Here is a 144,179-nt window from a genome sequence, read left to right as displayed (position 1 = left end):
TTAGGATCTCTTAATGGTGATTACCTTCTCTCTTGGCCTTTAACATATAAATTACAACATAAACATAAATGATTGGGTGGTTGGTTGGTTTGGGGAAGGAGACCAGACAGCGAGGTCATCGGTCTCATCGGATTAGGGATGAAAGTCGGCCGTGCCCTCTGAAAGGAACCATCCCGGCATTTGCCTGGAGCGATTTAGGGAAATCACGGAAAACCTAAATCAGGATGGCCGGACGCGGGATTGAACCGTTGTCCTCCCGAATGCGATAAATGAATGACTAGTATGGTTATTCACTGATTGTAGATTAAAACCCCTTTAAACTACAAATGTTTATATATCAATGTCCAACGGACATAAAGAGATACAAATGAATTTCCTAACTAATACAATTAATCAGTTGCCCAAATCTGCCCATTTTTGTGGCTACGCTGTCTAATATAAATAACGTGAGACAACTGACATCATCTACGCAACAAACACTAGAAGACACTACTTTCAAAGATGATCTACAGTAGCTCAGTGGAAATAAAATTGACGTGATCACAGCTGTTTAGCCTTATAGCCTAAATAAGCCGAAGCTATGAGCAATATCACCCTATGTACTGCGTCCGGTGCGTCGGAGTGATGGTTCTCATTCAAACAGTAGGACGGCATACGACGGTCCGCTAACTGGTATAATCTAACACTGTCTTCTCCTCTCTGTGTTCTGCAGGCGAGAAACGCGCACCCCCAGCCACAAGGACGGAGTTCAGATAACATCTCAAAGTAGGCAGAAGAAGTGCTCTCAGTCACTGAAAGCTGCGTACTCAACGACGACTTCCTACCCGGAGGCGAAGTCCAGAATCGTATAAGTTGGCAACAGTACAGTGCCTAACCGTTCTAGGTATAAAATCTCCTGAGAGCAATGACATCAAATCCGTCTGTACCAGCAAAAGCTGATAATGAGTGGCTGTCAAACTCAGGTGCTCAAAACAGAAGACTTCTTTCCACCGCTGGCTTCCCAGCAAAGCTCGTCTCCTCTCCCTCATAACAGAAGGCGAATCATATTTCGGAAACCACGGATTATTCTCCCTCTCTACAGATTCTTCCGAACGCCGACGAACCATATTGGCACTTCCTGTGTGAAGCAGGACCAACACTCCTGTGCGGGCTTTTCGACGTAGGGCTTCAGTTACGCCTGCCGTTTCACTTCCACTGGCGTTCCAAGCTCTACTGGTATAGGCAATCATTCATTTTGCTGTTTTGATAATAAAGACACTTAGTCACCTTTTATGCAGTAAGCGTTAACAATTATTTATAAAGTGTACCTGACAACGACTGTATTCTTTAGATATTCATATATACGATGTACAACTATCAAATGACACCTAGTTCCGGTTGTAAAGTACGTAGATGAGTGCTTGTAAGGTGCGAAATTATAGCCACCTTACAATTTAACGTTGACACCATATAGCCAATTCGTACCAAGAATGCAGGCATTCTCACTGATCTTTTCCTGCCTTTTCAGACAGCTCTTTGTAGGGTACTACCTCCGGGATGGACATTAAAGAAGTTTACTGCAACAGATGTTAGGAACACTGTCCGTCATTGGGAAATAGGTCACCATTACAATTAGTATTGGTTGGTCCAGGCAACACCCATTGAGGAAGTTTAGGAAAAGACTGATTCCTCAAGTTCAGGCCGATCAAAAAGTATCTCCCTGCAATACGAATCTAGTCCAAGTGACTACAACAGAAAACATGCCTGCCACACATGGATGGTCAGGAGACAACACTGTACAGTTTCACCACTCATGCCGAGCTGAATTACATCAGAATAGTGGACGTTTGGTAGGAAGAGTAATTCCACAAACCTTGCGTTTCTCATGTTGTGAAAACTGTTACAAAATTTTTTATGGTATACAGGTAATAGTATGTGTGTATGTAGCGACAGTATTTTGCACCTAGTTACGATGCTCATTCGCAGTTTCATTCAAAGGACTACAGCAGGCACAGCGACAATTTATGCAGTCAATATATTGAGATTCACACATGAATGGAACAGGAAGAAACGTTATTGCGCTGGCAGAGAATGGATTTTTGGATATATGAAATCTAAATCCATGAAATTTATGGGCATACAAAAAATTCAAAATTTGCGCACTGTATTCCTGGAAACTACCAGCTCGCTAAATTACGGCCTTTCTGCCAGGGAAGGGACTCTGTCATCGGGAGGCTTGCTCTTTCTCGTGTTCTGAAAAGTGCCATGAGGAGATAACAGTGTTAGTCCAAGCTTTCGTAAAGAAGCGCTGCTTACAGAAAAGGAAGAATCTAGCCTCTCGTGCAGTTTTTTCACCCAGAAGATGTAAGGTCAGGAGTATGTGGACGAGTTATACGTCCACCTGTGGATGGTGTTGAGGAGAGCGGAGTCTGATTGCTTCTTAGGGTGTGAGTCAGCAAAACGAGAATGCCACGCGGTCGCTCCAGACGAACTGACGTGCAGAGACGAGGAGCGCATCGCTGGAAGTAAGTCAGTCCCAGTGCAGGGAGTATTGACGTTTAAGAGGACAAAAAATCCCCCAATAAATCATCTTATCTATCTTATCTTTTCTATGAGTATATTATAATCGGTGGATCTAATTAAAAGACTGTTTACTCCAGTTTACTGTATAAATTTGATGCCACGTATACTATTTCTTCTCATATTTTGCAGTATGAAAGTATCACAGTGGGCTATTTAAAGCGCGTGTTAGATGCTTCGGAAGCTGAGAGACTCGTGCAATGAATGGTGCCTGATAATCATCACGAAGATGACGGTGTATCGGTAGGCACGGCACAATGATACGTAAGACTTCGACATGAAACAGAGATGCTCAAGATCTGCAGAGCGTTAAAGTATTTGAAAAAAATCTTGCTATGAAACGGTAAAAATAGGGGTGATACAAACAACAATATGTGCAATACGCCAACTGAACTCTGTTCCCTGTATTCAGATGTAAGGAGGAGGAACACCAGACCTGTTATCTGCAAGACAATGGTTGAGACGTAACTCTTATGGAGTAGCGACTCCGGAATCGAACAAAGGGCAAAGTTCCTCGCACTAGACGTCTGAAGGAGAGGCAGTGGGATCTCTAGCTTGTATCACGTGTGAAGTAACACCCTGCGTGGCAGTGTAGCGTGAAACTACAGGAAGTCGAAATGAAATGTCTTCTTTGGCATGAAACCCTGAAGACAATGAATGAAAGATGAAGACGAGTGTAAGAAGGATATTCGCGAGATACAAGAAGGCGGACGTCGGGGAGTAAGAAGTGACGAGAGAACGATAACGCTCACACGATCGTTTCGCTGTCCTTCACCTATTTGCTACGTGTTGTGTCAGTTGCTGCAAGCTGTCAGCACCGACAGAAACAGTGAAGGAGAGAAGTTGCGATGGCCAGTGGCAGGAAACCAAAGAGACCAACACAGTAATCTTTCTATTAGTAATTAATAAGACACTTTATTTATAAATAGAAAAGAAACGACATAAGTTCTCTTTATGACGTGGTTCCTGAGCGTCCCACATGCAATTACTTTTATACAATATTACTGCTCACAGAATGCAGGCTAAGAAACGTGTTCCTATTACTCAGTACTGTCCGCCCCCGGTAGCTGAGTGGTCAGCGCGACAGGATGTAAATCCTAAGACCCCGGGATCGATTCCCGGCTGAGTCGAAGTTTTTCTCCGCTCAGGGAATAGGTGTTGTGTTGTCTGAAACATCATTTCATCCCTATCGACGCGCGAATCGCCAGAGTGGCGTCAAATCGAAAGACTTGCACCCGGCGAACGGTCTACCTGACGAGAGGCCCTAGTCATACGACATTTACATTACTCAGCACTCATGCTCTCGAAGTCTGCGATCGAACTGAGCACTGAGCCGACCAGCGATAGGTTGGGGACAGGGTGGGGAAGGTGCTGAACACTGTCTTCCTGGAGGTGAGACGCTGTCCGCTTTTTCCATTGGCGCACGGGTCAGCATTTTCCTGGTCAGTACGCTGTCAGTGCATTAGAACTGCACATATTGTGATCATGTGATGTTACCTACAGGAAAAGGCAATGTACGTCTAATTTGCACATGCTGCAGTTTTCTCATATTGTACAGATAACAGTGGAGTATCTAGCACACAAACTGAGACCAAGTATCTTCCAGCAGGAAGCACGTTTGAGTCTCAGCCTTCCTGTATAACACTGTGAGCTGTAGTGGGTGGAGCAACTGACTGCAGAGAACAATTAACTCCGATCGAAGTGTAAAGAACTTGTCGTCGACGAAACACTAGACCTCGACCTTCCACTACTTTTTAGTGCATAAGTTGAAATATTCCCTGTCTGACACTGACAGCGACTGCTCTTAAGTGTGACTAATGCACCTGGTTTCACCTCGATGCGTTTTGTCTTATGTTTTCCCAGCGTGTAGCTTGTTGCTGAACAAGAATCCATCTTTTTCAGCGAAGCCCAAATATATCTCTGACACCGTTTCCATCTTCTCTGCACTCGATCAACCCTAACATCTGACCTTCCCTCAATGGCAATACCTCAGACCTCTGTCCCCTTTCACCCTGTCCTTAGTATGCGATGGGTTAAGACATTCTAACAAGACCATACTGCGCTAGTATGCTCTCAGTTTTGACACTCCTAATTTGAGACCCTACGTAACAGTAAGCAACACCAACTCTAACATGTTACTGAACAGCAGAAGTACAGTCATTTCTTTGTCTCCTGCACTCAGCTGACGCCACAAAACCCTCGCTTCCTCCCAACCACCCTTGCACCCACCTTCCATTCATCCAGATTATTCATGCAATACTAGATCAACATCAGGCCTGTCTCTACTATACAGTTTGACTCCATCTTGTAGGGATTCCCCTTTTTGACCGTATGAAAGGTATTTGTGATCGACTGCCGAGATAATCCCGACAATCGTAATGAGATATCCCATTTCACTCTGTTCTCCTTGATGTGGATATGTCACCCAACAAATGTGCAAGGCTAATACTGAATCATAGTGGAATGAGAGACTGAGCCCCGGTTTGACCTTTGTGACAAAAGTACACAATGTAAAAGCGTGTGATCACATATTCCAATACAGTGACGAGCTATTCAACTACTATTCATTACAAATATCTGAATTTAGTGCATCTCAGATGGTTCTACAATCTGGCTGCCTTTCATGGGTTGACCCAAATTAACGATTAACTCCCGTAGGAATTAGTTGTTTATAACATAAAATTTCAGTTCAGAATAAAAGAACTATCTTAACATTGGGGTTAAGCTTTAAGTTACATGGTTCCTGATACATACGACAAAGACAGCAATTAAGTTTATTAAATGGATTTCAGAAAACACCTTGTTAGGTGTCCAGGGTATTGGCCCTCATATGAGTCCATAAACATGACTATAATTACTTTGCTAGTAGTTTAGGTCAATAAAAACGAATGACAGCGGCGCAGACGCTTTGCAGATAATTAGTTGTTGTTTGTTGGACTAATACTCTCGATTACGTTGTATGAAATGTCTGTGAAAACGCATTGGCATGCTGGCTATGTAATACAGTGAGAATTACGCGATTTTGTAATTATCAGATTTTTCGTCAATGCATTATATGCAAGGCACCAGGGACAGCAATCGGCCAGCAGCCTGACAGCACGTCTCCAGGTGTTTAAGCTCAAGTGTTTACAAAACAGAGCAGTGGGTTGTTGGGCGCGCTCTCGCCTACGTTGAACTAATTTTACACCTTCCAGTAATTGAAGTGGTTCAGCCCAGGAGTCCGTTAGGAATTAAATATTCCGGAAAATTTTTTGTTGCCCGCAGCTGTGGATCTTCCCAGGTGGCTTGGGCGTAGTTTACTCATGAAATTAGGTAGAAATGGAAGAAGTGTGGAAAATAGTTAAATTCCAATTCCGTACATTTGTCGGCACTGGGAAACTATTTTGAGCGTTTCTAGGGATGTGATTTGCTCGGTTAAGTTTTGATGGGGAAAACAGAGAAGAAGAGCCATCTTGCGCGATTCTCTGTCGAGGTCTTCCATCTTGGGCTTCCGTTCTGAGTGAACATGAGCCATGTCAGCTCTTTGCTGATGGGAAGATTGTCGTAATTTGAGAAGTTTAAGGACAGTAGTCTGTTGTCCGAGTGCTCTGAGGCGCCGCACCCGGAGTCGACGGCCGCGCCGTCGCCGCCAGAGACTGCAGCCACAGCAGCAGCAGGACGATGAGATCGCTCCCGATTCGGCCAGCGTCAGAATTAGTGTGAAATAGCTGGATCACGTGCAATTGCTGTTTCCACTGAGGTTTCACCATACTTTGGGGTGTAGTGATTCTTCTTATTTACGGTTTGTGTCGATGTCAGTCGGTCAATCCAATTATAAGAAATCGCGTTTTGTACCGATTTTGACACAGTTCTCTGCCAATCTCAGCTAGGAGGGTAATTTGTAAATGGTTCATTTGTATTTTATTCAGCACTGGTCTGAAGTTGATAATAAATTTATTGATGCACTATAGCTTTTACTTTCAGTAATTTGATCCTGAATTCATCCTTTTCTTTATTTTATTTCGGTGTTATTATCTGATATCTTTGAACCCCCTAAGTCTTCGTTATGGTTCATGGTTGAAATTGAAAATAGGTGTGATTTATCGTCAACAGTACCACCGCATATTAATTAGGGCTGACAGGGTGACATTTAAATCTGGCATTATCCATTATTGCGTATATTTCCACTCCAGATTTCTCTGCAAGTTGTTTGACTGGGTTGAACACACGCGAAATCAAGATAAGCAACAGGTTGGGTGTTACAACCTCTTGATAAGATGTGGGATAAAATGTCATTCACACGAGGGAAAAGAAGGTTCCAAGTTTAAAAGACTAGTTAATAATTTAATTATGCTGATAACACTAGTTCAGGGAAAGTACCACCATGAATGTGTGGGTTCATTCCACTTAGGATAACTAATGTTGTGTAGGGTATGAGTGGATAAGTAAGGTCCGGTAAATTCAATAGCTTTCATTATAAGAGTTTGATATTATTGATATGAGTATTCATAATGCTCTTACATTCGAGTTCTCTGTGGTGCAGGAAGTTGTTAATCGTAAAATGCAGGCTTCTTCCCAAATTGTGGGCAGACAACAAATGAAATTTACAGCTCGCATTTGAATTACAGTGGTAAAGCTCGTTGAAGGCAATGGGCAGAAGGAATATTAAATGGAACCCAATATTACAAAAAACGTATGTGTGTCTGTCATTCATGAAAGACACTCTAAACATTCATGGTGGTGTCTGTTTGTTCTATATCGTGTCTCCCTACCACTTTCGCGCAACGACACTCTAAGCGTGTTTTTTTAGGGAATTGACTAGTTTGAACCTGCGACCTATTGCTGGTAAGGAGACGCCAGGCCACACATGACATGTAGAATTCAGAAGAGTTCAGTGAGACTAGCGATGATATAACCAAATACTTAATGATCTCAGAGTCAGCTCCACTGCATTCCCTGTAAAAGAATCTTAATACTAACTAAATTTAGTGGAAGGGGTTCAAGGCTTTCCTATTTTTAGTTACCTGGTAAAATAATGTCGAAAAAGCAGTTAAGTTTACCATTGGAAATTTATTCTACTCACAAAACCTCGTTTATAAATTGCACTATTGATAAAAGGAAATGTTCAACAAAAATGTGAACGAATATTCCCTGAATGGGTTTTCAAGTTCTACAATCGATCGAAGTATGACCTATGCCGTATCACATCTATAATCTAGGTTTAAATTAAGTTTCACATAAGAGAAAACTATCAAAATGGTCTACTCTGACCCTCAATTATCTTTAATTACTTATCTAACTTGTCGTAAATTACAGTGGCTGATGTGGCTTCTCAATAACTATATAAGAGAAAAATCATCGCGTTTCAGATCTGTTCTTCATGTGGCAAATGTGAACAGCATGAGTTTTAATTAACGATCGACACTAGTATTAAGCAAAAAAGGGGTGTAACAGATGAGTCTTCTGCAGTTCTGAATGAAGCCTTATGCTCTCAAAAATGCGGCATCGCGTGCGTTCGTTACCTTGTCGTTGCTTAGGCAGCGTCAGGGCGACAGCGGTCGGCGCACCAGCCGTCCAGCTCGCCGTCTCGGAACTAACCCTCCCCTAACTTCTCCTTACTACAATTTACCGAAGTTGGTTTAAAAAAAAAAGCTATCTGGCTGTGTTTCCATCTGACCAATCAGGGTCACAATGTTAACCTTAAGCTCCGCCTACAAAAATTCTGTCTATCCAATGAGAAACGTTGTACTTTTCGTGGTGGGGCAATGTTTTTAAAGTTTGCAACGTAACAGATGCTAAAAAGTCTCACGCTAAAACCTGCAGCTAGTGATGTCCTTTTAGCATTATCGTAAGATCTATACTGTTCTTCTGGAGGGCTCTATCTTTTAACATGGGCTGGCGGGTGGTCCTTGACGTACCTGAGACACGAAAAAGTCTCACGCTAAGACTTGCGGGTGGTAGTGGCCCTTTTTGTGTTATTGTAAGATCTATACTGTTTTTCTAGAGGGCTCTAGCTCTTAACATGGGCTGGGGGGGGGGGGTCGTTGACGTAACAGGGACGCGAAAAAGTCTCACGCTAAAACGTGCAGGTGGTAGTCTTACAGGTAGGCTGCCGACGTGGGTGTCCATCCCTTATCGTAGGGCCTTCTAGCTTAACACGGTTCTGCTCTCGGCTTCTGTCCTCGTTTCTCCCCTCGGAACTACGTATGCCTCACGGTGGGAAAGTACGACATGCATGTAGGCATTCTTGTGTTAGTCTGTGGTATTCCATTTGCTCACTCGTTACTTGTTTTACTTTGGTTAATTTAATGTCACGATTTATTCGGAGCTATGTGACATACTAGTAGATTTGCTTATTATGTCAGGGTTTTCATGGAAGGCGTTGGATTTGCCTGACACCTTACATATCACCACCCTTCAAACTTAATTTTTGCACTGAATTTAGGCAATGATTGAATCGTTGTCTAAGTCAGTCAAAAATTTTCTAATTTATCTAAATTTTGTTGCATAGGGTTCAGCCACGTTATTCTGTTCTATGCTAGTTTGTATTACTAATTTATATTTTTTATTCTTCCTCATTATAATTAAAAATGACAATTTTAATACTATTATTAATTTTTAATTATTTTCTTTCTTTATTTATGTGTGAAGTTTGTTTTTTTAAGAAGTTTGTTTTTGAAAGTGAGGAGTCTTTCACATCGATTTTCTTAGAAATATTGTTTTTATAAATGTAGTAATTGAGTAAACTCTATTCCTAACATATTTTCTAAATATCATGTACAAGTAAAATGTTTTTATTTCTACACACGCATTTCAACGTTGTTACACTAACAAATAAGAATTATTTCCAAGAATTGCTTTGACAAAGAAATATACATACACAAGTATTGAGATATTATCCTAACAAATTTTACAAATGCTAAAAAAATTGCTTTGACAAATAAATATACACACACACGTATTGAGGTATTAACCTAATAAATGGTACATAAATGGTACAAATGTTAAAGAAAGGGAAAACATCCAACAAGATAATTTTTTATTCTTTGTTTTTATAAAGAGAAAATAAGTAAAATACAGTTATTCTTTTATTTTTATGAGGAGAAAATAAGTGTCGTATTGTTTTTTTTATATACTGTCCATTTCAGAACGAATGACTTATTTTTATCGATAGTCTATTCTTTATTTAAGTCCATAGTCAATGACTGTTTATTAGCTGTCTAGTGTGCTTAACTTATTTAGTTTTTCACACGTTTCTTTTGCACAATTCCTACATTGCATAATTTGATTTCACACAATCCTGTGAATGTTTAAGCAAGAGGTTGGCGAATGTTTTTGCACGAAGGTGATGGACTTCAGCGAGATGAATGTGGGCAAGTATTTGATGTACAGCTTCGTTCGTCGTTCCTTGTTGGCTTTGCAAGTGTGTGTTGCTGTTGTGGAGGTCCCATAATGGAAAGAAGCTGTGAGTGCAGAATCTCGTGGTTTACTGGCTTTGTATGCGTGAAAGTCATCGTTATATGTCGCTGAAAGCGGTCGTTTTTCGTTCTAAAACTTCGCAGACGACTAGTTTACAATAGGATAGGGATTGGGGAAGGTATGTCGTCTATTCTTCACCCATCTTCTGTCTTGGTCTCAGTCTTGCGAATCTTAAACTTCTGTTCTTCCTGCTTTTTCTCTGCTTCTTACTTGCTTCTTGGTTCTTCTCTGGACAGGATATGGAAATATTTATTGGTAACTAGTCGCTTTGAAGTTCTCCTCCTAGTAACAGTTTGATAAATTGTTTGGGCGTGTCATTTTTACTTTGTGGAAATTCTTCTTCAGTTTCGTGTATCAGGGTGCTGTTTAATAGCAGTAGTGTGACTTTACACATATTTTTTGCCAGCGGTGGCTTGCCCAAGCGGTCTTCTCGTCGGGCCGTTTTTTGCTCGCTCCGTTCATTCGGGGCTCGGAGACCCTTGCGGCGTTCGCCGTCCCAGCGCCGTCCCAGCGCCATCCCTTATCGTAGGGCCTTCTAGCTTAACACGGTTCTGCTCTCGGCTTCTGTCCTCGTTTCTCCCCTCGGAACTGCGTCTGCCTCACGGTGGGAAGGTACGACATGCATTTAGGCATTCTTGTGTTAGTCTGTGGTATTCCATTTGCTCACTCGTTACTTGTATCACTTTGGTTAATTTAATGTCACGATTTATTCGGAGCTATGTGACATACTAGTAGATTTGCTTATTATGTCAGGGTTTTCATGGAAGGTGTTGGATTTGTCTGACACCTTACAACACCAAGTCCGCTCCAACACCAGAATTTTGGCCAGTTAACTCTCCTCTAAGGTAAGGGCAGTGGATAAGCAAAGCAAGACGTGGAGTGTGAAACTTACCATCTGGTAGCACAGTACGACCTGGTGGATTGATACCATGGAAGAACAATACATGAACACAAGATCTTAAGTTTTACGCAAATCTATTTCTATCCACATCCAAATTCAACTTAAAAAACATAACTGATCTGTAACTGAACACGAATGTGCTGATACATTAAAATCTAACAAGATCCAATCTCAGACAACACAATCCGACCACTGCTAAGATTATGTTCCAAGCCAACAACCATTCGCACACCCTGGTGTCTCTGCTCATAAGACCTCAGTTTCTACTGGTGTGTACAGTTTTCGAACAACTTACAGATGACATCGTCGAGAACTGCAGATATCTGCACAGCTAGCAATTCACGCCATGCTGTTTTACTGGACAAGCAGAACTAGCAGAAAGGCTCGTGATTCGCTGCATGTTATTTTACTGGACATCTCTGTAGCTTAGACAAAGAGGAGAAGAAGCATATATTGGGAAGTTGGTATAACTATTTCGGAGGGCCAAAAACTTCTCTGATCTACTCTGAACATTCGAAAATTCGCATCCGTGTTTCTGTGTTACACACATACCAAGAGATCAAGAGCTCAAGAGAAGAGAAGGTCAAACCGCCCCCTTGTATTCTTCTCTCAACTATTGGCATAAGTTCAAGATACGAAAATGAGACCAATAAAATTGTGCCATTAGCGAGTCACGAACTCATCAAGTTATGGATCGAAAATGAGAGTACAGGTGAAAGTAAGAGGGCGGCAATCGAGTGAGTATGCTTTATTTTCCAATATTGTGTACTTCAAGTATCTCCGATTTCCTGTTGTTGAGCACTTTCGTGAATGTGCATTGTGAAAGACAACACAGTTTTAGACTAGATAAAAATGCTTGACAATATGTGTAAAATTTAGTTTACTAACAACATTTATTTCCCAAAACAAAGAGAGACGTAAATTATGCTAAACAAGTTTTTGTTGTATACCGTAAACACCTAACAGTTGGTTTAAAACCGCAGTGGACAAGCATACTGAGTGGCAGAAGTACTCTGGCCCTAAAAATGTAGATAACGCAATCTGAATTAATCTGACGCTGAGCAGAATGCATTGAGAATCTACAGACGTTTCTCAATATAGGTGCAGCTGAGAGCAAGTGGTCATTCCGGTCCGTATGCTCTGACAAGGTTGGAGTATCAGTACATCACCCTGTTTGCTTCATGCAGCGATGTAACTTGCAGCTGGTAAGGTGAGTACAGTGGAGGCGAGACGTGAGGCAGCACCTTTGAATGGATCACAATCTCATGGTCTAGCGATCAGGCAGATGGATCGCAATTTACTCTCTACCAGAGCTCTGAAATCATGATATATTTCAGCGTGTGACACACCCGTTTACTGGTCGTACCAAGGACCAACTTGGCTCACTTATACAACAGAGTGCACAAGGATAACAAACGTCAAGTCTAAACGAAAACCGAATAAGTGTGCCCTCGGCAAACAAGTACTCCGAGATATTTGAAGTCACACTGCCCGTACAGCAAGAGCTTCACCGCAGGCTCCCCAGCCCAAACTACTTGCAAGTGAAGTCAGTCTCAATACAGGTCCCACGCACCAACCACACATGCCAGAGCATCGACCAGAAGTCCCTCCTTCCCAGACCAAAGTCCAGCAACCCAGTGCCTCACCCCGCAGTTTATGAATGACACTGCCTTTTCGCCGTCTTGAGCCAATCATAGGGCTCTAGTGGCCCTAAATGTCCCCTCCCACACAACAGCACAAACTCTTGTCGAACCAAGGCAAGAGTTAAGAAACCTGCATCTCTGGAAAAAGATGAAACTGTTAATTACTGGCGTTTTTAAGTTTTCACAGAGGGAGAAGATGTTTTTCTCTAAAGTCGCTTTGCTTCCCACTCCAAAAAGGGAACAGATACAATCTTAAAGATCTTTATCTAAATCGTCGGTGCCATGGAGTTTGTTGGTCCTAGCTATGAGGTGAGATAAAGATTGTAAAGTTTCTCAGATACCGGAGTTTCAACCAAGGCGATCAATGGAAGTGGGTCACAGGCCTATTTGCAGTATCGGTGAACACGAAACTTGTGAATTTTAATTATGCATGTCACTGCACACAAGGACCGGTTTATGACTCCACTGTGTAGACGTGTCCCTTCCGTCTGTCGCCTCCAGCCTAGACCTTCTCATCCTAGGACACAAAACTGAGTTCGCTTCTGTTTCTTTATTCATGATTAGCTGTATATAAGAAACAAAAAGGTAAGCTGATGAAGCTATTACTATATTTTTAAAAACAAATTATAGGTTAAGAGAAAGAGAGCTGTTTGCCGTTTGATAAAAATAAAGAAACATCGTAATGGCGAATACTCTATGCAGTTATCATATTTTCACTCCTGCTTTTAATAGGGTTAACTGTGGAGAATTATGTCTTACCAGCTTCACAGCTGTGAACGTATGTCGTGAATTGTGCTTGGCCAGCTCAGTATGAATGAGAATTTCTGGCGAATGACAGTTTTTCATTCGCCCTGCATCGTGGTTTGGAACAGAGCTTTCATCCCTCCTCAAGTTTCACAACACCACGCTCTCCACTGTACAGTGATCGACTTCTTCTGGGGAGTACAATACTGGACATTAGAACTGGAGCACTAGGAAGGTTAGCGAATAACGAAATTTTACTCGTGCAGATGCAGTAAAGTAGGAAGTTTAGTTTATTAACTTTCCAAGTGATTTGGGGCTGTACATAGTGTAAAATTTAGTACACGGGGCCACCATATCTGTCATCAATTATTGCTGTAATCAGGCTGATCACAGAGTCGACCAGAGACTGGATGACAGATAAGGTAGGTGCTTCCACTCTGCTGGAGTTCGTCAGTCGCAGTGAAGTTGGCAGGTAGTGGCTTGAAGCGAGCAGAAGTTTTTAATGGGTGAGAGATCTGGACAATATGCTGGCCGAGGAAACAGTCGAACACCGTGTGTACTGAGGCAGGTCAGCTCAGCATGGGCAACATGGTCTCGCGTTATCTTGTCCAAACGTATCGTCACAGAGTTCCCGAAGACAGAGCCTTGCGTGCCCGGTGCGATAGATGGGTGTAATGTAGCCTGTTGTTGGTATGTGGCACCACTTACCTATATAAGCTATTGTGAGCCACCTTACGCACTCACTCAGAGTGCACCTCTATTGCACACTGTGATGTGGACTGTCAGCTAAGCCCCAGTACACTTCTGGGGGAGCTGGCTAACTTAACAAAACGAGTTGTTGTTGTTGTTGTCTTCAGTCCTGAGACTGGTTTGATGCAGCTCTCCATGCTACTCTATCCTGTGCAAGCTTCTTCATCTCCCAGTACCTACTGCAACCTACATCCTTCTGAATCTGCTTAGTGTATTCGTCTCTTGGTCTCCCTCTACGATTTTTACCCTCCACGCTGCCCTCCAATGCTAAATTTGTGATCCCTTGATGCCTCAAAACATGTCCTACTAACCGATCCCTTCTTCTAGTCAAGTTGTGCCACAAACTTCTCTTCTCCCCAATCCTATTCAATACCTCCTCATTAGTTACGTGATCTATCCACCTTATCTTCAGCATTCTTCTGTAGCACCACATTTCGAAAGCTTCTATTCTCTTCTTGTCCAAACTAGTTATCGTCCATGTTTCACTTCCATACATGGCTACACTCCAAACAAATACTTTCAGAAACGACTTCCTGATACATAAATCTATATTCGATGTAAACGAATTTCTCTTCTTCAGAAACGCTTTCCTGGCCACTGCCAGTCTACATTTTATATCCTCTCTACTTCGACCATTATCAGTTATTTTACTTCCTAAATAGCAAAACTCCTTTACTACTTTAAGTGTCTCATTTCCTAATGTAATTCCCTTAGCATCACCCGATTTAATTTGACTACATTCCATTATCCTCGTTTTGCTTTTGTTGATGTTCATCTTATATCCTCCTTTCAAGACACTGTCCATTCCGTTCAACTTGTCTTCCAAGTCCTTTGCCGTCTCTGACAGAGTTACAATGTCATCGGCGAACCTCAAAGTTTTAATACCTACTCCGAATTTTTCTTTTGTTTCCTTTACTGCTTGCTCAATATACAGATTGAATAACATCGGGGAGAGGCTACAACCCTGTCTCACTCCTTTCCCAACTACTGCTTCCCTTTCATGCCCCTCGACTCTAATAACTGCCATCTGGTTTCTGTACAAATTGTAAATAGCCTTTCGCTCCCTGTATTTTACCTCTGCCACCTTCAGAATTTGAAAGAGAGTGTTCCAGTCAACATTGTCAAAAGCTTTCTCTAAGTCTACAAATGCTAGAAACGTAGGTTTGCCTTTTCTTAATCTTTCTTCTACGATAAGTCGTAAGGCCAGTATTGCCTCACGTGATCCAACATTTCTACGGAATCCAAAATGATCCTCCCCGAGGTCCGCATCTACCAGTTTTTCCATTCGTCTGTAAAGAATTCGCGTTAGTATTTTGCAGCTGTGACTTATTAAACTGATAGTTCGGTAACTTTCTCATCTGTCAGCACCTGCTTTCTTTGGGATTGGAATTATTATATTCTTCTTGAAGTCTGTCTCATACATCTTGCTTACCAGCTGGTAGAGTTTTGTCATGACTGTCTCTCCCAAGGCCATCAGTAGTTCTAATGGAATGTTGTCTACTCCGGTCGCCTTGTTTCGACTCAGGTCTTTCAGTGCTCTGTCAAACTCTTCACGCAGTATCTTATCTCCCATTTCGTCTTCATCTACATCCTCTTCCATTTCCATAATATTGTCCTCAACTACATCGCCCTTGTATATACCTTCTATATACTCCTTCCACCTTTCTGCCTTCCCTTCGTTGCTTAGAACTGGGTTGCCATCTGAGCTCTTGATATTCATACACGTGGTTCTCTTCTCTCCAAAGGTCTCTTTAATTTTCCTGTAGGCAGTATCTATCTTACCCCTAGTGAGATAAGCTTCTACATCCTTACATTTGTCCTCTAGCCATCTCTAAGACGTTTGTATTCCTTTTTGCCTGCTTCATTTACTGCATTTTCTCCTTTCATCAATTAAATTCAATATTTCTTCTGTTACCCAAGGATTTCTAGCAGCCCTCTGCTGCCTTCACTACTTCATCCCTCAGAGCTACCCATTCTTCTTCTACTGTGTTTTTCCCCCCATTCCTGTCAATTGTTCCCTTATTCTCTCCTTTAAACTCTGTACAACCTCTGGTTCTTTCAGCTTATCCAGATCCCATGTCCTTAAATTCCCACCTTTTTGCAGTTTCTTCAGTTTTAACCTACAGGTCATAACCAATAGATTGTGGTCAGAGTCCACATCTGCCCCTGGAAATGTCCTACAATTTAAAACCTGATTCCTAAATCTCTGTCTTACCATTATACAATCTATCTGATACCTTTTAGTATCTCCAGTATTCGTCCAGGTATACAACCTTCTTTTATGATTCTTGAACCAAGTGTTAGCTATGATTAAGTTATGCTCTGTGCAAAATTCTACCAGACGGCTTCCTCTTTCATTTTTTAGCCCCAATCCATAATCACCTACTATGTTTCCTTGTCTCCCTTTTCCTACTGACGAATTCCAGTCACCCATGACTATTAAATTTGCGTCTCCCTTCACTATCTGAATAATTTCTTTTATCTCATCATACATTTAATCAACTTCTTCATCATCTGCAGAGCTAGTTGGCATATAAACTTGTACTAATGTAGTAGGCATTGGCTTTGTGTCTATCTTGGCCACAATAATGCGTTCACTATGCTGTTTGTAGTAGCTTGCCCGCACTCCTATTTTTTTATTCATTATTAAACCTACTCCTGCATTAGCCCTATTTGATTTTGTATTTATAACCCTGTATTCACCTGACCAAAAGTCTTGTTCTTCCTGCCACCGAACTTCACTAATTCCCACTATATCTAACTTTAACCTATTCATTTCCCTTTTCAAATTTTCTAACCTACCTGCCCGATTAAGGAATCTGACATTCCACAAAACGAGTATGAGTACTTTAATTTACGTACTGTCTACCTGATTGATTCTCGCCTCTAAAAAAAAAAAAAAAAAAAAAAAAAAAAAAAAAAAAAAAAAAAAAAAAAAAAAAAAAAAAGGCGGTAGCTGGGAGTGTCAGCGAATAGCGGTTGCAGATTGCAGAAATTCTGTAATTCATTAATAAACGGTGATTTACTGGCGAAACGACATTTTCCCACAAGCTGTGCATAAAGTTGGTTACGATTCGAATATTATCTAGAATGACAGTTTATTACATAATGACACCTCAAAAATACTGACAATACTGTTACTTGGGCGAGTATGAACATCACGACTGCTCGGTAAGGTGCTAACACCCCATACTATTAATGTGAACGGACAGTTGGCGCCTGACAGAGATAGTGAAGTGACCGATCGCTCTTCTATGTTTGTGACTGCAAGTTGCTACTGTAGAGCCGACCTTCGTGGCCGTGCGGTTCTAGGCGCTACATTCTGGTACCGAGTGACCGCTACGCTCCAGGCTTGGAATCCTGCCTCGGGCGTGAATGTGTGTGATGTCCTTAGATTAGTTTAATGAGCTCTAAGTTCTAGGCGACTGATTACCTCAGAATCTAAGTCGCATAGTGCTCAGAGCCATTTGTTTTCATACTGTGGAGGTCTGCTGCTCCACGTGAGCTATGCAACGGCAGGTTGGAATCGTGATGGAAACGCCTAAAAGCCCGTGCAGCGAATATAAGTTTTCAGACGGATTTCTGCGTGCTGCCGCTTCCACAGAGGGCACCGACTGATGCGCGATCCCGACTTTAACGAAAAAAAAACTGAAAACGCAAACTCTTTAGCAAAGTGCAAAAGAGAACCTAAAATAACCGTCTCCTGCGACGAACACGGTAGATCTCCTCTAAACTTCTCCGCACAACGAGCAGCTTCTCGTTGCTCTGCAACAAATTTTGGCACTGGCGGCCCGATTCTAGAGCTGTCGTGTAAGTTGAAAGGGCCAGTCTCCACCTGAGCTGGTAGCGGGCGCGAGACAATTCCCTTGAACGCTCCATGCGACACCGTGGCGGCATGAAACGGACTGTACCTCGCCTACTCGCGCGTCGTTTCCCATTGCGCTTCTTTAAGACAAGCCTTGGTTTCACAGCATCTACAGTGTGAATGGAAGGCTATTTTGCGAGGCGACGTGACTGCAGGGGTCAGACACTTCAAAAGCTACTGTCGACGGGTGCAGGAGTTCACAGTCACCACGCCAGACGGCACAATTGGGTGCCAGTGTCCACTGTCCGTACCGGGGGCGGCTGCACGTTCAGAGCGCAGACCGACGCCACATGCTCCGAGTCCACCCGTCAGGCCTCTCCGGCTTTGCTGCAGTGCCACAAGAAACTTTCTTCTGAACAAGAAGTGGATTTTCCTACTCATGCACATATAAATTCCTCACATGCAAATTCGGAGCTTTAGTTCACTGCTACTACGCTAGCAGACTGACCTGATCGCATTGTACAAATCATAGTTTGATATAAAAAGAAATTCGTTTATCGATAAATGTGGAAGAGGGATCAGCCTGTATGGATGTAGAGGACTTAGAAGGGCTGCAATCTTTCAGCGTCAAAGGAAACTTCAACGGAGATCCCCATGGTTACGAAAATGTTGTCACGCTGAGCATGTGGGTATCCGTGCCGATGGGTCTCTGCTGAGTAAGTTGTCAAACTGTGTTGGTTGGTATCTGTCCTGACAGTCCATGTCGCTGTAAATGTCGTCGCACGGTGGAGTTCAGTATCCGTGCTGACCATGTGGTCTGCTGTAAATGTCGTTACACTGTGCAGGTGGGATCTGTGCTGACAGTGTGGGCTGCTACATATGTCGTCGTAAAGTGGGGGTGGATAATTGTCTTGCTGTGAACCAGCCCATTTCCTGACCTGCCTATACGTCGTGGCTGTACGACCCATCGGGGCTGAGTGAGTGATATGTCTGTCCCCTAGGGCGCTAATCTACTGGTGCCTTTGACACCCTAAGTGATATTAAGTGTATTCCACATTATCTAATTGCTTCCTTATTTGCGTGATTGCCGTGGGATGTAAAAAAAAATTAAAAAAAGCGCAACCAACAATATTGTGGAATCATTTACTGCAGAGTCGATAGACAAAGATCGTTCCGCTGTCGAATTTGGACATGTGCTAGTGGATGTTTTTGTTTCTTATGCGAAGCATAAGACGATCGCCACACAAACAACGAACATTAAGATGTGGCTTTGAATTAAAAACCCACTGCATACAATTTCCTTACAAAGTGCAAAATCTGTCCTTTGTTGTTTTATGTCCCATATCTAGAAAACTGCTGTGGGCTGGCCAGTTCTCTAAGAGCTACTCTCTGAATTTACGTACATACAATTTCAGATGGTTAAGGTGAAATGAGGTCATAGTTATAGGTGCTGAAGCGGGAGATTTGTATAGTAATTAATGTGACGGTAGGCTATCTGTCGTAAACAAACTTACGTTTAAATAGTAGTTTGTTTCATTAAAACACTAATGTAGTCATGAGAAAGAGACAGGGAAACAATTGATAAATTTTGTCTGTATTAACTTTTTGATCACTGTGGATAGCAGTGTTACTGTGTAACCTCACAAAATTGCACTCAGTTAACTCAAATCGTGATCTGAGACTAGAATTTAACCCCACAAATTCCTACTGAAAGACACATCGACTCCAGGCTTTGTGACTGAGTAAACCGGTCGTACATTCAACATATGAGCACTGAACCTGAGACAGGCAGTCGTATGGAATTCCTATTTTTTTTGTTTGGATGTGTTTAAATGCCGACAATTTGCATATTCGAAAAGCACTTCGTGCATTTTACGCGAATATGAAATTCGTTGCATGCTGGCTCCACAGTAATGCAATATTGATGGCCGCCAGTATATACGAGTCACTGCTGACGGTCGGAGAAACCTACAATGTCACATTTAATCGATTGTTTGCTTATCCGACGTTTCATCGGATCGGCTGCTGAGGTGGGTTGGCGCCGTAGTGAGCGATTAGTCGCGCCCGCCCACACAGATGGCCGCACTTAATCGCGTGGAGGCTCGGCCAGTGGAACGAGGAAGCTACGTGCGGTCGAGCACGGGCCCGGCCACCCATCTGGGAGCAGTTTGTAACAGGCTGGCAGAGCCGGGGGCGGAGGAGTCGCTGGAAAGCGGCCAGAGCCCGGCCGGCGGGACCGCTGCCGCTGAGCATCTGACGAGTGGCCCGCGGCCACCTGCAGCTGCGGCTGGCCGGGCAGGCGTGCAGCTAGTCTCGTCACAAAACAATAACCATCAACAGTTAATCACACCGGCCTCTTCTGTCCCGAGGTTGTTGCTGTCTTCGGTCCTGAGACTGGTTAGATGCAGCTCTCCATGCTACTCTATCCTGTGCAAGCTTCTTCATCTCCCAGTACCTACTGCAACCTACATCCTTCTGAATCTGATTAGTGGTTCAAATGTCTCTGAGCACTATGGGACTTAACTGCTGTGGTCATCAGTCCACTAGCACTTAGAACTACTACTATTGTTTCCCTGTGTAAACTAAGGACATCACACAAATCCATGCCCGAAGCAGGATTCGAACCTGCGACCATAGAGGTCACGCGGCTCCAGACTGTAGCGCCTAGAACCGCACGGCCACTCCGGCCGGTTTCTGCTTAGTGTATTCATCTCTTGGTCTCCCTCTACGATTTTTACCCTCCACGATGCCCTCCAAAACTAAATTGGTGATCCCTCGACGTCTCAGAACATGTCCTACCAACAGATCCCGTCTTCTAGTCAAGTTGTGCCACAAGCTCCTCTCCTCCCCAATTCTATTCAATACCTCCTCATTAGTTATGTGATCTACCCAACTAATCTTCAGCATTCTTTTGTAGTACCACATTTCGAATGCTTCTATTCTCTTCTTGTCTAAACTATTTATCGTCCACGTTTCGCTTCCATACATGGCTACACTCCATACAAATAGTTTCAGAAACGACTTCCTGACATTTAAATCTACACTGGATGTTAACAAATTTTTCTTGTTCAGAAACGCTTTCCTTGCCATTGCCACTCTACATATTATATCCTCTCTACTTCTACCATCATCAGTTATTTTTCTCAACAAATAGCAAAACTTCTTTACTACTTTAAGTGTCTCATTTCATAATCTAATTCCCTCAGCATCACCCGACTTAATTCGACTACATTTCATTATCCTCGTTTTGCTTTTGTTGATGTTCATCTTATACCCTCCTTTCAAGACACTGTCAATTCCGTTCAACTGCTCTTCCAAGTCCGTTGCTGTCTCTGACACAATTACAGTGTCGTCAGCGAACCTCAAAGATTTTATTTCTTCTTCATGGATTTTAATACCTACTCCGAAATTTTCTTTTGTTTCGTTAATTGCTTGCTCAATCTTTTTTTTCCCATCAGTCTACTGACTGGTTTGATGCGGCCCGCCACGAATTCCTTTCCTGTGCTAATCTCTTCATCTCGGAGTAGCACCTGCAACCTACGTCCTCAATTATTTGCTTGCTGTCTTCCTCTACAGTTTTTGCCCTCTACAGCTCCCTCTAGTACCATGGAAGTCATTCCCTCATGTCTTAGCAGATGTCCTATCATCCTGTCCCTTCTCCTTATCAGTGTTTTCCACATATTCCTTTCCTCTCCGATTCTGCGTAGAACCTCCTCATTCCTTACCTTATCAGTCCACCTAATTTTCAACATTCGTCTATAGCACCACATCTCAAATGCTTCGATTCTCTTCTGTTCCGGTATTCCCACAGTCCATGTTTCACTACCATACAATGCTGTACTCCAGACGTACATCCTCAGAAATTTCATCCTCAAATTAAGGCCGGTATTTGATATTAGTAGACTTCTATTGTCCAGAAATGCCTTTTTTGCCATAGCAAGTCTATGTTTGATGTCCTCCTTGCTCCGTCCGTCATTGGTTATTTTACTGCCTAGGTAACAGAATTCTTTAACTTCATTGACTTCGTGTCCATCAATGCTGATGTTAAGTTACTCGCTGTTTTCATTTCTACCACTTCTCATTACCTTCGTCTTTCTCCGATTTACTCTCAACCCATACTGTGTACTCATTAGACTGTTCATTCCGTTCGGCAGACCATTTAATTCTTCTTCACTTTCACTCAGGATAGCAATGTCATCAGCGAATCGTATCTTTGATATCCTTTCACTTTGTATTTTAATTCCACTCCTGAACCTTTCTTTTATTTCCATCATTGCTTCCTCGATGTACAGATTGAAGAGTAGGGGCGAAAGGCTACAGCCTTGTCTTACTCCCTTCTTAATACGAGCACTTCGTTCTTGATCGTCCACTCTTATTATTTCCTCTTGGTTGTTGTACATATTTTATATGACCCGTCTCTCCCTATAGCTTACCCCTACTTTTTTCAGAATCTTGAACAGCTTGCACCATTTTATACTGTCGAACGCTTTTTCGAGGTCGACAAATCCTATGAACGTGCCTTTATTTTTCTTCCATTATTAGCCGTAACGTCAGAATTGCCTCTCTCGTGCATTTACTTTTCCTAAAGCCAAACTGATCGTCACCTAGCGCATTCTCAATTTTCTTTTCCATTCTTCTGTATATTATTCTTGTAAGCAACTTCGATGCATGAGCTGTTAAGCTGATTGTGCGATAATTCTCGCACTTGTCAGCTCTTGCCGTCTTCGGAATTGTGTGGGTGATGCTTTTCCGAAAGTCAGATGGTATGTCGCCAGACTCATATATTCTACACACCAACGTGAATAATCGTTTTGTTGCCACTTCCCCTAACGATTTTAGAAATTCTGATGGAATGTTATCTATCCCTTCTGCCTTATTTGACCGTAAGTCCTCGAAAGCTCTTTTAAATTCCGATTCTAATACTGGATCCCATATCTCTTCTAAATGGACTCCTGTTTCTTCTTCTATCCCATCAGACAAATCTTCACCCTCATAGAGGCTTTCAATGTATTCTTTCCACCTATCTGCTCTCTCCTCTGCATTTAACAGTGGAATTCCCGTTGCACTCTTAATGTTACCACCGTTGCTTTTAAAGTCACCAAATGTTGTTTTGACTTTTCTGTATGCTGAGTCTGTCCTTCCGACAATCATATCTTTTTCGATGTCTTCAGATTTTTCCTGCAGCCATTTCGTCTTAGCTTCCCTGCACTTCCTATTTATTTCATTCCTCAGCGACTTGTATTTCTGTATTCCTGATTTTCCGAAACATTTTTGTACTTCCTCCTTTCATCAATCAACTGAAGTATTTCTTCTGTTACCCATAGTTTCTTCGCAACTACCTTCTTTGAACCTATGTTTTCCTTCAAAACTTCTGTGATGGCCCTTTTTAGAGATGTCCATTCCTCTTTAACTGTGCTGCCTACTGCGCTATTCCTTATTGCTGTATCTATAGCGTTAGAGAACTTCAAACGTATCTCGTCATTCCTTAGAACTTCCGTATCCCACTTCTTAGCGTATTGATTCTTCCTGACTAATGTCTTCAGCCTACTCTTCATCACTACTATATTGTGATCTATGTCTGTATCTGCTCCTGGGTACGCCTTACAATCCAGTATCTGATTACGGAATCTCTGTCTGACCCTGATGTAATCTAATTGAAATCTTCCCATATCTCCCGGCATTTTCCAAGTATACCTCCTCCTCTTGTGATTCTTGAACAGGGTATTCGCTTTAACTAGCTGAAACTTGTTACAGAACTTAATTAGTCTTCTCCTCTTTCATTCCTTGTCCCAAGCCCATATTCTCCTGTAACCTTTTTTTCTACTCCTTCCCCTACAACTGCATTCCAGTCGCCCATGACTATTGGATTTTCGTCCCACTTTACATACTGCATTACCCTTTCAATATCCTCATACACTTTCTCTATCTGTTCATCTTCACCTTGCGACGTCGGCATGTATACCTGATCTATCGTTGTCGGTGTTGGTCTGCTGTCGATTCTGATTAGAAGAACCCGGTCACTGAAATGTTCACAGTAACAGACCCTCTGCCCTACCTTCCTATTCATAACTAATCCTACACCTGTTATACCATTTTCTGCTGCTGTTGATATTACCCGATACTCATCTGACTAGAAATCCTTGTCTTCCTTCCACTTCACTTCACTGACCCCTACTATATCTAGATTGAGCCTTTACATTTCCCTTTTCAGATTTTCTAGTTTCCCTACCACGTTCAAGCTTCTGACATTCCTCGCTCCGACTCGTAGAACATTATCCTTTCGTTGATTACTCAATCTTTTTCTCGTGGTAACCTCCCCCTAGGCAGTCCCCTCCCGCAGATCCGAATGGGGTACTATTCCGGAATCTTTGGCCAATGAAGAGATCATAATGTCACTTCTTCAACTACAGGCCACATGTCCTGTGGATACACGTTACGTGTCTTTAATGCAGTGGTTTCCATTGCCTTCTGCATCCTCATGTCGTTGATCATTGCTGATTCTTCCGCCTTTAGGGGCAATTTCCCACCCCTAGGACAAGAGAATGCCCTCAATCTCCATCCGCAGCTCCGCCCTCTTTGACAAGGCCGTTGGCAGAATGAGGCTGAATTCTTATGCCGGAAGTCTTCGGCCGCCAATGCTGATTACTTATCAAAATTTAGGCACTGGCGGGGATCAAACCCGGGACCGAAGACGTTTTGATTATGAATCAAACCACCACGGGTAGGATCAATACAAAGAATGAATAACATCTGGGATAGGCTTCAACCCTGTCTCACCCCCTTCCCAACCACTGCTTCCTCTTCATGCCCCTCGACTCTTGTAACTGCCATCTGGTTTCTGTACAAATTGTAAATAATGTTTCGCTCCCTGTATTTTACCCCTGAAACCTTCAGAATTTGAAAGAGGGCATTCCAATCAACATTGTCCAAAGCTTTCTCTAAGTCCACAAATGCTAGAAACCTAGGTTTTCCTTTTCTTAATCTTTCTTCTAAGATAAGTCGTAGGGTCGGTATTGCCTCTCGTGTTCCAACATCTCTACGGAATCCAAACTGATCTTCCCCGAGGTCGGCTTCTATCAGTTCTTCCATTCGTCTGTAAGGATTTCGCGTTAGTATTTTGCACCTGTGAGTTATTAAACTGATAGTTCGGTAATTTTCTCATCTGTCAATACCTGCTTTCTTTGGGATTGGATGACCCGAGGCACGGTATATGATTCCTGCCGGTTTTATGTGCGATCGGAGCTGAACTTCTTCTGGCCTGTGCCATAGGCATCGGGCTTACGGCAGCTCGCTTGTTCGTTCTCCTTTCGAGTACCATGACGAGTCGGCACTGTTTGCAAATTTCGGATTATGCAACTGCACGGTATGTGTCGACGAAATTTTTCTAATTAGGTGTGTCTTCACGTGTTCTTATCTATAGATTAACGTTATTACGGATTTATGGCATTTAAACTTTTAGGTATCACATAAGATAGCTCGGGACTCAATGCTGACTTTTTTACGTCAGGTAAAGTATTTTTTTTTTTTTTTTTTTTTTTTTTTTTTTTTTTGCACTTGACTTCCTGGCTTGATCACTGAGTCGTCAAGAGCACTAATCCACGTGATTAATGTGAAGAAAATGCCTCAAAAGAGGAAACTGTGCCTCTTGCTCAACATCTAGAAATGAATGAGTTCTATAGGCACACAAATGAGAAAGAACTACTGTCTTCCACTAGACAGTTTACTTAGAAAACTTATTTCTCATTTTTACTTTTCAGGTGAGTTTCACTTCCAGTAAACACCAATGTAACACTGCTGCCGGCAATTGGCAGCTACAGACGTATGCAGGAAGTCGTTAGAATATTTTTCCAAACACTTCTTAGTTCATTTTTTCATGATTATTAGGCACGTGAGTAGAACAGACAAACTGCTGCATTCTGCTGTAGGAGAAATGCAGAAGTTTTAAGGGTTCAGTATTTTTGTACAACGTTTATGTGTACCACGACAAATAAGGTGCTCGAGGATGAAAACTATGCACCCAATAATTTCACACAATGTTTCAATGGACGAGCTTTACCTCCTGAGGAATTATCTCAATTTATTTGACCTAGCTCGAAATCTACAGCAAACTTGAACAATATGGGTAATATCTATGATTGCTTTTTTGGTAATAAAGCAACACTTAACTGTACAGTTTCATGCATAATTGCCCTGCTCAAGACCCGATGTATCATGTATGATGCAATCTACAAAACGTTCACCATGGTTGCAATTCTTTAAGGCGATTGGTTGTTAACTACCATTAATGCAAGGCTGTTAACACAAGTGTAGCTCGCTCCCACTTTTAATATCTGCTCAGCACTGAAGAGGCTAGGCCAGTTTGACAAGGAACAGAGTCCGTAAGTCTCTTCAGGTATGGCTCAGGCGAAACAGCAGATGATGAGCCGCCCTCTGTGAGAGAGCTGTTATAGGCGCTTCAGTCCAGAACCTCGCAGCTGCTACGGTCGCAGGTTCGAATCCTGCCTCGGGCATGGATGTGTGTGATATCCGTAGGTAATTTAGGTTTAAGTAGTTCTAAGTCTAGGAGACTAATACCTCAGATGTTCAGTCCCATAGTCCTCAGAGCCATTTGAACCATTTTGTTGCCGATAACTGGATCCCAGAGAGCCACCAAATTGCCGTGATGTTAACTGATGTCTTTCACCTGCTGTACTAAACAGTCCCACAGACTTTACGTGGTATTTTGATCGGATGATTTAGCAGACAAATCGTAGTGCGGTAGTGCGTCTGAGTATTCGTCAAACCAGGAACAAATGCGAACAGCTTCGTAAACACTTGAGTGTCCACAGCATGCTCATCATCAACGTGGAGACACTTTGTTATCGAGGATTTTGAGATTACGATCTTTGCTAACGTTCACCGCAGTCTGAACGTGTGGACCCAAGTCATAGTATGAAGAACAACGAATCACCACTTGTGGTCTGGAGGGCACATTCCTCTCACTACGGACTGAATGCCGTATTGACTTTTAGCTACACTCTACAACTTGAATCATTTGAAAAGAGAGGAAAAAACAAACAATTCGTAGCAGCGCGCAATTTCATTCAGATGCTGTCCTGTCTCGGCTCTGTTTTTCCTCTGGAGGACGCCCAGTTTTATGTGTCACTGTGAGAAATAGCGATCTGCGAGGCACACGATTCAAATGTCCATTGCACCCAATTTCCTGTACATCGTTTGACAGGGAACTGATTGAGATGGATCTACATTCACTCATAGCAGCAATTTTTGTTGGATTGGAAACCAATTGTCACTGACAAACCTCTATATCCCTCTATGACCTTCTCGGTTGAGATCTTTTTCATTCTTACAGCCTACTGCACGACAGTGAGTGGAACACCATTCGTTGTAGACACGATAGACAGTCTCCGCTGACACATCATCAAATTGGCCAACTTCATTCACGGTGGAGTCGTGGGCTTCTTTAAACCATCTAACTTTGATGCTTCCCTACCACATAGTGGGTGGTACACACACACACACACACACACACACACACACACACACACACATACTACCACCACCACCACACCGTCCTCACTTAGAGCAGCTGACCGCTTCGTATTGCTTCATCCTTTGAAGGGCTGCTAACATACTGTCCACTGGGTTAAAATAGTTTGAAATAATTGAATAAAATTAGAATAAAATGTCCTGAACTTCTGAAATTTTTGAAACGGCATCTCTGATATATTAACTTATTTGTTGGCATGCCTTGCATGTCAGTCGTTATAAATTCAGCTGGTGATCTGAAGCTGATCTCGATGAGACCCTGCGAGGTAAAGACAGTCGTGCTAACTGACGAGCACATCAGCGTTAAAGAAGGCTTTTCCTAAACACGGTAAGGAATCCATAATACTGGATTACTCTCGCTCATACTATCCATTCTGACACCACCGTACTCGGACTATACGGCTTCGTTGCAGTTGTCAACACGTCTTCATTATCTGATGTGCCGAACCGTGCCCCAGTCAGAATGACAGGCCCCTGGAAATTTCTTGAATTTTCACAATGGTACAAGCTTCCAGCCCTTTGTACGACAAGGGCCATCGTTCTAATCCGACCCTGCATCTAAATATCCACAACCAGCGACTGAAAGAAACGACCGAGCTAGAGCAGTCGACGGTCATTCGGGAGGACGACAGTTCAAATACCCGTCTGATCATCCAGACTTACGTTTTCCGTAATTTTCCTAAATTTCTCCATTAGCAAGATTTTACATGAGAATGGTTTAAACCCACATAACTGTTTGTAAAAGGCAGAAAATACAAGGGGAACTATATAATCAGATATCTTGCATCTATAAAAGTAACGAGCAAGGTAGTGACGCACGTGTATGAAAACATGTCTGTGGATGTCTAAAATAAATCATAGCATATGTGTCAACAGCCGAGTTTAATTTGCTGTATGTTTTAAAAGTCGTCGTGTATGAGTCATCGCATTTGGAAGCCAGCACTTACACGGCGGGACGCAAGTACGCTTGTCTCATTTTTCGTTGGTGGTCCATTTTTAAGTCGTGTTTGTGCAGCCCCGCACACGAAATGCGTAGGACCAGAGCGCGTGAAAATGAAGATAAATTCTGCCCCACTGAACGCGGGCCAAGTGTTTGTTGCGCAGCGGCATATTAAATGAAAGGGACCTCAATCACAGGCCGTCGCTCTCCTCGCCAACCTCTTGCAGTTGCTACAACTTTAACAGCACTGTTGCTTTACGATTTTTGTATTTTCATGCAACATAAGAGTGATTATAAAAACATAAGTGTTTTGTAAAGCCCTTATATTATAAATTCCGTAGTTTTCTCGCAGAAGGTAAATGATACTAAGTACGCAATACTGTCGAAACGAGATCAGCGCGAAAGTGCATGGCCGAAAATGGATTTATTCAGGTTCGCAGACGTCTCCGTTTAGTGACTGAGCAAGGAAAACAATATTCTTCATACCAAACCATCTGTATAATATCACCTCCTGAAACGAAAGAGTTTCCTTTGAATCATATGCTGTCAACCTCCAGTTGCAGCGAAACATGCACACGCACACGTACGCGGATACACACTCTCACACACACACACACACACACACACACACACACACACACACACACACACACACACACAATGAATAGACAAAAGAAAACGATGATACATCGAGCATAAGAACCAGAAATCGTGCAACTCTGGGCGAGAACCATATTGTCAAATACATTAGCATTGCCATCAGAAATATGGTACTGATAATGATATCAGTGTTTTAGATAGTACCTTTATCTATACTGAGAGGACCGAGACCTGAAACTCTCTCTAAAAGCGAATGGGCTATGTGGTAACAGTCCTGTTACAATCTGTAAATTTCAGCTGTCATACTGGGTCAGTTTGGGCTCCATAGACAAGATTTTAACGGTTGTTTTGGTTGTTCGTAGACTCCTTGAAAACAAAGGAACCCATGTCATTCAGTGACTCCTTAAAAAAGAAAGTTTGCTTTGTTATGCCAGTCAGCCCTTTCACCAAGTTATACTGGTTGATACGTAATCAGCCTGGTTTCAGAAAACATCGTTCTTCTGCAACGCAGAAGTAATGGCCGCTATCGACAGGGGATCTCAAGTTGATTCCGTATTTCTAGATTTCCGGAAAGCTTTTGACACCGTTCCTCACAAGCGACTTCTAATCAAGCTGCGGGCCTATGAGGTACCGTCTCAGTTGTGCGACTGGATTCGTGAGTTCCTGTTAGGAAGGTCGCAGTTCGTTGTAATAGACGGCAAATCATCGAGTAAAACTGAAGTGATATCGGGTGTTCCCCAGGGAAGCGTCCTGGGACCTCTGCTGCTCCTGATCTATATAAATGACCTGGGTGACAATCTGAGTAGTTCTCTTAGGTTGTTCGCAGATGATGCTGTAATTTACCGTCTAGTAAGGTCATCCGAAGAACAGTATCAGTTGCAAAGCGATTTAGAAAAGATTGCTGTATGGTGTAGCAGGTGGCAGTTGACGCTAAATAACGAAAACTATGAGGTGATCCACATGTTCCAAAAGAAATCCGTTGGAATTCCATTACTCGACAAATAGTACAATTCTCAAGGCTGTCAATCCAAATAAGTACCTGGGTGTTAAAATTACGAAAAACTTCAGTTGGAAAGACCACATAGATAATATTGTGGCGTAGGCGAGCCAAAGATTGCGTTTCATTGGCAGGACACTTAGAAGATGCAACAAGTCCACTAAAGAGACAGCTTACACTACACTCGTTCGTTGTCTGTTAGAATATTGCTGCACTGTGTGGGATCCTTACCAGGTGGGATTGACGGAGGACATCGAAAGGGTGCAAAAAAGGGCAGCTCGTTTTGTATTATCACGTAATAGGAGAGAGAGTGTGGCAGATATGATACGCGAGTTGGGATGGAAGTCATTAAAGCAAAGACGTTTATCGTCGCGGCGAGATCTATTTACGAAATTTCAGTCACCAACTTTCTCTTCCGAATGCGAAAATATTTTGTTGAGTCCAACCTTCATAGGTAGGAATTATCTTACAAATAAAATAAGAGAAATCAGAGGTCGAACAGAAAGGTTTAGGTGTTCGTCTTTCCCGCGCGCTGTTCGGGAGTGGAATTGTATTGAGATAGTATGATTGTGGTTCGATGAACCCTCTGCGAAGCACTTAAATGTGAATTGCAGAGTAATCATGTAGATATAGATGGTTGTGAGAATATCTGCACATAAGAGTGTATATCCTTTTAAAATAAAATGTATGCCCTTTTTACAATGGCAACACTTCCACTGACTCTTGCTGCTCATTGGTACGGCTGCAAAAGTTCGATAACTGCTTCACTGGACAGCTCTCAAGACTGACGACAGAACGAAGCTGCTGTGCATATAAGAATGGTTATCGAAAAGACAGAAGAAAAAAGTGTAACACATCGAGCCTGTAAATTTCAGGACTGAAAACAGCAACATATAACTGCCCACGAACAGACATACCGAAAACAGAGCAAACGCTCTGCAAATGAGGAGGAGACGGGATACAATCGAGTACAGTGCTATACTACGCCTCCTGATCAGTGCATTTCGGCTAGGTGTTAGCAGATGTACTACATTTTCAAGCAACTATAGAATGCAGAACGAGAGGTTATCTCATGATCGCATGGATGGAACTGCCATAAAAAAATTACGGGGGGGGGGGGGGGGGATAGGTATCAATTGACCGAATATACACCCAAATTGGGGTAAAATGGAGGAATTGCTTACACGTCTTCTGCTTGCCGGCACAACAATGTGTACATGAGAACAACCATGCGACATCGACATGGAACCGAAGGGAACCAGGGAAACAGTCACTTTTTTCCCGTCGATTCAGCATTCTACTGCATCTCTATTGAGGTAACGGTAATACAAGGGAGTAGAAGAGAGACAACGACCTGCCTCTTAACTCACTTGCATCTGCGTTAAAGAACGTCATAGAGTGGATGGATTGGTCGGTTGATATGGAGTTGTAACAAGGTGTGATTTAATGGTAGACTGATGATGCATTCTAGAGAGAGAAGGGAGGGGAAGGGGAAGTTGCTGCAGGTCGTTTGACCATTTCTTCCCTGATGTTCCGTCAGGATGCATTAGATGTGTGACGTAGTCTGCGTTCGACTCGTAAACAACCGCTTGTTCTGTGTGGGTCTTACAGCAGTGTCTACTTGCGATCGTTAACAGTAAAACTCTCGGTCATCAGAGGACTTCTATCTCACTTGTGATGAAACGTGACACATTCCTCTAAACGAACGAAGATTTGTACGATGTACTCCATTCCCCTGTCGCAACTTACGTGTAAAATCGATACTTCAGTTTCATAACCAAGTTAGTGATAGGTGTTTGTAAGACACTGCAATCCCCTGTGTATACATCTGCTTCACAGAACAGCTGTTTAAAAAGTTAGTGGCGACCTGTAGGACGCCGCTTCTATGCGTTTATCCGTTTCCTTGTAAGAGGTATTCTCCATTACTAGCGATCATTTCATATAGCACTGATGTGGGCATAGTGTAATTTCTGAACACATCTCTGGAAAGCTATATTGTGCATGTATCACACAGAGCCACTGTTTTAAGTCAGTAGTTTAGTCGTTTCACGGTTTGATACCATAGTTTATCGTGGAGAAACCTGCAAGAAGGATATATGACATGCGCTCGAAATATATTTCTTACACTGGAATATTAATAGTGCTGCATTCCACACGACTGACAGGTCAGAAACTCAAGCGATCTAACATTATAGCCTGTTTTAAGTGCGGAACGTTGTAGACTTAGGAATGCGTGTGTTTATGTTTTCTCTTAACAGTACCTTCCAGGTACAGATCCTAGACACTAGAACAATACTTTAGAGTTGATACCGTAGTTGATTTACCTAAAATGCTTCAAACTCCATCCGTCTGGAGCTCCACCATGCATAAAAATCACCCGTCTCTTGTTCTTCTTAACCGTCTGCTATTACATCAAAACACTTTCAGATCTGTTAATTATACACCGATAAGCGGTGCTAACCTACTCGACATGGGTGCATCTGGAGAAATCTTGCGTGCTTGGACGGTCGAGGACTTGGCTACCTCCATTCATTCAGGAGACTTTTAATGTAACGGTCTACTTCTGGTCGGTTTCAGATCGGTAACGGTGCTGCAGGGCAGGATGGTCAATGAAGGTGTGAGGGGTCTTTCAGTCTCTAGTTTTTCCATAAGACTGTGAGAATGCTCTGTGACCCCCATTAGCTTAGAGATTGATCGTAAATTAAGCACTATGCTCGAGGTGTTAGAAATATTTAGAGCGCAGTCTACTATATTTTGATGATGTGTTTGTTCGTCAATTATCAATGAATGGACGTACTGCGCACTCCTCTATCTACATTCTCAATGATACTCGTAAAGTGGAGAGGGGGCGGTTTAGCTATGATACTGAAATTGGAAAGCACGCTGTCACAGCATTGCCCAGTGTCGAAATTACTGTAAAATTGCTAAAATTGTTCGCAGTATCAACTGTAATGCTTATTATTAGAGTCATTGGTGGTGTCTTTTCCATCCCATCCGTCCTCTGGTACGCTGTTGGTTACCACATAATGACTGACTGACATCGCTTGTTTGAGTTGAAGAAAGAGATTTGGTGGAGGGACAACACTTTCTGGGGATGGATAGCACTGAAACTGCGGTCGCATACATGTCTGCAATGTGAGGAATCAGTCGAAACGGAACACACAGCCATCAGCTATTCCGACAGTGTGACAGATGAGTTTAAATGTAGAGGTCGTCAATTAATTTCGGACAGCAGTTTGCAAACTGTCCACAAAGCCGCCAAACTCTTCCAGTTTCCTTAATTGTCTTTTACTTAAAATCATCCAGTGTGTGTGGAGTGTTTTGGTAACTGGAATAACAAGATGATTTACACCGTCCAACGTCTAGTTTTCTCTGAGGAGCAATATATCATAATGTGTTAATGTCAGTTTAGAACCTGATACAGACCTCGAAGTCATGGTGGAAAAACAAAATATATGGCAGTGTAAAAAGCGTAATACAGCAGAAAAAAATAATGTTTCAGACAGCAACACAGGCTCACAGTGAGCTTCTCTTGCGACTTACAGTGTGGTCGGTGGATACGGTCATCCTCCTACAGTATAGGTGATGAAAGTTTAAACTGGTCTGTGCAGTGGATCAACACATGTATATTTAATAGGCTCGTCACATGTAATCGATGCCAGCACACTTGCAGTATTTGTTTTCGATATATGGGGGGAGAGAGAGACGTGGTAAAAATCTTGTCGAGTTCTCTATCGAATGATGTTAGTGAAGCTTTCATAGTTCGTAATTTTTCTCTGGTAGATGGAATAGAATAACGATAATAGAATGTTGGAATGATAGACGTGAATGGGCTCTGAGGGGTTTGGATCTATGGTGGCTGCTTGTAGTCTGGAGAAGCTCCACAATGCAGTTGCAAACTGCAAGTCCCTCCGCCAGTTCCCGTGCTGTCCTTTTTACTCCTCGTGTTGCAGGAGCAGGCGTCGTTTCCGCCGAATGGTCAAAACACAGTTCTGTCGCAGTAAGTCAGCTTCGCCTGTATCTACGCGGGTTACAGGAGGTGGTAGATAGAGTTTCCTCTGACCCCGCATCGATACAGAATGCGTGACAAGTACTTTAGAAATATCTATCTGTTGTGGCGTGACGGAGTAGGAAATCCCGGTTTCATACTGCGTTCCTCAACTCAATCACTTTCTAAATTGGGTAATTTTATTAAACGTTGTACCGTCGGCGATGTGTAACCGCACTGCTGGTCTGATACTATATACTCCAGCGATCACCATCTATATTCAGAATCACGGTATTTGTCTGGACAAAAACTACCTCATTCAGAGCTAGTGTCGGACATCCATTTATAAAGCCAGTATAGCTTTCAACACGGATACTTGTGAGCACCTATAGAACCAAGAGCTCTTGTGACAGTAACATGGAGTAGATGTTGCTATCGCGTTTCTTAACATCTGGCGGTTTGTAAGACGATTACGCCTCTCTTTCTGAGACACAGTGATACCACTCGCAAGAGACCTGTGCCCCCCTCCCCAATCACTGATTTTCGGTGAGTATTATTTTGTGTCATCTGCAATCATTTATCAGCGAAATGTTATACAATGCATGGTAGGTTTACCTTGAGCATGAGGCTTTATAAGTATGTGTTTGTGTTCCGACATGTGCAAAGAAAATAACTGTGGAATACTGTGATAGCAAAGGGGAGAGTATGTCAAGTCATAAGATTGGTAAAGGTATTTCTATTTTCAGAGCCACAGCTGTCAACAGGATGTATTTCCGATACTTCACTCATAGTCGAAAGTCGTTCAATTGAGACCGCGAATGTAAATTTAACTGTAAGTATAGCGATCAAATACATATGAGGCCGGTTTCTTTCCTAGGGTGATTCTGTGTATGCATGGCCTGTGGTGAGGATGATTCATGTTTCCCGCTAACGGCAGGGAGCGTCCGAATCGAGAGGGCTGTTGATGTGCAGGAATGTAGACGACCGAATAGTCAACTAATACTTGCTATGTGTTGGACAGCTTTCATGACCGTGTGGAAATTTGAGAAGATTCAATATGAATGTAAATTATTTGGTTGACTGCTTCTTCACATTTCGCATCTTTATTTAGAAGCGAGGACATCGATTGTGGTGTGTCTGTCTAGCAGTTGGAAGATACGTTTGCTGGTTCTCTAGACATGAGAAACACGTTATTTGTAAATTATAGAGATGATTTGGAATCTGTTACATCACCGACATCGTTATTAGCGAGTGGAAATATCAGTTCAATCTATTATTCTTTTGTCAGGCTTCTTCGCATTAAGGTCTTACGGATGGGATACGTTTGTAGTTACTCTGTGGCTTTCAGCACGCTCCACATAGCTAAAGTTTCAGTTTTCTAGAGAAATAATTTCCGGTCAATATCTTCGGTATTATATTGTGCGAATGATACTGCTATGCAAGCGATATAGATACGTGTTTGATATAGAGAAGTACCGCGAAAATGATATGATATAATGACAAAGCATGCGAAAATACTTGTGTTCTTGCAATCACCGAGTCTGTAAATGTGCATAGAAAAGCGAGCAAGCAAGCAGGTCCAGACCAAAAACAGTAACGCGTTTGTGCTGTTGGGGAAGCGAGTCAGTCTTTGCACAACAGTTCTGAGAGTGACTTAGATCCACTGAGTGTGCTCTGGTCACACGTTGGGATTGAATGACTCCCCGACCTCACGGGAAATATCTAGTGCTATGAGTATACCTATGGTCCATGTGCTTGTGCTGTCTGTCTTTACTGTATATGTAAGAGTGATGTAAAAGGGGTGATTTTGTATGGCTCAGAGTACGATCTGTATGTTTATTACATCGATACGGTATGTGTTGATACAATGCTGGGTTGGAGATCGATTTTGCACTCTAATAATCAAACTCCTGTCATCAGTCAGATATCAGTGTAATTGAGCAAGAGTCCTTCTGTATTTGAGAATATGTAGGGCACTTTGCAAGGTATTGCTGTGGGTGCAATATGGTTGTCTGTATAAGATAGCTTTTTGCAGTTGAAAATCTAATCTGCAGAAAGAAAACAAAAAGGCGGATGGTGCTGGCACACCTGTGGCATCAGTAATTCGGCGGGTAAATTCGATAGGAGCCAATCATAATCCCACCTTCATTCACAAGACACCCTTTGTGCTGGGATATAGAAGTCTCTACATAGTGGTGAAAACGTATGTGTATGCTGAAAGCTGGAACGGTAAGAATTGATGGACGAGGTGCCACGTAAGGACCATCAAAAGGAATGCATTCGGAGTTATTCCGCGTTATTTTCGTAAACAGGTTCTGTTAGGACTGGAATTTCCATGTGGACAACCTGAGACGTCATAAAAGCAAGCGTTAACTATTTCTGTGACACTATACAATTTCCGAGAGGTCGACTTGGCTCTCATTTTACGTAGCCATATGATGTTAGTATAACACTGAGAACCTTTTAGATGGCGAGTCGAGACACGACCGTTCCGCACCGAGGCGTCAGTCACGCTGGGATCCCGTTAGGATCGCTAGGGAGAAGTCAGCTGTGGTATCCTGGAACAGATTTCTATAGCGCGATCTGTGAATTCAGTATAAACAGGTATAGCATCAGCAATGGTTAACACATGTGCTGCCTGGAGGTGTTTCGCGTCTGGCATTGGTGTATGAGTGCACCTTGGAGTTCTGTACGTCACGTGATCGGCGTGGACGTGACGGCGGAGAAGGAGACACTTCGGAGTCGGGCTGCTGCGAGCAGCCTGGTTGCTGCAGCTCTAGCCCGCAGTCTGAGGGAGGGCGGCCCATGGACGCCAGAGCAGTGCTGTGGCAGCCGCGGCCTGGGCAGGGTCGGGGCCGGTGGTAGAGGCGGCGGCGGCGGCGGCAGCGGAGGCGGCGGGGGCAGCGTCGGGCGTCCAGTGGCGGGATATGTTTTTTATGAGCGATCTTTTGTTTGAACTGTATTCCATTGATTTCACCGACCAATAGGATGCTGCAAATTAAAGAAAATATCCCATACATGTGAAAAATATCGATTTAATTAATTTACATAATTTCTTTATATCAACGTGGTGTTTGTGGTACAACAGTTAAGGGGAGGGTGTGTGTGAGCGGATGACATAGAGCAGAACCGTAGGCTATGTGCAGAACTCTACGTTAATTTGCATAACTTTTATTTAAAACGCAATACAGTAGTTTAAGGGGGTGCGTGACAAAGAAGAATGTGCCAGAAATTGCGTTCAAAAGCATATGAAATTCGAAAAGTGTACCAGAAAATGGTGGGAGGACTTAACTAAATACTTAATTTGGTGTCAATGGCTGTACAATATTTTAAGAAAGTGGGGATGACATGGAAAACCACTTAACAGAACAATAGGTTAAGTGTCAGCAAAGTGGAAACTATTAGGTTAAGACCCACAAAATATAGTGTCAAACATTGGGTTATGCAACATGTTTGCTCCATGTAAATACTTCTTACAAGACCTACATGTTTCCAAACAGCAGAGAATGATGAGCAAGAGAAATCCAACCCCTACAAACTGATTTTTTTATAAATGAAGAATATACCCTAGAATTTCCTGTTATGAGACCCTTCCTCTCCACCACCAGACCACCATCTAGGATTGCATCACAGAATGGATGACAGTGCCCTCTAGTGCCAGTACTGTGTTCTACGTCAGTTGGACTCCAGATCTTGTGGTTAACACACTGGATGGAGGTGCTGCTTCTAATTGTTTACTGACTGAAAATAAAGACATATGTCTAGCACAGGTCAAGTCGTCTTCCTACCATTTCCTAGGTAGAGGTGGTGGTTGGATGACTTAGGTTAATGGAGATAGCCCAAGTGCCCTTTCTTTCCTGCTATTTTCTTAGATTAATAGAGATACCCCAAGCGGCCTTCCTTTACCACCAAAATTCTAATTTCCCTCCAATCACTAGGAAGATATGGCAGTCAGATGTCTTAGTTTAGTGGAGGTAGCCAAAGTAACCTATTTTCCCATTATTTTCTTAGGTAAGTAGTGGTTGCATTGTCCTGATGGTATTTGAACTTCCCGTCAGGGGGAAGTGGCAGGGGGGCCTGGCACTTTCCCACCAGAGAGAATTGATCAGTTTAATTAAGTAGTCAATCAAATTGATAATATAGAGAGGGGGCCTATTCCAATAACTCAGACCTGAAAGTGTGCTTGTAGCAGTGAGGTTGGTTGCAGGGGGGCAGGGGAACAATAGGATAAGCGCCTGTCAGTGAAAAGGAAATGGGTGTGACATGGAAAAGCACTTAACAGAACAATAGGTTAAGTACCTGTCAATCAGAGGAGAACAATAGGTTAGGAACCTGTCAATCAAATGAGGACAATTGGTTTGCCTCCGAGTGCATATGTGCCCCTGACTAACAAAATGCGCCACAAACTGCCTTGCCCACCTACTAGCTCCCCCATTCACAAGTATCATGTCAGTATATTCTGCAAACACGTACTTAACCGAGTTGCTCTGACACTCACACGTACGTCAATGAGGCTCGAACCAGGTAAGAGAGGTAGTATACAATACTGCAAATGACATCAGCCGATCCTACGTAATGATCGCTCACCACATCTACCTTGTTGCGTACCTACTTGGAGAACATCGGCTGTAGCACGGAAACTGTACGTTTCCTGATGTGGGTTTCCATTCAGAATATTACGTACTTATTGCCCTCTTCAAGTCCTAAAAGTTTGTCATGGGAATTTCCGAAGACCATGTATTGCTGGTTAGCTGCTGGCGGTTTCTCAGTAGGAGTCGAACGTGTACTCTATTAAATCATACGCATTTATCTTGCGAAAGACATCCTTTTTTAAAAAATATAGCAACTAGACAAAGTTTAAAAGACATTTCATCGGCAGCCACAAGATACATTTTCCATTTATCATATTCACTATACACAGACGTTCAAGGATTCATGTTCGGTACAGTTCATGAGGCGAAAATTTGTCACAGGCAAATTATTGAAGCCCGTGGCAACCCTCTTTCTCTCTCCGTCCAGATAATGTAACACTTTGGCGTGTATTATGTCAAGCACTTGTTATAGCTCCCTGCACAGTTTTCTCTAGTAACAACCAGGTCAGGCATTTGCTAAGCTTCGTATTCAATCACAAGGTAGCTCCTCCAGCTGTATAACTGATTGACAGTCTGGAATTCAGTGTACACGTCGCCGAACACTACAAAATTTAATCTCGTTCCCTTTGACACACCCATTACATTCTGAGTTAAATAAGAAAGACCAGTCTGAGTAGCACGTAAATTGTCGCCCCCATTGCTTCCACGGCCCTCGCTATCCGTTAAATTGTGTTACTTCCACTCTATGGTTGCACAAAGTTTTCTATCCATCCGCGTTTCGATCTTCTTAAATCTCTGTTTCTGCTTTTCTCAACTGAATGTCGTATGTTGTAAGTCGTCGTAAATATTAAGATTATTTTTCAACACCTAAATCTGCACAATACTTAAGCCACGGAAGAATAACCGAATTGCATTGCTTTCAAGGTTTTCAATACCGAGGGTGTCCATAAAAGGAAGGTCCCAGCTATAAATTTCAGATTAACTGCAAGCGTTGTAGAGTGTTGCTTCGAGGTTACAACTGAAGAGTAACTCGAGCGTTTGTATAACAGCATGCGCGAGTACTGCTTTCTGCTTTGTTGTTTTCCCGCTTGCATACCCAAAACGGTGATTCCTGGGTGTAAAGCGTGAAGTGTTCAGCAGTGAATCTGTAATTTTATTTTATTGTGCGCTTTGTTTAAAGTTTAATTGAAATCTGCCATGTGGCAAAAACATCCGCTAATGATACAGTCAGTTAAAAATTACTGGATGTGAGTGTAAAAGCATGGAACGGCCAAAGCGCTTGAAGTAGATGTTGACTGTGTGAGAGCATCTTACCTGCGTGACCCTAAGAAGTCCATTCGGAAAGCAGGTCTTCAACTTCAGCTGCGAGTCTGGAGGGTTTCACGAAAACGTTTAACCACGTGTCCGTATCGGTTACAGTCGGTACATGACATAAAGGTAGATGACCGTAGTGTACGTTGCAACTCTGCAATTGAAATGTTGCAGCGCGAAGATGAGTTACTTGATTGAGTGGCATTCGGTCACGAGGGAAATCCTCGTTCAAGTGGGATGTTAAACACTCACAACGTTCCTATCCCGTGGTCAGGACTTTCTCATGAACTTGAATTAAACGTTTTCTGCGCTGAGTACAGACGTCAAGCGTAGGGAATAATTTTTCTCGCCAAAGTTACTGTAACAGAGGTGCATTCTGCGGATGTGTTGCAAGAAGGCTCTTTCCCCATTCAAAAGAGCCACCTGAAACTCTGTTTTGACCCAAGATGAAGCCCTTCCTCATAGCCGTCTTTCTGTAGAAGAGTTGTTGAGCGGTCAAGTACCAAACAATAGTTTGGACGTGGTGGTCAATACAGCAGAGCTGTTTTCCGTTGGTCTCCACGTTCACATGACGTCACGACATCTGATTTTTTCCTTTGTGGCTTTGTAAAAGGTTGTTGGAAAAAATAGGTTAATTTACCTTCTATTTGAAGTGTGATTTGTTGTACACGTTCTAAAGTAGCTGGTACCCTGCACTTTGCTGCCGCACCAGAATTAATTGTAGAAATATCGTTTGAAATTTGAAAGAGTTATCATGTTTAACTAGGATTGATAGAATGATATTTATGGTATGTCGACAATTAATATATTTACTGAAATTGAATAATATATAACGGAGAAGAATAAATGATATTCATTTTATTTTATTGACTTTATTATTCAAGTGTTTTATGGTGGACAATACTTTTTTCTGTATTCAGCAAAAGGAAAAAAATTTCTTGGTTGTCCGACTCTTGAGCATGCAAAATACAACTGGCCATGTGAAGAACATGGATTTCCTAAATTCAATCCGTAGACTCGAAGTGAGTGACAGTGTGGCATGTTAACAGCCATTGAGAATGGACCTCGAATGGCGAACAACAGTCGTTTGAAATCAAATGGCACGTCGATTGGAATGATCGGAATGCGTCGAATGAACCCATCTTCTCCTTTCGACTTTCCGTTAAGAACAGCTGCCTCGGTGACGTTGAGCATCAGTATCTTCACAGTGAGTCTTGTTTCATCACACAATCGGGCTGAATCAATGCTCTGCTAGAGAATAATTGGCAGGTCGACTCCGAGTGGCAATTTGTGCGGTGGAACACCGGGAAGAACCACTCAATTTAGAAACTCGATTTTATAATTAATAAATTCTTCCGCAGGTTTTCAATCGCTTTGTACCTAACTGAAATGCCTGCATTTTGTTATTGAATTGCGTGCTCGATTGCATTGATGTCTGTGTTTTTTGTTGCCAAAATAACACGCTCGCAAATTGATAACGATTCACGGAAAAACTATCTGAATGAGTTTTTCAATAGACGACACAATAACGCAAAAGTTCGATGGAAATAAATTAAATACATTTTGAGGTACCAAATACTTCTCCCTCAGTAATGTTCCATTTAATGTTTTAAAATTTGGCTACCGACGCATCGCGCTGCATATGCACTCGCGTATCTTCTTCAGTGTGAGTTTTCGCTTGTGTCTCCAAAGATGCTGTGGTTTGAGCCAAACATGGAGCTCATCAGCTGGTATTGATATGGGTAAGTAAGACACAATAAAACGCTGATCTGTTTGTTTCGTCACGTTCAAACGCGGACTTTAAATACATTTGCCACTACGACATGCGCGCCACTAACTAAAAGCTAACTCCACTATGCCTATAAACTTCACGCAAGTGCCAGCAATAAATTTACATAGTTTTATCGAAATAGCATGAACGTATGGCAGCACAAAAGATACCAATGAACAGATAAACAAACATTAATTTTTATATATTAGATTAAACTATTATAATGTTCTGTTGAAACTGGGACATTCTTTGATGGATAGCATGTAAACACGGTAGCATGTCACACGAAAATTGAGAAAGATGACCAAAAACCGATTTAATTTCGAACTCAGCACGTACAAGGTAGCAAAGAACATAATTCACGTGGTTTGTACGAAAAATACTGTAGACCGGTGATATATGTACTATAATGTTGCTGGTTCCTGACAAAGCTGGTATCTCCCTGTCTACATGGAGGCATGACAACGCCTTAGTTTAATCTTCGTGTATCCATACTTGAAACAGACGACTTGGGATTCAGCTAGTATAATATATGTTAAAAATGACGAAATTCCTCTAGCTGTATTAAGTTGTTGGTTTTACTTGCAACTAGTCTCGATGCTGTTACAGCATCATCTTCAGGCCCATACTTGTTGACAGTAACCGTATGTGTATAACACTAGCAGTCAGTGGTGAGATAGGCGCGTTCCATGCGGAAGGCAGGTAGTAACTGATATCACGCCCTGGAACACGCCAATCTCACCACTGACAACTAGTGGGCCTGAAGATGATGCTGTAACAGCATCGAGACTAGTTGCCAATAAAACCAACAACTTAATACAGCTGGAGGAATTTCGTAATTTTTTTGACATATTAGTTTAATCTGGCTAGGAAATTACCCTTATTTATTTACTTACGGCCTGCGAGACGCGCTAGACTCCTAGGACATAGCGTTGACTCAACGCTATCTCCCAGATGACCCGAAACGCCTGCGGCACACCAGGCAGCAATAGCGTTGCGAAACGCCTTTATTTTTACATTTTCCGTAGTTTTCTGGCGGTCCCGTTCCGTCGCTGTTGCGACAGCCGCGGAGCCAGAGGCAAGGTCGGCGGGCGGGCGCAACCTGCGCCGGCCGGGCCTTGTTTTCGCGCACTTGGACGCCGGCCGCGGTGGGGAAGTCGTCCGCGTTCCGGAGGCGCCGTATTTTTGCCGCCGTTGGTTTCCCAACAGCCAGTAGGGGGGCGGCGGCGGCGGCTAACGCAATATCGACACATTCCAGGGGCAGGTGGCGCCGCTGCCGCCGCCGCTGCCGCCGCCGCCGCCTTTCTCACTGTCAACTCCAGTCGTCGAAATCCGATTCTTCTGGATCCGTGGGCGGGCACGAACTTCTCCAGGCAATAGTCTGATGCAAACGTGGGTCCACGGCCGCAGCGAATTTATTGACGGAATTCATTTTCCTGAATTTATTGAAATAATCTCTTAATTTCATGCTTTAGCTACCGGTTAATTTCGTCACCTTGGGCATTTTGAAAGTGCCTGTCTTGCTTTAGTCGCGCAGAAAGACTGTGATCGTATAGCATCTTATATTCTACACATATGTGTGAAAAAAAAGAATCTGTGGTGACCTTATGAAAGGTTCCTACGATTGCTACAACATACTCAGAAAAGAAGATCTGCAGGCGAGTTGTCGAAACGTTAGTTTGATGTGACCTCAGTTAAATCTTTCTATATATTTGTTCTATGGTGATCTCTGGTTGGTAGTCTGCTTCTTTCCCTGTTGCCTTTTGCCGTTTCGTTCACACAGCAAAGCTACTAGTATTTGGTAGCCGGATGCCCCTCCGTCCAGTGTTAGAGCTCATGCGTGGTAATCTTATTTAAGTATTTGACAGAACGTGGGTACCAGCGCGGTATTCGCCTAGTGGGATGTGAAGAAACGCCTAAAAACCACGGCCTGGCTACCAGACTCACCAGTCTTCGTCGTTAATTTAAAAAAAAATGGTTCAAATGGCTCTGAGCACTATGCGACTTAACTTCTGAGGTCATCAGTCGCCTAGAACTTAGAACTAATTAAACCTAAGTAACCTAGGGACATCACACACGTCCATGCCCGAGGCAGGATTCGAACCTGCGACCGTGGCGGTCGCTCGGTTCCAGACTGCAGCGCCTAGAACCGCACGGCCATTCGGGCCAGCTTGTCGTTAATCGGTGGGACGAAATCGATTAGGGGCTGGATCGCCTCCCCGCGACCTGAATTTCTTTGTTTCGTTTTACTCGTATTTAGCGTCAGCGCGCTCAGCTATCACTGGTGGGAGTCGGTTAGTAGTCCAGAACGCTTTAAACTCAAGGAGAGTCGTTAAATTTTGAAAATATTGTCATAACACAAAGAATAATTAGAATTTGTGGCCAAGTCAAAGAAGCCAGCACTGCATTCAGCCCTAGTGATTTAGCGCCGAAGAAAAACATTTTTCACCGTTGCAACTCACAGAAACATCCGTTTAACGAATGGTCAGAGGGCCCATCCCTGCATTCATCACGAGTAACTTTGGTCAATGAAGGGAAAGCCACATCGCAATGCTTCTTCTATAGTGACGTGAAATGAGCTTAGCTTCAGCATGCTGTGCAGTACTCGTATATCTCGATGTGTTAGACAGCAAACATTTAATTTTAAACAAGAAAATATCTCGCTCACAAAACTAGAATATAGAGGAGGGTCTCATCTCGACCTTTTTTTCCAACATCGGTCTTCTACATCTACATCTACATCTACATGATTACTCTGCAATTCACATTTAAGTGCTTGGCAGAGGGTTCATCGAACCACAATCATACTATCTCTCTACCATTCCACTCCCGAACAGCGCGCGGGGAAAACGAACACCTAAACCTTTCTGTTCGAGCTCTGAATTCTCTTACTTTATTTTGACGATCATTCCTACCTATGTAGGCTGGCCTCAACAAAATATTTTCGCATTCGGAAGAGAAAGTTGGTGACTGAAATTTCGTAAATAGATCTCGCCGCGACGAACAACGTCTTTGCTTTAATAACTTCCATCCCAGCTCGAGTATCATATCTGCCACACTCTTTCCCCTATTACCTGATAACACAAAACGAGCTGCCCTTTTTTGCACCCTTTCGATGTCCTCTGTCAATCCCACCTGGTAAGGATCCCACACCGTACAGCAACATTCTAACAGAGGAAGAATGAGTATAGTGTAAGATGTCTCTTTAGTGGACTTGTTGCATCTTCTAAGTGTCCTGCCAATGAAACGCAACCTTTGGCTCGCCTTCCCCACAATATTATCTACGTGGTCTTTCCAACTGAAGTTTTTCGTAATTTTTAAATCCAGGTACTCTGTTTCACAGAGGAAGACCGCACTGCAGTTCCTTCTCTAAATCCTCGCACAATCGAAGAAATTGCTGACATCGAAATAAGTGTCCAAGGAATAGAAAAGCAACTGGAATCACTCAACAGAGCAAAGTCCACAGGACCTGACGGGATACCAATTCGATTCTACACAGAGTAAGCGAAAGAACTTGCTCCCCTTCTAACAGCCGTGTACCGCAAGTCTCTAGAGGAACGGAAGGTTCCAATTGATTGGAAAAGAGCAAAGGTAGTCCCAGTCTTCAAGAAGGGTCATCGAGCAGATGCGCAAAACTATAGGCCTATATCTCTGACGTCGATCTGTTGTAGAATTTTAGAACTTGTTTTTTGCTCGAGTATCATGTCGTTTTTGGAAACCCAGAATCTACTCTGTAGGAATCAACATGGATTCCGGAAACAGCGATCGTGTGAGACCCAACTCGCTTTATTTGTTCATGAGACACAGAAAATATTAGATACAGGCTCCCAGGTAAATTCTATTTTTCTTGACTTCCGGAAGGCGTTCGATACAGTTTCGCACTGTCGCCAATAAACAAAGTAAGAGCTTACGGAATATCAGACCAGCTGTGTGGCTGGATTGAAGAGTTTTTAGCAAACAGAACACAGCATGTTGTTATCAATGGAGAGACGTCTACAGACGTTAAAGTAACCTCTGGATGCCACAGGGGAGTGTTATGGGACCATTGCTTTTCACAATATATATAAATGTCCTAGTAGATAGTGTCGGAAGTTCCATGCGGCTTTTCGCGAATGATGCTGTAGTATACAGAGAAGTTGCAGCATTAGAAAATGTAGTCCATCAACAAAGGAGGTGGCTTACAAAACACTCGTTCGACCTATACTTGAGTATTGCTCATCAGTGTGGGATCCGTACCAGATCGGGTTCACGGAAGAGATAGAGAAGATCCAAAGAAGAGCGGCGCGTTTCGTCACAGGGACTCAAGTGGCAAACTGTGCAAGCGCTCTATATCGCGGTGTAGCTTGCTCGCCAGGTTTCGAGAGGGTGCGTTTCTGGATGAGGTATCGAATATATTGCTTCCTCCTACTTATACCTCCCGAGGAGATCATTAATGTAAAATTAGAGAGATTAGAGCGCACACGGAGGCTTTCAGACAGTCGTTCTTCCCGCGAACCATACGAGACTGGAACAGGAAAGGGAGGTAATGACAGTGGCACGTAAAGTGCCCTCCGCCACACACCGTTGGGTGGCTTGCGGAGTATAAATGTAGCTGTATATGTAAATGTACTTAATTGAATTGACAGCCTTGAGAATTTTACTATTTATTGAATAATCGAATTCCAACGGATTTTTCATTATTTAGCGTCAACTGCCATCTGCACCATACAGCAATCTTTTCTAAATCGCTTTGCAACTGATACTGGTCTTCGGATGACCTTACTAGTCGGTAAATTACAGCATCATCTGCGAACAACGTAAGACAACTGCTGAGATTGTCATCCAGGTCATTTATATAGATCAGGAACAGCAGAGGTCCCAAGACGCTTCCCTGGGGAACACCTGATATCACTTTAATTTTACTCAATGATTTGCCGTCTATTACTACGAACTGCGCCCTTGCTGACAGGAAATGACGAATCTTCTGACTGGTTTGATGCTGGCTGCAATGAATTACCCTTTTGTGCCAACCTCATATCGACTACCCATAAAAAAAAGAAAAAAAGTTAAAATGTGTGTGAAATCTTATGGGACTTAACTGCTAAGGTCATCAGTCCCTAAGCTTACACACTACTTAACCTTATTTATCCTAAGGACAAACACACACACCCATGCCAGAGGGAGGACTCGAACCTCCGTCGGGACTATCCACATCAATAACGTGCTAAGCTCCACAATCTTATTTATCAATATACTTATTTATCGATCAGTTAAGTGTGGATTTTTTTATAACCTCGTCCTTGTGATTCACTGGGTTACAGATGTCTTGTCACAAATTTCTTTCAGCCCACGTGGATTTGTTATGTTTCATGGCAGAGCTACCATCAGGTACGAGCAACTTTTCATAGATTGTGACAACACCGTCGATAAGAGAGAGTAAGGCATGGAGTGTGATTTAGGAAAGTGCGCAGAAACGTCTCTATAGTGCGTGAGAAGTAGAGCACGGAGGCACTGGCGGACTCAAGTGCCGAGGATGTGGTGAGGGTTCTTCTCAAGTCTGGACCGTGGTCTGGGCATGAGACCCGTAACAGTGCAGGATTTTAATCTGTTGAGAAGTTTATTTACGGCTGTCACTCTACGCTAGAGTTACACAGTGAGAACCCTAAGGCTGACGACAACATTTCGATGGTTTTTCACCGACATTTTCTGATTATCTTGGTGAGAGAGGCAAGTTGTCACCTGGCGGTCATTACTGGGTAATGCCGTTACGTTTGATTTGTTAGAGTCATTTATTTTTGTATACGTCAGTGGCATGCGCAATACGTACATTTTGGAAACATGCTTGATTCATTCACTGAGATTACTTGCTGTTGACAAAAGAATGGCCACGGTACTCTTCTTATTTAAGCTTACATTCACGACTGCTCTGTTCTATCTCGGTTTCCTTTATCCGACAATACTGGTGGAGCGTTTATGTTTATACACACCAGTCTGGGTAACTTCGTATTGGCCAGTTGACTGATGCGCTCCTCGTATAGTTGTGGGTTGCCTTCATGCAATGAAAGGCCAGCTGTTCCCGCAAAGCAGAGCAACCACACCAGAGCATCAGTCTGTGTCTTGAATTGTATGTTTCTGTGATTGCGTATTACGCGATTTTTCACTGTTGTGAAGCTGTTTTCACAGAAACAGAAGTAGTGGGGATAACAAGCAAAACAAATGATTACATTATTACTCTGCAAGGAGCCACAACAGCTCTCAGTCCCTTATAGAAGATTATTCAAAACTATCCTTGAACAACCTCGATGTTATCGTTGGAATAGGGCTTCACATTCATTTTCTTTAGTCGTTTTTGACACATCAAAATAGTAGTTTATCTCATTGTACACACTACAGTGCAAGAGCTGTAGTTTATCTCTTATCATATTATTACTCTTGAAGTAAGGTTTAAAACTTATCGAAGCTGCTTTAGCAGCCGAGGCTCCACAACAGACTCTGTACTGACTCTCCCAGCCAGTTACACGTCAACAGACATTGCTAGCGCTGAAAGAATCGGTAAGTGACACTTATAATATCTGGAAACGCTGTGAATTAATCGCTTGAGCCTTTAGGGTTTCAGTGTTGCATTTACCTATTGACTGACGAGGCACCATAGACAACGGAAACATTTTCTGTTTCGTTATGTTCATATTAAATAACGTATTTAGCTTAACATTTTGAAAACGAGAATGTGACAAAGAGCAGAAATCAGAAACACAGTGAAGCATAACTCATCGCTGGGTTAGTTATAGTAATCTAGAATGGCAGCTATGGAAAGTACATTGCACAGAAGACATATTGTAAAACATTTACGACGGATTTTTACTGTGCACTCCAATTTAAAAAATATAATAGTGAAATATACGTAGGTTCAGCATTCAGTTAAAGATTCTGGTCATGAACCATGAATCATGGTAAGTTCAGTCACATATTTTTACACGCATTATACAAACAGTCAATAAATAGGCTGTTTAAACAAAATCGTAATAGTATTTCCTGAAAGTGCAGAACAGAATACCTCCAGAATATAAGCAATATTTTTCAAAATTAATAAAAGAAAATCGCAAGACATTTTTTAATTCCAATATTTACAGACTGTTGTCCCTTTCCTGCTCGGTTTATCATGCCACAGACAACATAATTTCTGTTGGCAGATGGTTTGCTGCGAATCGAAGATGATGGAAAATTTTGCTGCCGATATTTTGTTACCAACAGATCTTTTAACATAAGAATCCTTTAATTGTTGGCGATATTAACAAATCCTAAAAAGAGAATAGTGTACACCGGCTGTACAGAACGAGAATGCCGTCCAACTGTGCCACGTGATTACGTCACAATTGTTTACGCGTGTTATTTCGCAAATGTGTGCGAGAAAAGATTATGCGCATTCCAGTCGGGAGAACACTAGCACGGCACCAAATGTTTCTCGTCGCTGGCCGACAGCGCCGTGCCAGAATAGCCACGCTTCCGACAGCCGTCTTCGTCGAGAGATGTTCACGCAGCAGAGAGCCTGCGCAATCGCAACGAAGGACAGCCGGAAAGACCTGGGCCCCACGGCTGCCGCAAACCGACTGACTGCTCGCTGCTGTGTGACATCGCGAGCGGGTTTGGGTGGGGGGGGGGGGGGGGGCGGCCGTGGTTGGCTGGGCGGCGCGGCCGCGATGGAGGGGTAAAGGAATCCCCGCGTCAGCGAGAAAACAGGTGAGCGCCGCAATGACTGAGTCAGACGCCCCCCAGTCGCGAAGCGAACGGCAACCAGCGTGAGACGCCACAGAGCTCGTGCTAGCTGCGTCCACGTGTTCAGGGAGCTTCAGTCCCCCGCAGCGGTCCTGGCGTTTCTAACGAGTACTCGCTCTGCTCAGTCCAGGGTTCCTCGCCGTTGCGGGAACGCGTACAGCTCAAACAAAAGGAGCTGCGGATCGTTTCAGTCTACAGAGCACGGCGGTAAAGTTCCATCAATCCGCAGTGCCGTAAACACTTAATTCACCATCGGCTATAACTAAATTAACTACTTGCTACACCCTCGCCTTCGCTGGATCTGGGATTATAGCCCAGTCCAGTCACCGGGGTCTCCAGAACACTTGGGCATCCCGTGTACTCCCTAGGCTAAAGTGAGCGTCGTTGTCCGCTACGATGAAAGTACTACAGGAGGACGTGCTGAAGATAGAAGATGCGGACGCCTGCATCATCGCCAAGGACCAGAACGGCCTGCTGCGGCTCGGCGTGTCCGCAGCTGGCGAGTCTGACAAGTAAGTAGCGCCAGCTTTAAGAGACGCCGGACACTTCGGCAATCCAGCTCTCTGAGTTTCTATCTCTCGTTTCAATCTCATAAGCGGTTCTAGCCGTAGAATAGCGTTTCTGATTCGAATACTTCCTCACGTGTTGTAACATATGGCCTACTGGCACAGCAGTCTTCGTGTTGTGGCTGTCATTGATTTGTATGTAGAATAAAAGCGGTCTGAAAGTAATGCTTAAACCAAACTATCAGAATCAAGCTGCTTCCATATTGAAGAGGGCTTACTGCCTCCAACGAATACACGCACAGCGTGCTCTGTGATAATTTTCACTTAAACAATTAAGGGTAAACTGTACGAAATATGGCTAAAACCGTTACGAATGCTGTCTTGTTTTTGATAACATCTACGTATATATTATGGGTTTCACTTCGTAAACCAATATTTGTCTATGTGTTTGAAAGTAATATAACGAGTTCCGAATGTCTTATTTTTTCCTTGATATCTGATCGATCAATAATCACGTACACAAAAAGTTGCGGTTGCCAGTGGAAAATGTACAGCGATGTGGCGTTTCATTACTTGGTTACCTCCGTAACATATGTGCCTTGTTGCTACCTGTCCAAAGAACTACTTTCTTCCCTAACTTGTAGTATTACATTATTTCAAAAATATGCCTGCAAGTCACATTAAATTCAGGCTGTTTTGTACGTCTTATTTAGTTTGCACATTGTCGTGGCAAGTGTTTCTTATTAGACCGACAATTGTGGCTCAATCTGAATAGAGATAGTGTAGAAAAACTGTGGATACGTATTTATTACAAACAAGTTTCCCATGACAATGTCTCGCCTCGCGTGTTCTGTTTGTAAAAGTGATACTTTGAACAGAAATGTATTTCTTTCTGTGTGCTGATGTATGAAAAGAACTCACGTGTGGCATTGCTGAATTTAGAGGGCAGTCGTGAGTGGTCATTAATAAAGAAAACACCTCACAGCTCTTATATTATAATCAAACAGTACACTGAACAGTAAATTACACATAGTGTCAAATTCCAACAAGCTGCGAAAACTCGCAGCAAGTTGTCTAGGGCACGGTTGTGAAACCCCCCTACATGTAGGCGTTGCTGCATCACGCATTACGCAGGCAAGCAGAGCAATGGTCGTGTAGACAAATTCCTGTGCGTAGGTCGAGCAATATGTTTGGGCCTACTTGTAGACGTGCATCGTACGGCCCTGCTACAGCGTGCACGCAACTGTATCACGCACACTGACTTAAACTTCGGTCTGGACGTACAGCTGGTGATTAAAGTGCGAGCGAAGCCTGAGAACCGGCCCTCACGTGTAGACACCACCGCGTCGCGTTGTTACGTCGGCTGCTACTGCCGCGCCATCGGCAATCGATATCCTCGCTACACCGTGCGCCACGCTCAAGCGCAAACCGGCTTTCCCTTTCGTTACGATTTCCCTCTCTTTGTGTTCCACAACGTACGGTTGTAACATGGGGAAACAGTAGAACTCACATCGCTTCCTGAGGTAAACTGTGTCCATGTGGGGTCCCACAACGTCCAAAATTTCTTGAAGCAGCTCTTCTTTAGGAGGCAACTCACTTGACTCGCTTTGGGAGGACGGAGGTTGAGATCTCAGTCTGGTTACTCATATTTCGGTTTTGCTACGGTTTCCCTGAATCGCTTAAGGCAAATCCTGGGACGGTTCATTTGAACTGGACGCGGCCGGTTACCTGTCCCGTCCGTCCCGACATTGCGTTTTACCGTTAGTGACCTCGTCATCAACAGGATCTCAATCTTGGTCTTCTTTCATTAGGGGGTTTAGATTGAGTAAATCGCCTGTCAGTAGCTGCCTACCACTCTGATGGGGAAAAAATGCGAAAATAAAGCATTTACAGTTTACACACACACACACACACACACACACATTGGTAATACACGAATAGCGAAAGACTGCGAACTGTTGTGAATAACTTCAAGGAAGACTAGATTAAGTGTCTGTGGTTTGTTTACAAATTTAACATTTCTGCTGGAAGCCTATGTTAAATGTAATCCGTACAAGTACGCACATTCATGTCCAATAACGTTTTCTAAACCTGGTTAAGAGAAAACAGCGTAAATCAGTCAGCTGAGTTGACGCTTGCCAGTGTTGGTCTTGAGAACGGCCACAACACCAGATAAGTCTTAAAATTTCTGGTAAAGTACGGTGCAGGAAATGCTTTAGCCGTATCGAAAATTTATTGCTCAGTTGTACCAACAAGGCATTAAGGATACTGCGTCTATTCCACCAGCTAAAATATTTCCTCACAAGAAGAGAAGTATTAACTTTTCCTTCTGTAATATTTATGTATGTAGAAACACTGCGAGTGGTTGATTTCGAAGCTGACGCGCATCATTCAGGAGAGGCCCGCAATCCCGCACATCTAGGTCTGCATCGCCACTTCAGTCCTCCAGCTAACGAACTGTGACTGGTACCGAACGGCTCCCCGAGTCTCATAGCAGATTCTGTATATCTGCCATCATCGATTATGCTGCCTTACAGTAGCTGTACGCTTGAACTCAAGTACCAGTAGTATAAGAATTACAGTCGCAGAAAACATTTGATAAATTGCAGAGAGACAAGCCAAACATGATTTTTCGTAAATCCTTGTACCGAACCGCGACGTAAATTTCTTTTTGCGGGCAGTGAAATACAAATTAGATCATTTCTTTTCTTTTTCCTTTCTAATGATACAAACTTTTTATACATTGTAAACATCATCGTACAAGGTAGATTGAAAAAAAGGCAAATCTTAGTTTACAGCATTTGTAGGTTAGAGAAAGCTTTGTTGACTGGTATATTTTAACTGCAACTCGAAAGGCAGCTGGAATAAAGTATAGGAAGCAAAAAATTAACTACAGCTGTACAGAAACTAGACTGCAGTTGAAAGAGTCGAAGTTCACGAAACAGGAACAGTAGTCGAGAAGACAGTAAGATATGACTGTAACTTCGCCCCTGTGTTATTCAGTCTGTACCATTGGCCAGCAGTAAAGGGAACCAAGGAGAACTTTGGAAACGGGATTAGTGTTCAGGAAGACGAAATAAAAGAACTGAGTTTTGATGATGGCATTACAGTTCTGTCACAGAAGGCGAAGAATATGGAATATCAGTTCAACTTAATGGGCGGTACCTTGAGAATGGGTTATATGATAAACATCACCAAAAGTAAAACGTGGGTAACGGAATATAGTCAAATTAAATCGGGTGTTAGTGACAGAACTAGATTAGGAAATGAGACACTACAATCCACTGAAGAGGTTTGCTGTTTTGGCGGAAAAATAACTGAAGATGGCCAAAGTAAAAAGAATATAAAATGCAGAATCGCAGCAGTAACAAAAGCAGCAGAGGAGTTCGCTAACATCTAGTGCAAATTTAAATCTTGGAGAGTACCCTGGCAGAATTTGTTTTTGATGGTTTCTGCGTCCGGAAGTGGGATGTCAACACGAAGAGACTACAAGTTTTAAGAATGTGGTGCTATAGATGCATGTTGAAGATGGCTAGATCGAATAACTAATACTGAATCGAATTGGGGAAAATAGATTTATAGAACTTGACTGAAAGAAAGGGTCGGTTGTCAGGAAACATCGTGAGGCATCATGCTACCGTCAGATTGGTAATGGCGATTTCCCTAAATCGCTCCAGGCAAGTGATGGGATGGTTCCTCTGAAAGGGCACGGCCGACTTCCTTCCCCATCCTTCCCTAATACGATGGTTTCTTTCCCCAAACAAGATTGGTAATGGATGAAAGTATGGGCCTAAAAATTTTAGATGGAGACACGGATTTCGCTGCATAGAGCAGATAAAAATGGAATGCAACAGTCCAAAATCCTCTCACGAATGTGGATACAATACTTCACTAGTCTTTCCAGTTAAGTTACCAATGTCGTAAATGTTGTCAAATTCACAATTCGCTGGTCCAGTTCTTCAACCTAACCAATGGGCGTGCTGTAGACGTTCTTTCCAGATGACCCCAGGCATAAAAGTCCAGAGAACTGAGTTTGGGCGACGTAGAAGGCCGAGGTACAGCAGCTGCTCAAGCCGTACATCATTGACCACACTGACTGATTCTCTGTTTGTACCTCAGTAGGAGACCTGGCCTCAGCCGAGACGTTGCTGGTAGTGCGTAATATGATGGAGGGTACCATGCAAAATTGGAATTTGCTGTAAAGTACTTACGCACTTTACAACATGAAGAAGAGAATGACATCGTAATTTCATTGCGTCTCTTCAGCACGAGGAAGAAAAGAATATTCGTACTACTTTTGCTATACCAGTTCTTACCAGTGGTCTAGAGGCACAGTCGGCCTTTGGCTGTGGAGCGGTGCGGTACGTCCCGGCCGCTCCGTGTCGCGTTTCCGGGTGTGTTGTTGTTTACCGCGCCGGCGCGCTAGTGTTACGTATTGCCGTCACGTTCCTGACACACTATGGCTCTTTCGTATCGGAAAGCCACGATCAAGCTGCAGTTCGACACTACGTACTCTAGACTCAAGGCCCACGAAGTAGAGCGTTTTTTACGCGATGTGGTACATGTTGATCCTAACGAGTTGATCGGTATCCACTTATCTATCGTCTCCAGCGTCGTATATCTTAAGTTCACTGACGACGAAGCATGTGACAAACTTCTCAGACGCTCGATGGCAGGTTATCGGTTCTGCCACTCAGACGGAAACGTGGGTGTGGTGACGCTTGAACGTGCTGGATTGGGAATCCAAAATGTGCGCGTGTTTGAGCTCCCTTTTGAAGTTCCAGCGGATTTGGTCACCCTTGCTCTTCGACCCTATGGAACAGTTCTCGGCCACACGGCCGAACAATGGAAGACCTTCGACACCTACCCTGTCCTTAACGGGGTGCGACAAGTCCGTATTGACCTGCATCGCCATATTCCTTCGTATCTCACGATCGCTGGTTGCAGGGCAATAATTATTTACGACGGTCAGCCGAGAACCTGCTCCGGTTGTGGCCAGACGGGACACATGCGTACCGAATGCCTGCAACGCCGTCTCGTGCAGACACCCTCGACCGACCAGATTCGTCCGTCGACACCGACCTCTCTGCCGATTACGTATGATGCGGCGGCGAGACGGGAGACGCCAGCTGTATATGACGACCCCACTGTATTGGTGCGAGCTTTGGAGGACCCTGCAGTAGCTTCCACGGAGCCCCAAGCGTCTTTCAGTGCTGATGCTACTGATGTCCTTTCGTCGGACCCAGGCGCACCGTCACAACGGCTCGCCGACGGTGCGATGGAAGTTGAAGCACAGGATGCAGCGTCCTCCCCTTGCCCTACGTCGGAAACAGAGGCGCGGCAGCGTAAGCAGAAATCACCCAAGCGTCATAAGAAGCGGCGCAAGACAACCGACGACGTAGAACAGCCCGAGGCGACACCGCTGGATGACGAGGTGCCTCAACCGCTCCACAGCGCCGACACAGGCGACCCTACCGTCTCACACGGTTCGACGTCTTCTCCCACTACCGCTGGGTCTGGACCACATGGGGATGCGGGAGATCACCGCACCTCCGACACCGGGGATGCACCCTTGCCTCCGTCTGCCTCTCGAGATCCAGTGGTGTCAACGTCCCTGGGCGACTGGGCGCAGGAGATGGAGTTGCAGGATGCGTTTCAGGACCAAGACGATGCACCGATGCCGATGGCAGCGTCTACGCGGCCGGCGACAGACGCCTAGGGCGGCATGAGCACCTCTCGTCGCTGCCTAGCACTTCGCAAGACCGGCGCTCCACGTCACGACTACTGCCCTCCTGTCATACCATGGTCACCTCCCGAGACTTGATGGACCAGGCATACCGCCTCGCCACGATCAACGTCAATGGCATTACATCTGATGTCAAGACCCGTATGCTGAAGGATACGTTACGCGCTGCGGATCTGGACGTTGTTTTCCTTCAAGAAGTCCGATCAGGACTCTGTCTCGATGCCTACGGATATGACGCCTACACTATGCCTGCAGATGTGGGCGGCGGAGGTACGGCGATTCTACTGCGGGAAGGGATAATGACCACTGATGTCTCCTATTTACCGTCGGCCCGGGGGGTCGCACTCACGATTGGTACAGTACGTCTGGTGAACTTATATGCTCCTTCAGGCACCGGCAAAAGGAGAGAACGGCGCACCTTTTTTGCCGAAGATATAGCCCCGCTCTTCCAGGGCAATACCGACCACTTGGTAGTAGGCGGCGATTTTAATTGTGTGCTCCGCCCATCCGACCAGGAGCCACACTATACCACCTGCCCGGCACTCCAGGCACTTGTACAGGACTTGGCCTTGTTGGACACCTGGATCATCCAACACGGCGACCGTCGAGCACACACCTACTTTACTAGTCACTCCGAGAGCCGTTTGGATCGAGTCTACGTCACCCGCGGCCTACGATCGGCCGTTGTCGACGCTGAGATGTGGCCGGCAGCGTTCACGGATCACCTCGCATATGTATGTACTCTCACCCTTCCCCGCCAGCGCGTCCGCCGAAGTAGGGGTCCGTGGCGCCTCAATGTGGCCCTTCTTGATGAGATAAATTGCAGACGCGCAGTCGAGTCCACATGGAGCACTTGCCACCGGCGTTTACCCGCCTACCGTTCTGTACTTCAATGGTGGTTACGGTGTGCAAAACCCGCACTGTGCCGAACATTAGTCAGCTATGGACGCGACCGAGCGCGCTGGTATACTGCGACTACTGATTTTTACTATACTGCGCTCCGCGAACTGGCTGTACAACCGCCGTCGCCAGAGCGACAATCAGCAGTACAACGCGTCAAGGCACAATTGCTTCGTATCAACGCCGTACGTCTTGCGCGTGTGCGAGTGCGAGCGAGGACGACTGATGATGTTCGTGGTGAACGACCTTCCCTCCACCATATCATTCAAGAACGCCGAAGACGCAAGAGGCAGCTCATTACCGAGGTTGAGACGGAGGATGGGCGACGCGTTGACGCACAAATGGATATCGTCCGAGCGTTCACAGAGTCATATAAACTTCTTTACGAGAGGGAGTCCCACATGAATGTAGGGGTCAGGGAAGTCCTATCTGACCTACCAGTCTCTCGGAACCTACAAGATGATGCTACGCTCTTGTCGGCGGTGACTTTGGAAGAACTGCGAGAGGCTCTGTTGCGTGGCTCTCCCAACAAAACGCCTGGCCCTCACGGCCTCCCTCTTGAATTTTACAAGCGGTTCTTTGATCTCATGGGCCCAATGTGGGTCAGGATGTACAGTGAACTCCTGGACGCCGATTTTCAGGTACCATCTGACTTTACTGAGGGTCTCTTGATCCCTGTACCCAAACCCGGCGGAGGCCGTCGCCCTCTTGATTTTCGCCCGTTGACAATGCTAAACACTGACTATAAGCTGTTGACACGCATGCTCCGTTAGAGGCTCAAACCTACGGTAATGGCGGCCATTCACACTGATCAAACCTGCCTCGGGGGCGACACTAATGTGTTTACGACTTTAAGCACCTATAGAGACGTGGTGGCGCTCATGCAAACTTGCCGCCTCCAAGGCGCTCTTGTTGCGCTGGACTTCGACCATGCTTTCGACCGCGTTAACCATGGTTTCCTGCGTGCTGTTATGGAACACATCGGTGTCCCGCGTCTGACGACGTCTGTTGTGCTTCGATTGATCCATGGGGCTGTCACGAGGATTACGATCAACGGCTGTCGGTCCGCCCCCGTCCGTGTCAACAGGTCCGTCCGGCAGGGTTGTCCTCTTTCTGCCATGCTCTTCGCCGTTGCCCTCGAACCAGCGCTTCACGGACTACGGCGACGCTTAGAAGGACTTACCCTCCGTTCCGTAACCTTTCGATGTGGTGCATACGCCGACGACGTGATGTTCTTAGCACGGTCTGGTGACAAAATACACACGGCGTTTTCCTGGCTCCACCAGTATGGGGCGGTGGCAGGCAGTGTGCTCAACCTTCGGAAATCACGCTACATGGAGGTAGGACGCGGAATGCCTACAGGTCTGGCCGTACCTCTGACAAAGGTCCCGATGCTCAAGTGTTTAGGGATATCACTCCATCGACAAATACAACGCACGGCGGCCTTTACGTATCGTATGATCTTACGACGACTCCGTTTAGAGGCTCGTCTCAATAAATTCAGATCATTGAACATTTTGCAACGCGCCCAATACGTCAATGTGTACATGGCTTCTCACCTTAACCATTACGCCCATGTACTGCCGATAACGAACACGATGGCTTCCAGGATACAGGCAGTGTTTGGACACGTGGTGAACGATGGTGCTGTTTTCAAGATCCGTTTTGTTACGCTTACTTTACCCTTCGACAAAGGCGGTGTTGGACTCACTCACGTCAAGCACAGAGCGCTGGCACTGTATCTCCGTTCCATGAGGCGACTCTGGCTTTCACCAACAGCCAGTCTCCCCGGCCTACTGATTGAAGAAGTGGCCCCACGTACGCTGTACCCACCGGTACCAGTTGGACATTTATCGCCCTCGCTGTCACATATTAGAACGTTTTTCGTAGAGCATAGCTATGTGTTGCGGGTTATATCGGAGACACGGAATCCGACAGCGAAGACTTATTATAGTGCTCTCCAGCACTGGACTCCGGATAACGACATTGTACGGCACCACCCTACGGTCGACTGGCCACGGGTATGGCGAGCCATCCACGCGCCGTTCCTGTCTACTTTCGTGCGGTCGACGTGGTATGTGGTCGTTAACGAGAAACTTCCAACCCGACAACGGCTGCATGCCATTCACCTAATTGACGACCCTGTGTGCCCCCGTTGCACGACGTTAGACACGGACGAACATAGACTGAACTGTGGCCCCGCGCGTGAGTGCTGGAAACTGATCCGCCAGATCCTGGCTTTCCTGCTCCGCCGCCCCTACGTTTCGATTTTACCCCAAGAACTCTTTCATCCCGACGCTGTCTATTTCCCTATGACCCGGATGAATGCGGTTAATTGGGTACGAGGAATGGCGATACACTACATATACCGCGATGTAGACAAAGACGTCCTCGATTTATGGTACTATATGATCGACGAGTTTCTGGTCTTAACGAACAGACAGGATTACCGGAACCTTTTTGCGAACTATTTGGGTTCGTCATTCATGGACCCACCACCCAGCTGGGGTGTGCCGGGTGTGAGAAGACATTAACTTGTAGATGTGATCTTTCCACGATTCCCCTATGGTAACAGAAACAGTCTCTGACTGTGTGCAGCGGCCCCGGGCGCTCCAACGATTGGTGGCTGGTGATGTCCAATGTAATGACGACCGCCCGTTCCTGGCCGCCCGCCTAGCAATGTGACCGCGGCGAGCAAGATGGCCCTTTTTAGTTCACTCTATTGGCAACTTTTTGCGCATGGCTGCCTTGTTTTTTTTATGCATTCTCAAAAAAAAAGTGGTCAGCGCGACAGACTATCAATCCAAAGTGCCCGGGTTCGATTCCCGGCTGGTAAAAAAAAAAAAAAAAAAAAAAAAGTGGCTAGCGTTGCTGCTTCTGGATCACGGGTCCCGGGTTCCATTCCTGGCCGGGTTGGGGATTTTCTCTTCCGGGGATTTGGTGTTTGTGTTGTCCTCATAATTTCATCATCATCGTCTTCATCATTCTGGCTAAATTGGACTTTGTAAAAATTGAATTCTGTAAGAAATTGGAACTTTGTACGGGCGCTGATGACCGCGCCGTTGAGCGCTCTACAAACCAAACATCACCATCATCATCTGAATGTCACTGGCTACTGAACCAATTGAAAGGTATTGCGTATATAGTGCATGTTTCAAATAACCGCCTCAAATTCAGACTGAAATGTTTATTTTTGTAATCCACTGTCAGCATATACAAAAGAACTGAAAGTGGAGAGGAACTAGTACAACATGGAACACGTTATTGTTTGCTCGCCGATGACAAATAAACAGCTTCCCCGCACCAGTCGACTGCTGAAGACAAATTGTCTGTTTCCTTCAATTCTCGTTGTCATGTTATTATTCAACAAGCAGATATCTTCACTTACGTCCTTGAATTCGTTTGGGCTTCAACAAATTTTCGACTATAAATAACAAATAAATGTATCAGGTAAATGTGAAGAGGTTTCATTTTTGCATTATTGATGAAATAGCAGTAAAAAAAAAAAAAAGGGTTAGCGTCTTTGATTCACAATCATAACGTCTTCGGTCCCGGGTTCGATCCCCGCCACGGCCTAAATTTTGATAAATAATCAGCATTGGCGGCCGAATGTTTCCGGCATAAAAAGTCAGCCTCATTCTGCCAACGGCCTTGTCAAAGAGGGCGGAGGAGCGGATAGAGGTTCAGGGCACTCTCTTGTCATAGGAGTGGGAAATTGCCCCTAAAGGCGGAAGAATAAGTAATGATCAACGACATGAGGATGCAGAAGGCAATGGAAACCACTGCATTAAAGACACGTAAAGTGTCTCCACAGGACATGTGGCCTGTAGTTGAAGAAGTGTCATGATGATCTCTCCATTGGCAAAAGGTTCCGGAATAGTCCCCCATTCGGACCTCCGGGAGGGGACTGCCAAGTGGGAGGTTACCAGGAGAAAAAGACTGAATAATCAACGAAAGAATAATGTTCTACGAGTCGGGGCGTGGAATGTCAGAAGCCTGAACGTGGTAGGGAGACTAGAAAATCTGAAAAAGGAAATGCAAAGGCTCAATGTAGAGGCTCAATGTAGATACAGTAGCGGTCAGTGAAGTGAAGTGGAAGGAAGACAACGATTTCTGGTCAGATGAGTATCGTGTAATATCAACAGCAGCAGAAAATGGTATAACAGGTGTAGTATTAGTTATGAATAGGAAGGTAGGGCAGAGGGTCTGTTACTGTGAACATTTCAGTGACCGGGTTCTTCTAATCAGAATCGACAGCAGACCAACACCGACAACGATAGTTCAGGTATACATGCCGAAGTCGCAAGGTGAAGATGAACAGATAGAGAAAGTGTATGAGGATATTGAAAGGGTAATGCAGTATGTAAAGGGGGACGAAAATCTAATAGTCATGGGCGACTGGAATGCAGTTGTAGGGGAAGAAGAAAAGGTTACAGGAGAATATGGGCTTGGGACAAGGAATGAAAGAGGAGAAAGACTAATTGAGTTCTGTAACAAGTTTCAGCTGGTTAAAGCGAATACCCTGTTCAAAAATCACAAGAGGAGGAGGTATACTATAATGTTAGAACTGTATAGGAGATGCTTTCAAACGTCTAATCGAAAATGTTGAAGCAAAAATTGTGTAGCATACGTCGTATGGGGTGTTGCGTTATCGTGCAGTAAAACAATGCCTTTGTTTAATTGTGCATACCTCTTGTTCTTTGTGGCTTTGCGCAGAAATGTCAGAGCTACACAGTACGATTCCGCATTAATGGTTGTGGCCTGTGGATTGATCCCCGTGTACACAGCTCCTTCGTAGCCAAAGAAAACGGAAGTCGTGCCCATCCCAACCGATGGATCAAATTTGCGTTACTTTGGCGGAGGCGAGGAGCTGTGCCTCCATTCGATAGACGCTGTGAGTGTGATGAGGGACCCATGTACTATGGCCGTAATGATGCGCCTTCGTAAATCATCTCCTTTCACGAAGTAACTCTCAAGGAAGTTCAGAGATGCCGTAAACGTTGCTTCTTTTTCCGCAGGTGACGGTGTTCAAAGAACACAGCGAGACCATAATTTGCGACACAGCGGACGATCTCGGACAGTGGAATGAGTACTGACTATGGAGATATGAATCTGCTGAGCAATTTTCACGACAGCCGCTCTGTAGTTTCTGCAATCAGTTCCTCGGCTGCTTGGACATTGTCGTTTGTGGTGGATGTCGATGGCCTTTTTTTCCCCGTCGGCATCACCTACGTGTGTATGGTTCTCGTCAAATTGTTGGCACCACTTCAGGACCGCTGTACGCGACATGGCCATAATGTTTCCACTGATAATTTTCTCTTTGGAAATAATTATTTAATTCTATGCAGAGTATCTGCTCCTGTGATTGTAAGCTTACCAGTTAAAATACACTCCTGGAAATGGAAAAAAGAACACATTGACACCGGGGTGTCAGACCCACCATACTTACTCCGGACACTGCGAGAGGGCTGTACAAGCAATGATCACACGCACGGCACAGCGGACACACCAGGAACCGCGGTGTTGGCCGTCGAATGGCGCTAGCTGCGCAGCATTTGTGCACCGCCGCCCTCAGTGTCAGCCAGTTTGCCGTGGTATACGGAGCTCCATAGCAGTCTTTAACAGTGGTAGCATGCCGCGACAGCGTGGACGTGAACCGTATGTGCAGTTGACGGACTTTGAGCGAGGGCGTATAGTGGGCATGCGGGAGGCTGGGTGGGCGTACCGCCGAATTGCTCAACACGTGGGGCGTGAGGTCTCCACAGTACATCGATGTTGTCGCCAGTGGTTGGCGGAAGGTGCACGTGCCCGTCGACCTGGGACCGGACTGCAGCGACGCACGGATGCACGCCAAGACCGTAGGATCCTACGCAGTGCCGTAGGGGACAGCACCGCCACTTCCCAGCAAATTAGGGACACTGTTGCTTCTGGGGTATCGGCGAGGACCATTCGCAACCGTTTCCATGAAGCTGGGCTACGGTCCCGCACACCGTTAGGCCGTCTTCCGCTCACGCCCCAACATCGAGCAGCCCGCCTCCAGTGGTGTCGGACAGGCGTGAATGGAGGGACGAATGTAGACGTGTCGTCTTCAGCGATGAGAGTCGCTTCTGTCTTGGTGCCAATGATGGTCGTATGCGTGTTTGGCACCGTGCAGGTGAGCGCCACAATCAGGACTGCATACGACCGAGGCACATAGGGCCAACACCCGGCATCATGGTGTGGGGAGCGATCTCCTACACTGGCCGTACACCTCTGGTGATCGTCGAGGGGACACTGAATAGTGCACGGTACATCCAAACCGTCATCGAACCCATCATTCTACCATTCCTAGATCGACAAGGGAACTTGCTGTTCCAACAGGACAATGCACGCCCGCATGTATCCCGTGCCCCCCCCCCCCCCCCAACGTGCTCTAGAAGGTGTAAGTCAACTACCCTGGCCAGCAAGATCTCCGGATCTGTCCCCCATTGAGCATGTTTGGGACTGGATGAAGCGTCGTCTCACGTGGTCTGCACGTCCAGCACTTACGCTGGTCCAACTGAGGCGCCAAGTGGAAATGGCATGGCAAGCCGTTCCACAGGACTACATCCAGCATCTCCACGATCGTCTCCATGGGAGAATAGCAGCCTGCATTGCTGCGAAAGTTGGATATACACTGTACTAGTGCCGACATTGTGCATGCTCTGTTGCCTGTGTCTATGTGCCTGTGGTTCTGTCAGTGTGATCATGTGATGTATCTGACCCCAGGAATGTGTCAATAAAGTTTCCCCTTCCTGGGACAATGAATTCACGGTGTTCTTATTTCAATTTCCAGGAGTGTATTAGCTGGGAGACGCTGTAGATAGAGCAGAACTAGTCACGTGGGCCTCCGATAGTGACGGCAACGAAGTGCTGTGTTCGTTCAGACAACTGTAGTGAACCAATGCAGAAAGATTGATGGATGCGGAGAGCCGGAGTCAGCTGCTCGGAAAGCGTGCACCGTGACCGCAGAGTAATTTTTCTGAGAAACGTATAGAACGAAGGGTAAATGAAAATGAACTGTTGCGAGGAGTGACAGCGAAAAGGATGCGGAAGAGAAATTCTAAACTTTTCGTGGTTAGACTGATAAGCCAATTCTGTCGTAGTTGAAAGCATTAAGATCCCTTTAGCCATCATCTCGCAATCCAGATTTAGGTTTTCCATGGTTTCCCTAAACCACTCCGAGCAAATGCTTCTAAAATCCGGCATAGATTTACAGAAGCTTGAAACTTACACACAAACTTACCACAATGAATCTATGTCTCTAAATCCTGCAAAATCCCAAAGACATTCTTCCCGTATGCAAAGTACACCAGCACTAAGATGCAATCGATGCCTTCACTGTGTGACAACAATGAAATGTTACTGATGCCAGCGGCTCTACAGATGAGTTACTTAACAGAATTTTCCGAAATTCCTTCAGCAAAGAAGACGAAGTAACTGTTCTAACTGTTCCAGGATACGAAGCAAGAACAACTGCTAACATGAGTAACCTATACTGAGACATCCACTCTTCAATGACGCAGCTTAAATCATTTAATAAAGGGAAGGCGGCCATTCCACATCCTATACGCTGGTACAATAGATAAATGCTTAGCAATCATATACAGCCGCTTGCACGTCGAATGATCCCTTCGTAAAGACCGGAAACTTACGTGTGTCACACCAATACTTATGATAGAAAATAGGAGTAATCCACTCAATTGCAGACCCATTTTGATAGGTCGATTTGCAGTAAGATTTGGAAGAATGTACTTGGTCCAACATTATCAACTATCTCGGAGATGACGATTTATTGACAAATACTCAACACAGATCCCCCCCCCCCCCCCGCCCACCCCCCTCCATGAACCATAGACCTTCCCATTGGTGGGGAGGCTTGCGTGCCTCAGCGATACAGATAGCCGTAGCGTAGGTGCAACCACAAAGGAGGGGTATCTGTTGAGAGGCCAGAAAAACGTGTGGTTCCTGAAGAGGGGCAGCAGCCTTTTCAGTAGTTGCAGGGGCAACAGTCTGGATGATTGACTGATCTGGCCTTGCTGTTGTGGTACTGCGAACGGCTGAAAGCAAGGGGAAACTGCGGCCGTAATGTTTCCCGAGGGAATGCAGCTTAAGTGTATGATTAAATGATGATGGTGTCCTCTTGGGTAAAATATTCTGGAGGTAAAATAGTCCCACTCAGGAGGATGTCGTTATGAGAAGAAAGAAAACTGGTGTTCTACGGATCGGAGAATCGAGTAGGTTTAGTAATGAAAAAAAAAAAAAAAATACGAATGCGGGTAAGCTACGACAAACAGCATAGCGAACGCATTATTTTGGCCACGATAGATACGAAGCCCTTGCCTACCACAGTAGTACAAGTTTATATGCCAACTAGCACCGCTGATGTCGAAGAGATTGATGAGATGTATGATGAGATAAAATAAATTATTCAGATAGTGAAGGGAGACGGAAATTTTAATAGTCATGGGTAACTGGAATTCGATAGTAGGAAAAGGAAGAGAAGGAAACGTAGTAGGTGAATATGGATTGGAGGTAAGGATTTAAAGAGGAAGCAGTCTGGCAGAATTTTGCACAGAGCATAGCTTAATCATAGCTAACACTTGCTTCAATCATAAAAGAAGGTTGTATACATGAAAGAATCCTGGAGATACTGCAAGGTTTCAGATAGACTATATAATGGTAAGACAGAGATTTAGGAGCCAGGTTTTAAATCCTAAGACATTTCCAGGGGCAGATGTGGACTCTGACCACAATTTATTGGTTATGAATTGTAGATTAAAACTGAAGATATTGCAAAAAGGTGAGAATTTAAGGAGATGGGACCTGGATAAACCGACAGAACCAGAGGTGGTACAGAGTTTCAGGGACAGCATTAGGAAACGATTGACAGGAATGGGGGAAAGAAATACAGTAGAAGAAGAATGGGTAGCTCTGAGGGATGAAGTAGTGAAGGCAGCAGAGGATCAGGTAGGTAAAAAGAAGAGGGTTAGTAGAAATCCTTGGGTAACAGAAGAAGTATTGAATTTGATTGATGAAAGGAGAAAATATAAGAATGCAGTAAATGAAGCAAGCAAAAAGGAATACAAAAACTGAGATCGACAGTAAGCGCAAAATGGCTAAGCAGGGATGGCTAGAGGACAAATGTAAGGATGTAGAGGGTTTCTCACTAGGGGTAAGATAGATACTGCCTACAGGAAAATTAAAGAGACCTTTGGCGAAAAGAGAACCACTGGTATGAATATAAAGAGCTCAGATGGAAACCCAGTTTTAGACAAAGAAGGGAAAGCAGAGAGGTGGAAGGAGTACATAGAGCGTCTATACAAGGGCGATGTACTTGAGGACAATATAATGGATATGGAAGAGGACGTAGACAAAGCTAAAACGGGAACTATGATACTGCGGGAAGAGTTTGACAGAGCACTGAAAGATCTAAATCGAAACAAGGCTCCGGGAGTAGACAACATTACATTAGAACTACTAACAGCTTCGGGAGAGCGAGCCCTGACAAAGCTCTACCATCTGGTGAGCAAGATGCACAAGACAGGTGAAATACCCTCAGACTTCAAGAAGAATATAATAATTCCATTCCCAAATAAAGCAGGTGTTGACAGATGTGAAAATTACCGAACTGTCAACACGAATTCCTTACAGACGACTGGAGAAACTGGTAGAAGCCGACCTCGGGGAAGATCAGTTTGGATCCCGTAGAAATTTTGGAACACGTGAGGCAATACTTACCGTACAACTTATTTTAGAAAATAGATTAAGGGAAGGCAAACCTATGTTTCTAGCACTTGTAGACATAGGGAAAGGTTTTGGCAATGTTGTCTTGAATACTCTGTTTCAAATTCTGAAGGTGGCACAGGTAAAATACAGGGAGCGAAAGGCTATTTAGAATTTGTACAGAACCCAGATGGCAGTTGATAGAGTCGAGGGACTTGAGAGGGAAGCAGTGGTTAGGAAGGGAGTGAGACAGCGTTGTAGCCTCTCCCTGGTGCTATTCATTCTTTATATTCAGCAAACAGTAACCGAAACAAAAGAATAATTCGGAGTACGAATAAAAATCCATGGAGAAGAATTAAAAACTTTGAGGTTTGACATTGTAATTTAGTCAGAGACAGCAAAGGACCTAGAAGAGCAGTTGAACGGAATGGACAGTGTCTTGAAAGGAGGAAATAAGATGAACATCAACAAAAGCAAAACGAGGATAATGGAATGTAGTCGAATTAAATCAGGTGATGCTGAGGGTATCAGATTAGGAAATGAGACGCTTGAAGTAATAAATGCGTTTTGCTATTTGGGGAGCAAAATAACTGATGATGGTCGAAGAAGAGAGGATATAAAATATATACTGGCAATAGCAAGGAAAGCGTTTTTGAAGAAGAGAAATTTGTTAACATCGAGTATAGATTTAAGCATCAGGAAGTCTCTTCTGAAAGTATTTGTATGGAGTGTGGCCATGTATGGAAGCGAAACGTAGACAATAAACAGTTTAGACAAGAAGAGAATAGAAGCTTTCGAAATGTGGTGTTACAGAAGAATGCTGAAGATTAGACGGGTAGATCACATAAATAATTAGGGCGTAATGAAAAGAATTGGGGAGAAGAGAAAATTGTGGCACAACTTGAGTATAAGAAGGGTTCGGTTGGTAGGACATATCTGAGACATCAAGTTATCTCCATTTTAGTATTGGAGGGCAGTGTGGAGGTTAGAAATAGTGAAGGGAGACCAAGAGATGTATACACTAAGCAGATTCAGAAGGATGTAGGTTGCAGTAGGTACGGGGTATGAAGAAGCTTGCACAGGATAGAGTCGCATGGAGAGCTGCGTTAAACCAGTCTCTGCACTGAAGACCACAATAATAACACCATCTTCAGGCCTCATAGTAATCTCTGAAAAATAAACGGTATTGGCATACTGGGCCATATGGCACTGAGTTTATTTTTGAGGGCTGTATGTGGGGTCTGAAGATGGCGTAATGGAATATCGAAACTGATGGCAAAAGTAACATGAAATAACATCTCAACTGCATAGCTGTTGGCGCATTCCATTGTTAAATACTTCACCTGTCGCTCTCCCATGTCCATAATGGATCAACTGAGATCTGACTTCCAGTCCTGAATCACATACTATCCCATAATTTCCGGAGGAATGGAGGTTACATAAGGGAATACAACAAACGCTGGACTACTGGTGCATTGTGACATGTCTGACTCAGAATCAGCAGGCTTCGTTCTCCTCATGCCCTTGCACACTGTCTCACTGAGGGTAAAGTGTGGGGATTACTTTTTCCACTATGCCGCACGATCACTGACCACTTCACCGTCCATCACCTTGTCTTACTGGGGTGTCAATAGAATCTGCTGTCGACTAAATGTTCTGGGCATTGTTATGACAGTCTGTGGTCTTTAGCTTCAGGTATCAATATAACTGTACGTGTTTGCGTTATGAGATCTTATTCGGGGAGGAAATACTACAGACAATGGAATGAATCGAAAACCTAATCGAGTCAAGCAAACAGCAGCACATTATCAGCAATAAAATATACAGAAGACAGTATATTTACAAACTTAAATGAAACCAGCAGAACGGCAAAAGGTTCCAAAATTAAACCCAAATGTGAATATTCGCTCTCTTGATACTTTGCCACTTAGTAGACAACAGCGGGATCCAGACAGTAATTAAAAGTTTCATATCAAAGACATAGGGAAAAAATGAAGATTATGAAGAAGAGAGAACAATAGATAAGTTGAACTAGATCCGAAATGGCAGAGAAAAGACATTGTTGGGGGATGTCAGCCGCAAAGAAACCCATTTTCTAGTTCATAACATGTGACGAACAAACAGCATGTGTGTCCTCTCGGGCGCTAATCAAGGGGCCGTTGAGATCCTGTTAACGTTGTGGCCGTCCTGAATCCATCGGTTCCGTATTGACACGACGGTCGTCGGAAGCAGACTACCGTGAGGAACAATGCCACGGAACCATAACCAGCCGTCCCAGTGGGCCACACTAGCCGGCAGACGTTTCTCCTCGTTGCAAGAGGCGTTCAATGATTGTCTCACAAAAAATCAGCATTCAGATGCGATTCTTGAGTGAGAAACCTGCTGTTGTGTATTGAATGAGGTTGGTGTTACCCTCACCTACTTTGTTGTGGCATATCCGAGAAAGTCAGGCACTTACAAGGATCGACTTTTCAGATTAGTCCATACAGTGATGTAGGTTAAGGTCCTGGTTTTACACTCTGCAGTCATTCGCTCTGGTGGGCCAACGCTTGCGAGTAATTGACGAAAAAAAGGTTTGGAATTTTGCGTGATGTTCTACAGCTTTAAAATAGGAGTTAGTCGCAAGCTGAAAGCGTAATGCAATGGTTGTATTGCGAGACTCATGTGCAGGACGGGTTATGGATTCGAATCTCATTAGGTGGTTTTAAATCGTTTATTTTTAAAATGTAGAAATGACTTCGATAATTTCATTTTTAATTCCTATCAGTCGTTTCCCAGGGCGGTCTTTGTGCACGTGATTTTAATGATCACCAAAGTTAAGGTTAGATATAGTGGGAATTAGTGAAGTTCGGTGGCAGGAGGAGCAAGACTTTTGGTCAGGTGACAACAGGGCTATAAATATAAAATCAAATAGGAGTAATGCAGGAGTAGGTTTCATAATGAATAGGAAAATAGGAATGAGGGTAAGCTACTACAAACAGCATAGTGAACGCATTATTGTGGCCAAGATAGACACGAAGCACACGCCTACAACAGTAATACAAGTTTATATGACAACTAGCTCTGTAGATGACGAAGAAATTGATGAAATGTACGATGAGATAAAAGAAATTATTCCGGTAGTGAAGGGTGACGAAAATTTAATAGTCATGGGTGACTGGAATTCGAGTGTAGGAAAAGGGAGAGAAGGAAACGTAGTAAGGGACAATGGATTGGGGCTAAGAAATCAAAGAGGAAGCCACCTGGTAGAATTTTGCACAGAGCACAACTTAATCATAGCTAAGACTTGGTTTAAGAATCATGAAAGAAGGTTGTATACATGGAAAAACCCTGGAGATACTAAAAGGTATCAGATAGATTATATAATGGTAAGACAGAGATTTAGGAATCAGGTCTTAAAATGTAAGACATATCCAGGAGCAGATGTGAACTCTGACCACAATCTATTGGTTATGACCTGTACATTAAAACTGAAGAAACTGCAAAAAGGTGGGAATTTGAGGAGATGGGACCTGGATAAACTGAAAGAACCAGCGGTTGTGCAGAGTTTCAGGGAGAGCATAAGGGAACAATTGACCGGAATGGGGGAAAGAAACACAATAGAGGAAGAATGGGTAGCTTTGAGGGATGAAGTAGTGAAGGCAGCAAAGGATCAAGTAGGTAAAAATACGAGAGCTAGTAGAAATCCTTGGGTAACAGAAGAAATATTGAATTTGATTTATGAAAGAAGAAAATATAAGAATGCAGTAAATGAAACAGGCAAAAAAGAATACAAACGTCTCAAAAAAGAGATCGTCAGGAAGTGGAAAATGGCTAAGCAGGCATGGCTCGAGGACAAATGTAAGGATGTATAGGAAGGAGTATATAGATGTTCTACACAAGGGCGATGTACTTGAGGACAATATTATGGAAATGGAAGATAATGTAGATGAGGATGAAATGGGAGATGCGATACTGCGTGAACAATTTGACAGACCACTGACGGTCATGAGTGAAAACAAGGCCCCCGGAGTAGCCAACATTCCATTGGAACTACTGACGGCCTTGGGAGAACCAGTCCTGACAAAAATCTACCGTCTAGTGAGCAAGATGTATGACACGGTGGAAATAACCTCAGACATCAAGAAGAATATAATAATTCCAATCCCAAAGAAAGCAGGTGTTGACAGATGTGAAAATTACCGAACAATCAGTTTAATAAGCCACAGCTGCAAAATAAAACACGAATTCTTTACAGACGAAATGGAAAAACTAGTAGAACCCGACCTCGGGGAAGATCAGTTTGGATTCCGTAGAAATACTGGAACACGTGAGGGAATACTGACCTTATGACTTATCTTAGAAGAAAGATTAAGGAAAGGCAAACCTACGTTTCTAGCATTTGTAGACTTAGAGAAAGCTTTTAACAATGTTGACTGGAATACTCTCTTTCAAATTCTAAAGGTGGCAGGGGTAAAATACATGGAGCGAAAGGCTATTTACAATTTGTACAGAAACCAGATGGCATTTATAAGAGTCGAGTGACATGAAAGAGAAGCAGTGGTTGGGAAGGGAGTAAGACAGGGTTGTAGCCTCTACCCGATGTTATTCAATATGTATATTGCTCAAGCAGTAAAGGAAACAAAAGAAAAATTCGGAGTAGGTATTAAAATCCAGGGAGAAGAAATAAAACCTTTGAGGTTCGCCGATGACATTGTAATTCTTTCAGAGACAGCAAAGGACTTGGAAGAGCAGTTGAATGGAATGGACAGTTGAAGGGAGGATATAAGATGAACACCAAGAAAATCAAAACGAGGATAATGGAATGTAGTCGGATTAAGTCAGGTGATGCTGATGGAATTAGGTTAGGAAGCGAGACACTTAAAGGAGTAAAGGAGTTTTGCTATTTGGGGAGCAAAATAAGTGATGATGGTCGAAGTAGAGAGGATATAATATGTAGACTGGCAATGGCAAGGAAAGTGTTTCTGAAGAAGAGAAATTTGTTAACATCGAGTATAAATTTAAGGGTGAGAAAGTCATTTCTGAAAGTATTTGTATGGAGTGTAGCCATGTATGGAAGTGAAGCATGAAATAGTTTGGACAAGAAGAGAATAGAAGCTTTCGAAATGTGATGTTACAGAAGAATGCTGAAGATTAGATAGGTGGATCACATAACTAATGTGGAAGTACTGAATAGGATTGGGGAGAAGGAAGTTTGTGGCACAACTTGACCAGAAGAAGGGATCGGTTGGTAGGACATGTTCTGAGGCATCAAGGGATCACCAATTTAGTATTGGAGGGTAGCGTGGAGGGTAAAAATCATAGAGGGAGACCAAGAGATGAATACACTAAGCAGATTCAGAAGGATGTACGTTGCAGTAGGTACTGGGAAATGAAGAAGCTTGCGCAGGATAGAGTAGCATGGAGAGCTGCATCAAACCAGTCTCAGGACTGAAGACCACCACACACACACATGTACTAAAGTCTATTTAATTTTCTCTGTTTCGTCATCCTGTGTTTTCATCCATGTTATTGCATTCAATGCATATTATTTTGCTGGAATTTCGCTTATAATACCTTCTTTCATTTAAGTCTTCATCTGCGTCATTTTGTCCGTTGTCCAATAAGCATTTACGTTTTAAATACTTGCATGATGATTACCACCCAAGAAATTTCGTACACACAATTGCACATACAAATAGGTTATGTCAACTTTTGTTTTTTAACTGACAGTTTGGCATTTTCACATGTTTAAATATTGTGATCAATAAATAAAAATATTTAAATAATTAACTTTACATGCACTAAGAATCTAAAGGGAAAACGAATTATGGGAATTAAAAATTAGAACAAATGGAAAAGTTAATACAGTGATTAAAATAACTTGACAAAGGAACAGAAATTTAAAAAATTGCATTTAAACAATTAACTCAAGGAAAGAAATTATCAAAAACGTTTTGTTAAAGATTTTGAACCAACATCCTCTAGCACTACAATAATTACACTACGCAACCTCTGTATAGATCAGTCCAATTTAAAATGTAAAGAATCACCCAAAATTCCGACAGTTACTCGCAAACCATGTTTGCAGGGTGTAATACATGGGACTTTAACCTACGTCACCATAGAGACAGTTTCAAGAAGTGGTCCCCGGTGCTGGGGACCTGTGGTCGTTAGGCAGCGCACTCGGCGCTGGCGGCGCGGTCCCAGACGCCGGCCACGGTTCTGCAGCGGCGCGCCCGGCCTTGCCGTTGGCAGCCCGCCAGCCGCCCCCAGGAGGACCTTCGCCGGCCCGTCTCCGCCTGTTGGCGAGCTGATTTGTACCGCCGTCTAATTGGTCACGGCTGCCTATCTCTGCACCGCTAAAAGCGTGCGCTCGGAATCAGAGAGCCTATCGATACGGCGGCCAAGTTCCCGACGCCCGCCGCGTACGGCGAGTCGCACAGGACGCCGACTGTATTTGGAGCCCGTGCGGCACGGCTCGCTCTGAACTACCTTCCTTGTGTCCCAAATGCAAAATTTTCCGTTTGTATGCCTCTTTGAAGTGGGATACGGAACTTCTAAGGAATGACGAGATACGTTTGAAGTTCTCTAACGCTATAGATACAGCAATAAGGAATAGCGCAGTAGGCAACACAGTTGAAGAGGAATGGACGTATTGAAAAAGGGCCATCACAGAAGTTGGGAAGGAAAACATAGGTTCAAAGAAAGTAGCTGCGAAGAAACTATGGGTAACAGAAGAAATACTTCAGTTGATTGATGCAAGGAGGAAGTACAAAAATGTTCCGGAAAAATCAGGAATACAGAAATACAAGTCGCTGAGGAATGAAATAAATAAGAAGTGCAGGGAAGCTAAGACGAAATGGCTGCAGGAAAAATCTGAAGACATCGAAAAAGATATGATTGTCGGAAGGACACACTGAGCGTACAGGAAAGTCAAAACAACCTTTGGTGACATTACAAGCAACGGTGGTAACATTAAGAGTGCAACGGGAATTCCACTGTTAAATGCAGAGGAGAGAGCAGATAGGTGGAAAGAATACATTGAAAGCCTCTATGAGGGTGAAGATTTGTCTGATGTGATTGAAGAAGAATCAGGAGTCGATTTAGAAGAGATGGGGGATCCAGTTTTAGAATCGGAATTTAAAAGAGCTTTGGAGGACTCACGCTCAAATAAGGCAGAAGGGATAGATAAAATTCCACCAGAATTTCTAAAATCATTAGGGGAAGTGGCAACGATCAGTTTGGCTTTAGGAAAAGTAAAGGCACGAGAGAGGCAATTCTGACGTTACAGCTAATAATGGAAGCAAGGCTAAAGCAAAATCAAGACACGTTGATAGGATTTGTCGACCTGGAAAAAGCGTTCGACAATATAAAATGGTGCAAACTGTTCAAGATTCTGAAAAAAGTAGGGGTAAGCTGTAGGGAGAGACGGGTCATATACAATATGTACAAAAACCAAGAGGGAATAATAAGAGTGGACGATCAAGGACGAACTGCTCGTATTAAGAAGGGAGTAAGACATGACTGTAGCCTTTCGCCCCTACTCTTCAATCTGTACATCGAGGAAGCATTGATGGAAATAAAAGAAAGGTTCAGGAGTGGAATTAAAATATAAGGTGAAAGGATATCAATTATACGATTCGCTGATGACATTGCTATCCTGAGTGAAAGTGAAGAAGAATTAAATGATCTGCTGAACGGAATCAACAGTCTAACGAGTACACAGTATGGTTTGAGAGTAAATCGGAGAAAGACGAAGGTAATGAGAAGTAGTAGAAATGAGAACAGCGAGAAACTTAACATCAGGATTGATGGTCACAAAGTCAATGAAGTTAAGGAACTCTGCTACCTAGGCAGTAAAATAACCAATGACGGACGGAGCAAGGAGAGCATCAAAAGCAGAATTGCTATGGCAAAAAAGGCATTTCTGGCCAAGAGAAGTCTACTAATATGAAATACCTGCCTTAATTTGAGGAAGAAATTTCTGAGGATGTACGTCTGGAGTACAGCATTGTACGGTAGTGAAACATGGACTGGGAAAACCGGAACAGAAGAGAATAGAAGCATTTGAGATGTGGTGCTATAGACGAATGTTGAAAATTAGGTGGACTGGTAAGGTAATGAATGAGGAGGTTCTACGCAGAATCGGAGAGGAAAGGAATATGTGGAAAACACTGATAAGTAGAATGGACAGGATGATAGGACATCTGCTAAGACATGAGGGAATGACTTTCATGGTACTAGAGGGAGCTGTAGAGGGCAAAAACTGTGGAGGAAGACAGAGATTGGAATATGTCAAGCAAATAATTGAGGACGTAGGTTGAAAGTGCTACTCTGAGATGAAGAGGTTAGCACAGGAAAGGAAATCGTGGCGGGCCGCATGAAACCAGTCAGTAGACTGATGACAAAAAAAAAGAGAAATCCTGTTTGCTCTGTCTTCTTTACGAAATTGCTGCAAATCTCAGTGCTGGGGCATCAGCTAGTGTCAGCGTGCGAATCAGTCAACGAAACATCATCGATATGGGCTTTCGGAGCCCATTCGTATGTCGTTGATGAGTGGACTACACAAAGCTGTACGTCTGACCTGTACTGTTGATAACTGGAAACATGTTTCCTGGCGATAACGTCTCGTTTTAAATTTATCAAGTGGATCGATGCGTACGGGTATGGAGACAACCTCATGGACCCATGGACCCTACATGTCAGCAGCGGACTGTTAAAGATGGTGGAGTGTCCATAATGGTTGTGCAGTTGGAGTGTAATGGGGCCCTTGATACGTCTAGATATGACTCTGACAGGTGATACGTTCGTAAGCATCCTGTCTGATCACCTGCATACATTCATGTCAATTGTGCATTGCGACAGGCTTGGGCAATTCCAGCAGGACTATGCGACACGCCACACGTACAGAATTGCTGCAGAATGGCTCTACGAGCACTCTCTTGAGTTTAAACACTTCTGCTGGCCACCAAACTCCTCAGACATGTACAGTATTGATTATATCTGGGATGCCTTGCAACCTTATCCTACTCTTATGGATTTATGGAGAGCCCTGCAGGATTCATGGTGTTATTTCCAGTCCGTGTCACGTCGTGTTGGCCCACTAAGTGTATTATCACTACAAAACGAATGAGCAGAGGCTTTTCGTAGGAGATTTAATGTAGCTAACATTTGCCCTTTGCATGCGTTTTCGCTGGAGGTCCCAGTTTTCGAGTTATTCAGGAAAACCTCGTTTGGAGGTCACTTTTGTCTGTTTTTCTTCGATAATTCGACAACTAATGCCTCTAGCGATAACATGCCACACTAAAAAACTCACGTACATTAAATTTCGTCCAAAGTTGTATTGTTTATTTTCTTCTGCAGCACTAACACTGCTCATAGTGAGCGACAGAATATGAAAATCTTGCTTATGGTGTTTGATGGCGTTGAGGGTTGCGTAAAACCTACGGTAGGGGCAGGCGAATCACTCTGTACAAGCAGTGCCGGGAAGAATCGGGAATAATTCCAGTATAATACGAGGCCAATGCGCTAAAATCCACTTTGAATCGAAACACAGTTGTAAGGTGTCAGGCAAGTCCAACACCTTCCATGGAAACCCTGTCATTTAGCTCTGAATAAATCGTGACATTAAATTAATCAAAGTAATACAAGTAACGAGTGAGCAAATGGAATACCACAGACTAACACAAGAATGCCTAAACGCATGTCGTACCTTCCCACCGTGAGGCAGACGCAGTTCCGAGGGGAGAAACGAGGACAGAAGCCGAGAGCAGAACCGTGTTAAGCTAGAAAGCCCTACGATAAGGGACGGTCTGGGCACCCACGTCGCCAGCTAACCACTAGGGCTCACCACCCGCACGTTTTAGCGTGAGACTTTTTCGCGTCTCAGGTACGTCAAGGACCACCCCCAGCCCATCTCAAAAGCTAGAGACCTCCAGAAAAACAGTATAGATCTTACGATAACACAAAAAAGGGCCACTACCACCCGCAAGTTTTAGCATGAGACTTTTTCGCGTCTCAGGTACGTCAAGGACCACCCCACAGCCCATGTTAAAAGTTAGAGCCCTCCAGAAGGACAATATAGATCTTATGATAACGCTAAAAGGACCACACTAGCTGCAGGTTTTAGCGTGAGACTTTTTAGCGTCTGTTACGTTGCAAACTTTAAAAACATTGTCCCACCACGAAAAGTATAACGTTTCTCATTGGATAGACAGAATTTTTGTAGGCGGAGCTTAAGGTTAACATTGAGACCCAGATTGGTCAGATGAAAACACAGCCAGATAGTTTTTTTAAACCAACTTCTGTAAATTGTAGTAAGGGGAAGTTAGAAAGGGTTGGTTCCGAGACGGCGAGCTGGATGGCTGCTGCGCCGGCCGCTGCCGCCCTGACGCTGCTTAAACACCGACAAGGTAATGAACGCACGCGATGCCGCATTTTTGAGCGCATAAGGCTTCACTCAGAACTGCAGAAGTCTCATCTGTTACACCCCCTTTTTGCGTAATACTTGTGTTGATCGTTAATTAAAACTCATGGTGTTCACATTTGCCACTTGAAGTAAAAATCTGAAAATCGATAATTTTTCTGTTATATAGTTATTGAGAAGCCACATCAGCCACTGTAATTTACGACAAGTTAGATCAGTAATTAAAGATAATTGAGGGTCACTGTAGACCATTTTGGTAGTTTGCTCTTTTGTGAAATTTAATTTAAACCTAGATTATAGATGTGATATGGCATAGGTCATCCTTCGATCGATTGTAGAACTTGGAAACCCATTCAGGGAATATTCGTTCACATTTTTGTTGAACGCAGTTGGTTTTTACCATCCTGTATTAAAACATTTCCTTTTATCAATATTGTAATTTATAAACGATGTTTTGTGAGTAGAATAAAATTTCCAATGGTAAACTTAACTGATTTTTCGACGTTATTTTACCAGCTAACTAAAAATAGGTAAGCCTTGAACCTTTCCACTAAATTTAGTTAGTATTAAGATTCTTTTACAGGGGGTGCAGTCCATCTGACGCTGAGATCATTTAGTATTTGGTTATATCATCGCTAGTCTCACTGAACTCTTCTGAATTCTACATGTCATGTGTGGTCTGGCATCTCCTTACCAGCAACAGGACCCAGGTTCAAACTAGTCAATTCCCTAAAAAACACGCTCAGAGCGTCGTTGCGCGAAATTGGTAGGGAGACACGATATAGAACAAACAGACACCACCATGAATGTTTAGACAGTATATCCAAGTGCCTGGGACCGAGCATTTTGGAAACCTAGAAGCTAGTCGGTCGTTAGCATGATGCTGTGGTATCGATGAAAATTGGTTGAAGGTCATCAAAACTACGAGTAGGCGACATAGTCTTGGAATTCCATGCTTAATCACAGAACTTGGAGGTTGGAGGTTTACATGCTCTGTGGAAGAAGACAGTCGATGTTTGTGGCATACCTGACGACAGAGAATAATGCTGGGGTAGGCACAAGTCTTTCAGAGCAGAATGTTCGGCTGAGTCACTGAACGTGGTGGTTCGACAGCAAAGACCCCTAACCCATATGTTCTTATGTTGACCTGAAACTTGCTGAATTTCGACTGCAGTGGACATGGAATGATTCCAATAACTGAGAGCTGAAAGTCTACCTGCAGCTACAACAGGGCGAGAGGGGGAAGGGGAGGGGAGACGATAGGTTAAGTGCCTGTCAATCAAAAGGAAATGGGGACGACAAGGAAAAGCACTTAACAGAACAATAATTTAAGTACCTGTCAGTCAAAAGAGAACAATATGTTAAGTACTTGTCAATCAAAAGAGAACAATAGGTTTGCCCATGAGTGCATACCTCATCCCTATGTAGGCAATCCACACTATCAATATGTGCTCGCAACAACCTAGCTCCACTTCTCACCGGTACCTCTAACACACGGTAGCCGGCCGCGGTGGTCTAGCGGTTCTAGGCGCGCAGTCCGGAACCGTGCGACTGCTATGGTCGCAGGTTCGAATCCTGCCTCGGACATGGATGTATGTGATGTCCTTAGGTTAGTTAGGTTTAAGTAGTTCTACGTTCTAGGGGACTGATGACCACAGCGGTTGAGTCCCATAGTGCTCAGAGCCATTTGAACCATCTAACACACGGTAGCACATCATCTTATGTTGATGCATGCCTGTATTTGCCGTGGAATACTATCCACAAGTTCAAAGGCAATGTTGGTCCAGATTGTCCCACTCCTCAACGGCGATTTGGCATAGATCCCTCTGAATGGACCATAAACAGCCCCTTTCAATTTATCCCAGGAATGTTCGATAGTGTTCATGTCTGGAGAACATGCTGGTCACTCTAGATGATCGAGCATAGTTTACATCTTTTGGCGCGTTTAGTGACATCTCTTAACAGTTAAAGGGATCGTGTCTGTGATGCAATATCCACAGTCAACATCTATCTTTAGGAGTTCTGGGAACAGGGGTGACGCAAAACCTTTTTTGGTGTGTGTATCATAAATTTTAGACAGGGTTCGTTGCACTGTCAGGTCGCAGTATCTATTAAGCGGGGTCGATAATGCAGGTCCGCGTGGTCGGGGTCGACACGAAGGCGGCTAGTTCGAATGGTGGCGAAGGAGTTTCCAGAACTAGGAGGAGAGGTGCTGCCGCAAAGTTCATCACCACACTTTGAGCCAACGCCTTTGATTAAATTCCAAACTGCTCCGCAGCATCTCATCATGTGAGGGCATGGTACACCGTTGATGGTGACTCGCCAGTCGGATAGGCTTGGAGGACCCCTCGTTTCTGATCCAGAGAAGTAGCCTGTGCATCGGCACCGGGTTTCACTTCGCTTTATCCTAACATCACAAACATCACACCAGACTGTACACTCATCTACAATCAACAGATACGTTCAAGACTCAACTGAGCCCACCTTCAAATCAATTACAGTGTGCCGAGGAAGAAAAATATTTATGATTAGGCGATTAAATGACCGGTCGGGACTGCCAGCAAATAGTGTTCGCTTACGACCGTTTGTATCTTGCTTCCATTCATTTCCACCTCGTCCTACACCCTTTCCCCTTCACACAACCAGTGGTTCAAATTCGCTCTTAGTAGCGTGCTCAATTTACCATTTACACTTTTACACACTGCATAATCTGGTAACTATACGATTTACTCATGGAACACAAAATATTAGTTGAACAAGAATGATTGATAAAACGTGGATAAAAAATCAAAAAAATTAATTGCAGATGAACTGATATCTTCTTTCTCATTTGTACTACATTCCATGGATCAGATTAAAATCATCTACAGTTACAACACCATGTAGTGTTTTTCTGCACATCTGTCTTGATTTCGCTAGAATTGGTGTGCGCGCCCGCTCTCCCGTGTGTGTGTGTGTGTGTGTGTGTGTGTGTGTGTGTGTGTGTGTGCGTGTGTGTGTGTGTGTGTGTGCAGTTTTAGTTTGGCAATGGTAAAACCTGCAATATCGTCTACACTCAGCAGCAGCTGGTTAGTCATTTGTATGTATGATTTTTGTACGTATGAAAATCACATTTCTTCCAAGACTGTTTGACTTTATTGACCTTTTGATAATTTTTTCTCTTATAATGTTGTTCGCAGATAGCTGGCGGGAGTATAATGCAGTCTTACTGAAGTAAACGAAAAATCAAAATCATAGATGTAGTTCTGGACAGCTATTATTTCTGCAGATGGTGTTATGCTGAAGTACAGCATGTAGAGACAAATACCTGTTACGTTTGTAAATGTGTACTTACTTCATTGTGAAAGAAGCCTCGAATCAGCACAGGGTCCACAGACCGAAAATACGGTACGATATAATCGCCGCTGTTGCTGTGCAGTGGCTTTCCTACGATCTCTACGCGGCTACTCAGACGCGACCTGAGGAGTGTAGTAAACTTGGCTAGGGTATCGACTTGGGCTGTAATTTTCATCGTCTGGAATGTTAAGCAAGAACTATAAAGCGGAATACAAAGGCGAGAATCAATGGAGTTACAACCACATCAAAACAAAGCGTGTCGAGGGAATTACGTTAGTGCTATTTTTTCTGTCATTTCCTACCAGTGTTGTCCGTGTGTCAGGTTTTCGGCTGAGTTCACGAGGAAACAAATTGGCTTACACAGGCGACTAGAAGGAGCTAATTGAGAAATAGATTCTCGCCAGAAGACATCAAAGGCGGCGCGACGCCGGCTGGCGTCGGCTTGCCGGCGCCGCCCGCCGAGAGGTGTTGCTTGCTACCTGGCTACGGCCTCTTCCTGCCAGCGAGTCGTCTCGCAGGGCAGAGCAGCGCCACACAGTGGGAAGAGCTGGAGGTGGGAAGCTTCGGAGAGCATCTAGGAGAGAGAACTGGGTTCTCCGTGTGTGTCAGACATTTTCAGACTCTACGCATGTGGAATTTGTGGGAATTTGCTGCACTTCCAATGCATGCCTGAGTGTCTGGATGGAGGTTGTTGCTTACTTCTCTTTCCTGCAGATCAAATTTCTCAAGTGATGTACCCTCTGGTTGTATTTTTTCAAGTTTTTTGCTTGCAGCTAATGCAATTTTTCTCGAAAATACGTTTGTTGTCATTCCATACAGACACCCAAAATCTGTTAACATGTAGTTCTCCAGTCCGATTCAGCCCTTATATTAATAATACCTGCACAATTTTCCAAGCCGTAGAGAAAAATCACGAAGTAGCAATAATTCTGAAAGATACGTAGGGTGAATATTAATCAAACCGACAGGGACGGATTCATGACTGGAAATGTAAGAAAAAAGGTCATACGGTCGTCCGGAAACGCAACGTTGCCGTGACCAAGTGCCGTGTGTTCTTTGTTTGTTACAGGTTGTGTCACTGGCACAGCGTACTGTAAGCAGCAAGACGATCCGGTGTTCGTGGCGGGAACAAGCCGAGATGGTGTCTGTGTGTGGTCAAGCAGAAGAAAACGTTGGAGAAGCAGCATGGCTATACAAAATAAAGGTCCCTCACAGACGGCAAGCACAAGACTTCGAGCCCTTTTTGGGCGTTTGTGTGACATCATAGATCCTTTCAGACAGACTGTGCAAACACATTTGGAGGACAGGGTCCACAGCATATTGAGACAAACCCTGGTATAAGCCCTAGGGAAGATGGCCCGACAGCATGGTGCGTGCCGAAGTACGATTATGTGCATCATGCATGACAACCACTACTGTCCCTTTCACCTGCAACGAGTGCAAGGATTACCAACAGTGGATTTCCCTCTGCGGGAAGAATTTTGTCGCGGATTTCGCACCAAACCAACACATTTATGAGATTTCTATTATCAGTCTTCTTCACCGAATAGTACCAGAAATGGCATCATCGGTTTGCATAATCGTCATCTGTGTGCTACAGACACGGCACATTGTCTGAGGAACTTCCATTCGCCAGCGCCACGGTAGGCAACGATGCGTTTCTGGACATATGCTCATAGAACATTTTTGCTCCATTTCCAGTCCGGAATCCGTCTCTGCAGTTTGTCGGTCGTATTAATCTTCACCCTGCATAATGCACATGACTCGATTATCGAATACGTTCCGCAAATTTTACAGTGGGAAACAAATGAGTTGCGAAGAGTAATGATCAAGTGACATCTGATCAGTTTGTACACCTCGCTCGGTATAGCACAAATAGTTACCGTATTTCTACGTGACACTCTCCTGTTCTTCAATAATTAATTTACGAGGCATTTTACTTCGCTGTAGTCGACATCATGTGGTTACATCTGCAAGGTCTTAGGTGGCTGAGGCAATGGTTAGAGCGTTAGACAATGGACTGGCCATTCGTCGTTTAGTTGGATCACACAAGGCAAATGTGTGGATGTTTCCTTTGAAGAACTGTCATTTCCTTTCCCATCATTCTTCAACTTTCTCCCTTCCTTACTTATAAGATTTTTGTTTTATGTCTCGTAGTTTTTATTCTCCAAAAGAGTGCGGTTACGACCAGTCGATATCTGGTGAACGCAGTTTGTAATAGTTTTTGAAACTTTGAAGTAAACAAAGCCCTTGCAAGCCGTTATTTCCTGACACCTCGCTCGGCAAACCTGCCGAGTAAACTGGTGGAATGAGGCGTTCACAGCCGGTGACGCCTCACTCTGAAGATCGCCGTGTGCGTCCTGGGAACACCTACGCCTCTTTGAGGACACGCGGCTGTTTTAGACAATGAATGAACGAGCTCCAACCTTGCGGCCTAAAACGAGAATAATAGAAAAAGAAAACTTGAAGAAAAACAGAAGAACATCACTTTAATTCTGAACAAGTACAGCTGCCAGAAAAATAAATTACTAAAATTTTAAGCCTCCGATGAAGATAGAATGCCATAATGTGCTGCACTTAAAACAATAGGCACATGACAGCGATAATGGTGAGAAATTTGCAAAGCTTCATAAATCAAAAATGGAATTAGTTAACTGCAAAAATTATGTGCCTATTTTTTTAAAAAATAACTATGAAAGACAGGGTTACATATTTTTGTAACGCTTATTTATATTTTGCGCTGAAGGAGAAGTACGAGAAGGTAAAGAAATTTGCGGATATTGATATGAGGATAATAAATCCAATTTTTGAGATTCGAAGACAATATACTCCCTTCGGCGAAAAGTAAGAAGTGATAGCTGTAATGGGCAACATGCATCTACATCTACATCTACAATACGCAAGTCACTGTAGATTACGTAGCGGAGAGCACCTAGAACCAGTATTAACTACTTTTTATTCTATTTTATTCGCCTATTGATCTAAGGGATTACTCTGTAGCCATCTAAGTTATTTTTCAATATTTTTCATGACATGTAAGATCTTCAATCAGAATCGTCCCTCAGTGTTTCTTTTTTTTTAAATATAGGAATAGTTTCTGGACATTTACGCAACAGGGCTTCATAAGCATCATCGTCAGGTTTATTTCAAAGATTCCCATCTCAGCTCCCCGAGCATCTGTGCTACACTTTCGTACTGCTGTGATCCGTTTCGACCCCAATAGCGCGTGTCTCACCTCGCTGGATATCTGTCCTCATGCTTTCTTGATAAGAACTGCAGATGCTGAAGTTATACTGTATGACTGGTTCTCGCCCCACCTTGTGTTTTACTTTAAAGTCCAGAACGCCTTCCCGCCTTCCCAGAATCCCTCCCAACAAACTATGTCTCCCATTCACCTTTCTTTCTGTACATTTGATGTGATTGCCCCATTTTACATCACTTCTCACTTTTACTGCTGAACTACTGGATTTCAAGTCTGCCTCTTAAAACAGTTGTTTGTTTAACTGACGAACTTGAAATCCAGTAATGTTGTCTCCAATCAGAGCTACGTCAAGATTTGCAAAGCCAAATACTCCTAAATATTCAAACGACAAGATGACCTCCAGGTATTCACCGATTATCTTGAAATCGGACTCTTTAAATTTATTTCTCTTTGTTTTGGAGCTTACATTCCTCCATCCGTTTGTCATTCATTATCCCAACCGTAATTTATATCCAATTCTGTCTGCATTTGCTCACGATCGTTCGGCGAAATATTAGTCAGTGAAAATGTGATAGTACTGCTGACCCTATCTGATACATCGTTCATGTATACCACGGTCAAAGATATGCTAGTAAAACCAAAATTTGAAGCGGAATGAGACTGGAAAGGGGGGGGGGGGTGGATGGGGACCATTTTTGAAGCGGCCATTTTGGATACAATTAGTAATTTTGAAAAAGGGAAGGGGGTTTTATGACATGTGATATTGGTAGAGAATTACAAGAGAAAAATAATGCTGTCTTTCACTATATATAGAAAAAAAAATGAACAGTAATGCGGCCATTGTGTTAAAAAGGGTCGCCTTTGTACAGTTACGGAAGCGTTGCAGTGCATTACATTTATCAGCAAGTGGTGTCAGCAGCTGTGTTCTTCCGGCAGTCACTGAGGTGCCTAACGTACGGCTCTGCACTACTGGCAGCACGGCTCTTTGCTAGTATTCTGAGGTTATTTCTCTCTGCGTGTGTCCCTACACCTCGTTATACAGCTCAAATCCTTTATCCCATCAACAGCGTTATTATTAGCTAATTTTCTTGCTGTTGATTGTCGCCCTTCCTTCCCGATACTGTAAGAATCTTGAGTAACTTATAGTTACTCTATATGTACGAAGTTCCATGTCATGCTGGGTCATAATGCACAGCCCGAGGAGACATGGCCAGATGTTAATATAACATGGTACACGTACGCAACATCGACGGATGTGTAAATAAGTAGTCCTGCAGTCCCGTTAGTGTTGTTTCCAGGTCATTCACATCAGTGTGAATGACGCAGAGATGCCGTGTACTCGTGTGAGACACTGTTATCAGGACCTGACAGGGTCTGAAAGGGACTTCATTGCACGTCTTCATTTGACCATATGGTCGAATCCTTCATGTCCCGATTTACGCGCCATTCAGATGTGACTGTGGCCAAATGGTGGACCTCATGGGAACGTGAGGGCACGGATGTGCATCTTCAAGGTTCCAGTGGAGTGCATCTTACTGCCACAGCGGAGAGTCGCAAAATTTCGTATCTGGACGAGTCATCCGAGAACATGCACTCCCTGCAACATTCTGTAGCAGCCCACATCAGTGATCAGAGACTGTCGGCAACCAGGTTATAGAATTATCGCTGCATGTGTAGGCTGGCGTTAAAATTACAACATAACTGGCTGCGTCTGGGAAGTATGGAACGACGACAGGCGGCGTAGCGTTGAGCACAGCGGATAACCGTTCTCCTGTCCGCCCTACACTGTTGGCCACTGTCGGATAGTGTCGCGGCGACCTCACAGAGGTCTCCGCCTTCAGCTTACAACTGACTGGAATTGAGTAATTCCTGACGGAGCACGCGTTAACGTTGTGATCCTCCAACAGCTAATAGGATTCCCAGATCTGTGCCCGAGAGAACACATGTGGAGCCAGCTCGGAGGAAAAGTTCACCCCAGTGGTAGTATTCAGGATATCAAAGACCTGCTGTGGACGAGCTTGCCTGGGGGAGGATATAACAGCTTTCTGACGCACTTTCCCAACCGAATCAGGCCAACTCATTCAGGCCGGAAGGAGTGCGACTACGTATTGATAAGTGCGCTCATGCTGCCGATTTTTTTGTATTGCCTCAGCTTTGTGTTCACTCGTATAACGTCACATACATTCCCAACTTGAGAAGTCTGCTTCGTTTCCTCCTTCCGTTCCAGGTATTCCAACTTTTCTGACAGGCATTTAGTTATTATACTCCTTCCATAGCTTCCTTTATTGTAGCGTTATGCATACCTAGAGACGACAACATCCATTGAGTAACCATCCCACTTCCGTGGGTACTGCGGTGCTTTCTCTCACTGGCTGCTGACCGGACTTTGCGGAGACATGTTCCAAGAAGTGTCATGAAAAACATTTCTGTTCTGTAGATATACTGGATAATTCAAAAGTCCTTTGACATTTTGAGGAGATATTTTTTATTCACAAAATACAAGTTACAGCTTCATTACACACCACACTGGGGACACATATCGGTGTGGTGACCCTGCAAATGTGCGCACAGCTCCTATCCCTCGTGTGTAGCGCCAAACAGAGTCGCGAACATGTTTCGTCTTATTCCCCCTGTTGCATCGGTTATCTGCTGTAATAGCTCGTCTAGGCAATTAATCTTTACGTCGTACACCTTTGACTTTATAAAAACCCAAACAAAAAAGTTGTCTGACGTGAGGAGAGTGGGCAGTCCTTAGTGTACGTGTAAAGCGGCCATCTGTCGACCAGAAAATGATTCCTGTAAGTATTGCTGAACGATGATTGCGAAGAGTGGAGGTGCGCCATCTTGTTGGAAAACAACAAAGTCTTTTATCCCATCGTGTTCCAGTTCTGATTGGAGATACTGTTGAAGAGTGTTTGGAAAAATAGTCCCTGTAATTGTCTTTTGCCAAACATAAAAGGTCTGTATACCTTTCTTTTGGTGTTCCCATGCATACATTCACTTTAGGCGTCTCACTTTATCAGTCGTGAACTGCATTTGGCTGTTCATCCCAAAATTCACATTGCCACTCGTGTGAAATGTGGATTTCACACTGAATAGAACATCTTTTATTAAATTTTTGTCCCCGATTCCTTGTCCTCAGGGTCGAGGTGGTGCCTGTTATATAAGTAGTACGCACGTTTATTGAACGTGGAGTTCACTGTACGCCACGGAGTCGCTCGCGGGACATTTAACTCCCTACTGATCCGTCCTGTCGAAGTGGTTCGACTGCGGTTGATAGGATTCTGTATGGCGTCTGTGGACTCTGGTGATGTTGCTGGGCTCCCAGAACATACTCCAAGCAAGAGTGCCTGTTCTTTTGAACTTATTCACTAAATCTCTGACAGCTTGTCTAGATGGACGTGACTTTCTTAGGAATCCTGTTGGACCTCTCGGTATGTCAGCCACTCACAGTCGAGACGAAACAACGGCTATTCTTTCTCCAATTGTGAGCATTCTTCAGGAGTATCTGCAAAAAATGAGAGACATAATTTAGCGGTTTCAAGGAAACGTTAAGGGATTTTTGAATGATCCTGTATTTAGGGAAATAATCGCCACACACTTGGGAAGTGGGAGGACGGATAATGGTCCATCGAGTGGACTAGCGGGGTAGGATCCCCCACGGTACGGGCGCACCGCCTCTGCGCTGTAGCTGGCGCCGCTCAGGGGCTGGGCCGGGCTATCTTTAGCGGCAGCGGGCGCGTGAGGGCGGCGGGTGGCGGCCGCGGCAGTTGAGGGGCGACGCGCGTGCCGCCGCCATGAGCCCCAGGAGCCGCCGCCCGCAGCAGCTCAGCGCCGCCCTCATCGCCACCGGCCTGGTGCTCGCCGTCGCCGCCTTCTCACTGCTCTACCTGTCGCTGATGCACCTCCGCCGATGAGCGCGCGGCCCGCCAGCCGGTGGCAGGTCGGTGGGCCCCCGGCTCTCGCTGCTGCTCCGCACTAACCTGCTTCGCGAGGTGTCAATACTACTGGTGCGTTTGCTACATTATTCGAGCTGAGATGCTAAATTGTGTATTGGTATGCCTCGGACAGCACTAATACACTGACGAAAAAAACCCGCAACTTCAAAAAACAATTATTCTACAGTAGTGAACTTTCGTTAATACATTTGTCTCGGTAACATATTAAACGAATTAACATTGAAAGATTACAGGTTAATGTAAGAGTCAAACAGGCCACCGCAAATGTGAAATGCTGCTACATAAATATCGGATTAACCGCCAGAATGTTGAGTGCAAGAACGCAAACGTGCGTGCGTTGTACAGGCCCTGGATGTCAGCTTGTAGAATGGAATTCCATCCCTCTTGCACTTGGTCAGCCAGTAAAGGGACGTTTAATGCTGTTTTTGGATGACGCTGGAGATGGCATGACGCTGGAGGTGTCGTCCAACGATGTCCCACAAGTACTCAACTGGAGACAGGTCTGGTGACTAAAAAGTGGAGAACCAGATTCCTCAGTTCCTTTGAAAATTTTCCCACAAATTTTGACATACGAGCATATTTGTACTTTTTTAAGCAGAGGAAGAGAAGAAGATAATGGTAGTGTCAAAGAGACGGAGAAATAAAAATACTGGAAGACAGTAGACATTGGTTGTGCTATGGAAAGAGTGAAGGAGACAATAACGATGTGTGGAAAACAGAGGCGCACACTGTCAGTGGAACATAGTTGAGAGTGACAGAATAATGCTAGGAAAAGGGTGAAGGAGACAGGAGAAGGAATAAAGAGTGAGAGAATGACAAAGTGGAAATAGGCCAGAGTTATTGAGAAAGACAGATCTTGTACAATGAGAAAGAGAGAGGTAGTGACAGCGAGAAGATTCAGCAGCATTAGGAAGAGAGGAAAGGGATAGAAACTGTAAGAGAGAGCAAGAGGGAGAGAGTGACAGGAGATTGTAGTAGTAGGTCAGGTTCAAATGGCTCTGAGCACTATGGGACTTAACATCTGTCTTCAGTCCTCCAGAACTACTTAAATCTAACCGAAGGCCATCACACACATACATGCCCAAGGCAAGATTCGAACCTGCGACCATAGCAGTAAGTCAGGATGAACTGGACTGGTTGTGCCGGCCGGCGTGGCCGAGCGGTTCTAGGCGATATAGTCTGGAACCGCGCGACCGCTATGGTCGCAGTTTCGAATCCTGCCTCAGGCATGGATGTGTCTGATGTCCTTAGGTTAGTTAGGTTTAAGTAGTTCTAAGTTCTAGGGGACTGATGACCACTGCAGTTAAGTCCCATAGTGCTCAGAGCCATTTGAACCATTTTGACTCTGGTTATGACAGAGGAGACAAGGACAGAGAGAGACAGAGAGATAATTACAGTAAGTTGGGCAGAATGAGTGTGTGAGAAAGGGCAACTTGCTTGCAGGGATGGGTGAGAACAACTTACAGCTATGAGCTACTGCCTGTGCCTGTTCACAGCCAGGGCACGTTGCTAGTAATGAATAAGTTTACACTCTTCACCCATTCATCAAAGGTATTTCGTAATCTGATGAATGCGGTGAGGCATTTGCAGATTTTTCCTTTTTAGCTCCTTCAGACTATTTTTCTCTTCACTAATATTTACCACTTTTGGTCTTTTTGTGCATTTTTTGTTTCCTGTCTTCTCTTATGGCTCTTTTTCTTTATAGCCTCAGTATTTTCAGCGGAGTTTAGCCATTTAGATAGAACTGCTGCGTTCCTCTTTAAAATTGTGTTTTTATTAACAAAAGAAACAGGTGATATTTTATCCAGAAGTTTTGTCGTAATTGGATTAGGAGCAGTTCGGTTTGAGATGGTAATCAGGAGGTTTTACGTTTAGAAGAAGTGGAGTCAGAATCTGACTTGTACAGGTAATTCTGCTCGTTTGATGTGCTTGTGCTAGTCGGTCTCTTGATGAGCTTGGAGTGGTTGTTCGGCCAGTGTGTGAGATTCTGCTCTCCATTTTGTTGGCATAGACGTATCTTCCAACAAATAAGCATAGTATGAGGTTGCGACCATCTTCAGTGGGATTATCACACATACCTTGAAGTTAAATTTAATTGTGGTCCATCTCTCCCGATTGTCTCGGAGAGATAGACCACTCCGACTTCTAAACGTAGACAACTCGATGGCCAATTTAGGTTACTTTTATGCCTACACACTTGTCAAGCTCGTAGTGAAAATACTCCATCAGTGTTGTACAAACTGGGCGTTAATACTAAAATTATGAAACTACACGATAAAACTTTTCGGCTTACCAGAAGAGAGAACGTGACTTTTCTGCAGAACTAACACGAAAATGACAGCAACACTCCTGTAATATGTTTGTTCACGAGAGAGCTTGCTTGCAAGTAGAGGGAGCTGCTCTCTAGCGATGCATTTGCGAAAAACGCCACTGGCCCGTCTGTGCCAGTGGTCCAGCTCACCCGGACTTACCCTGGTTGTTGAAAGTATTGCGTACAGCAAGAGTCAGGAAAGCAACCAAGACCTGTTAGCGCTTGACGGTGTCACCTTCCCCTCGACTAACTCCAAACAGCGCTAACAGCAGAGACTAACAGGCGGTCGTATCCGAGCGACACTGTGGTCAGTTTTCTACAGGTCCTACCGTGAAACGTGGTAAATTCTGCAGAGGCTCAGTCCTTGGGCAGGTGCACGTGCTCAGTCGGCTGCTTGCTGGCTCCTCAGTGGCAGCCAGTGCGGCGGTGGCCGGAATGCAGGCGCCGAGGCTCGACGCCCGCCCCGGGCAGTCAGAGGGGAGTCGCGTGCGCGGCGCTGCTGGCAGGCGTAGGAGCACTAAATCCCGTCCCGCGGCAGGTGGCCGTAATTGACCGCAATTAGCAGCAGCAGATTAGCGGGACAGCTGCGGCGTGCCGCGCCGTCCATTGTGCGGTACTTTTTAAGCCGTATACGACAATAGGGCCGCTTCGCTGTGAGTGACGTTCTGGCCGCTCACACGCCGTAACGTCTTCTCTCCTGGCAGCGACAGGTGCGCGGCTCGAAATACTCCCATAGCTTGTGGCAATTTCCTCAGGTTAAAAGGAGCTCTGCAGCTGCCTTTCGAAATGTTGCGGCTGAGTAATGGAGTAATTTCGGCTTGTTCTGACAGCACTAACAGTCCAGAGACAGCAGTGTTCAGACGAGTATCGAAGTGGGGGGAGTAGGACGTGGTCACTGCTACAGCGCTTAGTGCGCACACTACATACGATCAGGGACAAAGGTTATTATACACCCACCGAAGGCGGCACAGAGAAATCACACCCAGGCAGAATAAGCTCGAAAACTTTACAAACTCAAAAAATTTGTGAGGGAATATTGAATACAAGTACTTCAATGAGGCGAAGCCTCGAATATTTATCTGACACAAAAACACTGTGACTTTCATTGTTGTAAGACTTGTATATATAACACTTACAGAGCTGCTCATGTACGTAGCTGCCATTACTTATGGACTGGGTAAAATATATCGTTTTTTTGGAGTACCCACTCGTATGTACAAATATGTAATTGGAATTTAAAAATATTTTGCGTTCATTGGACTTTGCGCTTTAAATATATGTATTCTGGTGTAGCTAGAGTTAAATCTGAATCCACAGGAGGAACTTCAATTTAATGTCACAGAAAGAAATTGACAAGATGTTCTGGTATTCAGAGAAAACAAGTTATCCTTTTGTTTAAATTTCTTTTAAAGCTCATTTAGATCTAAAGAACACAAAAATAAAGCAAAATTTAGCGTTCTTTGTGAAGCACAGCGTTATGTAAATTGAAACATGGAGAGATTCGTACTCCAATATTACGCTCACTGAAATCATATTCTCGGTCTGATTTCCTGCTTTACCCGCAGGAAAATGCTTCATAGCAACACAGACTCCGAAAGTAATACGATAAACGTCTAATCTGAATGGTACTCAAATATTTCGTTCTCATCATCTGCCGACTTGTAAAGAAATTTGTGAATCATTCAGCCCAGACGTTTCTCTTCTTCATTGCACATTTTCAACACAAAATCAACACAAAAGTACTCGAAACGAACGAAACAAAGAGAACGTGAACGTTCGCTAATGCCTACGAGACGTCGGCCGCACATTTCCATTTCCCGCAAGAGCAGTAATATTACGTCAGAGCACGCTAAGTGTTAATGAACAAACTGACTTCAGTAAGTTACTTACGTTCTCTTAACAGAACAACATAGGGCTCAATGATGGTAACTATCTTGACGTAAGTTTGTGGTTATACACTTACAGAACCAAGAGACTTGTTGTATAATTAAGGAACAAAAATTAGGTCATTGCTACTGACACAGTATCTTGGATAGTTAGAACGTCGCGTGCAAGCACTTCTAGTACGGAAATCACACTGCCGCTGTCACTAAGAAACGTGCGCTTGGCTAACGACCCTAGAAGACGAACCGCAGCCAATGTTCGCAAGATATGGCGTGATCTCAGTGGTCAACAAGAGGAAATATTAAGGAGACCGAAGGCCGGTCACGGCGATAGTGTCTCCATCATTTGTCAGCAATGCCATGTAGGAGGTGCCGGGTTGAGGAGACTCGTACAGACTGCGGTGATAGTGTAGTGCTTGTCGGCTGAAAGTTCCTGATGGATGAAATGTGAGTGCATTCAGCACCTGACCCGGGAAGCGCACTCGGAGTGATCTGACTTCCCAGCGCCCTTGCACCAACCTAAGTACAGCCCACGGGCCCCAGATACAGGCGGCTCTTGCTTCCTGTCACGTGGCTGGTGAAAGAGAGAGCTTTGCGGGTCCAGGTACCTGTCCCCGATGGGTCGGCGTCCTTGTGTTTCGTTTGCTGGAAAGCCAGCACTCCGTCTAACATGAATGCAATGCGTGTTGCAGGTAGAATAGCCGTAAGCCCACGATACAGCAGGTTAGCATAAACGTCCCGTGTAACACATTAACAGTAGGGCAGAATGAGAGAGGAAATCGGCGTTTCTCTTTCAAAAAGCCAGCCCAGCATTCCTCTTCAGCGATTTAGGGAAATAATGGAAAATTTTTACCTCGGTGACTAACGAGGAACCGAAGTTCTCCTGAAACATCAACCTTCGTGTATAATTGGTTACTTCATTCCATAGCCTGTTACTTTCTGGAAATTGTTTCGTAATAGCCTTGGCATATTTCAGTAAGATCTCCAATTAGATCAGCCTGGTGGCGTTGCAGGCAGTTGACAAAGTAAGGGAAGTATAGGAGCGGAGGCTGAAACGACGAATAGGCGACAAGATTTTGCACGTCCACGCTACGTCAAGGTCCGTGGAGGCCGGAGTTTTATGCCCCCCGTAAATTGGGACAGGCCGCGGTCTGTGACATCTGATGACAGTGTACAGTGCTGATGGAGGCACAAGTGTTTCGCAGCACACCGTTCAGCACACAATATTTGAACGTGCGGTTGCCTAGCAGACGACATCTTCATATTCTCATGTTGACCCAACGACATCGTCAGTTACCGTTACAGTTGCTACGGGATAAATGTTATTGGACACTGGATCAAGGGAAAAGTATCACGAGTTCAGACGAATTACGTTTCTTGCAGTAATCTAAGGCAAATTGGCAACTGTCGAGTACGTAAACATTATTTCGGACCACCTGCATCACTTCATGGTTGGTGCTTTCATCGACGGCGACGGCATCTTCCAGCAGGATAACTGTTCATGTCTCTCAGGTCCCGAATCGTGCTAAAGTTATTTGAGGAGGATCACAGTGGACTCACGCTGATGTCTTGGATACGAAATTTGCCTGATCTGAACCCAGTAAAATACATTTCCTGGCGCTATGGGACACCACCAGCTCCACATCTAAAAACTATCTGCCCATCATTTATGGGAACTGCGCGACTTTTGTTTGGGCATCTGCTGCCACGTGCTTCTGAAGACCTATCAAGGAATTGTCGAATCCATGCCACGGAGAATAAGTGCTGTATTCTGTACTGCGGATCGATCAACACAAACAAGTGGTCTTCGCATCAGTGTAGAATCGTTGTAAAGCTGTAACGGGCTCCTGCTGGATCCTACATCGTACACGCTTGTCTGTTCCGTGCGCGTAAGCTGATGGTCTGGAAAATTGTCCTACATGTGAGCGTTCTGTTACGGCTTCTGTCGGACCTACAAAAATACTGACGCTGTCCTCAGTTGATGTCAGGTATCCAAAAGCAAAATACTAGTAACACTAATAAAAGTGTTCAGCCTTTGATCAATGTTAAATAGATTAATTGAGACCATCCATATATGGAACGTCGACTGCTTTTTCTAACATGTATAAGAATTCCCTAGGCATTTGTTAAGGCAACACCCTTGCTGCAGAGGTAATACCGGTTCACTCCACATCGCCGAAATTCAGCACTGTCGGGACTGACTAGAACTTGGATGGGTGACCGTCCTGGTCTGCAGAGCGGAGTAGACTAAGCTCTTGTGATGTCAAATAAGGAGCTATCTGACAAGTAGAAACTCCGGCCTCGAAAGCTGGCAACGGCAGGGAGAGCGATGTGCTGGCCACATGCGCTCCCGTATCCGCATCTAGTGATGTTTATCAGCTGAGGATGAGACGGCGATCGGTCGGCACCGTTGGGCTTTCTGAAGGCTGTTCGGATGGAGATTAATTTAGGCATTTGTCGAAACGTCTATCTGCAAAGATGACTGGGTGATCTCACAGAATAAAGGGAACAATATTCACAACAACAAAAAATACGTTTACTGGCGTTCACAGAAATCAGCATTAGCTACAACACAGTTCTGACGTTGGTTGTAATGATGTTGGAAAGTGCCAGCAACGGCTTCCTGTGGAATCGCTCGAAGCACTGTCGTCACATGTAATGTCAGCGAAATGTAAGCCCCTCTGGGCTAATATAAGGCGGGGAAACAAAAATAAGTCTCCAACGCCAAATTTGGAGAATGTTGAAAGTGCTAAAGAACACCCAACTTGCGCTGAATGAGAAAGGTGAGCACGTATACGTTGGGGGTACGAACACTGCGCGGCCACGGTGTCTCCAGCGATTCCACAGGAAGCGAGGAAGCGGTTGCTCACAGTTTACTGCCGATGTGAGGACTGTTGGAGTATACTCGAGTGTAAGTGGTGCACCAGTAGATAACTAGCAACGAAGACGTCATTGCCATTTACGAGATCCCTAAGAATAGTATATCACTGTTATTCCATATTATTACAATTCTTCAGGAATGTCGTGGCACATTTCGACATGAAGTAACAATACATATCGAGTTTAACATCCCGTCGACGCGGAGACAACAAAGGGCAAGGAAGGAAGCTGTGGTCACGATGGAAAAAAAAGAAAAATTGGGACCACTCTACGTTCTACACAATTGATTTAGGGAAACCTTGTTTCATTACCTTGGAATCCGGATCCTATATTTGGACAACTCTGTAACCTCAACTGATCACATCAAAACGGAATACAAGATAATACGACCTACGCACATCCTACACATGTAGACAGTAGACGCCTATTAAGTAGCCATAATTTTATCTCTTAAGATGAAGAACCATAACAATTTATGACAAGATTTCAACTTTGTCCCACACGCTCATTCCGGCACACGTAAAGATTATTCCGAGGCTTCTGCCAAAAGACCCGTGTCTGCGTTAGTCCGTAAATCATAGCCTGAGAGAAATTGTTCAGGAAATTACATTATGGGTCAGATCAGAATAATCGACGATCACGCTTATTAACTGTGACTCACATCTTGCAGCCTCTGCTGTGCAGCGAGATGCAAAGCTTTGCCAAAATGCATAGAACGTTTCACTAGTGATATGTTCACTGGATGACCACTACAGGCAGAAATGTTATGTTTGGTGAAATGCAACTAGAAGTATAAAGTTAAAACCTTTTTCGCCTCAAATTATTTTTGACACATTGAAGACATGTGACGAAAGGACAAATATGCAAATCTTCAGTGTACTTTTACGCCGTGTTTGTCCCATTGACAGGTGTCCAGAAAAGGGTAGGAGCTCTCTGATAGTGAAAATTAATGCCACAAAATGACATACCGTTACAATGCGTGCACAGGGGGAGGTTATTTTCTGTTTTCAAAGTGATCCTCATTACCAGTCAGAAAATGCCGCTGAACTGCGGCTGTCAGTTTTGCCGGTGCAATAGCCACACAGGATGCCTCAGTGGATTCTCGTAGCACGTTCAGTGTAGCTGTTGATAAAGTTCATTTTTCAGGGTCCCCAATAGACAGAAGTGAAGTAAGGTCTGGAGACCGTTGTGGGTACTCAACAGCCCCCTGCGACCTGTCCATCGACAAGGGAGATTTTCATCCAAGTAGGCTGCGACATCTATGTGGTAGTGAGCCGAAGTGCAATCTTGTTGCAGATAAAATCTTTCAACTACAAACATCTCTCAGATGGAAGGTGAAATCTATGTTCATAGCATATGAAGGTACACCTCACCAGCTGTAGCACCTTAAAAGCAGAATGGGCCACTCATACCGCACGATGACAGACTACACCACACATTAACATTCGGTAGAGAAACACGTTCGTCCACGTGAAAGTGAGGTTTTTCAGGAGCCCATTACACACAGTTGTGATGGTTTACAGTACCCTTCAGTTCGAATTGCGCCTCGTCTGACCGTACAAACCGTCCATCCTCGTGAAGCACGTTTTCAAGCCACTCTCAGTACTCCGTCCTTCGCACCGGGTTGTTCCTTTTCAAAGCGCGGAGCGATCTTGAAATGTACATTTTCCACGTTGGAGCCTTCATATTCCGCCGCAGAGCCTCGCCGGCGCACGAAACTTTGGCGTAGGCCACCGCAACGATGGCTGAGCTTCGACCGTACACTGCTGCAGCCGTCGGCCTGCTGACACTCGCACAGAGACAGCTTAGCTGCACGTCGCACAACTTTGTTACAAAACTGCTACCTTCACCAGACCACCTTTAGAACGAACGAGCGGCGTGTAATAAGTAATGCAACACAGTTTTCTTTCTGAAACCGTGTTGTTTTTACTCATGATTACAGCACACCAAATCATTCCCTACTATTTTCTTTTTGTGGTTAGATTCCAGTACGTGCCACAGTGCCTTCGGTTAGTTCCTTATGCCCCTTGAAAGCCAGGTGAATTCCCTCTGTAGCACAGTACTGTCCCCACCGTCCTGCCTCCGTGCAGCACAATAAATGTGTTTCATTCGACTACGTGATACGACTCTATTTACCCTCATTCCTACCCCGGTGATTCCCACGCTCATTACTGACGTAACTGATAATGTAGGGTCAACGTACGAGTCGTCTTCTGTGGAGCTCCATGTTCGACAATGTGCACTGAACAGACAGCTCCGAAAGAGTCATCCTTGCACCGACGTATGTCGTCGCATCTGCCACAGATAGTCACCCATCCTGTTTTACACAGCATGCCCCCGGTCTCCACGTTTTTTAACGTGTAACCTACTTGTGCTTTCATCGCCCTTCAATCACTTTCCACACATGTTCAAGACTGTTGTAGGCGAACACCTCACTAACTTCGCCGTTCCAGACAGGCTCGTTGCCATATGCAGTATCATAACGAAGTGCCCTCTGTTAGTGGATTTCCGCATTCGCTGGACCTATCATCGTTAAAAAGGTTCCCCATTCGCACTGCTCCGCTGTTTCATGGTGTTAAAAACTTTTTCCTTGTTTAGCGGGTACCACCACATCTCAAAATATTCGACACTTTTTTCAAACACCCTGTACACCTCCTTTAGGCAACAGCCTTGCCTCAGTAGATACACCGGATCAAGTCAGATCACCGAAGTTAAGCGCTGTTGGGCGTGTTCCGCACCTGGATGGGTGACCGTTCGGGCAGCCATGCGCTGTCCCCATTTTCCGGGGTGCACTCAGCCTCGTGATTCCAATTGAGGAGCTACCGGACCGAATAGTAGTAGCGGCTCCGGTCACAGAAAACCATCATAAAGACCGGGAGAGCGGTGTGCTGAGCACACGCCCCTCCTATCCGCATCCTCAGATGAGGACGATACGGCGGTCGGATGGGCCACTCGTGGCCTGAAGACGGAGTGCTGTATACCTCCTTTATAGCAGCGCGAGCCTGCACCGCCAGCAGGTAGCATTCAACATCGCTGCGCGGAGTCGTCATAACTATTTAGTTCAACACTCTACGACACTGTTGCCCACTCAACAAATGCAAATATGTCTTTTGGTATTTATTAATCTTCAAACGGTGGGAGGAGTGTAATATATTAGGGTCATGTAACAAAAATATCATTGCGGATGGGAGAAAATGAAACAGCCCACCTTGCGCGTCAGAGATATATTATCAGTGCATATATGAAAGAATGGAGTGAAGCAGGAAATCAGCCAAAATATACAACTCTTTATTTCTGTTTTTGCATTGGTCCTGAGAAATATTGTTCTAGGGTCGCATGCTGCGTTACGTGAGAAGTTGAAAACGCAGGTACGTCGTCATCTGTTTTACGTCTTTCACAACTGTGTTTCATTCGCACTATCGGAATTCGATCACACATGTTTCGAATTGCTGGCTGGACAGCGCTGCATCAGTGTAGCGGACACGGATGCTGTGTCTAGCGATAAGACCGGGGAGGCAGCCTATTGCAATGAGATTTGTGGCGACGGCAGCTGTCCCATGCTGGCAACGGCTACTGGCCCAGATCATCCCCCGGATAGCATCGACTGCGGCTCTTTCACGACTCCATCCATCTGCTGCTTAATCCGGTTTCAGGATTGTAAGCAGGACTTGTATACATTGCAGCAACAAATTTCCACAGACTGCCAACGTGAAAATGTAGTTGTAAATCACGGTAGGTTTTCCTCTTTGTACCGCACGTCTAATTGCCTAATTATCCCAGAGCTTTAACCATTCTCTCGGCCTACTAGCATCGCATTTGCTGGCTCTTGTACGCAGAGAATTTTATTAGGTGTTCTGTAATGAATTTTACTATCGTTTTAAACGTGTGAAAATCAACAGTACATGAATATATGTAGGCTGATTGTGTAGCACAGAATCACGGTAGGAAAATTTCTTACTTTGTGTTATTAACTTTCATTTCTCCTTGAACTTAATTATTTTTCTATTTCACTGCATAACAATTAATAATACTTGTACTTCTGAAATGCTTAAGACAGTATCATTGCGTTCAGAGAAAATGGAGAGAAGCCAGTTTCATTGTGGCTCACTTTTGTATGAATTGAATAATTATTCCTGAAAAAATATCAGATCCCCTTTGTCATCTATAAATTTCCCATGGAATCTGCTGTTATTTTGTTTCATAAAGATCCACTGCCTTACAAAAGAATGTGAAGCACCCGAAAGACATGGTCGGGCTGAATGTATCTTAATGCGCATATACAGCACCGACAGCTCTAAATATGATTAGTGTGGAAATTCTCTGTGACAGGTAGAACGCCCATCAGAGTGCTTTAGAGTTGTTACCAGGTTGGTGGGGTATGTGAGGGCCGTGAGCAGCGTTAGATGTACAGAGATATCGATGACGGGCGCGGCAATGCCCCGTACTCGTTTGAGAAAGCGATGTCAGCACCTGCCAGAGTTTGAAAGAAGTCTCGTTGTGAGTCTCCAATATCGAGATTTGTGGTGCGTGCTAATGTGACCGTGGCCGAATGCAGGGCCGTATGGGAAAGTGAGAGTGGTCATAGTCGTCGATCACGTATGAGCACCATAAGCAGCGATCACCGTACTGCGCCCGAAGCACATCCCAACCACTCCTTCACATGTGATCCTCTCACACGGGAACAACTAACTATCTCCCTGGGACGTTCTATGATGCCTCACGACTGGTCCGAGAGTAGCACAAGTTGATCTAGGGAATGCGGAGGCTGCCGTTAATGCCACAACCCCAAACGGCTGCGTCTGAACTGGCTCCGTAACCGGGGAACGTGGACAGTTGACGAACGGCAACGGATATGATCGGCGATCAGTCGCGGTTCTGCACTACACCAGATGGTCGGCGTCTGTCAGTATGCCGGCATCCTAACGACAGGTCCCATTCTTCCAATCTTTTGGAGAGGCACATTGGTGTTAGTCTTGGCGTCACTATCTTGCCATGAGGCATGATTAATTGAAGAGATTAAGTTTTTAAATGCTACGGCACTTTGTTTGCAAAGGTCTGTCTCGATCACACAAATTTGGCAAATTCGTAATTATCGATTTCGGCTAATGCCATCTTCAGATCTGTTGTTGTTGTTCTTGTGGTGTTTAGTCCAGAGACTGGTTTTTTTAAACAGCTCTCCATGCTACTCTATCCTGTGCAAGCTTCTTCATCTCCAAGTAACTACTGTAACTTACATCCTTCTGAAAGTGTTACAAATAACAAAGCAGTGGTGTAAGCAACTAAGTTCAATTGGCTCGAGAAAAATCTATAACTGGACTAGTGATACATAATAAAAGTGAAAAAAAATATTCAGGTGATTAACAGCATTGCATATCAGCCATGTATACGATAAAATATTCTGATGTAGTATGAACGTAAAAATCTATACGTGTATGTACATACTAAGTGTTCCTAAAGGCCTGGGTGATTCCAGTATCTATGAAAGTAACTGATGCCAGCAGATGTCACTATAGGTAGAGTATATGGGTAACGAATTTCACCAGTTTAATAATTAAAATGGAGCATGCGTAGTCATTACTTAAAACTACGTGTGGCGCAATGAGCGTATGACAATAAAACATGAACTGACATACAATATGTGGAATTAGATCCGTACGTAAAATGCACAAAAAAGCGTAAAGATTGATAATGGGAAGCTCTTAGCCTGGAAAAGTAAATAACATAATTCTGCAAAAGCAATAATAAAAAGTTTAAAACTAACATAACTATGAATCGAAAGCTTTCAGCTTGCCAAAATAGTTAAACATAACCGTCAGTGTAAGATAATCATCAAAACAGTAATTATTAATGGAAATCTCGATAGTCGATTACAGCGACGAGGAAAGTGGGACTTACCGCTACAGTCACAGGTTCGAATCCTGCCTCGGGCATGGATGTGTGTGATGTCCTTAGGATAGTTAGGTTTAAGTAGTGCTACATTGTAGGGAACTGATGACCTGAGATGTTGAGTCCCATAGTGCTCAGAGCCATTTGAACCATTTGAATGTGGGGCTTCCTCTTCCAGTTCCGCCACAGGAAAACAAAAAATTCATACAGAGGAGCCACGAGGCTACGCCACTGAGATCTCACTCAGGATTTGTTATCGACAATTTTAATTAATAGTCACTGTTTTATTAATTGCCTTAGAGTTAAGGTTTTGGTTTAATTGTTTTGTCATGGTGAAAAGTTTCGATTTATATGTGTGATGTTATTTTTAAAGTTTTTGTTCTGGTTTTTACACAACCTATATGCATGGATTTTGACGACATCTACATCAGATTATTTTATGGTATGTATGGCTAGTATGCATGGCTGTCAATAATGTAAATACTTTTTTTTTATTTTTCTTATGTATCAGTAGGCCTGTTACAGGTTTCGCTTGAGCTAATTGAACTTCTCTGGTTACACCACCATTTTTGTACTTGTAACAGACCTAAAGATGGCAGCAGCCGAAAATGGTAATTATGAACAGTAAAATTTGTGTGTTGATGATGGGGCTTTACAAAGAAAGAATCGGGTGTGAATTAGGTCGCGGCTGGAAGCAGTGGAAACGTATACGATGGAACAACAGTACCTGACGGAAATACTGCGTCCTCGTGTATTTCGTCATTGTGGTGCCATTTTGCAAGAGTACAATTGTCCTTCACAATTTAGCCTCGTCTTTACGAACTGTCTGTGGCCTGCTGAGGTGCTCTCGGGACGAGCAAAGACCCTGAGACCTGTCCGCGATAGGAGGTGTGTGGTACCAGCTCGGACGTCAAAGCTCAGCGCTAGTAACCACGATATGCAGGGCCGTTCACAACAGTTGTGGGCCAACTTGCCTGAGAAGATGATACGACAAAATCAGTGCGTGTATCCAGGATACTGGGCTCACAGTGACAGGCTCTTTGCAAATTTGATTGTGTTTTTTAATGAGAAACACCGCCAGCGTGGGAAGCTTCGTTTCCCCTCGGGATGTTTGACCCTGTGTGTGCGGCCGCCTGACGGGCTCGTGTTGCCGGCAGCGCGGCGGCGGGCGTGAGCGAGGTGCTGCCGTGGCTGCTGGTGGCGGCGGCGGCGGCCGTGCGGCCCGAGCGCCTGCGAGCCCTCGCAGTGACGCGCGTGCTCAGCGCCGCGCCAGAGCTGCCCGACACGCCGCTGCCCGCCGGCGTCGCCTTCCAGCGCGTCGCGCTGCTCGACGCCCCCTCCGAGGACCTGGCGCAGCACCTGGACGCCGCCGCCGACGCCATCGAGCAGGTGCGCGCCGCCGCCGCTGACGCTGACGCTGACGCTCCTACCTGCCCCGACATCCCTCTGTAGCCACGTTGCGGCAGGTAGGCTCGTTGCCGTCTTCACGTGTTTCGTGATGACTGCCGCTCTGCTCTACACCCTCCGTGGCTCCGCTCCTATCGCTGTCAGTGCAGCGGCAGCCCTGTCTGTGTGTGTGTTTGTTGACGTCGGTGGATGTGGCGACGACCGGTTGCTAACTGCGGTCCCCAGTACCCGCTCTACGCCGTCGGGAGCGGACCTCACTACACGGAACGCTTTTGGTTTTCTAGGCTTATATGGTTGGATGGATTTTGTGAGAAGAGACCAAACAGCGAGGTCATTGCTGACATCTAATTAGGAAAGCATGGGGAAGGAAGTCGGCAGTGCCCTTTCAAAGGAACCATCCCGGCATTTGCCTGAAGCGATTTAGGGACATCGCGGAAAACCTAAATCAGGATGGCCGGTCGCTGGATTGAACCGTCTTCCTCCCGAATGCGCTGGGCTTAGAGCTAGACCCTACACCTGACTGAGCTGTAGGCCGCCGTCGTTGTTAATTAGACCTCCTCGCACCATTGCGCCAATGTGTACAGTGTGGAATTGTAGAGGTGCCGTAAAAATAGGCGCCAGAGCAGACTTCAATAAAAAAATTAGGGCTGTATCTGAAGACGATATGGTTGTGTCCTGCCCACCCGTCAAATATGGGATTCCCACAGAATATAAATGACAATAATTTTGGAAAATTTACAGTTATGTTTCGCAAGCAAATGGTGACACACAAATAAGAAATCTCTCCAGTCCTAAGACTGATTTGATGCAGCTCTCCATGCTACTCTTTCTGTGCAAGACTCTTCATCTCCTACTACCTACTGCAACCTACATCCTTCTGTTTAGTGTATACATCTCCTGTTCTACGATTTTTACCCTCTGCGCCGCCCTCCAATACTAAATTGGTGATCCCTTAATGCCTCAGAATATGTCCTACCACTCGATCCCTTCTTATAGTCAAGTTGTGCCACAAATTTCTCTTCTCCCCAACTCTACTCAGTACGTCCTCATTAGTTATGTGATCTAACCATCTAATCTTCAGCATCCTCCTGTAGCACCGCATTTCGAAAGCTTCTATTGTCTTTTTGTCTAAACTATTTATCGTCCGTGTTTCACTTATATACATGGCTACACTCCATACAAATACTTTCAGAAAAGACTTCCTGACACTTAAATCAATACTCGATGTTAGCAAATTTCTCTTCTTCAGAAACGCTTTCCTTGCCATTCCCAGTCTGCAATTTATATCCTCTCTATTTCGACCATCATCAGTTATTTTTCTCCCCAAATAGCAAAACTCGTTTACTACTTCAAGTGCCTCATTACCTAATCTAATTCCCTCAGCATCACCCGATTTCGTTCGACTATATTCCATTATCCTCGTTTTGCTGTTGTTGATGTTCATTTTATATCCTCCTTTCAAGACACTGTCCATTCCGTTCAGCTGCTCTTCCAGGTCCTTTGGTGTCTCTGACAGAATTACAATGTCATCGGCGAACCTCAAAGTTTTTATTTCTTCTACATGGATTTTAATTACTACTCCGATTTTTTTTAATGCTTGCTCAATATACAGATTTAATAACAATGGGGATAGGCTACAACCCTGTCTCAGTCCCTTCCCAACCATTGCTTCCCTTTCATGCTCTTCGAGTCTTATAACTGCCATCTCGTTTCTGTGCAAATTGTAAATGGCCTTTCGCTCCCTGTATATTACCCCTGCCACCTTTAGAATTTGAAAGAAAGTATTCCAGTCAACATTGTCAAAAGCTTTCTCTAAGTCTACAAATGCTAGAAACGTAGGTTTGACTTTCCTTAATCTGTTTTCCATGATAAGTCTTAGGGTCACGTGTTCCAATGTTTCTACGGAATCCAAACAGGTCTTCTCCGAGTTCGGTTTCTGTCAATTTTTCTATTCGTCTGTAAAGACAATTCGTAATACAAGAGAAGTAATACAGTGTCTAAGTCGCTGCTATACAAGTGCCTGTTCTTGATGCCGCTATGGAAGTCGCCGAACTCCTCATCTTCAACTAGACGGCGACCAAGCTGCCCGGCTCGTATGTCCTCTTCGTGTCGAGGGCGTTGGCTTCGGTTTGTCGTCCTAGAGGGTGGTGATTCCGTGTGCAAATGGGTTACGTCTTCTTCACAGCCCTCTGCTCTGACGTTCCCGACACGCGTGCCGGCGGTTGACTTTTATGCCGGAACAGATTCCAACTCTTCCAGCAGTTTCCGTAACAGATGGGATAGTCTCGGGTTTTGTTCCACCTTTTGATCGGCGTGCTGTCTAGTGTGTTTTGCTGCTGCTATGATAACGACCTGTCTCGGCCTTTTTAATGCAGTGTCGACTTTAACACTAAATATAACTGAAACGCTGTATGAAATATCTTCTTGCGTGCAGGTTACGCGTTGTTGTTGTTGTTGTCTTCAGTCCTGAGACTGGTTTGATGCAGCTCTCCATGCTACTCTATCCTGTGCAAGCTGCTTCATCTCCCAGTACCTACTGCAACCTACATCCTTCTGAATCTGCTTAGTGTACTCATCTCTCGGTCTCCCTCTACGATTTTTACCCTCCACGCTGCCCTCCAATGCTAAATTTGTGATCCCTTGATGCCTCAAAACATGTCCTACCAACCGATCCCTTCTTCTAGTCAAGTTGTGCCACAAACTTCTCTTCTCCCCAATCCTATTCAGTACCTCCTCATTAGTTACGTGATCTATCCACCTTATCTTCAGTATTCTTCTGTAGCACCACATTTCGAAAGCTTCTATTCTCTTCTTGTCCAAACTAGTAATCGTCCATGTTTCACTTCCATACATGGCTACACTCCAAACAAATACTTTCAGAAACGACTTCCTGATACATAAATCTATATTCGATGTTAACAAATTTCTCTTCTTCAGAAACGCTTTCCTTGCCATTGCCAGTCTACATATTATATCCTCTCTACTTCGACCATCATCAGTTATTTTACTTCCTAAATAGCAAAACTCCTTTACTACTTTAAGTGTCTCATTTCCTAATCTAATTCCCTCAGCATCACCCGATTTAATTTGACTACATTCCATTATCCTCGTTTTGCTTTTGTTAATGTTCATCTTATATCCTCCTTTCAAGACACTGTCCATTCCGTTCAACTGCTCTTCCAAGTCCTTTGCTGTCTCTGACAGAATTACAATGTCATCGTCGAACCTCAAAGTTTTTACTTCGTCTCCATGAATTTTAATACCTACTCCAAATTTTTCTTTTGTTTCCTTTACTGCTTGCTCAATATACAGATTGAACAACATCGGGGAGAGGCTACAACCCTGTCTCACTCCTTTCCCAACCACTGCTTCCCTTTCATGCCCCTCGACTCTTATTACTGCCATCTGGTTTCTGTACAAATTATAAATAGCCTTTCTCTCCCTGTATTTTACCCCTGCCACCTTTAGAATTTGAAAAAGAGTCAACATTGTCAAAAGCTTTCTCTAAGTCTACAAATGCTAGAAACGTAGGTTTGCCTTTTCTTAATCTTTCTTCTAAGATAAGTCGTAACGTCAGTATTGCCTCACGTGTTCCAACATTTCGACGGAATCCAAACTGATCCTCCCCGAGGTCTGCATCTACCAGTTTTTCCATTCGTCTGTAAAGAATTCGTGTTAGTATTTTGCAGCCGTGGCTTATTAAACTGATAGTTCGGTAATTTTCACATCTGTCAGCACCTGCTTTCTTTGGGATTGGAATTATTATATTCTTCTTGAAGTCTGAGGGTATTTCTCCTGTCTCATACATCTTGCTCACCAGCTGGTAGAGTTTTGTCATGACTGGCTCTCCCAAGGCCGTCAGTAGTTCTAATGGAATGTTGTCTACTCCGGGGGTCTTGTTTCGACTCAGGTCTTTCAGTGCTCTGTCAAACTCTTCACGCAGTATCGTATCTCCCATTTCGTCTTCATCTACATCCTCTTCTATTTCCATAATATTGTCCTCAAGTACATCGCCCTTGTATAAACCTTCTATATACTCCTTCCACCTTTCTGCCTTCCCTTCTTTGCTTAGAACTGGGCTGCCATCTGAGCTCTTGATATTCATACACGTGGTTCTCTTCTCTTCAAAGGTCTCTTTAATTTTCCTGTAGGCAGTATCTATCTTACCCCTAGTGAGATAAGCTTCTACATCCTTACATTTGTCCTCTAACCATCCCTGTTTAGCCATTTTGCACTTCCTGTCGATCTCATTTTTGAGACGTTTGTATTCCTTTTTGCCTGCTTCATTTACTGCATTTTTATATTTTCTCCTTTCATCAATTAAATTCAATATTTCTTCTGTTACCCAAGGATTTCTAGCAGCTCTCGTCTTTGTACCTACTTTATCGTCTGCTGCCTTCACTACTACATCCCTCAGAGCTACCCATTCTTCTTCTACTGTATTTCTTTCCCCTATTCCTGTCAATTGTTCCCTTATGCTCTCTCTGAAACTCTGTACAACCTCTGGTTCTTTCAGTTTATCCAGGTCCCATCTCCTTAATTTCCCACATTTTTGCAGTTTCTTCAGTTTTAATCTACAGGTCATAACCAATAGATTGTGGTCAGAGTCCACATCTGCCGCTGGAAATGTCTTACAACTTAAAACCTGGTTCCTAAATCTCTGTCTTACCATTATATAATCTATCTGATACCTTTTAGTATCTCCAGGGTTCTTCCACGTATACAACCTTCTTTCATGATTCTTAAACCAAGTGTTAGCTATGATTAAGTTATGCTCTGTGCAAAATTCTACTAGGCGGCTTCCTCTTTCATTTCTTAGCCCCAATCCATATTCACCTACTATGTTTCCTTCTCTCCCTTTTCCTACACTCGAATTCCAGTCACCCATTACTATTAAATTTTCGTCTCCCTTCACTATCTGAATAATTTCTTTTATTTCATCGTACATTTCTTCAATTTCTTCATCATCTGCAGAGCTAGTTGGCATATAAACTTGTACTACTGTAGTAGGTGTGGGCTTCGTATCTATCTTGGCCACAATAATGCGTTCACTATGCTGTTTGTAGTAGCTTACCCGCATTCCTATTTTCCTATTCATTATTAAACCCACTCCTGCATTACCCCTATTTGATTTTGTGTTTATAACCCTGTAGTCACCTGACCAGAAGTCTTGTTCCTCCTGCCACCGAACTTCACTAATTCCCACTATATCTAACTTTAACCTATCCATTTTCCTTTTTAAATTTTCTAACCTACCTGCCCGATTGAGGGATCTGACATTCCACGCTCCGATCCGTAGAACGCCAGTTATGTTTCTCCTGATAACGACATCCTCCTGAGTAGTCCCCGCCCGGAGATCCGAATGGGGGACTATTTTACCTCCGGAATATTTTACCCAAGAGGATGCCATCATCATTTAATCATACAGTAAAGCTGCATGTCCTCGGGAAAAATTACGGCTGTAGTTTCCCGTTGCTTTCAGCCGTTCGCAGTACCAGCACAGCAAGGCCGTTTTGGTTAATGTTGCAAGGCCAGATCAGTCAATCATCCAGACTGTTGCCCCTGCAACTACTGAAAAGGCTGCTGCCCCTCTTCAGGAACCACACGTTTGTCTGGCCTCTCAACAGATACCCCTCCGTTGTGGTTGCACCTACGGTACGGCCATCTGTATCGCTGAGGCACGCAAGCCTCCCCACCAACGGCAAGGTCCATGGTTCATGGGGGGAGGTTACGCGTAGCAATCGCAATTACTAAATAAATAGAAAGTGGAAATCGTTATTCTGTGCGATTCTCGAGCTTTCACTCGTTCCGCGGGCTTTTTACTTGTGGTGGTACTACGTGGAAGACGGGTCAATCCGCTGCCATTTATTCTCTCCGCCAGAAGTAGTCAATTTATTACGATACATTTTCTGTGTTCGGCATTTAATTCTTGATTAATTGTCTCAACTGTTTCACCTGAATGCTGCCTTCTTGTTTTCAGACTGATTAAAATCTGGTAAAGATTTTATCAAATATATGAGCAGGAATTGATTTGCTTATTAACAACCTACTTCGTAAATCATTAACACCTGTCATAAACGACCGAAATATTATACTGAGTTCAGGTGAGCAATATTCTTTGGACGAAAAATGGTTATAAATCTATACATAACGGTACAGTGTGAGGACTCTTAAATTTGTTCAAAGGAAACACTTTTAGCAGTGTTAGGATTTTATGCTGTTTCCTCGACGGTTTCACCAAATCGTCAAAGTTATGCAGAGCCATAGCGTATCGTTGTGGCTAGTTCGTAGTTGCTTGCGTATCCCTTGCACACACACTACCCGAGTCAGATATCTGATGATTGTTCGAACACGCAGCAGCTTTTCGAGAAACCTTGGGCCATTTCGAACGCGCGTAACGTTTGCGCAGCCCCAATGAAAACTAGCCATACTCTCATGTACAACAGGACCGACATACTTAGCCAGTCTTCTAGCTTCTGGGATTCCGTGATTATTAAAGACGCCATTGAAATTTCGATCTATGACGGTGCAACGAAGGAAGACGGCGGCCTTCCAAGCACCCAGACTAGGAGCCCTTGACGCAACCGAGAAAGAGAAAAGAGTTTCCGTGGAGTGAAGCCCGCGTTCATCGGCGATATCGAGGAGACTGGGCTCTCCACCCCCACCCCATCCACGGCCACGGCAGCCGACTGCCGGGGGGCTAACGTTCCATGTATATAGGACGCAGTCATCAGGAACCATTGCCAACTGGGACTTAAATAACTCCTTTTTCCATCTTGCCAACACATTAACCAAATTGTATCCCAACGCAGTAAACTAGTAATAGCCATTGAGTGAACAACGCAGTGAAGCAGTGAAATAGCCTGCCTTCCTCTTTTAGCGGAAAGAATGAACCGAGGCAAGAAACGGGAACCACCAGAAGACGGCAATGAGTGTGCTTGCCGAGATATCGTGAACAGCTTACGAAGTGACCCCAGTGGACATTTGACAAAATTCAATTAGAAATGCGCCAGAAAGACATTAAGTTATTTCTTTAATCGAACTGTTAATATGTTTGATTTCGCAAATTGTTCGAGGCAGGTATGAGGTGTATTGTATTTAGTTGGTCTCCTGATATCCTCATGCTATCAACAGCCTCACACCTCCATTGTCCAATTTCTTTGTAACATTAATTGTTTGTGCTTTTTAATCCATACGAATGATACGTCCAGCTTATGGAGCATTGTTACTTTCAGCTCTTCCCCCGTTTCTTCTAGGACAGTCATATCAGCAACGTACTTAGTAGTTTTTATTCTTTCTCCTCCCATTGTAAGCCGTTTTTACTTTTGAAAGGCGTAACTGACTAAGTTTTCAGCATTTATAACGAAAAATGCTCGTGACATACGGCAGTACTTTCTCACACCCCTTCCAATACCTCACTCTTCAGTTTCATCTTTTTCTACACTAACTATCACTTTCTGTTCCATAAAGAGTGGATGTATGAGCGCTGAAATTTAGCTATGGATTAGTGTTGTAATGTTTCCATGATATTATTGTTAGTAAACTGGAACACTAGTCCAGCCCATAAGGGACCAGATGAGACCGGATAACCACATTCTTATTTGTGCCTCCCCAGCAGACCAGCACACTGGAGTGACCTGTGTCTTTATCGTGATGCAACTCGCCCCCACGATCTAACGGTCATCAGACCTCTTAGAAGACCTACTAAAAACAGCCACTCAACACGAGTGACATTTAACTATGTACTTGTTAAACAGTGGTTTTGGTTGAAGTGTAAAGAGTTAAAATAGCAGTTGCAACAAGTCGTTTTCGTCTTGAATGACATTTATTATATTGATATGATGATTAATTGGTCAAAAAACGAAGAGCGTAGCATCTGCTAGTACTTGAACTATCGGAATAAAATTTAGCATACATTAACAGGTTGGATTAGATTAGGTTAGGTTACTGTTATATTAGCTTATGTCAGGTCAGATTAATTCGCATAGGTTAAGTTAGCACAACGTACAGATGTAAAGTAATGCATGTAAGAAAACACGAGTATGTACATGACCCTCGAGCTGGTCCGTGGTGCCACGCTAAACCGACCAGTTCCCGGTAACGGAAGATCCGGCCGCGGAAGAGGTGGCGACTTTAGCGTCCTGGAGGCGTTCCCCTGAACGTCCCATTTTTTCCTCCACCTACCATGTCATCTTGGATAACGAAAACTTTCAGTGAAATAAATTACCTAAAGCTGCATTTCAGTTTATTCTTTAGGTGCGGCCGGTTTCGGTGTTAAGGTGTTACAAACTACCATTTCCACAATTTATAAAAGCCGTGGAACTTTCCCTATATTTTGGGAAAATACACAATTTTCAGTTCTGTACGAAAGAACAGAATTATACCGATAACTGATGTAGCATATAAACAGCAGACAGTAAACAGTCGAATGCTGTAAATTTCTTGGTTTTCGATAATGAAGAAAATTGGAAGAACCATATTACTGACCCGCTGAAACATTTACGTTAAGCTAATTTTAATCCTCGTATATGCCCGCCCGGTTGGCCGTGCGGTCTAACGCACGGCTTCCCGGGACGGAAGGAGCGCCTGGTCCCCGGCATGAATCCGCCCGGCGGATTTGTGTCGAGGTCCGGTGAACCGGCCAGTCTGTGGATGCTTTTAGGCGGTTTTCCAAGTGCCTCGGCGAATGCGGGCTGGTTGCCCTTATTCCGCCTCAATTACACTGTCGGCGATTGCTGCGCAAACACGTTCTCCACGTACGCGTACACCACCATTGCTCTACCACACAAACATGGGGTTACACTCGTCTCGTGTGAGACGTTCCCTGGGGGTCCACCGGGGGTCGAACCGCCCTGGGTTCGTTGTGGGGCGGCGGAGGGGTGAAGTGGGCTGCGGTAGTCGTCGTGGGGTTGCGGACCACTGCGGCTGCAGCGGCGACGGAGCCTCTCCGTTGTTTCTAGGTCCCCGGTTAACATACAATACAATCCGAGTATAATTCCCATTTTTGGAAAAAAGTGAAGGAACCTCATTCACTATTATGTAATAATCTTGTGGGATAATAAATTACTTTTTCAGAACGTGCTGATTGCAAAAAAGCGACAGTAAGAATAATATGCGAAATCTTGTGTGAGAGAAGTGAAGTTAACTGAACTAGACCTTATCATAACGCAGACAGACCCGTAAGATCCCGTGCTGCTAAAAAGGCGCGTAGTGGAATTAAACGCTGTGAAAGTCGCACCTCTGGCAGTGAGCATTTACATGGGGTAACACATTGTTATTAAACAAAAGCATAAAAAAGAAGTGAGGAGGTGGCTATCCACGCCATTTCAAAAGCAAGTTAAATGAAGTAGTTGGTTTAGCACAAAATCTGCATCACATAAAACAACTTGCAAATCAACATAACATTCGAGTAATGTCGATCTGCTAAACAAACACCTGAAATCATTAATGAAGCTACCGATAGACAAAGTAATTGGAAGGAATTGGAATTCTACTGCTCATTACGAATTTAGAATGTGAACATTGTTACAGTGGTTGGAAGACCGCTGTAAAAAGCTATATATGAGCCCACGGGTTTGAGTCCGTGCTGATACACTGAAATTAGCATCCTACGATGTCTGAGGAAACTTTAATTCCTGCCTTCTTTAACACGCATGTGCTGCACTAATCCTGACCCTCATATGAGGTGACCAGCGTCGCCGTGACTGGTTGTGATCGAGTACGGCACTGAAGGAGGGTGCAGTTGAAACCGTAGCCGTCGCACAATGACGCGTGCTCTCGCGTCTGACAGGGCTGTAGGCGAAGCTGGCACGCCGTGCTGGGGTCTGGCAGTCTTCTCCACGGACCAGCGAGGCCCTTTCTCGTTAACTCTGCTCCTCGGAACTACCGCGAGTCCCGCATTCGCCTCTACAAACAAAAGAAATGTCTAGAACGAAGTTCTAGCGTGTGAACTAGAAACCCCAATGTCGGCGGCTTAGAAGGGAGTTCAGTGTAGCAACAAAAATTTCTGACCATATGCTCAGTAGAGTAAAGAATCTGCTAGGTAGAAAAACAAGTTTTAAATTTAACCTCAAATCATTTCATTTGACATATCTTTATAAACCGTGGACAAATTTGTATTTCAAGACAGGATACGTGTGAAGACAAATCACTAGTTTTTATGGTTAGTTCCATGAGTAGCACTAAAAAATAACACGTTCTCTGACGGTAATAATAATGATATATACGAATCCTGTAAACTGACTCGTTCCTTAACGATTATATAAAAGAATCATTCAGACGGTCTATGGAACATGGTATCAAATAACAGACGGTTAAGCTAGCAACTCCTTTTAGGAGACCGCCATACCCAACTGTTATTAATGCCACATGAGGAGATCTGTTTATTTTTGCCGATTGTGATATTTTTATCTCAACGTTTTTTTATGTCCCATAAAATACTGAGGAATATCCAGAAATTCAATTTAGAGCAGCATTATAACATAAATCACATGGGAGACTTTGAGAACATGTCATTGACGTTTCTTGACCTCAAAATAAGCCTCTCAAACAAAGGTTAAGTGAGCACTAAACTTAAACATATTTTCTGGTTCTCATTCGTTGACGGCAGGTTGAAATACTTCCATTTTCCCTTCAACATCACTCTCGATTTTAGTTTGGTAAGCGCATTGATATGGTTTGATAAAAGATGCCGCCATTTGTGCCGTAACAAATCACCCGTGAAGAGAATCTGCTGTGAGAGTCTGCTAAACTTCTCATCATACTACAGGGTGTTGAATAAGTAACTATGTAGTTAATAACTTGCCATATTAAATTCATGGAACTGATCCCCTTGAACCTGAAGACAGCTGCACAAGCTTCTGCATGTTCTTGAAGACATTGTGCAGAACATCGTGAATAATGTCCCGAGTTCTTGTATGCAGATTGGCTTTACAGGCCTTTCCCTTCAAAATACCCTATACAAAGTAATCCGGTGGAGATAAGTCGGACGAACGCGGAGGCCAGAGTCGTCGAGAGATGATGCGGTCACCGATGATGTCCTTTCGAAAGTTGATCGCCTTGTGGGCGGTATTTGCAGTTGCTCCATCTTGCTTCAACCAGACATTCTCAATTTTGGCCTCATTCAGTTCACCTAGAAGGGCTCCAGAATGCAGGTGCGGTACCGTCCTGCATTGATGGTGTCTTGAAAGAAGATCGGCGCAATGATGCGTTTACGAGTCGCTTCAAACACGAACCCTTTGATCATGCAGTGGGAACACCTTGAATTTATGCAGATTGTCCATCACTACTATTCTGGCTATTCACGTAAACGGAGAGGGGGAACCATGTCGCATGCGTGAAAAACGTTGTGTCGAGAGTCCCCTCAACATTGTCCTGCAGGAGACAACAGAAACTAGCTGCAAAAGTTCACACGGGCAGGGCGATCGGTGTGTCTCGGTTCAAGCACGACCGACGTTTTCTACGAATACACGGACTGAATTCCGGAGAATTTTGTGAGCGGAACCGACGGACACGTGTCATCTCACCGATTTCTTTAGACTTCTCAGCATCATGTCTTGCACCTCCGCCACCTCCTCTTTGGATGTGGATGGCCTGTCGGATTTTGCACCTTTTTGAGCGCTTCCGGTCTTTCGAAACCTGGTGATGAGACTCCGCTCAGCATTGCGGTAAGGCATCTTCACTCCCGGGAACATTGCTACAAATGCAGCTTCTACTGCTGAGGTAAACTTGTCTTCATTGAGGAACCCATGCCCCACAAGAAACCGTTCAATGGTCAGCCTGATGACGTGGATCACAATGTTATCAATGATGTCAATCAAACCGCACTTGCGAACAATTACCTGGTCAAATATGGTTGAACTATGTTAAACAATGGAAAATGTTGTATTAATAATTAGCAATCATGTCAGTCATCACTAGTTGTTGTGGTCATCGGTCCTGAGACTGGTTTGATGCAGCTCTCCATGCTACCCTATCCTGTGCAAGCTTCTTCATCTCCCAGTACCTACTGCAGCCTACATATTTCTGAATCTGCTTAGTGTATTCATCTCTTGGCCTCCCTCTATAATTTTTACCCTGCCCTCCAATGCTAAATTTGTGATCCCTTGATGCATCAGAACATGTCCTACCAACCGGTCCCTTCTTCTTGTCGAGTTGTGCCACAAACTCCTCTTCTCCCCAATTCTGTTCAATATTCCCTTATTAGTTATGTGATCTACCCATCTAATCTTCAGCATTCTTCTGTAGCGCCACATTTCGAAAGCTTCTATTCTCTTGTTGTCCAAACTATATATCGTCCATGTTTCACTTCCATACTTCATTACTTAGCACGCCACAATATGGCACTGCATGGTTACTTACTAAACACCTGGTACAATGTCAGTACGAAACATTATTCCGACAGAGACTTGCTCAGAGGCAGTTGCGTGTTGCCGCGTCCCTACTGACAAGGCCTTCACTCCCGGAATCGACGGCCAAATGTCGGTTCTGTGTACGGCGACAGTGACAACCGCCTCGATTTCACTTTGAAACTCTCGGGGGTTTTTCTAGGCAGGTGACTGACGGGACAAAAACGAGAACCGTGCCACCGTCGTGCTGCACATCTGGATGCCGTGCACAGATGGCTAAACTGTTTCAGATCTGAGTACCGACGGGAGGCAGCTGATGAGTAGGAGTGTTTGCAGAAGCGGCGGGCGCTTTCGGTCGGCGGTTTCACGACCTGGAAGCCGACCAACAGCTCGGGTAGCGGGCGCAGAAAATGAGGGGTGCAGTGGAGCGACGCGGCGCGGCGCGCGGCTATTTCCGAGCCGCTGATGCATCCAGGTTGGCCGAGGTCGTGGCTGACGGGCGGCGCGGCCAACACACGCGCTCTGTGGAGCACCACTGTGCTGTGGGCGGGGCTTCATCGCGCACCTGCTGCCGACAGCCGGCTAGCGGAGGGGGGAGAGGAGCACGAACGTACCTTAATGCATAACTTAGCGATTGGCATGTTTCCCCATCTTTGCCATGGCCAAGCTACCTTGTGATAAAACCAATACTACAATACCAAAACGTACAGTAGTTTCAAGGGGGAGACAAATGGACAATTTGGAGCAAATGTGCCGCTCTCAGGGCCCCATACAAACTTATATATACGGCACCCACTCCACAAAAAGGGAGACAGGACAATTCTAATAACTGAAGAGGGATCTCATTACTGTCTGTCACTTGCAAAAGTCTGTCCACAGTGTTACTGAACATACTGGAACCACAAGTGGATTCAAAGACATGTGAATACCAGGCAGGGATCCGAAAGGGAATATCCTGTATTGAAGAAATTTGGAACCTGCGAACACTCCTGGAAGTCAAAAATATTTTCAAATGTGTGTGAAATCTTATGGGACTTAAACTCCTAAGGTCATCAGTCCCTCAGCTTACACACTCCATAACCTAAATTATCCTAAGGGCAAACACACACACACACACCCATGCCCGAGGGAGGACTCGAGCCTCCGCTGGGATCAGCCGCACAGTCCATGACTGCAGCGCCTTGGACCGCTCGGCTAATCCCGCGAGGCCTTGGAAGTCAGACAGGTGAGCAACACTGTAGTTACTCTTGTGGGCTTTAAGAATGCCTATGACTACATTGATAGGCAGATTCTCTTTGACACACTAGAAAAATATGAAATATACAGAAAAACTAGGAAGCTGATAGTACAGACGCTCACAGACACCACATACAAAAAAAAAATATTGGGGAAATCTCAGAGCGATTTGAGATACATACAGACAAGGAGATGGTCTCTCACCGCTTCTATTCAACATATTCCTGCACAAAATTATCAAGCAGTGGGAAGAAAAAGTAAAAGTAACACAGTTACGAAGGACATGTGCAAAGAAGATAATCATAAAACGTATATCATTTGCAGATCGCTTGGCAATAGTTAGCAACAATAGAGAAGAAACGGGGTTACAGATATCATACGAAAAAACAAAATGTATGGAAAAATTAACAACAGCACAAAAGACATGCAGACAAAATACGGATTGGTTAACAGAGAGGAAAAATGCAAGTATCTTGGAGAATATATACAAGTAGGAGGATCAAATAAGGCATCCAATACAGGATAGAAAAACTTCAGAAAGCATACAAACTTACATGGACGCACCACAATAAAAGAAGCATCTCAAGACAGGCGAAAACTTATGCAGTACAATACAGTTGTACTACCTGAAGCCCTCTGTGCATCAGAAGCGAATACAATCGGGGCATAAGGCGTGACACAGACAGACAAGATAGAACGTAAATTTTTTCGAAAAATTTTTGGAGCATTACATGGAGATGGTACATCGATGAAGAGGCCAACCAAAGAGCTACGTGAACATACAGACAGACTCAGAGACATAATCAGAAAACGTCGATTAACATTTTTGGGGCAGATACACAGAATGAACAACACCATACTCAAAAAGAGGAACTTTTCATGTAAGCAACAGATCAATCAAAAAAACAACTGGTTTCATGAAATGTTGTTTGTTGCTGTTGTCTTCAGTCCTGAGACTGGTTTGATGCAGCTCTCCATGCTACTCTATCCTGTGCAAGCTTCTTCATCTCCCAGTACCTACTGCAACCTACATCCTTCTGAATCTGCTTAGTGTATTCATCTCTAAGTGTCCCTATAGGATTTTTACCCTCCACGCTGCCCTCCAATACTAAATTGGTGATCCCTTCATGATTCAGAACATGTCCTACCAACCGGTCCATTCTCCTTGTCAAGTTGTGCACAAACTTCTCCCCAATCCTATTCAATACTTCCTCATTAGTTATGTGATGTACCCATCTAATATTCAGCATTCTTCTGTAGCACCATATTTCGAATGCTTCTATTCTCTTCTTCTCCAAAATATTTATCGTCCATGTTGCACTTCCATACATGGCTACACTCCATACAAATAATTTCAGAAAAGACTTCCTGACACTTAAATCAATACTCGATGTTAACAAATTTCTCTTCTTCAGAAACGCTTTCCTTGCCATTGCCAGTCTACGTTTTATATCCTCTCTACTTCGGCCATCATCAGTTATTTTGCTCCCCAAACAGAAAAACTCCTTCACTACTTTAAGTGTCTCATTTCGTAATCTAATTCCCTCAGCATCACCCGACTTAATTCGACTGCATTCCATTATCCCCGTTTGCTTTTGTTGATGTTCATCTTATATCCTCCTTTCAAGACACGGTCCATTCCGTTCAACTGTTCGTCCAAGTCCTTTGCTGTCTCTGACAGAATTACAATGTCATCGGCGAACCTCAAAGTTTTTATTTCATCTCCATGGATTTCAATACCTACTCCGAATTTTTCTTTTGTTTCCTTTACTGCTTGTTCAATATACAGATTGAATAACATCGGAGAGAGGCTACAACCCTGTCTTACTCCGTTCCCAACCACTGCTTCTCTTTCATGTCCCACGACTCTTATAACTGCCATCTTGTTTCTGTACAAATTGCCGGCCGCGGTGGTCTCGCGGTTCTAGGTGCGCAGTCCGGAACCGTGGGACTGCTACGGTCGCAGGTTCGAATCCTCCCTCGGGCATGGATGTATGTGATGTCCTTAGGTTAGTTAGGTTCAATTAGTTCTAAGTTGTAGGCGACTGATGACCTGAGAAGTTTAGTCGCATAGTGCTCAGAGCCATTTGTCTGTACAAATTGTAAATAGCCTTTCACTCCCTGTAGTGTTCCCCTGCCGCCTTTACAATCTGAAAGAGAGTATTCCAGTCAACATTGTTAAAAGCTTTCTCTAAGTCTACAAATGTGAGAAACGTAGGTTTGCCTTTCCTTAATCTTTCTTCTAAGATAAGTCGTAGTGTCAGTATTGCCTCACGTCTTCCAACATTTCTACGGAATCCAAACTGATCTTCCCCGAGGTCGGCTTCTATCAGTTTTTCTATTCGTCTGTAAAGAATTCGCGTTAGTATTTTGCAGCTGTGACTTATTAAACTGATGGTTCGGTAATTTTCACATCTGCCAGCAACGTCTTTCTTTGGGATTGGGATTATTATATTCTTCTTGAAGTCTGAGGTTATTTCGCCTGTTTCATACATCTTGCTCACCAGATGGTAGAGTTTTGTCATGACTGGCTCTCCCAAGGCCGTCAGCAGTTCCAATGGAATGTTGTCTACTCCGGGGGCCTTGTTTCGACTCAAGTCTTTCAGTGCTCTGTCAAACTCTTCACGCATTATCGTATCTCCCATTTCATCTTCATCTACATCCTCTTCCATTTCAATAATATTGTCCTCAAGCACATCGCCCTTGTATAGACCCTCTAAATACTCCTTCCACCTTTCTGCATTCCCTTCTTTGCTTAGAACTGGGTTCCCATCTGAGCCTTTGATATTCTTTTCTCCAAAGGTCTCTTTAATTTTCCTGTAGGAAGTATCTATCTCACCCCTAGTGAGATAAGCCTCTACAGGGTAAAAATGTATTTTAATAGGAATAATACACTGAGTCCCCCCATGAACCATGGACCTTGCCGGTGGTGGGGAGGCTCGCGTGCCTCAGCGATACAGATGGCCGTACCGCAGGTGCAACCACAACGGTGGGGTATCTGTTGAGAGGCCAGATAAACATGTGGTTCCTGAAGAGGGGCAGCAACCTTTTCAGTAGTTGCAGGGGCAACAGTCTGGATGATTGACTGGTCTGGCCTTGCAAAATTAACAAAACGCCCTTGCTGTGCTGGTACTGTGAACAGCTGAAAGCAGGGGGTAACTACAGATGTAATTTTTCCCGAGGACATGCAGCTTTACTGTATGATTAAGTAATGATGGCGTCCTCTTGGGTAAAACATTCCAGAGGTAAAATAGTCCCCCATTCGGATCTCCGGGCAGGGACTACTCGGGAGGACGTCGTTATCAGGAGGAAGAAAACGCGTTCTACGGATTGGAGCGTGGAATGCCAGATCCCTTAATCGGGCAGGTAGGTTAGAAAATTTAATTAGGGAAATGGATAGGTTAAAGTTAGACATAGTGGGAATTAGTGAAGTTTGGTAGCAGGAGGAACAAGACTTTTGGTCAGGTGAATACAGGATTATAAATACAAAGTCAAATAGGGGTAATGCAGGAGTAGGTTTAATAATGAAAAAAATAGGAGTGCAGGTAAGCTAATACAAACAACATAGTGAACGCATTATTGTGGCCAAGATAGACACAAAGCCCATGCCTACTACAGCAGTACAAGTTTATATGCGAACTAGCTCTGCAGATGATGAAGGAATTGATGAAATGTATGATGAGATAAAAGAAATTATTCTGGTAGTGAAGAGAGACGAAAATTTAATAGTCATGGGTGACTGGAATTCGAGTGTAGGGAAAGGGAGAGAAGAAAACTTTGTAGGTGATTATGGATTGCGGCTAAGAAATGAAAGAGGAAGCCGTGTGGTAGAAATTTGCACAGAGCATAATCATAGCTAACACTTCAAGAATCATAAAAGAATGTTGTATACATGGAAGAATCCTGGAGATACTAAAAGGTATCACATAGATTATATAAATGTAAGACAGAGATTTAGGAATCAGGTTTTAAATTGTAGGACATTTCCAGGGGCAGATGTGGACTCTGACCACAATCTATTGGTTATGACCAGTAGATTAAAACTGATGAAACTGCAAAAATTTGGGAATTTAAGGACATGGGATCTGGATAAGCTGAAAGAACAAGAGGTTGTACTGAGTTTCAAGGAGAGCATAAGGGAACAATTGACAGGAATGTGGGAAAGAAACACAGGAGAAGACGAATGGGTAGCTCTGATGGATGAAGTAATGAAGGCAACAGAGGATAAAGTAGGTAGAAAGACGAGAGAAGAAACATTGAATTTAATTGTTGAAAGAAGAAAATATTAAAATGCAGTAAATGAAGCTGGCAAAAAGGAATACAAACATCTCAAAATGAGATCGACAGGAAGTGCAAAATGGCAAAGCAGGGATGGCTAGAGGACAAATGTAAGGATGTAGAAGCTTATCTCACTAGGAGTGAGATAGATACCGCCTACAGGAAAATTAAAGAGACCTTTGAAGAGAAGAGAACCACGCGTATGAATATCAAGAGCTCAGATGGGAACCCAGTTCTAAGCAAAGAAGGGAAGGCAGAAAGGTGGAAGGAGTATATAGAAGGTTTATACAAGGGCGATGTACTTGAGGACAATATTATGGAAATAGAAGAGGATGTAGATGAAGACGAAATGGGAGATACGATACTGCGTGAAGAGTTTGACAGAGCACTGAAAGACATGAGTCGAAACAAGACCCCCGGAGTAGACAACATTCCATTAGAACTACTGACGGCCTTGGGAGAGCCAGTCATGACAAAACTCTACCAGCTGGTGAGCAAGATGTATGGGACAGGCGATATACCCTCAGACTACAAGAAGAATATAATAATTCCGATCCCAAAGAAAGCAGGTGCTGACAGATGTGAAAATTACCGAACTATCAGTTTAATAAGTCACAGCTGCAAAATATTAACGTGAATTCTTTGCAGACAAACGGAAATACTGGTAGATGTGGACCTCGGGGAGGATAAGTTTGGATTCCGTAGAAATGTTGGAACACGTTAGGCAATACTGACCTTACGACTTATTTTAGAAGAAAGATAAAGAAAAGGCAAACCTACGTTTCTTGCATTTGTAGACTTAGAGATAGCTTTTGACAATGTTCACTGGAATACTCTCTTTGAAATTCTGAAGGTGTCAGGTGTAAAATACAGGGAGCGAAATGTTATTTACAATTTGTACAGAAACCAGATGGCAGTTATAAGAGTCGAGGGACGTGAAATGGATGCAGTGGTTGGGAACGGAGTAAGACAGGGTTGTAGCCTCTCCCCGATGTTATTCAATCTGTGTATTGAGCAAGCAGTAAAGGAAACAAAAGAAAAATTCGGAGTAGGTATTAAAATTCATGGAGAAGAAGTAAAAACTTTCAGGTTCGCCGATGACATTGTAATTCTGTCAGAGACGTCAAAGGACGTGGACGAGCAGTTGAACGGAATGGACAGTGTCTTAAAAGGAGGATATAAGAATAACATCAACCAAAGCAAAATGAGGATATTGGAATGTAGTCGAATTACGTCGGGTGATACTGAGAGAATTAGGTTATGAAACGAGCCACTTAAAGTACTAAAGGAGTTTTGCTATTTAGGAAGTAAAATAACTGATGATGGCCGAAGTAGAGAGGATATAAAACGTAGACTGGCAATGGCAAGGAAAGCGTTTCTGAAGAAGAGAAAATTGTTAACATCGAATATAGATTTATGTGTCAGGATGTCGTTTCTGAAAGTATTTGTATGGAGTGTAGGCATGTATGGAGGTGAAACATGGACGATAACTAGTTTGGACAAGAAGAGAATAGAAGCATTCGAAATGTGGTGCTACAGAAGAATGCTGAAAATAAGGTGGATAGATAACGTAACTAATGAGATGGTATTGAATAGGATTGGGGAGAAGAGAAGTTTGTGGCACAACTTGAGTAGAAGAAGGGATCGGTTGGTAGAACATGTTTTGAAGCATCACGGGATTACAAATTCAGCATTGGAGGGCAGCGCGGAGAGTGAAAATCGTAGAGGGAGACCAAGAGATGAATACACTAAGCAGATTCAGAAGGATGTAGGTTGCAGTTGGTACTGGGAGATGAAGAAGCTTGCACAGGATAGAGTAGCATGGAGAGCTGCATCAAACCAGTCTCAGGAATGAAGACAACAACAACAACAACAATTCACGGAGTGAATATAAATAAAACCGACAAACTGCAGGGAAGGATTCCTGTCTGGAAATTGAGAAAAAATGGTCCTATGAACATCTGACCGGAAATGTGTGCAACAACAACAAATCTTGTCGGCACGCGGTACAGAGCTGCATCGCATCCACGTCACGAAATATGATCAAGGTGACCTCCATTGGATTTGATTGTCGTGCAGGATACACGTAATCGTACTTCGACTTATACCATGTTAGCGGTCCACTTACCTGGAGCGTGTACGTGGGTTCGTCTCAATATCCTCTCGAACCCGGTCCTCCATGTCTAGTGTACTCATAGTCCGCCGCATCAGTGCATGTTCGCCTGTCTGAGAGGCCTCATGATCACACAAAGCCCAAAAAGGACTTGCAGTGTTGAGTGATGTGCTTGCTGTCCGTGAGGGCACTTCTTTTGGTACAGCCGTGTCGCCTCTCGACCGTTTCCATCAGCTCTGCCGTACATAAACATCATCTCGACTTGGTGCCGACATCAATACCAGACAATTCTGATTCTTACAGTACGATGCGTCAATCACACAGCCTGCAACACACAAGGAGCAAATGGCACATGGCCATAGGAACTTTCATGCGTCAGCGCCGTCTATCGTGGCAACGAAGCATTTTTGGACACATATACACATGTTCATAGAACCTTTTTTTCCCCCATTGTCAGTCAAGTCCCCTGCAGTTTGTCGGTTTTACTAATGTTCACACTCTCCCTCCCTCTCTAACTCTCTCTTTATCTCTCTCTCTCTCATATATATATCAACTTTATACCCTGCCTGTTTCTTAGAAAAAGGGATAGTAACACACGGACGGACAACAAAGTGATCTTGTAAGGCTGTTTTGTGTTCTTCAGCGTGTACCATTTGTAAATATTTCACTTTTCGACCAGAACTGCCTTGTTGCAGTGTTTCGCTTCACTGGACAAGTTCCGGGCATTTCCCATCATTAACGGCATCCGTATCAAAAGACTCATATTCCTTATAATAAGTTATTCACAGTATATATTGTAGAATTTTGTATCTCTGTGATGTTTCAGATTGCCAATGACAATTGAATATGTATATATATAGCCATGTAATCGTATTATTACATAACCATTACGAAATATTGTCATTGGGATACGCTAGAGAACGTTACCTCTAAGGCAGGTCGCATTACATTGAACTAAAATATCACAGATTTACAATATACACTGTAAGTAATTTAAACAAATACGTGACTTTGGTATAAAATAGATACCGCGTATAATAAGCAGTGCCCTAAAGTAGTTCGGTGAAATAAAATACTACCTCAAAGTAGCTTATGGCGAAAAATTAGTTAGTAAGGTGACGTACTCATAATGATCCTATAAGGGTTGCGTTTTTACCAATTTAAATACGGAACCCTAAAAAATATGTCAATATGTTGGCGACGCTTCGTATCTGTGACAGAATCTTGTCTGCGGGTAACGGTATTATGTTACACACACGTACCTTCCTCGTGAATCATTCTGTCTATTAGTGTAACCGTGTCAAAATACCTACAGTAGTTCCTACGGTAATCTTCCACATACCGACAAAAAAAGTGCTGCAGAGGCTTTAATTTATAATGTGTAGAGAAGATATAAGAAGATGATGCTGGTCTTGTTTGGAGCTGAGGTGGCTGTTTTTCCATTATTGCCACGAGATGTCACTCGAAGTGCCAATTAAATATGGAACAGATAACATTAGTTAGTTACGTGTCTCATAGCCTGCCAATATATACAATACACACCCATCATTACAGTAATTACTAACTATAAACGCTGTTGGAAGTTTCTGTAGTGATACGCCCGGTAAACAGTACGTGTTGAGGTACGGGCCGTCTTACTAGTAGTATTCGGTGGTGTAGGCAGCATTCACAAGAGACGGCATACTAAACTTCCACAACACGCACGTGTGGGCCCAAGCAAGTCATTGAGCAGTCACAGAGATGAGACAGTATATGGGTTGGAACTGTCGATGGCAGATTCATAATGCCATACACTTTACCAAACAGATTAGGAGGTGCTGTGTACCATGATTTGCGCGCGATGAATCGCCAGCGCAGCTGGAGAGTGTTTCCCTGGCAGAGAGACAACGAATGTGCTTGGTGCACGACGGGCCATCACCCAACCCACACCCGGCGCAAAGTTTCGTGGGCGATGGATTGGGCGAAGATGTCCTGTAGAGCGGCCGCCTCCGTTCATTAGAGATGAATCCGTTGAATTTATAGCTATGGCAATATTTAAAGGCGTTCGTATATTCTAAGCCCATAGGCAGTATGACCATGTTGGAGGGACGTGTGAGTAATGTACGTAACGCAATCCGAATAGAGCCAGGCGTATTTGACAGACAGCGTGATTCACTGCAAAGAAAGGCTGAAGGATGTGGCAGGATGGCTAGTAGCCACATGTATCACTGCCTACTGTGCAGCAGACAGTTAGGTATAAGAGGACAGATTCGGCCGTAGCTCAACAGGTATTTGTTTACAGACACGTCATTAAATGAGCTTTTCGTCTAGTTTCACCAGTGCTACTTCCTGTAGGAATGTGTGAAACTTTCTTTAAACACCTTTATAGTACTTGTGTCTGGGTGCGCGTGTGTGTGGGGTGGGGGGTTGTTTGTTTGTTTGTTTGTGTGTGTGTTTTAGTGGGTGAGAGAGAGAGAGAGAGAGAGAAAGGGAGAGAGAGAGAGAAAGAGAGAGAGAGTGAGAGAGGGAGAGAGAGTGAGAGAGAAAGCGAGAGAAACAGAGGCAGGCAATGGATATACGAGGGTTGACTGAAAAGTAATTCCTCCACAAACCCGCCCGGTTAGTCGAGCGGTCTAACGTATGGCTGTGCGTCGTTGGGCGAGTAAGTTTAAAGATGTTGAGGCAGGAATGTCTGACCTGCGTAGCAAAAAGTTGGACGTCCTGTGACAGTAACCACCGAGTTCCACAGGCAAAATGTTAATAGACTGATTCAGTACGATCGTCGTATCACTCAGAGAGAAATTGCAAGCACAATCGCCATTTCACAGGAACGTGTGAGTCACATTATTGCTTTGATTGCCTATCGAAAGATCTGTGCACGATGGGTACCCCAGATGCTGACTCCTGAAATGAAAAAGCACAGACTTGAAATTTGCCAGGAACTCCTCTTGCGTCATGAGAATGAAGACGCACAGTAATCACATCAAGAAAATCACCATAAACTGCTTTCATTCTCTGATGAACCTCCTTCGCGGTGACACATTCTGCCCTCAAGAATTCAATGACTGCACGTTGCTACAATCGCACTGACCGACCGTCGGCGCAGGGTTCCATACTTTACACGTTAACAACACAGCCGTTCAATGCTGTGGCTTCTCGCCAACTGGAGCTGTAGAGAAGAGGCTACGGACGAAGCCAGTACCTGCCTCATACCAATGTGAACAGTTACGAATGAGGAGGAATTACTTTTCAGTCAACCCTCGTATTATAAATCACCATCTGGAAAAAGAAAATTAAACGTAGCTGAAGGTTAAAACACAATCATACAATTGCCATATCACGGTACCACAGTTATTCTGAATACGATGCAATGTGCCTTCGGACATGCATACATTTAATGTAATTATGTATTTGACTGTTGCCATATTTTCTACTGAGGAAGTGAAACACAATAGTACAAGTAACCTGAGGCAATCCATTTCATTTTTGGTGTGTAGAAAAGGCAGATAACCAAAGTTAACAGATTCGTATGGCAACAGTCCCTTCCAGAGTGTTGCTACGAGCGCGGAGAAATGCCATCGGCGACGGCCCTGCTGGAACAGAAGCAGGGAAGCCGTGCACTGCAGTGTAAGAGCAGCGCCAGGCCAGATAAATGACTGCCGGCAAATTACTGAAAGGCCGCCGGCCGCCCCGCTGACGCAACCCGCCGCTTTGTGGCAGTGCCACAGCGTTACGTCGCCTCTGATGACGCCACTCACTGGAAGTGTCGAAACAACTTCACTGTCGAGCAAAGATCTTGTTATTTAACTCTCTGTCGTTCTGTTTTCGCGGAATTACTTCTCTGTCCTTTTTGAACACCCATAGTCATCTCCTTTGGCAGCAGTAAAGATATTTTAATTGCAAAGTAGTGGGCCTAGAGCTCATTTTCAATGACGCCGATTTCAAAGCACATAAGATACACTGCTGGTCGAATCAGGACGGAAGAGCGTTCTGTTGAGGGAAAACCAAAATCAGTAGACCTTCGATTCGTTTCCGGAAACAAGGTTCTTACGCCCACTCTGCTAATTAACATATCTACTGAATGTCCCAGAAATCTTACGCCGCAGTTCGAGAGGTTTTAGAGGGCGTCCTGAGGAACATATAGAGGATAGGAACTGATGTCGTGAAATGTCATGCAAGACAGTATAGAGTGGCGACGTTATAGGCGCCGGCGCCTGCCGCTAAGCCGCCCTTCCGCAACAAACGCGACTTTGTACGCTGACGAACCGTAGACAGAACGTCTCTCAATGTTGTTTGTTATTCAGTGATCGCTACCGATTGCCACGATGGAGCTAGCTGCTGTGTAGAAACCCCTCGTCTCCTATGAATACGTTTGCTGACAGATGTATAGCCTAGTGGCAGGCGCAGGCGCATATATATCTTCGACGTTTTGTAGCGTCGTTTCATTATGTTTCCGGACACCGGCTCCTATCCTCATTTTGGTCCTCAAGACATCCTCTACAACTCCTCGAAATTTTCCACAACATTTCTGGGACACCCTCTATGCTAACACGGCGTTTCATACGTAACACAGGTGTTGTAGCTGCCGTAGCGCAGTATAGTGACCGTGAAGGTTCCGTTTGCTGGATACAATCTAGCCCATTCCTTAAACGTTAGTTAGCAAGGTTTCAGTCTGACTTTGGGTGCAGCTCGGTGAACAGACGAAGCAGCCTAAAGCGCTAAATGGTGCATCGGTTTCCTTCGACTTCTTTCCTAGGTCACTTCTAACTCCCATATATCAGCACAATAAATTGTAGCTCCAGATGTGTTAATGAAAATACATTGTCTTCCTTATACAATGTACCTGATGCTGATCCTATCAGTGCTAGGAAAGTAAATTTCCAGAAACGAAAAGCGAAACAGTCGCGATACACTTGAAATATACTACTTCAAATAGTATAGTGGTTTGTGGTGAGATAAGGCAAAACTCATAAACAAAGTGCAATTAGATGACGTGTTATCTCAAGCTAAATCACTAGTTGTTAATGTTCATAAATGAACAGATAGTTACTAGTTTACCAAATAAAATATTCGGTGAAATGAAGATAAATTTTAAAAAACAAGCACCAATGGAAATAAATAATAGTAGAGGCTGCATCAATGCATTGCCGAATGGTTCCCACCACGGAATGATCACCGCTAGCTGTAGCTCGACACAGAAAACACATTCAGTTCAGTCAAAGTTTGGCGTTTCCATCCTTCACTCGTGGGAAATCAGCCAGAGATTATCTTGCTTAAAGTGACTTGTGACTGTTAAAGATCTTCACGGGACTACTGATATAACACTTATCCAATGTATCTGAGAGACAGAGAACAGTCATATTAAAAACAGAAAATGGAGTCCAAAGATTCCTGGAAATGATGAAATAAAATAAAGACTTTTGAGTTGTTATAAGACGTAAGTTGTTTGCGTCAATAAGAAACTTCATCTTCACTTCTCACTAGAACGAGTGGGTCGACTGAAAATTGTTTAATATTGAAGGACTGTAAAAAGCGTGTTATTCTTCTATCCTCATTCTGAGCAACTGGGATCACGCAACAGCTTCAATGTGTGTTCTTTCCTTGTTATTGTTTCCTGTTTCTCCAGCACTCTCTCACTTTCTCACCGTGTTGTCTTTCCCTTTCTTGTGTCCATGTTGTTCACGATTTCTTATCTCGTCAACCTTGAAAGCCTTGCAGGTTTAGTTCACACACATGGCTCTGATCACCATGCGATATAACTTCTGAGGTCATCAGTCACCTAGAACTAAGAACTAATTAAACCTAACTGACCCAAGGACATCACACACATCCATGCCCGAGGCAGGATTCGAACCTGCGATCGTAGCGGTCGCTTGGTACCAGACTGTAGCGCCTAGAACCGCACGCCCACTCCGGCCGGCTGCAAGTTTAGTATTTCAGGCTTAAAATCGTTGCTTGTGTCTGATTCTACGTTGTTGTTTCTTTCTAGTTCTATTTTTATTTCTTTAATCCATGATATTTTCGATTTCTTATCCCAGGAATACAGAAATATTTGCGTCGTTAGCCACCGTTAGAATAAACCAAAGAAGATTATTCTTCGTTTTGTCTTTTCTTCTGGTATTTTCTCTATATTTTCGCAGACCTCCTCCTCAATTCTCAGTTTCAAACTATCTGTAGTTTATATTGCGCCAGTAATTTTCTAATATTCCGTCATTAAAGCACCTCTTTTATGTCCGGAATATAGTTCATCGTTAAGTATGACACCACTTTAAAAATCCTGGTCTTAACACAGTGGTGTAACATTTTAGTTCTGCTGTCTGGATACGCATTTCTTGTCAAGCTATATGCTCTTGATGCTGTATTAACTGTAGCATCTATTGCTAAATTTCCTGTTTCTTCAAGGTGCAACGTAACTAACTTACATGTGTTTCTGTGAATTTTTGAGCATTTTTTTATATTAGTCACGAATATTGTTTTTTCAGCTGATGTTTTCAGAACAGTTGTATTTGCTGTTAATCGTCTGAAAAAGCGACGCAGTTTACATTAGTTTCATTGGGATTCCTTCCCAGAGCTACTGGTGCAGTTCTGTTACTACTTAGCCCCAAATGTCAGATGCATGCAACATATTTATAAAACATAGTTAAACAGTAAATACAAAGTTTTTTTTGTAAAGCATAGTTCAACAGTAAAGATGATAATGAGACATCCATTAACTATGTTGGCGCCCCTCCCCCGTTGATGAGATGTGGTGGTACTCCCCACCCATCCCCTTCATGTGGCGTATACCCGTAGGTGGGTAAAGACACGTAAAAATAAAATTTTTAAAATTTGTTGCAAACATTTATTAAGACACTTTAATAAAACTACGCAGTGTATTATCAGTGTTTTTACCAGGTGATTCAAAATAATATTTTAAACATGCCAGTCCTGAGTAGTATTCATACAACAGGCGGATATACAGTCAAGAAGGCTGTACGAAAAAAAAGTATTAACCTTTCGACGGATCCCTTAAACAGTTGAGCTTTTAATGGTTTATTATATACATCACATGTCGTTGATTCTTTACTTACTTTACAGAAGAAAGACAACACTGTTTGTACCTTTACTTTGAGCTGTATGATTATGTAGCTTTTCAATCTCTTGATTTGTATAATGACTAAGAGAATTCTTGTTGGTGAACTTCACTTCGCTTCTTCCCACATATGACGAAGTTCTTGTTTGCAAGTGTACACGCCAAGCGACTTAACAGACGCGTTGTGAAAGTTTTGACACCAATGAGTGTTGAACATTATAACATCGGCATAACATGCTTTGCAGAATGCCACGAATAGCTGGTTGACTGACACGCACTGAGTTCGACCAGCGCGGGAGAGAACTCTACGAGTGAAATCGAAAGATGCTTGTTTCAAATCGGGGAATCCGAAGCATTCCCGTTTGTGAAGCGCTCAGTTCAGTCTAGAGTACTGTGTATGCTCGGGATTAATTACATAAAACCAAGTGTTATGCTATACCCTACATTCCGTGAATTAAAAAGTTGATGTGAGATTTTCATTGTCCCCTGCCGTTTTGAATGAGATTTGGTGATATTTTGCCATATACGACCTCCGTCTCCCGCATTCTCAGTTCGCGTAATTAATGGACATCCCCTATGCTGAATGCTGGTTTAACGTCTTTTTATTTCAAATGGTAGTGATACTTGTCCTTTATATTTAACTTTAAGTATCGTATTCGTAGGTGTTTCCTGTTATACGTTTTTAAATGTACTTTATCACCTTTATATCGAGGGCCTATACAAGGACGATGTACTTGAGGACAATACTATGGCAATGGAAGAGGATGTAGATGAAGATGAAATGGGAGATATGACATTGCGTGAAGAGTTTGACAGAGCACTGATAGACCTGAGTCGAAACAGTGCCCCCGGAGTAGACAACATTCCATTAGAACTACTGACAACCTTGGGAAAGCCAGTCCTGACAAAACTCTACCATCTGGTGAGCAAGATGTATGAAACATGCGAAATACCCTCAGACTTCAAGAAGAATATAATAATCCCAATCCCAAAGAAAGCAGGCGTTGGCAGATGTGAAAATTACCGAACTATCAGTTTAATAAGTCACAGCTGCAAAATACTAACGCAAATTCTTTACAGACGAATAGAAAAACTTATAGAAGCCGACCTCGGGGAAGATCAGTTTGGATTCCGTAGAAATGTTGGAAAACGTGAGGCAATACTGACCCTACGACTTATTTTAGAAGAACGATTAAGGAAAGGCAAACCTACGTTTCTAGCATTTGAACACTTAGAGAAAGCTTTTGACAATGTTCATTGGAATACTCTCTTTCAAATTCTGAAGGTGGCAGGGGTAAAATACAGAGATCGAAAGGCTATTTACAATTTTTACAAATGCAGATGGCAGTTATAAGAGTCGAGGGGTGTGAAAGGGAAGCAGTGGTTGGGAAGCAAGTAGGACAGGGTTGTAGCCTATCCCGAATGTTATTTAATCTGTATATTGAGCAACCACTAAAGGAAACAAAAGAAATGTTCGGAGTAGGTATTAAAATCCATGGAGAAGAAATAAAAACTTTGAGGGTCGCCGGTGACATTGTCATTCTGTCAGAGACGGAAAAGGACTTGGAAGAGCAGTTGAATGGAATGGACGGTGTTTTGAAAGGAGGGTATAAGATGAACATCAACAAAAGCAAGCCGGCCGCGGTGGTCTCTCGGTTCTAGGCGCGCAGTCCGGAACCGTGCGACTGCTACGGTCGCAGGTTCGAATTCTGCCTCGGGCATGGATGTGTGTGATGTCCTTAGGCTAGTTAGGTTTAAGTAGTTCTAAGTTCTAGGGGACTGATGACCACAGCAGTTTAGTCCCATAGTGCTCAGAGCCATTTGAACCATTTGAACAAAAGCAAAACGAGGATAACGGAATGTAGTCGAATTAAGTCGGGTGATGCTGAGGGAATTAGATTAGGAAATGACACACTTAAAGTATAGTTAAGGAGTTTTGCTATTTGGGGAGCAAAATAGGTGATTATGGTCGAAGTAGAGAGGATATAAAATGTAGACTGGCAATGACAAGGGAAGCGTTTCTGAAGAAGGGAATTTTATTAACATCGAGTATAGATTTAAGTGTCAGGAAGTCGTTTCTCAAATTATTTGTATGAAGTGTAGCCATGTATGGAAGTGAAACGTGGACGATATGTAGCTTAGACAAGAAGAGAATAGAAGCTTTCGAAATGTGGTGCTACAGAAGAATGCTGAAGATTAGATGGGTAGATCACATAACTAATGAGGAGGTATTGTATAGAATTGGGGAGAAGAGGAGCTTGTGGCACAACTTGACGAGAAGAAGGGATCGGTTGGTAGGACATGTTCTGAGACATCGAGGGATAACCAATTTAGTATTGGAGGGCAGCGTGGAGGGTAAAAATCGTAGAGGGAGACCAAGAGACGAATACACTAAGCAGATTCAGAAGGATGTAGGTTGTAGTTGGTACTGGGAGATGAAGAAGCTTGCACAGGATAGAGTAGCATGGAGAGCTGCATCAAACCAGTCTCTGGACTGAAGACCATAACAACAACAACAACTTTATCACCCGATTATCTCCGAGCAGAGAAGCAATTAGTTCCGAAAGAAGTGTCTTATACGGGGTTTGTTCGCCCGATTCTTGAGTATTGTGTATCTATCTCGGTTTCCAATCGAATAGGACTGATAAGACCCGTGGTCCAGGGGTAACGTCTTTCATTCAAAATCAAAAACGTTTTCGGTCCCGGGTTCGATCCCCGCCACAGCCTAAATTTTGATAAATAATCAGGATTGGCGGCCGAAGACTTCCGGCATAAGAAATCAGCCTCATTACCGCCAACGGGCTTGTCAAAGAGGGCGGAGGAGCGGATGGAGGTTCAGGGCACTCTCTTGTCATAGGAGTGGGAAATTGCCCCTAAAGGCGGAAGAATAAGCAATGATCAACGACATGAGGATGCAGAAGGCAATGGAAACCACTGCATTAAAGACACGTAACGTGTCTCCACAGGACATGTGGCCTGTAGTTGAAGAAGTGTCATGATGATCTCTCCATTGGCAAAAGGTTCCGGAATAGTCCCCCATTCGGATCTCCGGGAGGGGACTGCCAAGTGGGAGGTTACCATGAGAAAAAGATTGAATAATCAACGAAAGGATAATGTTCTACGAGTCGGGGCGTGGAATGTCAGAAGCTTGAACGTGGTAGGAACGCTAGAAAATCTAAAAAGGGAAATGGAAAGGCTCAATCTAGATATAGTAGGGGTCAGTGAAGTGAAGTGGAAGGAAAACAAGGATTTCTGGTCAGATGAGTATCGGGTAATATCAACAGGAGCAGAAAATGGTATAACAGGTGTAGGATTCGTGATGAATAGGAAGGTAGGGCAGAGGGTCTGTTACTGTGAACAGTTCAGTGACCGGGTTATCCTAATCAGAATCGACAGCAAACCATCACCGACAACGATAGTTCAGGTATACATGCCGACGTCGCAAGCTGAAGATGAACAGATAAAGTGTATGAGGACATTGAAAGGGTAATGCAGTATGTAAAGGGGGACGAAAATCTAATAGTCATGGGCGACTGGAATGCAGTTGTAGGGAAAGGAGTAGAAGAAAAGGTTACAGGAGAATATGGGCTTGGGACAAGGAATGAAAGAGGAGAGAGACTAATTGAGTTCTGTAACAAGTTTCAGATAGTTAAAGCGGATGCCCTGTTCAAGAATCACAAGAGGAGGAGGTATACTTGGAAAAGGCCGGGAGATACGGGAAGATTTCAATTAGATTACATCATGGACAGACAGAGATTCCGAAATCAGATACTGGATTGTAAGGCGTACCCAGGAGCAGATATAGACTCAGATCACAATATAGTAGTGATGAAGAGTAGGCTGAAGTTCAAGACATTAGTCAGGAAGAATCAATACGCAAAGAAGTGGGATACGGAAGTTCTAAGGAATGACGAGATACGTTTGATGTTTTCTAACGCTATAGATACAGCAATAAGGAATAGCGCAGTAGGCAGCACAGCTGGAGAGGAATGGACGTGTCTAAAAAGGGCCATCACAGAATTTGGGAAGGAAAACACAGGTACAAAGAAGGTAGCATCGAAGAAACCATGGGTAACAGAAGAAATACTTCAGTTGATTGATGAAAGGAGGAAGTACAAACATGTACCGGGAAAATCAGGAATACAAAAATACAAGTCACTGAGGAATGAAATAAATAGGAAGTGCAGGGAAGCTAAGACGAAATGGCTGCAGGAAAAATGTGAAGACATCGAAAAAGGTATGATTGTCAGAAGGACAGGCTCAGCATACAGGAAAGTCAAAACAACCCTTGGTGACATTAAAAGCAACGGAGGTAACATTAAGAGTGCAACGGGAATTCCACTGTTAAATGCAGAGGAGAGAGCAGATAGGTGGAAAGAATACATTGAAAGCCTCTATGAGGGTGAAGATTTGTCTGATGTGATAGAAGAAGAAACAGAAGTCGATTTAGAAGAGATAGGGGATTCAGTATTAGAATCAGAATGTAAAAGAGCTTTGGAGGACTTACGTTCAAATAAGGCAGAAGGGATAGATAACATTCCATCAGAATTTTTAAAATCATTAGGGGAAGTGGCAACAAAACGACTATTCACGTTGATGTGTAGAATATAGCTGACAAGTGCGAGAATTATCGCACAATCAGCTTAACAGCTCATGCATCGAAGCTGCTTACAAGAATAATATACAGAAGAATGGAAAAGAAAATTGAGAATGCGCTAGGTGACGATCAGTTAGGCTTTAGGAAAAGTAAATGCACGAAAGAGGCAATTCTGACGTTACGGCTAATGATGGAAGCAAGGCTAAAGAAAAATCAAGACACGTTCATAGGATTTGACGACCTGGAAAAAGCGTTCGACAATATAAAATGGTGCAAGCTGTTCAAGATTCTGAAAAGGGTAGTGGTAAGCTATAGGGAGAGACGGGTCATATACAATATGTACAACAACCAAGAGGAAATAATAAGAGTGGGCGATCAAGAACGAAGTGCTCGGATTAAGAAGGGTGTAAGACAAGGCTGTAGCCTTTCGCCCCTACTCTTCAATCTGTACATCGGGGAAGCAATGATGGAAATAAAAGAGAGGTTCAGGAGTGGAATTAAAATACAAGGTGAAAGGAAATCAGTGATACGATTCGCTGATGACATTGCTATCCTGAGTGAAAGTGAAGAAGAATTAAATGATCTGCTGAACGGAATGAACAGTCTAATGAGTACACAGTATGGTTTGCGAGTAAATTGGAGAAAGACGAAGGTAATGAGAAGTAGTAGAAATGAGAACAGCGAGAAACTTAACATCAGGATTGATGGTCACGAAGTCAATGAAGTTAAGGAATTCTGCTACCTAGGCAGTACAATAACCAATGACGGACGGAGCAAGGAGGGCATCAAAAGCAGAATTGCTATGGCAAAAAAGGCATTTCTGGCCAAGAGAAGTCTACTAATAGCAAATACCTGCCTTAATTTGAGGAAGAAGTTTCTGAGGATGTACGTCTGGAGTACAGCATTGTATGGTAATGAAACATGGACTGTGGGAAAACCGGAACAGAAGAGAATCGAAGCAATTGAGATGTGGTGCTATAGACGAATGTTGAAAATTAGGTGGACTGATAAGGTAAGGAATGAGGAAGTTCTACGCAGAATCGGAAAGGAATATGTGGAAAACACTGATAAGGAGAAGGGACAGGATGATAGGACATCTGCTAAGACATGAGGGAATGACTTCCATGGTACTAGAGGGAGCTGTAGAGGGCAAAAACTGTAGAGGAAGACAGAGATTGGAATACGTCAAGCAAATAATTGAGGACGTAGGTTGCAAGTGCTACTCTGAGATGAAGAGGTTAGCACAGCATTCACACAAATTTGGCTCCGTTGGCGAGGAAAGTTTCCAATCGATTTCTCATACACAAACAGCAGTTGACCGACGTTGCCTGGTGATACGTTGTTGTGATGCCTCGTGTGCCATCACGTTTCCGACATTGATGACGGTTTGTAGCCTATCGCGATTGCGGTTTATCGTATCGCGACATTGCTGCTCGCGTTGGTCGAGGTCCAATGACTGTTAGCAGAATATGGAATCGGTGGGTTCAGGAGGGTAAAACGGAACGCCGTGCTGGATCTCAAGGGCCTCGTATCACTAGCAGTTGAGATGACAGGCATCTTATGCGCATGGCTGTAACGGATCGTGCAGCCACGGAACGATCCCTGACTCAATAGATGGGAACATTTGCAAGACTACAACCATCTGCAAGAACAGTTCGACGAAGTTTGCAGCAGCATGGACTATCAGCTAGGAGACCGTGGCTGCGGTTACCGTTGACGCTGTATCACAGACAGGAGCGACTGGGATGGTGCACTCAACGACGAACCTGGGTGCACGAATGGCGGACCGTCATTTTTTCGGACAAATCCAGGTTCTGTTTACAGAATCATGATGAACGCATCCGTGTTTGGCGACATCGCGGTGAACGCACATTGGAAGCGGTTATTCGTCGTTGCCATACTGGCGTATCACCCGGCATGATGGTGTGGGGTGCACTCGGTTAGACGTCTCTGTCACCTCTTGTTCGCATTGACGGCACTTTCAACAGTGGACGTTACATTTCGGATGTGTTACGACCCGTGGGTCAACCCTTCAATCGATTGCTGCCAAACGCTAGACTTCAGGAGGATAGTGCAGGACCGCAGGTTGCAGGTGCTGTACGGGTCTTTCTGGATACAGAGAATGTTCAACTGCTGCCCTGGCCAGCACATTCTACAGGTCTCTCACCTATTGAAAACGTCTGGTCAATGGTGGCCGAGCAACTGGCTCGTCACAATACGCCAGTCAGTACTCTTTATGAACTGTGGTATCGTGTTGGAATTGCATGGGCAGCTGTACCTGTACACGCCATCCAAGCTCTGTATGACTCAATGCCCAGACGTATCAAGGCCCTTATTAGGACCGTAGGTGGTTGTTCTGTTTACTGATTTCTCAGGTTGTATATTTGTTCAACGAATACCCGGTTATCATTTGCATTTCTTCTTGGTGTGGCAAGTTTAATGGCCAGTAGTGTACCTTTCAGGAATGTGGTGCCGGCAGTGCCCTCGGCCGCACATGATTGCAGAGTATGTCGCAGATGCAGTGTAGTTAGACGCGCCGCTGTGGTTCCGACAGGAGCGGCTGTCGGGCGGGCGCACCCTGGTGCACTGCGTGGCGGGCGTGAGCCGGTCGGCGGCGCTGTGCCTGGCGCACCTGGTCAAACACTGCGGGCTGCCGCTGCGCGCCGCTTTCGCTCACCTGCGCGCCCGCCGCCCCGCCGCGCGGCCCAGCGCCGCCTTCTTCCGCCAGCTCATCGACTTCGAGCGCGCCGCGCTCGGCGCCGCCTCTGTAGCGATGGTGCGCCACCCGGCCGCGCCTGGCGCCCTCATCCCCGACGTCTACGAGCCCGACTACCGCCACACCGTCTGGTTCCAGCAGCACTGCGCCGGCCGCGCTTTCGGCAGGCACTGACGCCGATCGCGCAGCACAGCCGCGCCGGAGCCTCTCGGTAGGCGTGACAGACACTCGGAGGTGTCGCTGGCGCGTTTACTCTCTCCGAGAGGCATCGTATCGTCCTCAGCTGCAGCAGTGCCCGCCGACAATACCCAGAGTGTGTGTCGAGAACTGAGGGCTACCTGTCTGCAGTAGCCGCCATGACTGGGCCCGTGACTACCTTAAACATTACTTTCTGTCAGGGAGTACTTACTCAATATCTGAGGGATCTACAACAGACTCCTCATCGAGTATCAGCGGTGCAGTGACAATGAACTACAATGAAGTCATTGGAAAACGAACCTGAACTGAACACCCATTCTGCTTTGGTTATTCTGTCCAGGAATACTAGTACTGTGCTAGCAACACACAATGTGCACGGTTTAAATTGTTGTATTTATTCCATACTCTCAGTGTTCGTTACTATTCAGACTGAGTACTCTACTAGCCACTGACAAGCCAACTCTTCACCCGATGCAGCCTTTATTCTGACCATCTGTCGTACCTACCATCTACAGCAGCGCCCTGTTCGTTGCCGTATTAGGCACCACGGGCAATGGATATTGATGAGAACGTGATACTCATTTTCACTATTCACGGCAGTTTAATATGTTGCCATAATCCACTCGCACTAGTGAACCACTGACTGTGGACGATAAATCCGGCTGGGAAGGAAACTCTTTATTTTGTCTATGAGTGAGTCTACCACGGCTCCTCCAGCACTCTCACCAAAGTACTACCCACAATGCGCTTATTCTGGCTACCGAAGATATCTACAGTGTCCTCTCAGTCAAGTAAACGCCTGAGTAGTGGCAAACTCCAGTAATCGAATCAATTGACAGGAAGTGCTTTCTCTGTCCTTAATGTCTACTAATTTAATGTTGTATTCATCGCAGCCAGCTGAAATCGTTTCGACTTAGCACTAACTTCGTGGTTTGTGTGCGTGTAATACAGGGGTAACGGGATTAAGTGCTGTTATTCCTGTTGGTTACTGAGGCAGATATCTGTATTGACCTCATTTGAAGTCTTACAGTTATAGCCATTACAAGTCGTGTTATTTTAGTTTCGTTAGTACCACTATGTATGTGAGGCAAGACCCAACCGTTAACGCTTATTTTTCCCTGCACTTTGGACGCAAAATGGTTTATACTGACAGGCGTAATCCACTTACAGGTGCAGTTACGACCGTGCAGAAAACATCAGGTGGTAAAGTTTTTAACATGTTTGTGGGAAGACTGATCGATGCAAAGAAAAAAACAACCGACACACTGATATTAAAACGCCACATGTAAACAATCGGCACTTATCTACTCATTACACCCTGTATGTGCAAAAAGCTTTCATTCCGTCCCACGAGGTTCAGTGAATGTCTTTTACACCTTTGCATCCGGTAAATTCACTGGAAAGTGAAATAATACATGTCGGAAACCATCGACGGAATCACGGGGAAAGGCGTAAAATAATATGGTCGTCTGATCCATCTTACAGGATCACCGTCAGCCACGTACATCGGAGTCGTGTGACAGAGCAATACTATGCAAATTACTCATAAGATCTTGTTAAAACAACCACTTTATTTCAGATCACTGAATTACTGTTAGCAGTTAGCACTGATTAGAGACGCTACCCACAGCAATATACCTTTGAGTTGTAGCTTGTAGTATTTTTTCACCTTTTCTTCTCCTAGGCAGATGCTAGGCCTCCTATTTACAACACTAAACTACGACACCAATATTAAAATGCTATGAAGACAGTGAAAAAAGATTAGTCACTTAAAGGACATTTATAGCGAAGTGTGTCACCATTTTCAGTGTAACATCTGAGAGGCGTTGTCTGTCCTCATCCTCATTATTAGGCAATCGGTTTTATCAACCAAATGGAAGTTAGAATATCCATTTTTTGTAGCAGAATGTGCCTTCACTTTTCTGCTTGTTCGAATTTTTAATATGAACTAAGAAATATATAGCTGGTGAGAAGACTTTATTATCACTGCATAAAGTTTACACAATTTGTGTGAAACGTGTTGTTGAATCATTGACAAATGTATTGATCAAACTAAATGTAGATATTGGACATTCAATATTTTTTAATTGATTGAGTCACGTCATTAATAACGTTTAGAATGCATGACGTGAAATTCAGCCTAGTTAACACCATTGGATGTAAAAGACAGTGAGTTCTGTCGACATAAACATGCATCTAAAGACTGACAGTAACAAAATACAAAAGGTCGAAAGAGAAATATCATAAATCTCCTGTTACTTTACACATTTTTGGGTGATCTACATGAAGCATTTCTATATCATTTTGCCAGAGTAACTCAACGACAGACCATTTTTGTGTCTGTGCAAAGCAGACTGATTCATTTGCTACTACTTTATCTGATGGGCAACCATCTTTAGCGAAACATTTCTGCCTGTGATGGTAGTAGTCAAGGACACTCTCATGAACGATTGACCTTAAGTGAATATTTGAGCGAAACTGAAACTGGCTTTAGTGAAGTATCTGCACTCCAGTAAGCAAGAGTGGTGTGTTATTTTTATAAGTCAAAAGAATTTCAGAGGTGTTCCTTCACAGATTTTCTGAAATTCTTTCACCAATGGCCTGTGTGGGTACACTGTAGCTTTTTTCATCTTATACAAGTGATTTGCCAATATTTGGCAGAAGCACATTCCGAGGTATCTACTTCATAATGTAGTTATTATAAGACACTAATAATATTTGGTAATCCAGTTGTATAGTTTTTTCATGTATGTTTGTATTCTAACAAAAAATACAAATTAATTTGTGTTTAGTTTATAAGTGATGTTAATTACAATAAATTAATGCTTTCTTCAAGCTGCTTATTGTCACGGTGTTGATTTATCTATGCAAGAAACCTCCAGAAACACTGAAGATGCTGCTGCTCCTTGATGCAGTACACAATCGTTAGTGCTCCCAGAAAGGAGAATGGCGAATAAATGAAAATATCCAGCCTCAAATTCTCGTGATGTGTTACTTCAGAAGACAGAATATGTCGACATTTTCTTGTAGTGAAATAATGTTTGCATACTGAATTATTATTAAATTTCTAACATTCTCAATGAGACAGTGAAGATACAGTAATGGTATTTTATTTTTATTTTTTTATTTATTTACTTAACCTGATCAGATTAGGGCCATCAGGCCCTCTCTTACATTGGACCAGTGTTCACACATACAGCATTTCACACATCAGAGTTACATCATGACCATAGTTTAAATGAGAAAATTAGCTTACTCTAGTGACAATATGAATAAAGAGTAATGACTAAGACCTAATAAAGTAAATGCGGCAGGATTTTTACAATAGGTGCTATACATACAGATTATGATAAAAGCAATAATAATAACAGTAAAAAAATCAAATAATAATGACAAACATGAGAAGGATTGCCAATAGTAATGAAGGTTTGTGCAGATGTACATAATATCTTGGTGTTTAAAGTAGATGTTTACTAGTATAGCGTGTTTTGGGGAATGGAGATTTGAGGAGGGGGAAAGAGGGAAGTAATGAGATGAAGTGCATTCATGTACAGAGGAAGGCATTACTGTTGCTTAAGTAGATACGTCATTAACCGTTTTTTGAAGCTGGACATGTTTTTAAGTTCTCTAACATAACGAGGCAGGTTATTCCAGAGTCGGTTTCCCGCTAGTGTAAAGGACTTGGAGAAGGTGACTGAGCGATGCAGTGGACGGAGAGGATTTTATTATAATGAGAACGTGTGTTTCTGTCATGTTGTTAAGACATGAGCGTTAGAGACGAAGAGAGATATGAGCGTCAGTGTATATTTATAAGGCAGTAGATGAGACAGAGTGTATGGATATCTTTGCGTTTGTCTGCACGCAGCCAGGACAATTCTGCATATGCTGGTGAAATGTGATCAAAAAGTCGAACGTCACAGATATATCGGACGCAGGCATTCATGACCAGTTCTAGACGTCGGGAATTTTCCTGAGAGAGGCCTTATTGGATAATATCGCTGTAGTCAGTGATTGGAAGTATAAGCGTTTTACTAATTTCTTTTTCAGATCGAAAGGTAAGAGTTTTTATATTTTTTAAGACATGAAGGGATGCTGATGCTTTTTTGCACACTGCAGTTACGTGCTCTGTCACAATTTAGAGTTTCATCTATTATTACTCTCAAACTCTTTGCTGAGGGAGAGAAATTAATATTTGTTTCATTTAGGATTAGAGGTGGTACGGATTCCCGATGTTTTAGGCTAATGAGCTTAGAGTGACCAACGAGTACCTCTTGGGTTTTAGATGGGTTTAGTTTCAGACCTATGTCCTGTGCCCATTTTGACAGTGCATCGAGGTCAGTATTGAAATTTTCAATAGCTTTCTTGAGATTGCTTGGTTTGGCACTTAGATACAACTGAAGGTCATCAGCATACATATGGTATTTGCATTCGGTCAGAACCGATGACACATCATTGACATACAGAGAGAAGAGTACAGGACCTAATACTGAGCCTTGGGGAATGCCTGACACTACCTGCCGCCATTGTGATTTTATATTCCCAGATAGGACGCGTTGCTGACGAGACGTCATGTATGAGCGAAACCATTGCACTGCACTTGGTAAGAAATTTAGACCGCTAAGTTTGGCCAGTAAGATGTCGAAGTCGACAGTATCAAATGCTTTGCTGAAATCTAAGAAGCAAATGATAGTCGCTTCTTGTCTGTCCACGGCAAGTTTCAGGTCATCTGTCACCTTTATCAGAGCAGATGTCGTGCTTCGGTGTTTACGGAAACCTGATTGGTATTCGTCTAGTAGGTTGTTAGTAGTTTGGTAGGTGGTGAGCTGGTCATGAACTATATATTCTAAGGCATTAGATAGTGCAGGAAGAAGGCAGATGGGGCGGTAGTCAGAGGGTGCTGTGGCGATGTCCTATTTAAGCAGTGGCTTAACTTGTCCCAGGTTCAGATAATGAAAACAAACATTAACTTTCCTTTGTTGGTTGGTAGTTATCAGTATCTCGTCACAGAGATCATCAGCGATAATACTAAGGTGATTCGAGACTGTGGAGAAACAAAAAAGGAAAGCTTAGAGATCAGACGCTCATTTCTTTTTTCACTACTTACACCCTTACTTCCCCACAGAAACATACAACACATAAGATTTAGTACGTAACGATTCTGAAGAATCTAGTGTTAAAATATACAGACTATAACTACACAATAGCTAAAAATCTAACAGAAAACTGCGTCATTTATTTATTTAATCGTATGGCTAGGAACCCGACGTCGGGCACACCTTTCGCCGTGTGCCCGTCTTTCAATTTGACGCCACTTCGGCGACCTGTAGTCGATGAGGATGGTAGGTTGATGATGAGGACAGCACAACACCCAGTCCCTGGGCTGAGAAAATTCCCCCATCCAGCCGGAAATCGAACCCGGGCCCAGAGGATTGACTATCTGTCACGCTGACCAGTGTGCTCCCGGGGGGGTGGGGGGGGGGGGGGGGCGGATAACTCAGTCATTAATTACAGACAAAAAAATAAGGTGCAACAGCGACACTGAAGACACAGTGAAATCTTCTACCTAGTACACTACGCAGAAGCACAGACACTCGTTTAACCATCTCCTGATATAGAGGGCTGATCAACTGGTAAGCCAGATACAGCCCTTATACCTTAACATATCCTATTGAGATGTGCAGTACACGGTAATTGTTGCACACTGGCGGGTCCCCTGGCCTCAGGGAACAGGGGGACAGGAGCCTCTCAGGAGCCACTGCCTTCGCCTCAGCAGCCGGAAGGAGGAACGATACAGCCGTGTCGTTTGTTTGAGAGATCACAGATCTCTGTTCCTCAACCTCAGCCACACCACCACCTCCCGCCGATGTATGATCCTACATCTCAACATCAAGATTGCTGCACGCACAGGGGCAGCACACTGTGAAGTCGCATGCGGGCACTCTTTGGTACTTCATTACCCTACATAAAAAGGAATGCGAAGTTGTAACGTAAGAGATATGTAATTACTTTTTTTAGCGTAATGGCGAGGTGTTTGATGCGCAGGGTTATGTACAGAAAGAACAAATATCAGATATCAGTCTGGTCATTGTCTTGGCTAAACAGCAGGCAAGGTGATGTTGAGACAGTTCCTAGAAAAAATAAAAAATCCTTCGTTCTCCTCTCTTCCTTTTCCAGCTGAGAAACTGCTCGTCCAGTAATGAAATCAATATCCACCACTTATTAATCTCTTACAGATAATAGAGACCAGGCCACTTACTCATTTCTCTTTTGTTACATTATTTCATAATGTGTTGCCGTTCCTGTAACCATCAGAACCTGTAATAAAGTCAGAAGTCATATTAAAAAGTGTACATTACACTAAACATCCGTGAGATTTACCCCATCAAATGTAGATATTCTCAGAGCTTCTGAAGCACGGCAAAGCAACTGCCAACTCTCCTCGAAAGTTTACCTGAATACTACAAGTTCTAACAGAGAGACGTCGCCACTGAGGAATGCCCTGCTATCTTTCCTCACATTTTTCTTGTGCCACACATATAAAAAGACAATAGAAAGCCTTTAATTACATTTATTGACGATAATTCTGTAGGTGCGAATATATATATATATATATATATATATATATATATATATATATATATATATATATATATATATATACACTCCTGGAAATGGAAAAAAGAACACATTGACACCGGTGTGTCAGACCCACCATACTTGCTCCGGACACTGCGAGAGAGCTGTACAAGCAATGATCACATGCACGGCACAGCGGACACACCAGGAATCGCGGTGTTGGCCAACGAATGGCGCTAGCTGCGCAGCATTTGTGCACCGCCGCCGTCAGTGTCAGCCAGTTTGCCGTGGCATACGGAGCTCCATCGCAGTCTTTAATACTGGTAGCATGCCGCGACAGCGTGGACGTGAACCGTATGTGCAGGTGACGGACTTTGAGCGAGGGCGTATAGTGGGCATGCGGTAGGCCGGGTGGACGTACCGCCGAATTGCTCAACACGTGGGGCGTGAGGTCTCCACAGTACATCGATGTTGTCGCCAGTGGTTGGCGGAAGGTGCACGTGCCCGTCGACCTAGGACCGGGCCGCAGCGACGCACGGATGCACGCCAAGACCGTAGGATCCTACGCAGTGCCGTAGGGGATCGCACCGCCACTTCCCAGCAAATTAGGGACACTGTTGCTCCTGGGGTATCGGCGAGGATCATTCGCAACCGTCTGCATGAAGCTGGGCTACGGTCCCGCACACCGTTAGGCCGTCTTCCTCTCACGCCCCAACATCGTGCAGCCCGCCTCCAGTGATGTCGCGACAGGCGTGAATGGAGGGACGAATGGAGACGTGTCGTCTTCAGCGATGAGAGTCGCTTCTGCCTTGGTGCCAATGATGGTCGTATGCGTATTTGGCGCCGTGCAGGTGAGCGCCACAATCAGGACTGCATACGACCGAGGCACACAGGGCCAACACCCGGCATCATGGTGTGGGGAGCGATCTCCTACACTGGCTGTACACCTCTGGTGATCGTCGAGGGGACACTGAATAGTGCACGGTACATCCAAACCGTCATCGAACCCATCGTTCTACCATTCCTAGACCGGCAAGGGAACTTGCTGTTCCAATAGGACAATGCACGTCCGCATGTATCCCGTGCCACCCAACGTGCTCTAGAAGGTCAACTACCCTGGCCAGCAAGATCTCCGGATCTGTCCCCCATTGAGCATGTTTGGGACTGGATGAAGCGTCGTCTCACGCGGTCTGCACGTCCAGCACGAACGCTGGTCTAACTGAGGCGCCAGGTGGAAATGGCATGGCAAGCCGTTCCACAGGACTACATCCAGCATCTCTACGATCGTCTCCATGGGAGAATAGCAGCCTGCATTGCAAAGGTGGATATACACTGTACTAGTGCTGACATTGTGCATGCTCTGTTGCCTGTGTCTATGTGCCTGTGGTTCTGTCAGTGTGATCATGTGATGCATCTGACCCCAGGAATGTGTCAATAAAGTTTCCCCTTCCTTGGACAAAGAATTCACGGTGTTCTTATTTCAATTTCCAGGAGTATATATATATATATATATATATATATATATATATATATATATATATA

General features: G+C 43.9%; 1 protein-coding gene across 1 annotated transcript; it reads left to right on the top strand.

Annotated features, from left to right (window-relative positions):
- Window positions 1-49,291: 49,291 nt before the first annotated feature.
- Window positions 49,292-138,896, top strand: LOC126284649 (dual specificity protein phosphatase 14-like). The gene is made up of 3 exons (XM_049983737.1): window positions 49,292-49,869; window positions 101,276-101,507; window positions 135,702-138,896. The coding sequence occupies exons 1-3, from the start codon at window positions 49,754-49,756 to the stop codon at window positions 136,035-136,037; spliced, it is 684 nt and encodes a 227-aa protein (XP_049839694.1). The 5' UTR covers window positions 49,292-49,753; the 3' UTR covers window positions 136,038-138,896.
- Window positions 138,897-144,179: the final 5,283 nt, after the last annotated feature.

Source organism: Schistocerca gregaria, chromosome 8 (genome assembly GCF_023897955.1).
Source record: "Schistocerca gregaria isolate iqSchGreg1 chromosome 8, iqSchGreg1.2, whole genome shotgun sequence".
Lineage (NCBI taxonomy): Eukaryota > Metazoa > Arthropoda > Insecta > Orthoptera > Acrididae > Schistocerca > Schistocerca gregaria.
This window is presented reverse-complemented; position numbering and strand designations above follow the sequence as displayed.

Bases quoted from the DNA above. Each gene is read 5' to 3' on its own strand.
- LOC126284649 (XM_049983737.1), top strand. From the start codon at position 49,754: ATGAAAGTACTACAGGAGGACGTGCTGAAGATAGAAGATGCGGACGCC. The intron at 49,870-101,275 runs GTAAGTAGCGCC...TGTTGCCGGCAG, and splicing joins GCAGCTGGCGAGTCTGACAA to CGCGGCGGCGGGCGTGAGCG. The intron at 101,508-135,701 runs GTGCGCGCCGCC...TGGTTCCGACAG, and splicing joins CCGCCGACGCCATCGAGCAG to GAGCGGCTGTCGGGCGGGCG.